Genomic DNA, 144,179 nt, shown 5'->3' with positions numbered 1-144,179 from the left:
AACATCAAAAGGTAATTGTAACAAAACAGCTAATTACTAATATTGGGCCTATGCACGGGGCATGTAGATACAATTTCTACATTTTATCTTGGTTCCATTATTAACAATGATATGAATCCATCTCTAACTTGCTTTTAATGAAGACATAGTCATTAGTATGGTGATATAATCAGAGAGATTGGGTCCCATTCTGGCTCTAGTCTTGTATTAGCCAGGACGTTTCCTGTTGCATTAACAGAAATCAGACTCTAGTTACACAGAGGAGCCATTTATTGGCTTTTGCCACTGGCAAGTCCAAGGACTGGCATTAGCTTAAGCTATACCTGGATTCAGGGGGTGTCATCTGGTTCACTTTCTTTTCATCTCTTAGATCGGCTTTTCTCAGCAGGAGGCCGTGTTCATATAATGATAAAGAAGGCCAGTGGTACCCTGAATATACATGACTCCTAACACTCACTATCCTAAAAGCAGAGAGGTCATTTTTCTCTCAGCCCCATACCTATTATCCGATGGGGATCCCACAGTTGGTCCCTCTTAGACCAATCACAGTATTCACCCTGACCATCCATTCTGGTGTCTCACCCATACTTGCTAATTAGGTTGGGAGCAAGCAGGCCTACACGAGTGACACATCTACTAGAATCCCATCCAGTGTGGAAATGGGACCGTAGAAAGATGGAAGGCAAAGCGTAGTGTGTTGGCAAAACCAAAAAATTCTACTACAGGTACAATAGTTTTGTGACCTTGATCAAATCATATCACCCCCCAAGTCTCAGTTTCCTCATCCATGAAAGCATCAACTTCATAGTGTCAAGTTAGATAAGGTTATGTGTGAACAAGGTTGAGCACGTAGAAAAAAGTGCGTAATAAGTAATTATATCATCATTATTGCTGATAATAATCAAATGCTACATAAGATTTGTAGCAATTCTAGCTAGTGGAAACCAAAGGGGAAGGGTATGCTTTATTTCTGAAAATGAAGCAAAGTGACAGGGCCAGACAGGGTCCAGATACTCCGCGCTCCACAAAGACCCCATCGTCTTTGGCTACCAAGTCTTGTGTGTTGCGAGATGTAGCTTGAATGGAATTTATGCCTAAAAGATCAGAAAGCTGCCTTCTCGCTGCTGCTCTTCAAATATACTAGGATTCTTAACATTTTAGTGACTTGAAAAGAATGCAAATTCTCTCAGTAACATTCCTATTCAATTAAGCTGATAATTTAAATTGTAACAAGATACGTGTCAGACTGGCAGCTTATCACTCAGCTGTTCCTTCAGGGGTATGTCACAGAGCAGGTCAGGATAAGAAAAGGGGCAGAGCCACCAGGAGTTAATTTGGGTCCCCCGAGAAGCAGTCCCACAAGAAGCATGAGGAGTCTAGTAGAGCTTTCAAATCCTGCCGTAGTTCTAGCCCCCGAGAAAGAGAGAGGGAGGTTAGGTTAGACAGGAAAAGCCACAGAGTGTGGAATCACCCTCAGAAAGTTTCGACCAAGCCATCCCTCGTTTCTGAGCCAAAGGACCCTGTTAGAGGTGTTTGTGTCTCTCAAATATGAGCCTGCTTTCATATCTCTGCTGCACTTACTCATTGCCTGGAAAAACCTGCAGGGGCGTTTGGGCTCAGCCAACATCGTGGTGGATTCAGAGAGCATCAGCCTGGGTCCCTGAGCCAATTATCCTCCCGTGGCTGGAGAACTCCAAAGCCCGGTCTCATGACTGCTACAGCCACCCTGGGTGGTCAGGAAAAATGGGGCATCCAGCTAGGAAAGCAGATCTGGCTCATAGACAAGGGAGGAAAGAGAAAGGAATGGAAGACAATATTTCTCTCTCCTAATGCTAACTGGGGTGGATTCTGCCTCAAGAACTGGCTGCCAAGATAAGAAGAATGGAGATGACGTTGCCCCCCTGCCCCCCATAGAGTTGGGATAGCCACGCAAGGCCACTGGCCGGAGTCTGGCCTGGACCAAAGGTGTGGAGAAGTCTGGCTAACACATGCAGAGGAAAACTCTGCCTTTCTCTGTCCCAGGGCGAGAGAGGAGAGCTATGCTTTGATGTCTGGCTTGACTCGTGCAATTTTCTTCTCAGAGGTTTTTCCATCTCTAACTTGTCTCTGAGCCATCTGTTCGAGACGCTGCTGTTCAAATAATTTCTCTTGATGGCTGCCACAAGAACGGAGAGGATGGTGAGTATGGCTGAGCCGCACTGTGGGGTGGGGGTGCTGCTTCTGACACTGCCAGTAGTGACGTGGTCATGGGCAGTTCTGGATCCGGTCAAGTCAGTTGGAGGATGACGTCTGATCTTACTAAAAAGAATGTCCTTCTGTGTGCTCGTCCTTCGACTGGTTTAATTTTCTTTAACACGTTAACTGAAGGAAGAAAAGTGAGAGAAGTGTTTTCTTTAAGAAGATGACCTATGCAAGAGTTTGAACTTCTGCATTTCTCCTCTTAAGGATCTCTCAGGAAGCCTGACACTGACCTAGACTTTTCAGCAGAAGATGGAAATACTTGCTATTCTGTGAGCTTTGGCTTTCTTCGTGTGTGCATGTGCATGTGTGCACGTGTGTGTGTGTGTGTGTGTGTGTGTAAAAATACTACTTTTCCCAAGGGATAAGCAATTTAGCCGATGTGCCCACTGTTTATTTGAAACCAACTTAACAGGTAAAAAAGGTGAAGAGTATTTCTCAGTGTTTTTTCATCTATTTGGTAAAAAGGAGGAGTAGGACATGTACCAGCAATGTTATTTAGTGTTCACAACTCTTTAAGAATGGGGAAGATAAAGTTAACTTCCTCCCCTTTTCACTTCCTGACATCTTTCTACGTCTCTAGACTTGTCCACGAGATACATATTTTCTCGGTTTTCTGATGATCGATTGTTGGCTTTTCCTTTTGTGTGTGTGGTGGAGTAGCTGCTTGGATTTGTTAAGATGTGAATGAGGAAAGGGAAGATAAGCTTTACTAATTGAAAGGTATGGACACCTTCCAGATGAATTTCACTCCCTTTTGGAAGATTGGACCTGTATCTCTTGGTGGGATACGCGAGGTATAGGTCATTCCACTTTCATTTCTTTTTTCCTGTCCACTTTGGCCTTTTGATACATGGAGCTTGTTCTAGAATAATTTTCAACTAATTTCCAGAAGCATATGTCTCCTGTTGACTGACATTCCTTCCCGTTAGAATCATGGAATGTCTCTAGCCTTGTCCCTCTTCCAAGAGGGACAGACATTGAAAAACTGTACATGTAAAAGGCGTGAATTTTATTATATGTAAATTATACTATAATAAATATGAATTTACAAAGAAGTGAGAGACAGTATTTTAAGAGAACTAATAAAAAACATTTTCTTAGGGAAAAAACCCAACTTTTAAGGTGGCTACTATTCCATTTTAATTCTAGGACAATAAACTGCATGTGCCTACATTTCTGTTTTGCTTTTTATCATCAATGATTTTGAAACTTTTTCTTTTTTAAAAAAAACATTTTTATTGCCTAATTTAATATTAAAGTTATTTTGATATCCAACAAATATGATGTTTGAGGTAATTCGTGCCTACATATTGGTTGGAATAAAAAGTTCTAATCTCTAAGTAGTGAGAACTTTTATGAAAGAAGAAAATTCTAAAGCTCATACGGGGAATAATTTCATATAGATCTCTCCTGTAATATAGAGGACTTCTGTGTTCTCAACAAGTTACAAATTAATAATAAAATAATATTGATAGAGTTTATATTAATTTTTATTGTTGAAAATGTCCTACTTTGGTTTACATGTCAACAATATAATTATTATTTTTGTCATAAACGTTAACAAACCTCAATTATTTATAATACTCATCGATACATAACATTAATGCTATAAACAGAACTTTCAATTTAAAGACGACTCTGGATTGTTGATTTTGGAGATTTTCTTCAAAGTATTCATGTAATTTCCCTTTTTTGGTCTTTTTTAGTTTTAGTTATGGTGTTCATAACTTAGTTTTAGGTATGGTGTTCAATACTAGTAATATTGGTAAAGAATTTAAATTTAAAAAAACCTTCCAGAAGCCCAGAAACCTGGACATGATAGAGGCTGACACTCCTCTACAGGGCTCCTTTACTTTCTGTCAACTTATGCTATTTTATCAACAAAGTCAGGAAACGTGATAAAGAAAATATAATTATGTTTTTTAATTCAAGACATCTTTTTTTTTCCTGGTTTCTGGCAACAGATTGAAAAGACCAGTTTAAAAATAATATGATTCCATTTGAAAAAAAAAACAAAAACAAAAACCCTGTTTTTTGTATCTGTAGAGCAAGAGCTATTAACAATGGTTGCCTTTGTGAAGCAAGTTTATGGAGAATTTTTTTTTTTTTTAAGATTTTATTTATTTGACAGAGAGAAATCAGAGCTAGGCAGAGAGGCAGACAGTGAGAGGGGGAAGCAGGCTCCTGCTGAGCAGAGAGCCCGATATGGAGAATTTTCACTTACTATTTTAGTCATTTAAATCTTCCTAACCAAGATTATATATGGCCTCAATAGTTTGAAATTCTTATAAATCAATAATAAAAATAATATTAACTTCTATTGTCTGTATGAATTCCATCTAGTATTTGTCTACATTTGAACAATTATTCTAATTATTATCACCAACATTAAGAAAATTAAATGTCTATAATCATGACTTATGGGTCACTTCTGGTCCTGGCTGTTAAGGAGTTTTATGGGTGGCAATGAAACCGAAATTTATTTTGAAAGCATAAAACTTTACTTTTTTAACTTTAAGCTTAACTATTTTGACAAAAAATGACTCTAGGTTCTATGACAAATGACCTAAAAGTTACATATTTCAGAAATGACTTACAAATAGAGTGGCCATATCATTTATCTTCTAAAACAGAGCACTTCTGAGAGTGAAAGAGATTCTATAATATAGATAATATCTATATTATAATATAGATATTATCTATATTATAGAATATAGATATATTATAGATATATATATAGATATAATATAATATATAATATAATATAATATAATATATTAGATAATATAGATATTATCTATATTATAATATCAATAATAATGACTCCAGGCAACAGGCTTTGGCTGGGACTGTGCCGGTTAAAACAGGGTGGGTAGCATCCATCAGTCCACTAATCAACTAAAAATAAAATATTAATAAAATTGATATAAAAAAACTTATTAAGAAATCTACGTGAGAAGTATTCTTAGTAAAGAATTGTTCTGGTGTTAAGTCCAAGACACATTTTAGGTTTCACGTTAATACTTGAAGCCAATACTCGAGATATGTGGTATTAGGCTATTCATATAATTGGCAGAACTCAGAATAATGGGAGTGGACCCATTTTAATCACCTCCAAAGGGTTCATAACTGAGGTGTCTCAAGGGGCTAGTTATCAGGTGACTTCTATGACCTCACCAAGCGCCTGATGATGACATTAAGAGGGAGGTTCCAAGGCGGTCCTGGAGCAGGGGAATGTCCTTCTATGTAGGTAGTTTTAGCTTACCCGTGATACATCTAGGCTACTGTTTCTCTCCCCCCAAATTGCTGATACAGTTCATCTGTGTAGAAATCACTCATAATCCATTAAAACAGAGGGAGAGAGATGAGGGGAATGGTTGGGGAGAGGGTGAAGTTTAACTAAATTGGAGATAACTTGTAAAGAAAAAGATAATATATTGCATTTGAAAAGGCATTTCTTACTCATTATTCCTTGCTGTTAAGTAGTCCTACTTATCATGTATTAAAAGAGACAAGGCAATTTCCCACTGAATGTGGTGAAAATCAAAAGGCTATAAAAAGAAAATAATTTAATGTCAAGGCACCCTGTTGGGTTTGCTTATGTGTTTGTATATCTGTCTACAATATCATTTCTCAAACAATAGCCCACTGTGTCGGATATGCGGAAGCCTCTCTAAACGCAAAAGACATATTTTTAAGATGGTAAATGCCATTTTCTATCTGGCCAACTGCTGGGATCTGATTGGTCATTACCCTATTTCAGGGGAAGCTTCAAGAGCTAATCAGGGGTGTTATCAGCTACGACTTTTACTGCTGCTGCACAGAAAACTTAGCAATAAAGAAAACTGTAAATTCAGGATTTATTCTTTGTAGGGGTGTGCCTCATGCTTGGAAGATTAATGAAGAATTCTTGGTCCATTGTTTATTAAAGATATTGCCATTCCATAGCATTTTAATTGTAAATCCACTCTTTGACATCCTAACTAATGGTTCCTGCTAAATTAATAAAAGCAACATATTAAGTTTAAATCCCAGATAAGGTAAAGATTGCTGTTTTAATATCCCATCCATATCCTTTATCTTTCTACAGGGGCTTTCAGGCCAGTAGTTTTAATAACATGCATGAATGAAGATGCTCTTTTTTAACTCAAATGGTGGCAAAGAGTTTTTCCTTTATATTAGCAGGCAATCAATTCCAATAGCTTTTTAATGCTTTCTTAAAGAATCAATTTTAAAGCAGACGCTCTTCAGGGGACCCTCTTAAACTTCTTCACAGCCGGTCTCCTAATTTTCTATTACAATGCAATCTAAAGCAGCTACAAAAATAATGCAGATAATGTTTGCTGGGTAATGATTTCCAATTTCCCCATTCCATGTACCCTGTTATTAGGAGGATCATCTTGGTTGTGTAAATTAATTTTCAATTCACTTCAGGGGAACATTACAATGATTTATTCAGCACCGGTGTTGAAGAAAGTGTTGGGAGGATTTTAGCAATCTGAGAAACAAAATCAATTTGTTCTGATTATCACCATGTTAAAGGGAAAAAAAGGGGAGAAACAAAAGAGTTGCTAGAATGTGTGTCTTGACTGTTGCAAGCATGCTAGAACCGTGATCTGATGTTGGGTTGTCACCTTGTAATACATGAACTCAGCAAAGGAATGGTGTTTGGTGATCCATAGCTACTTCAGGATTCAGTAGTGAAATAGCCAAGAATATTCCTTCATGGAATATTTCAGTTAGATTCCTTCAAGACAAGATGAGCCATTCATTCATCTTTGCTTGGAAGGGAGATGTAATATGCAAGCTCATGATCAAGGAGCATTAGTTTTCCTAAACACAGGGTATTTGGTCAGTGAGTTTGATGCAAAACTTAAAACAGGAACTATCAAATCAGTGTCTCGCAACTATAAGAAATACAACTTTTTCCTTTACCATAATTTATCTCGTATACATTTTTTCCAGGATTGTGTATGAACTTTGGCCCTTATAATATTGGAAAAAGGACACCATTTGTAAAGGTTTTATAAACCTTTTACATCAAGGAACTTGTAGGGGTGTTGGTCACTGGAGTCAAGTTTAAGCGGGTCCAGGCGTGCATGCAAATTGGCCTCCTGACTCACTTCTCCAGATCACTTACCTTCATTTGACACAGGGATCTGTATTTTGTGCCATGCAGCGGACGGGCAGTTAGAGATAGGCTGAAAAATAAAAGCAAACTTCTGTAAACGTGAGATTGCAAACGGTAACTCGACCTATGAAGAAGAGCTTTGTGGTATTATAAGGACATACGATGTTTTAAATAAATGAAGTTTAATAATGTAAAGAATCAGTTTTAAATTTAAGCAGGTCAGGAGTCTGGAGGAGGTTTGCGCAAGAAGTGACGGTTGGGGTTGTTGACGTCTGACCTGAGAATAATACAAGCTAAACAGGGGAAGAGGGAAGGGCACACTCCTCTGGAATAAGGAACAGTATCAGACTGGCTTCTTGGAAAAACACTGTGGCTGCATTGCAGGGACATACCTGAGGTTGAGGCAGAGAAGATGCGAGAATTCAGAGGAGAGACTGTTGCCACAGTCCAGAGGGAGAGGAGGCATGCCTGGGGGGTTGTACTGTTTTCTCAAACCTCTGCCCACCCGTCTGTGGGCAGCCAGGGTAGACAGTCCTTTCTTGATTATCATGTAGTTGCTGATGAAAGCACAGATGTGCTGGAGATGAAGTGAAGTGGGCTTCGTTTGATTCCCAAAACCAGGCACCTTCAGAGTAGAGATTGTGCAGACAAGTGGGATTAGATGTAGAGTCCCTGACTGAGCAGTGGAGAGTCACAGATCCAAAAGCACTAGCTTGACTGGTGAAGATAATTCTTTTTTTTTTTTTTTTTTTTTTTTTTTGAGTGTTAATGTACTGCTTAGCCTACTTCTGCTTCCAGGTACAGGGCCCATCTGTAAGTGGGGGCGCTCAGGATCCACTCCCAAGACCCTGTGAGGGGCATGAGAGAGAGAGCTCCTGGAGCTCCAAGTGGAACCTCTGCCATGTACACATTTTTGCTTTTTAATTCACAGCTGTTTGCCTAAGCAGTCAGGACAAACAGATGTTTGGGCACCAGCTGTCAGTAATGTTGGCTCAGGGTCACCGTCACGAGAGTGACTGTCTAGGTTGGGACAGGCTGGGCAGTAACATACTACTCAGAAGGAGAGTCCCAGGGCTCCAAAAATGAGGGCCATGGCAAAGCAAGGTCACGGACGTTTGGTAGTAAAGTACACAGGGTAACTGTTGGATTACAGAGTGGCATCAGAATCCCCTGGTTCAATGAAGCTCTTGGCAGGGAGTCTGTGGTTCCTGTCTCCTTTCTATGAGCTCACTGCCGGCAGGTTTTAGGAGTCTGTGCTCAGAATGGATACACGGGGGCTCTCCTTCTTGCCTAATTGGACCTCTCCAGCAGTACTACCTATGGAGCTCCAAGAGATCGTGAATATTCTAGGCTAGCTATTGGTATCTGAGCCTTTGTGCACTGTTTTCACTTTGAAGAGCTGGACAGGGGCCTGGCCCTAGGAATCTGGAATGAGCCCTCTCTCTTTCATTGTTGAATGTACTTGGAATTACTGGTGTTGCTTTGGGCCTTGGTTAACAGTGGAGTCAACGACCTCAGAGGAGCCCAAGCATCTGACCATTACTTGTTACTCAACAGAAATGTAGCTTGTTGCATCATCCCCTTTTGTCTTTTTCAAAGTCATAAAGCAAGGATAGGGGTGGGGTAGGCTAACTATGAGACTGAAACATGAGCTCAATGGAATTAATGTGGAAACTCAAGATTCCCCTTTCAGTGTGATTAACATTATTTATTTATTTATTCTTGATGCTTTCTTGACAATGCAAACATAAATGAAGAATTAATGTGTATGCGTGTATGTGTGTGTCTGTCTACTAAGTTGGGCTGTTCAAAAAAAGAGGAAGGTATTTTTAATGTTTTAAATTTTTATAAATGTTAAATGCTGTTGTGGCAGGTAGAACTATTGTGTATTTGAAAACTTCATTTATGAGAGTTAGCGGTATAGATTTTTTTAATGCCAGCAATTTTTCCCCCTGCATTCCAAATCCATTATCAGTCTTGTCAAGAGAGAAGAACCTCTCATGATTTCAAAGGACATGCAAACTACTTTTATTCATTTCCCAATTCTTTTTGAGTTTTAAGAATAAACTGACAGTTGAGTTAGAAGTAATCATATCTAAATATTCTGTGTGTGGGGGAGACATTACCTCCATTTGCTTAATCTTTCAAAACTATAAAGAAGTGAAATCTGTCTACTGGTTCATTAATGTATCATGAGAAAATGGATATATGAATTGTTACCAAATTAACAGGGTAAGTTTCGGGTGACCTGATGTGAAGATATAAGCCATGAATTTTACAAAATTCACTTAGGGAGCTCTGACGATCACCTCAAAGAGACAGATAATGAAGGTGGGTACTTTTCAGCAAATATGAAAGAAATGTAGGAGATCATCTGACTTTAAAAAATAGGCTATGACATGCTTGAAATTCTGTTTCGATGGGATCCAGGAACACTTCAGGTAAAGAGAAATTTAACTTCCCGTGTTTGAAAACACGTCTAAATCCGGTCTATTTGCTTCTCCTTGGGAACGAACTATCCTATATTTGAAGACACATTGGATGGAGAAAACAGTCAGTGGTTTTAGCAAAGAACAGGACAGATGCCTGGAATTCCAGAAAGTGGTTTGCATTCAGATTGTTTCTCACAGGGGCAACTATTTCTTACTCAAGGGTGAGTTGTAAAATTGCAGCAAGGATCTTAAAAATATGTATTTATTTTTGTTATTGAATCATGGTTGGTGAATTTTCTAAGGAAACGAATCGGAAATATGAAAAACCCTTATAAATGAATTATCTAATAATCAGATATAATAAATGAATTAAAAGTTTTGAAAAAGTCTAAGGAAGAACTCAAGTTTAGGGAGGAGGGGGGGAGGTGGAAATCAAGCAGTGTGGAGTGGACAGGCACATCCTCTTCCTCCTTTTCTCCCTATTTCTCCTAAGTTCCTCTGTATAGTCTATGACCTTCTGTATTGAATATATAAGTTGGACAGTGGAGGACAAAATTCAGAATAAACATCTACCAAGAGTAGTGAATGAGTAGAGGTTGTGAGTCATGTTATGGCATGAGTTATTTTGAACACATGCTACATTTACCTTTGAGCTTCCACAAAAACGAAGTAAAATATGCTGAAAATGGTTTGGCTTCACATGGTCTTAGAAGGGGTCAACTTTTCCCAGTCCCACAGACTAAAAAATGATGTGATGTCAAACAATAAATAAAACAATAATAATTAAAACATTATACAGCACTATTAAGTGTCAGGCCATGTTGTGTGCTGTTTAAAATGTATGTGCAACCCTCACTAAAATCCTAGGGGTAGGTAATATTATTATTCCCATTTTAAAGATGAAAAAATGCTGAGGCATAGAGAGATTAAGCAACTTATCCAAAGTCATCCAGTTAAAAAAAAAAGGGGGATTCAGGGTCAATGTCCTTAACTAGAATGCTATACTGTTTACATATACACCTAAACGAGATGTGTATGTATATAGATATGTACGTGTTGGTAGCGATCTACCTGTACATGGTTATTGTTAAAAAACAAAATTCAACTGAGTGAATTTGAAGATCTAATTGGTTTTATTAAATGATGCATGGATTGGGCAGCATCCCATCTAGCAAGTAGAGGGGTGCTTTGAGGAATCGTACAAAAATGAATGGTTTTTATAGGAAGGAGGGTGGGGCAAGAAAGTTATTAGCAAAAACAAAGAGTGGTTTCAGGTAAGGTCACCTCCTTTAAGAGGGTCTTAGTAGGTGGATTACCTCATCTTCCTTTGGTGGATGGAAAGAACTACGTCATGGATTACCTCATGGGTGCTGCAGACTAGAAAATTCCAGTTTGATGGGCTTAAAATTCCACTCCTGGGGAGGCTGAAGCTGCAATTAAGTCTCAGCTTGCCGTTTTGGGGGCACGTGACTCCACGTTGGGCCAGTGGTTTTCTGGCTAACGTATATAGATGCAGATATCCACCTTCTGTGGGAAATATTTAGTGAATCAATAATTTTGGATTATTGCCTACTCAGCATTTTACCTCCTCTTTCTAAGGTCACTTCTGCACTGCTGAGAAGCCAGGAATTTGTTCCATGTTGCTTCAGCTTAAAATTGCCAATGAGAGGTGCTGGGTGAGATTAGAAGGTGGGATAGAAGAAGCCAGAATCCTATAGAGGCAGTTGCAGTCAGATGCAGGAACAGATGTGAGGTGTCATGGCGCCTCCTCAACAAACCTTCTAGAAGCACCTGCCTTCCTACCATAGACGAGATAGTTGATGGAAGCTTTCCAGAGATTTTGAGAAATGTAGAAGCTTCTGTGAGCTATTAAAAGCCACTGACTTCTGACATTCTGACTTAGGTGTTGGTGGAGGCTTCTCTGACTACCCACTTCCCTTCCCGGCAGCTCTTTAACCTTTTTAAAGCCTTGAATCCTTATGTTAAATACGTCATATCAAGAATTCGAAGAATGACTGTTCTGTTCCTAATCATGGTCTTAATATAATAAAATACTGAAGTAGTTTAGTATTCTGCTTAAAACCACTGACTGTTGAGTCAGACATATTTAGTTTAGTGTTTCAATTCTGCTACAAACCGGCAAAGTTATTAAATATATCTAAATCTTAATTTGCTCATTTGTAAAATATGGATAAAAATCATACCGTTGTTAATAGAAACTTAATAATAGTACCTCTTCTAGGTAATTCTGACTACTAAAAAGAAACATGTAAAGCACTTAGCATAGTACTAGATGTTGCTGATTATTATTGTGATTTACTACAGTTTTGCTTAGAAACATTATTCAAATTTCTTATATTATCTTTTCTATAAATCTGGGAATTTAATGTTACATTTATCTCTCTAATTAAGAGGGAACTACAGTACTGTAATAGAATCTGGTTTCATTTAGAGTATTCTTGTAATGAATACTGTCATTTTTTTCCTAAAATAAGAATATAATACAGGCTCATTGTTAAAAAGTTAAAAATACATAAATGTAGGGGCACCTGGGTGGCTCAGTGGGTTAAGCCTCTGCCTTTGGCTCAGGTCGTGGTCTCAGGGTCCTGGGATTGAGGCCCGCACCTGGCTCTCTGCTCAGCGGGGAGCCTGCTTCCCCCTGCCTCTTTGCCTACTTGTGATCTATCTCTGTCCAATAAATAAATAAAATCTTTAAGAAAAAAGAAATACATAAATGTGTAAAGTCTAAAATGAAGGTGTTTCCATCACCATTGAATAATTATTTTTATAGTTCTATACTTTTTATATGCACATGTATGTTTATATACATTTAGACAAAAAAAAGATCAAATTAGATGTTCTTTTCCATATTTTTTTTTAAACTTAACAATGTGTCTTTACAGATCTATATAAAGAATTACCTTAATCTTTCCAATGGCTTCGTGGTATTTTGTTATATTGCTATGTCACCCTTAAATTAATTAACCTTGTGTCTATGAGTATTAATTTCCCATTTATCTGCATTATGAAAATGTTCAGTCAGCATCCATGCAACTTTTTCCAACATCTAATAATTTGCTTGGAGTGAACACTTGAACATGCAGTTTTTAGGTCAAATCAAATGGGCATTTTCTTCAGTTCCGATTGTTATGTGCTCAAGAGAAAGTTTGAATAAGTTTTTACTTCCAACAAGAGAACATAAAAGTGCTTGTTTCTGTAAACTCTTGATAAGCTTCTGGGTAGCTGGTGATAAAGGTACTGTGTTTACAATATCAGGGATTCATGGATAATTAAAATGTCCCTTATCCCAATTGTATCAAGCACTCATTGTCTTAAGTGAGTCTTTGGCAAATGCTGGAAGGGAGTCAGTTCTTAGGGAAATTCTCTGATGAGTGCCCTAAAGGCCAGGATTCTTGTTGAAGCAAGAGAAACCATATGCTTCAGATACCAGCTGCACAGAGCACAGATCTGACATGCCACTGTGAACATGTGAGAGCCTGATTTTGAGCTCAGCTGCAGGATTTTTTCCAATCAAATGGAGGTGGGCTGTGGGAATGCCGAGAAAATAACTCATTACTGTTTTTTTATTGTCTTATAAGAACTTGAGCACTATTAAGTTGAGGTGTTTAGGTTCTGTTCCAGGTCCAGAAGTAAAGGGGCGAATTTGGTCTAATAATTTACCTCTGTTATGGAAACAGAAGTAAACAATTCAAGCACCTCAATAAAAAGGTGAGATACTGAGTGAGCGTAAAATCTCATTGCTAATCTAAATAGGTCATAAGGCTTTTAGACGGTAAAATGAGTAGCGTTCTTGGGTGGAGTCATTTTATTTTAAACCATTGCAAAACCATGTCCTTATTGATTGATGGCAACGGGAAAACAGGCAAAGTAGCTTTTTAGGGCCATTTCATGACAGCAAAAATGGGAACATTGACCCCGGGAAAGACAATAGTTTCCTTCTTGCTTTGACTTAAGAGAAGGCCCCCACTTCATCAAGACCTGAATCTAGTAATGTAATATTAATATAAATTAAAAGTGTAACAAGAGCTCACAACTGCTTTAGGCCAGTTGAAAATGAAAATTAATTCGTAAAAGAAAAAAAAAAGAAATGAATTCCTTCTCCTATAGTTATGACAATAATATTATACGCAGCCTAGTCTGTGATCCCTACTTCGTAAGTTGTAGAATCAGAGGCAGATGGAATGAAGGTTTTATTAGTTTAACATAGTCGGACTTGATTTTTATTTTATTTTATTTTTTTCATCTATATACTTCTTTAACTGATTCTCTGTACATTCAATTAGGAAAAAATGGAACCAAAATCTAAGAGAAGGATCTGGAATGGAAAGGATTTTGGACCAGTTAGCCCCACTAGACTGATATTAATTTGACTTTCCTACCTCTCCCCTAAAATTAGTTTGAAGACTGTGGGTGTCAGGAAAGGACTATCAGAATAGGCTTTGCAAGGAGAACCTTGTCAGTTTTAATTTAGGACATTTTGCAAAAGTATAACTTACATGCTAGGGATACATATTTAAAGAGGCTATACCTTTGTAGAAGAGAAAGAACAACAAAAACTGATTTACATAGACTCCTAAATAAAAGTCATTTTTAAAAAGTTGTATTTTCCATTTTTAAAAAAGATTTTATTTATTTATTTATTTGAGAGAGAGAGAGAGAGCACAGAGGAAGAGTGAGAGGGAGAAGCAGACTCTCCACTGAGTGGAAAGCTCTACCTGGGGCTTAATTCCAGGACCCTGAGATCATGACCTGAGCCTAAGGCAGATGCTTAACCCACTGAGCTGCCCAGGCAGCTGTGTTTTCTCATTTTTTATAACCTAAACTTCAGCATTTTTTCCACTTGAAAAAAATGCACACTCATTTTGATTGAATTTTTTGGAATGAGATATTTGACAACATAAAAAATTCATTATTATTAAAAATAGCAATAATAATAATAATACTTTAACTTCTTTTAAGCAATACTTTTACCATTGTGTAGAATTTTACATGATCAATTTTTTACTGTTGGCAAAAATTTAGTATGCAGTTTAGGCAGACAGAATTGTTCCCATTCTACAGAAGATGCCTCGGAAAGACTGAGAAAGGTCACTTCACCTCCCTGTGCTTCCTGAGGGTGGGGGCAAACTCATTCCTTCATGTGCCGCCAGGGCAGTGTTCTCAGCAGAAAACAAACTCAGACTTTTGCCCTGTAAGTAACTTGCCTGAGATCACATGACTCACAAATAATTTCTTTGGACTCACCCTTGGTATTCCTTATATCTAAAAAATCTAGAAGAAATGAAGCAATTTTTATTTTAACACTTATTGCAAAGTTAAGCTCTTTTTGGTCCCATGTCTAGCCGAATTAAGGGTGTAAGCCTTTTCTGCCCGAGCAGTTCTGTTGAGAGTGCCATGGATTCAAGTCAATCAATTGAAGAATGTGTTTCACTGAGACTCCATTTAGTGGATGCTGTGCGACACTTCTCAGAACTCTTCCAGGACGGAGTCTTCTTGTCCAAGGGCAAGCCCCCGACTGCATGCTTGTAACCAAATGCTCCTCGATGGTGAAGGATAAAGGTTCTGCCTCTTTGGCTCAAGAGAGGACAACTCTCAGGGACCATTCTAGCTCCAAAGCTTGCCTGTTGCAATTGTATCAGAGTTCAACTTCTCCCTCTGCCGATCCTGCTTTGCTTATCCCTTGTTAAGTGTTGTTCTTGGGAGAACTTCTTGATAATCTCCTGCATACAAATCTCAGATCTCAGAACCTGTCTCCTGAGAAGATGACTTAAGAGACTCCCTGCCTGAAATTAGGTAGGAATGGTTGGAAGACTGGGTTCAGCCTAGTCCATGGCTCTTATTAATAATCTCCAGACCTTTCCATGAAGTTTCTCTAGCAGGGCAGTTAGATTTCTTCCAAGGTGTTTCAGAGCTTTGAGACACCAACACAGAGAAAATCCAGTTCTCTTAAAGACTGAACCTATTAGAAATAGCATAGCAATTGCTTCCTTCATGCTCTGTTGATCCAAACAAGAGGCCAGTCCAGATTCGAAAGGAAGAGAAGGAAAATAGGAGAAGTATGGAAGAATTTGAGTTTATCTTTTTCTGTTACATGCACCAACTGAAATGGGCTTTAGTTTCACAGCGAGAAATGTTCTTCTCCTGTCCCTCTCCAGGGGAGTGCAAAGTTAATGTCCTGTGAATGTAAGCCTGATGAATTTTTCAGTGTCAATAGAAAGAAATTAAGACATTCACATGGGCAATGGCTGGGGCAGTGGGTGTGATGGGGGGAGTAATGTGTGTAAGAGAGGTAAACCAATTATTCCTCTTCCGATAAACTCTTAGAGGACTGTCCACCATAGATGTATAATTTCAATCCATAGTTGTATGTGCTGTCTTTATGTATGTGATAACATAACAAAGCAGAAGCTCGTTTGGTTAGAAGTTATAAACCTGACATCTGAGATGAGACAGACATGGATTTCAGATTCCGCTTTGCCGCTGGATGAGTATGTGATCTCCCACGAATGGACCTTGGAGTCTTACTTTTCCCACCTGCACAGTGGGAATAATGATGCCTAGTTTATGGACTTTGAAGGTCAAGTAACATGAAACAGGATGATGTCTATAAAAGTATTCGTATTGGGTCGGGGGTATAAAAAATACTCAAGAAATTGTGACTCTCAAAAAGAAAATAATAGCGTCAAAATATTGATACGAAACAAAACAAAATGATAAAATAGTAGGGGAGAAACAGTAATGATAAAAACCATGAGTAACATTGAAAGACTACATATTCCTGTTCATTTGTAAAAGGAAGAAAGATAGACTTGCACAGCTCAATAATAATGAACTACGTGGCGTGCTTTTCCCAATGCCTGGCAGATGACAGACACTCCACAAATGCTGCAGAATTTGAATTATCATGAAGATGTGAAGTGGGAAACGAGCTGCATTTGAAGGGGACGGTAGAGAATCAGGCAGTGGAGTCAGTTGGCTTGTTTCTTAGAATTCCTGATTACAACACTATTCAGATGCAGGTTTTAGGGGGAAAATTTTGCTAGCCACATTTTTTAAAAGATGATTTATTTGAGAGTGAGTGTGTGTGTGTGTGTGAGAGAGAGAGAGAGAGAGAGAGCTGGAGCAGGAGTGAGGGAGAAGCAGACTCCCCGCTGAGCAGAGAGCGAAAGCAGGGCTCTACCCCAGGACCCTGAGATCATGACCTGAGCCACTCAGGTGTCCCTCTATCCACATTTTTAAATTTTTTCGTGGAAATTCTCTCTCAGTTATTTCCCTTTTTTAGTGCTGACTAACTACAGACCCCACTGCTGGTAAAAATCTAGAGCTGTGACTGTGTTTTCAAATTTTTAAATTTATTTTGCTGTCTTCATGACAGAGAATGACTAAAGAAGAAGAGAAGAGGAAAACCTAGGTCAACGAAAATATGTGTACCAGTCCATCTCAGCCATTAAATATTGATGATTTTACATTACAGTTTTAGAACAACAAGGAATTACGCTCCCATATCAACCGGGCTGAAACAGAAACAAGTCTGGTTCCCTTCCCCTGTGGTTAGCACAGTGAGTCTGGACAAACAGGCAATTAAGTTCTTAAAATATGAATTCAAATGAGGCTGAGACTGGGTGTGTTTCCGTATTGTTCTACAAGCAAAGACATTTCATTCCCCGGGGTAGCTTCACTTATTCTGACTCCTCTTGATAAACGTGCATGATACTCAATGTTCATACACATTTTCAGCAAGTTCGGGGAAAAGATTGCTTGTTCATAAAATAAAAAAACAAACAAACTGATTTCTAACATCTCAGTATCGATACGGTAGAAAGCAGAGTCGTTCAGTGGAAAAGGTCAGAACAGCTTGATCAGATGTCAGCTGCACCCGTTAGCTATTCGTGTGATCTCCGGAAGGTCACCTCGTGCATTTGACCTGCAGGTAGCTCATCTCTAAAATATGACTGATGCTAATTCTTGATCAGCAGGGCTGTAGGCTCAAATGAAATTGTGAAATTGTGAATGGAAAAAAAAAAAGGGGGCTATAGAAAGCTCCTTTGCCTTAGGACTTTAACACTAACTCCGTACAAGTTTTTATAGTATGATAACGTCTGTTTGCATACTCATGGCCACACATACTTTGGATGTAAACTTAAAAAAAAAAAAAATCAACCAGAGCATCTGTATGCTGCTTGCAAAATAACCTAATTGTTTGAAATTATGTAGATATTTTTATCAACTAAAACACATGTAAACATATATATACATAATTTTAATGTTATTTAGTTTTGCGTATGTTAGATACACATATAATATTATATGCAAAATGGAATGAATTAGTAAAACTTAATATTTTAAGGAAACTTTTTTTTTAAGATTTTATTTATTTATTTGACAGACAGAGATCACAAGTAGGCAGGGAGGCAGGCAGAGAGAGAGGAAGAAGAGGTTCCCTGCTGAGCAGAGAGCCAGATGGGGGCTCAATCCCAGGTCCCTGGGATCATGACCTGAGCCGAAGGCAGAGGCTTTAACCCACTGAGCCACCCAGGCTCCCCAATAAAATTAACTTCTAAATCATGTTTGAGTTTGTGTTCTCAGCCACTTATCTACTTTTCAATGTTCTTTCTTAAAAGTTGGTTTTCTGTAGCTTCTTCTGTAGTTTCCTCTCCCCTTTGTTTTCTTGTCCCATTGTTTTTATGTAGTCTATTGATATGGTCACTATTATTTATGAAAAATAATTGGTTAAATGACCTTACTATCTGGGTCTATTTCAGAAAACATGTTTCAGGCTTTTATTTTAATAAATGCAAAGTGCTGATGTTGGTAGTGGATTGAGAGATTCCACATTTCAGGCAAGTTCCATACAAGAGGTTGTTGGAGGTAGTTAACAAATGTCAAGTAGTCTAAGTATGAATTATTCAGGATTTTCCAAAAGAAAGAAAAAATGGGATAAAATTTAGTCCTCATTTATCCAAATAGTCCCTTTGATCAGAGCAATTTTGATTACATTCTTTTAATTTCCTTGCTCCACTTTGCTTACTGACTTTGTCTATATCTCCATACAGTTAACAAATTGGCTGATATTTCTGGCTATCTTCACAATCAATTATGCATTGATCAACTGATTGACCATGTAGCAATTTGATTTGGTTGTTAAGACAGATGCAAATACTGGATTGACTCTGGTGCAATTGTTAGTTCGGCTGTAAGGACATGGTGTGGGCAAAGTGCTTTTGGGATATGTATAAAATGCCTCACATTCTCAAATGGTCATTTAAATGGTAAGCCAGTGTCCAAAAGAAGTTTAAGTTAAATAATTCTTGCTTTCACAGATTGCACATTGAAAAATAGAATTCCATATGGAACATAATTTAAGGTGCTCACAGAATAAGAAAAAGGTTTGCTTGGCATTCTTCTGTCCAAAATAGGTGGCCTTAACAGCTAGATTAACAATGAGGCAAACTAGTAAATATTGCTGCCTTTCGATGCTGAAGAGGATGTTAACCCTTGCAATTACGTTGTCCTTATCCTGTGTAGATTTTGGTGAAATGAGGGTTCTATTCAATATCACTAATATTTTTTTTTTTCTTTTCTGACTTAGCACTATTTAAAATGAAGAGAAGTTAATTGTTATGAAATGGGAACTATGATGCCTTAGTCTCTGCAAACAGAGACTGTATTGTTTATATGTCAAAATATTAACTATCTGGCCCTTAAAGAAAAAGTTGGCAGACCCCTGCCCGAGCTACTATCAGCCTCTAGTGAGAGTTCAAAGCTCTTTTCTACCGACAGCAGTCATCCCTCCATTCTCTCTAAGGTCTGGACATTTCAGATCAGGGACGACAGGAATTCCTCAGAGATAGTGCGGCACCGGAGCTCCAGAGGGTGGAACTTTGGGTGGGATGAGCAAAGGAGTTAAAATCTCTGGTATTTGCAAATGCTTTCAAGTTTGTTGGGATTTGGGCTTCTCTCTTTATATGTCCCTGTCATACAGGGATCCAAAGTCTTCTCTCCTTTGAAAAAAAATGTTTCCTTTTCTAACCTTCGCAGAAAGCCCACTAGCAATCAGGAGGGTGAAGTCTGCAGTCTAGGAATACTTGAGGGGATGTGTTCGCTTGCTGTTCTAGGCCTTGAAATGATCTTTTTACACTACGTCCTATTAATGTGGAAAGATATCCAACTTAGGTTGTCTGTTTAAGGAAAAAGAGCAGAGATAAATATCTGACACATGTTCATACAGGCCAGGAATTCACCGAGAGTTCTGCGACTCATGTGGGTTCCGTTCTAGCTCACTGGAGTTCAGGATTGCATTCCAAGTTTTGAGGTCAAACGCCAGTAATAAAATATGTATATTTACTGGTCTTTTGTAGTGGTCATTTCCATCTGTATTATGGAAAAGCCAGTAATCTTTCTGTTAAAAACTCAAGATTCTCAGCCAAATTTCCCCGCTCTTTACCAAAGTAATGACATTATCATTGTTGTTGTTGTCATTGTGGGTATAGTTCCTACCCTCAAGTGATTCCTAGTCTGGTGATAAAAGCATAAATACAAACACCGAACCATAATGAAATGTGGTAAGTGATGAACAGCTTCATCAGAGAAGGCAGCATTTCTCAGTGGTGTGATGGAGGTGGATATTTCCAGCGCTCGGATAAAATATAAAATCTTGACAGGTGGTTGTTAAACCTTTGGCAGCTTGAAAATGGCCATGGTGGGAATATCAGCACCATGGAAATTGGCAAATCAGGACTTTTTTTTTTTTTTTTTTTTTCTCAAAAGAGCAAATTTACCAAAACAACAGTGCATTTGAGCTGGAAAAAGGAGGGAAAGGGTGAAGTCATTACAGAGGGGACAGACAGTAGGATTAAGACATAATTCACTAAAACATCAGTAATATTTGAAGTTGGAAAAGATTTATTCTCTTCAATGCATAACTATTAATTTAATTTTATTTATTAAAATATGAAAATCATAAATTTTCTTATTCTTTTATACACTTAGTTTGCCACAGATCAAGCAAGCAAAATTTTCTCACCGTAATTACATGATTCATCCAGACCTGGCATTTTCCAAAAGATATTTTCTTGTGTTCACTAGCCTGGATTGCTCTTCTCCTGGGTCCAGGCACTGCCATTCTTTGGCTCTAGAACCAAAGACAGATTGATTTGCACAGATCTTAGGATGTTTCAGTCTAATCATGATTAGTCCGGAAAGGACAGACTCAATAATTTTTTTCTTGAGGGGGAAGGCATCTGAGCCAGTGCTCCCCAACATGTCCCTCAGATTGTTTTGGGATTAGAAGCCCTAGAACAGATATATGGCCATGCTCTGTCTGGCTTAAAAAAATCATTCTTTGGCAGCTAGAAAAAAAGTTACATGTTTTTCTGATCTGTGTATTTTTGTCCCCAGAGTTTAGGTCAGACAAAGTGGGGTAAATGGTAAATCAAAATCTTCTGCTGCCCCTGATATGGACACACCTGTGTTGCTCTGCATGTGAGCCTGTGTCATACGTTGTCAAGCAAGACTTCTCAACTGCTGTGCCACAGACATTTCGGAACCGATAATTCATTGCTGGCGGGGGTTGTCCTGTGCATGGTAACATGTTCTGCAGTCTCCCTGGTCTCTAACCAGTAGGCACAGCCAACATGGTGACAACCAAAAATGTTTCCAGAAGTTGCTAAATGTTCCTTGAAGAGCAAACCTGCCCTCCCTTCTTCCCATTGAGAATGATTCCTGTAGAGTCTAAGAACATACTTTGAAATCTGTACTAAATGCTATGGATTTCACGAAGCTTTCTTCAAAATGGGGTGATGTTCTTTTGTCTGAATTTTTTTTGTACACTTGCCGTTTTTTTTCTCCATCTTTGGAGGCATTTAGCAGAATGTTAAATGGAATGGCATGTTTTTATTCGCTGATTAATCTTCCAAGTATGCATAATATGTGCCATGGTCTCTGCTGGGTCCTGGAACAACAAATGGAGAAAGACATTCTCTCTGCCAGTACTTAACTTTTGGGACTTCTAGGATTGATGCAAACGACCATATTTATGTTCTTGCAATTTGTTGTTCTTTGGGCTTTCTTAATAATCATTTCCTCTGGTTCTTTTCCTACACTTTGCCCAAATGTAGGAATTATCAACACTTTCAAAATGTTAATGTCATTTACAAATTTCCAATGAAAGGAATAAATCATGTAGTATTCTTTAATTTTATCTAATCCCGGAGCTCCATTTTCTCCAGAACCTCATGAGATTATTAGTCCAATTATGGGCCTTGCAAAATACTCATCTACACACTTCTCTCTCCCTTAAGGATAGATAACAGTGATGTTTTTCAAAATAGTGTCTTTAGCTCTGATGTTTTCCAGAGCCCTAGACCCAAATATAGAGTTTCTTCTGAATATCTCCAGATTAAAGTCTCACAAATATCTCAATTCAGTACTTCTTCCAAGACATCCATGACCCCCAAAATAGACAGTGAAATATCTCTTTTTTCCTCTGTACCTTTCACACTATGCTGTCATAAGCTTAGCTCAGTGTAGGTTGGTCATTTATAATTCTCTCTCCCCTAGTATATTGTGAAAACCCATATGCAGGGCCTACGCCTCTTCTTCACTCTTTCCAGAATTGGGAACAGAATGGGTGCTCAGGAGGTATTTTCTTTAAAATTGCATTTAAAATGCAAAAACCCTGGAAAAAAGTAATACCCCTGGCATTTTTTGAAAAGGTTTTTTTTTGCTTATTTCTCTACATACCGACATTGAGGTTCAAGGGTAGATTCGATAGCTTTAGGCACCGAAGGTGAGATGCTCCAGATGCAGAGTAGCAAGAGAAAAAAGGACAGAGAAGAAGAGTACTTGCATTTGCAAAGACAAACTTGAACAATTTAATAATGCTGGATCGTGCTAGCAGTATCTTTGAAAGAGTTTTTAAGTCTCTTTTGTTTTTATTTTTTGCTTTTTTGCCAATCCTAAGGATTTTGCAGGTTGGCTTGGGTCCAGTGTGATGATTAAACATTTGTTTCTTAAAAAGGGAATTGATTCTTTTGTTCTGTGTTGCTCAATTCAAGATTAAATCATGAGGGGATTTGGAAGGATATACCGAAGTTTCATCTGGCTTTTTGAAAACAATATGTTACTACATAATTACTCCTTTGTAATAGCTCAAGAAAGTAATAGTTCTTTTTTTCTTTTCTTTTCTTCTTCTTTTTTAATTAGAACTCCATACAGTGCTTCTGATTAAATCCAAATCAGAGCAAACATTATGACTGGGTTTTGGGGAGCCCATCAAATCTTCCAGGCACAATTCTTTGCTGGGCCCAGAAATGCCTTTTCTCTCTCTTTCCTTTAGAGACGGGAGAGTTATGGGTACATTTGTCTTTGCGTTCAGGTGCAGTGAGACAGAGATGAGGGAGAGAATCTGCCAAGTACTAGGAAACAATATTAAACAAGCACCTTGAGGAAATTGCAAAGTAGTTTCTACTTTATCAGGATCTCTAATTCCAGGTATCTTACTCTGGAACTTTTGTATTACTTTGATATCACTCATAACATGTTCCATTTCTGAAACTACTAGACCCACAAAAATCAGCAGCCTTTTTTTGGGGGGGCAATATATAGAAAGAAGACCATAGAATACAATATGTTGATTGTAAAAAGAATTGGGTTGATTTTCTTTTCTCAACTATCAGTACAGACTCGCTCTTTGTCGAGAAAACGTGAGTGCTAGTTTTCTGTTCTCCTCAGTCTTTGTGGAAAAAAAATAAACTTCCGAGGATCAAATCTCACAGTGTTGATGCAATTACTTTACATTATTTGATCCCTTCCGTGTCTGTGATTACCATCATGCCAAGTTCAGATACTACAATCAATAAAACAGAATAACTTCTTTTTTGTTTTATTGTTTAGACACCCAAGTTCACTTGGCTTTATAAGAGACATAATTTGACCAAACTAGACCTATATGCACAAGGTAATGAAGTACTTTACAACGCAGGTATCTAATAATGCTATATGTACATTGAAACATAACTCAGTGGTTACATTTATTTAAAGTAGATGGAAAAAAGATGATGATTAATTTTCTTTTTCTTTTTCTTTTTCTTCCATTGCTTTCCCTCCCTCTTCTTGCCAAGGATGATGATTTATTAAGGTAAATGGAGGGCTACAAAGAAAGGAGTGATAATGTGATACGTTCACTTTGTCATCGTCTGTACTCTGAGGGTGAAGCCAAGAGCACAGAACGGTACTATGCTTAAGTTATATACATGTTATGTATGTCTACATCGCACATGTTAGTAATTAGTTAATTAATTAACTTAAGATTTATTTATTTATTTATTTTAAAGAGAGAGAGAGTGCAGGGGGAAGGGCACAGAGAGAGAGAGAGGGATAGAGAGAGAGAATCTCTAGTAGACTCCTTGCTGAGCGTGGAGGTTGAGGTGTGGCTCCCTCTCGGGACCCTGAGGTCATGACCTGAGATCTGAGATGAAAGAAACAGCCAGACGCTCAACAGACTGAGTCACCCAGGCACCCCTTGTCCATGTTATTTAAAATAAGTTAGCTTATTTGATAGTTCTTTTTTGCAAAAATAGATTCTAGACATTTGGCAACGTTTTAGGAAAGTTAAAAGATAAAATTTATGAGTTAAGATATGTAAGGCTCTTAGAAAAGGACAAGGTGCAAAGTAAGTAATCCCTCTGTATTTGCAATTACTATATGTAGAATATTTACTGTCAAGGATGTTAGTTAATATCGAATTAATGTTAAGCATGTATTATGTGTAATACACACATACACCCATACATACACACACACACACAATATAGGATTCACAAATACAGTAGGCATAGTATATTTATTTGCCATTGTACTCAATGGTAAAGAAAGGCACTAAAAAGAAAATTAAGACTATAAAGCAGAATGGTAAGTGTTGGGTGACATTAGGAGTTCAGAGAATGGAAAAGTCCTTGTGGCCCCAAGCAAGATACAGGTTTATCGATTTTATGGAGGAAGATTGGAAGAGGCAGTAAACATTTCAAGAAGGTAGAGAAAAAAAGAATGGAGATGGGCCTGCATGAAATATTGATAGTCTGGCTGTCTTAGATGCCAGGTTAAGAAGATGAGATTAGAAAGAAATGCCAGAGTCACAAGTCTGGACTTGGCCCCAGTTAGTCATTGGAATTTTCTGAGCCATGATAAGCCAGGTTGATACTTGTGTTCTAGGAGGCTAACGTGGTATTCATGTATAGCGAGGGATGTTGTGGGGGAGAAATGGGAGGCTAATAAAATAACTAACTGGTAAGTAGAAGAACAGGTATCAGTGGAAATGGGTGGAAAAAAGCTAAATGCAATGGACATTGCTGAAGAAGAATCATTATGCTTTATTGTTTTTATACGATGTTATCATTTGCATACTCAGCATGTTAGAGTAAATTGCTTATAAAGCAATTACATCAGAATTCTTAGGGATTATGTCAATTTTTCATAAACACTAACTTTGTTTCTATGGCTAAAATAATTAACTGAACAACAGTAAATGAAAGAGATAACCATTTTAAAGTATTTATAATTTAGTGACTATCTTGAAAGCTGGTGCTAGAACTCGGGGTGTCAATTAGGGTTACTGTAATTCAATTATAGGCTTTACAGTTTACTTATGTGAATTTGGACAAGTTATTTAATTCTCTGAACCATTTGTTTCTTATCCTAAGATGTTGAATAATAAAAACACCTTAATTGGTTGGATGAAATAGTATATTTAAAATGCTCAAACATACCCACAGCCTGTAATAATCATACAGCACATGTTAAGTACAATAAATGTCGGGAAACTAAATGTAAAAAAGTGGAAAGTCTACTTCTCATTGTAGAGTCTATCACCGGGCCAGGTACACTGTACACTTCATTTTTCTAGCTTTAAAAATTTTACAATCTTTGTTTTCCTAGCACCTCACTGATTTCTCCCTTAATCTTGTTTACTTATTTCTTTTCTTCTCTTTGACCTCTTTCTGTTGGTATGATCCAGAGATCAGGTCTTGGATTTCTTGTATCTCATACTTTCCCTTGGTAATCTCATGCAGTCCTGTAACTTTAAATATCATTTATGTGCTGATAATTTCCATATGTTCTCAGATTCTTGGATATTCCTCCTTCCAAATGACTGAGCTTACTTCCACTTCTCTGAGTATGGAGTGTGGACTGGACATAGTGATTCTCTTTTAACTGGTGGAAAATGACTAAGCAATGGAACGTCACTTTTGAGATCAGGGCTTCCATTTTGGGTTCTCTCTTTCATCAAGTGCTCTGTGTGGAGACATGTTCTGAGAAGCCCTATGGAGAGGTCCATATAATGAGGAACAAAAACCTCTTGCCAACAGCCACATGGGTGAACTTGGAAGCAGATCCTCCAGGCTCTATCAAGTCTTGAGAGACTACAGCCCTGGCTACAACTTCCTTACAACTTTATGAGAAACCCTGGGCAAGAACCACTCTGCTCAGCCACACCTGGTTCTCTAACATTCAGAAACCATGTGAGATATACATATACTTTTTTTTCCCTTTAAGACACTTAAGTTTAGGGATAATTTATTACACAGCGGTAGGTGACAGTTATAACCCCTGAATTTTTATCTCCGATCTGACCTCTTTCATGAATTCCCAACTTATATATCCAACTGCCTACTTTCTACCTCTACTCAGATGTTTAATGGACATCTTAACTTCGACATATTTAAAACTAAACTTATATTCTTTGCTCTCCTCCCTGCAGGCCCCAGCATAACTTTCCCCTGCTAGTTGCCAGAAATTGCTAAGTTACTAGATCTTCAAGAAATCTTTGACTTCTGTGTTCCATGCATTCTCCCAATCTATGAGGAGATTCTTTTGGCTCTGTGTAAAAACTATATCCTGGTTTGACCCCTCACTACCTCACCACCACTCTGCTGCAAGTCAGCCTCATTTCTTTTCTGAATTATTGCAAGAAACTCCTATTGTCTTTCAGCTTCTATCCTTGTCCCCTTGCCCCACTATATATTCTAAACCCAGAAGACAGAGTTGTCCTTTAAAACCATGTCCTTATTCTTTAGAAAATTGAGTCAGATTTCCAGTTCTATTAATGGTAGAGTTGCTTGAATTAGACTAACCTTTCAGCAGACAGCAATTTTGAACATTGGACAAAATATTTTTTAAACAGCCATCTGAAGGTACTAGACAATTATACAAAGTAAGCAGACACTGAGAGGGATCTGACATTTGAAAGAAGGGTGCCATACCAGGTAACAAATATGTTTATGAGGTTCCCCCTGCCCAGGGCAATATGTAAATAATATGTGGTGCAGTTGAATAAAACTGAGCAGAAGTCAGTCTTACTGACTTGTAATTTCAGAGAACAGAGTTAGGAGGTATCAGAAAGACTAGAAGTTAGGAGGAGAAAGCCTGGAGAAGGAGCCACTCATGCATAACCCCCTCAAACCTGTGGCTGGTTCCCTAAAATTCATATACAGAGAGCATATACTAAAAAGCCCAGAAGAAATCAACAACTGGATGTTTGAAAACACGGAGCATAGCTTAGAGAATTTGACCTATACTGGGAAGACAGAATCTGGAGTTTCTTGCCAAGTAAAAAGTAAACCACCTTTGGCTTTCCATTGGAACCTATGAGATTCTTCATAATTGATGCAAATACTGTGCTCCTTGATTTGCTCAAATGCTAGCACAAATGTGTGCATGCACTCTCTGTCTTTGTCTCTGCCTCTTCATATATTGTCTTAACAAAGTACAAAATCAAAGCATTAAAAATTCAGTGTGATCAGCCAGTAATTTAAGGAAAAAAAAAAAAGCCATCCCTTCTCATAGGAAGATAACAGAATCCAGAGTCTCTATGCACAATACCAAATGTGCAATAAAAATTTATTACCTACAGCAAAATGTGAACTACTCTCAAAAATGAAAGCAATCAATATCAATAGACCATGAAAACTAGTAGACAATTAATAGTCAAGGACATTAAAGTATCTATCACGAGGACTTAATTTAAAAGATGGTCTTAAAGAGAGTGAACAGATGGGAAATACCAGTAGAGAAATGGAAACTATAAAAAACCAAATAGAAATTCTTGAAATGAAAATTTTAGCATCTAAAAAAAGTTCTGTGGATAGATTTAGCAGCAGATTGGAGTTAGCATTAAAAGTTGTGGTAGGCAGAAGAATGCCTCCCTAAAATGTCTACATCCTAATCCCTGGGATTTGTGAATATGTTACTGTGCTATTGTTATATATATATATATATATATATATATATATATATATATGTGTGTGTGTGTGTGTGTGTGTGTATGTGTGTGTGTGTGTATACATATATATACACATATATATGTATATATATATACACATATATACATATATGTATACATATATACATATATACACACACACACACACATACACATATATATATATATAAAATCTTCATCCCAGTTTCTGGTGAAGCTCCTAAAACCCTTGGAGTTTCCTAAGTGGTAAGAATGATAAAGGTGAAGTGGGTGTCTTTCGTTATTCATAAGAAATCCCTTTCAACCACAGCACAGTTTATGTTAATGAGGTGACTTTTGAACCCCTCAAGGATGGGGGCTGTTTCCAGGAAAACCAACTTTGATTAGAGGGTTGGAATTTTCAGTTCTATCCTTTGACCTCTGGGAAGGGGAGGGGCAAAAGATTGAGTCAATCCCCAGTGGCCACTGATTTAATCCATCATGCCTAAGTAATGGAGCCTCCATAAAAACCCTAAAGGACAGTGTTTAAAAGTTTCCTGGTTGGTGATCACATGACGGTTCTGGGAAAGTTGTAACCTGGAGAGGGCATGGAATCTCCCTGCCCCTTCCTCCATACCTTTCCCTGTGCTTCTCTTCTAGCTGGTTGTTCCTGAGTTGTATTATTTATTTATTTATTTATTTTTGTAATAAACCTGTAATCCAGTAAGAAAACGGGTTGCTAGTTCTGTGAGTCTCTCTAGTAAATCAATCAAACTCAAGGAGAGGGTCATGGAAACCTCTGATCTGTAGCCTTGGTAATCAGAAGTATGGGTAACAACATCCAAATTAGGGGTAGTCTTGTAGGACCCAGACCTTAACCTGGTAGGATCTGATGCTATCTCCAGGTGGAAATATCAGAATTGTTAAATTGTAGGACACCCACCTGGTACCACAGAATTTCTTGGTGTATGGAAACACTCTCGTATGCCCACACACACTTGGTGACCAGGAGTGTCAGAAATATTGAGTGTGGGTAGTAAAGTAGTCACATAGAACAAAACAAATTTTTCCTTTATGGTTACTTTACATAGCAAAATAATTTTTCACATGGAATTAAGTCTACAAACGTCAAAATAGGGAGATTATTCTGGATTATCCAGATGATCCCAGTGTAATCACACGGTCCTTTAAAAGTGGAAGTAGATCAGAAATTTGAGACGATGGAAGAAGACAGAAAGATTTGAGGTTTGAGAGACACATGACTCAATGTGGAGGGGTTTGAAGACAGAGGAAGGGAATCCCATGCTAAGTCAAGCAGGTAGCCTCTACAATTTGGGAATGATCTTTGGCCAACAGTCAGCAAAGAAATAGGGACCTCAGTTTCACAGCCACAAAGAACTGAACTCTGCCAACAACAGGCATGGGTTTACCTAGAGCTTCCAGAAAGGAACACAGCTTTGCTGACACCTTGATTTTAGAATAATGAAAACGGTGTCAGATTTCTGATTTACGTAATTATAAAATAATACATGTATGTGGGTCTGAGTCTCTAAGTTTATGGTAATTTGTTATGGCATCCGTTCAAAACTAATATGAAAGGGTCAATAAACTTCAAAGTAGATAAATATAAAGAGAAAGCAAGACAAAGAAAATTATTTTTAAAAAAGTGCTGGCCAAAAATTTCCCAAATTCGATGAACAGAAATCCCAAAAGCTCAGATTAATCTCGGCAAGACAAATATAAAGTGAACCACACCTAGGCTCATCATAGTACTACTATGAAAACCAAACATAATGACAAAATACTGAAAGCATTGAGAGAAAAAAAGAAATGACATATAGGGGAACAATTATACAAATGATGGCTGAATTGTCATCACAAACAGTGAAGGCTAGGAAAACAATGCAGGGACTTTGCATTTTCAATAAATGGTACTGGAACCACTGAATAAATATATGGGAAAAAGGAACCTTGATTCCACCTCACACCACACACAAAAATAAATTCAATATAAATTATAGCCTTAAATGTATAAGCTAAAACCATAATCTCTTAGAAGAAAATACAGGAGAATATTTCTGTAGCCCAAGAGCATAGGCAAAGATTTCTTAGAGAGGATTAACAATGCACTGAACATGAAAGAAAATAATCACAAATTACTCCATCAGAATTTACAACTTTTGCTCATTAAAATATACCAATAAGAGAGAGACAAGACAAACCATAGACTGGGAGAATATATGCACAATATACATATCCAACAAAGGAATTTTATCCAGAATATTTAAAGAACTCCTTCAGATCCATACTAAGAAGTCAAATAATCCACTGAGTGAGTAAAGGAATTGAATAGATATCTCACAAATGAAGATACATAATGGTCGAAAAACATATCAGAAGGTGCTTACATCACAAGTCCCCAAGGAAATGAGAATGAAAATCACAATAACTCTACCATTCTATATCAACCAGAAAAACAATTTTCAGTGTCTGTTCTTGGCAAGGATGGAGCTCCTATACTGCTGGTGGCACCATAATGTGATACGACGACTTTGGAAAACCTATTTTTAGTTTCTTATAAAGTTACACGTGTAACAATCAGCAGTTCTACTCCTAGGTATTTACCTAAGAGACTTGAGAACAAAGTAACTCGTACAAGCATGTTCACAACAACTCTATTCTTTATTGCCAAAAAAGCAGAAATAGCTCAAATGTCCATCAGAAGAATTATAAATAGCAAATTATGGTATTTGTACAATGAAGTACCAGCCAGAAGCAAAAAAGAATCAACTACTGATACAAACAACAACATAGATAGATCTCAAAAATATTACCTTAAGTGAAAGAAACTAGACATAAACACCCACATACAGTTTGATTTTATTGATATGAATTTCAGTGACAGGTGAAATAATCTATGTTGAAATCAATCTATGTATGGAAGAAATCCATAGTTACTTACGGAGGAGGAGATTGAAAGTTCACAAAAGAACTTTATGGAGTGATAGAAATGTTCTATATCATATTTGGGAAGGATTTGAGTATTTCCATCTATGTACAGTTTCCTGAATTGTGCATTTCAACATGCATTCAGGTGTGTAGCTTTTATTTTAATTTAATCATAATCAACAACACAACAAAATGAAAGAAATAAAAGCTAACATTAATCCTCTGTTACAAATGCTATGACGTCTTCCCATTCCACTCAAAGTCAGTCCAACAAAATACAATGGACTAGAAAGCCCTGGTCTGGCCTCATTACCTCCTGATCTCCTTCATGTGCTTATTTCAGCCATGCTTCTCTCCCTGCTGTTTTCTGAATAGGATGCTTTTATGGACTTTGCTTTAACTGTTTCTCTTGCCTAGAATGTTTCTCCTATCAATATCTTTTTCACTAATTCCCCTTGTTTTAGATATTTTAAATATGTCTTCATATCTTTCCTGAGGACTATCCTAATCATACTGTTTAAGGCTTCAACTTGTTCTTCTCCATGCTTGATCCTTTTATTTTTCTCTACTTTTTTCTTTGACTGATAGGACTTATCACCTTCTAATATAATATGCCATTTACTTTTTAATTACAATTACTGTTACTCTCTATTTGCCTGCTTATAATATAAACTCCGCGATGGTTGAAATCTTTTTTTTTTTTTAAGATTTATTTATTTATTTGAGAGAGAGGGAGACTGTGCAGGGTGGGAGAAGGGTCAAAGGGAGAACAAGAGAGTGTCTTAAGCAGACTCTACACTGAGCTCCGAACCTCACATGGGACTCCATGTCAAGACTGTGAGATCAGGACCCGAGCTGAAACCAAGAGTCAGAAGCTTAACCTACTGTGCCACCCAGGTGCCCCAGAAATCTTTGTCTTTTAATTCATTAGTACACCCCAGCATCTTAAAGTGTTTGACACATAACCAGTGCTCCATGAACACTTTTGTGTCAGACGAATGTATGAATAGGAGGCAAAATAAAACAGTATGAAGCCTTCACTGTCTGGCATTTAGTAACAATTTTTTTTTTCCAGCTCCTACTGTGGTACTATGTGCATATAATTGAGAGCAGAAGAAAAGCTTTCTTTCTTTCTTTCTTTTTCTTATTTAAAGATTTTATTTATTTATTTGATAGAGAGAGCGAAAGAGAGAGGGAGCACAAGTAGGCAGAGCAGCTGGCAGAGGGAGAGGGAGAAACAGCCTCCCCGCTGAGCAAGGAGCCCTGTGCGGGGCTCAATCCCAGGACACTGGGATCATGACCCAAGCCTAAGGCAGATGCTTAACAACTGAGCCACACAGGCGGCCTGGAAGAGATTTCTGTTTTCAGAATTTTAGATTACTTTATAGGCATTCAGGGTGCAGGGTGCCTGGAGACTGTGAATTCTTTTATTTATTGATTGATTTACATACTTATTCATTCTTTAGGTATTGGTTCTATTCCTTACAAATTGTATATAAAAATCTCTGGTTAAATTAGTCCACTTACCTTTCACAATTTTATTCTTCTTGTCAAAACATCAATATTCAATATTCAAAGTAAAGTTGTGTTTTATGACTTATTGTATTTTAACCTAAACAGTTTTTTTTTCTTATTTCTTGTTGAAACACAGGTATTAGATAAGTAAATATCGAGACCAAAGGGAATGAGTGGAAAGTTACCTTATTATGAAAGGTATAAAATAAATTAGTATATCAAATTTTCTAAGTTTTCCTTGGAATTTTATGTATAAAAATAAGACAAAACTCAATTCCATATTATCCATATGAGCTTAATAACATAATTTTATGATTGCTAGATATAGATTTTTAAAGAAAAACATTATCTTGACATTCTCTCTGGTGTATTTACTGAAAGCAGTAACAACAAAATAACATCACATCTTTTCTTTAAAAAGTGTAAGAGAAAATTTTTCATTCAATTATATGCACATTTGCATCTCATACTACTTGGAAGAAGAAAAGGGAGAACCAACAATACTATAATATTAACTTTATCATTTTGGAAATTTATATGGAATGTCATATGAAGATCCATGGATTCCTCACATGTATCTTTCTTGATGTAAAGCTGAAATTGGAAATTTGTGCTTATGGTATCTGGTGCTTAATGATTTTTAATTAATTCTATACTCTTCAGTCAAAATGGTGGTTGGTTATCAAGTGACCTTTCTTTTTCTTTTTTTTTTTTTAGATTATTTATTTCTTTATTTGAGGGAAAGAGAGAGAGAGAGAAGGAGAGGGCACAGAGGGAGAGTGAGAGGGAGAAGCAGACTCCCAGTGATCAGAGAGCCCGACGTGGGGTTCAAATCCCAGGACCCCGAGATCATAACCTGAGCCATAGGCAGACACTTAACTGACTGAGCCACCCAGGCACCCCTTAAGTGACTTTTCAAGATAGAGTCTCATGAAGCACTCTTGGATCCAAGTCATTGTCTTTCAGTTCTGCAAATTACTCGACTAGCTCTTATGTACTGAATTATATCCTTGGGATCCTTCTTTCCTTCCTCCCTCCCTTCCTTCCCTGAACATTTATCAGGAAATATATTACAGAACTGGGAGAGTTGGAAATAACATGATTTCTACCCATGAGGAACTCACAGACCAGTGTGCAAAATAGACATGTAAAAATATAGTTATATTATAAACGGACGTTTGGAAAGTAGATGTATATGTGCATATACTCACATTGCATTGGGAATGACTAACTTTGAGGCCAGTAGGAATTTGTTGGGTAATTTACAAAGGAATTCTGCTTGGCATCATACAATGCACAGGACAGCCCCCTGACCCCATGACAATGAATTCTTATGTCTAAAATTGTCAATAGTGTTAAGGCCGAGAAACCCTTAGACTCATGTGATCAAATTTTCTGGAATAATCTATTTTTTTTCTTTTGCATATGTTCCCAACCTCTCTATATCATTGTGTATTTTGTTATGCTGTTGAGTGTTAGTATTTTATCTTTGAATATTTTACAGTGTCTACTTTATGATCAAGAGAAACCTAGTTAGAGGTAAAAAAAAAATCACTAGTATCTGGATAGTTTTTGCTTATAAACCCTTTTACAATGTACCTCACAACATGAGGGTGATAAACATTTTACCAATAAGAAGTTTGTAGCTAAGAAAATTTCTCTAGTTTACACACCCAGGGAACTTAAGTCTTTTGATTTCAAATCTCATTCTCTTTGCACTATTGTCCATGAAATTCCAGGTGTTAATAAATTCAGTACTAAGAAAAAAAGAGTTGGGAAGATAAAATATTCTTGGCTTTCATTTGGAAATTATTAATCCATTAATAATTAGCTGTAATATCTATATCATTGACTGGAAATGTTGCTATCAACAACATTGAGATTATTGGCAAGTTGTAATCATGGACTACAGAAATGGATTATAACAGGATTTTGATCATTATAATGTGATTATATAATTTCCTTATTTTTAGAAACGTATGTGAAGTATTCAGGGGTGAAGGGTGTGATAGCTGCGACCTATTTTAGTATGGTTGAGATGGGCAGAGTAAATACGACAAAATGTTAACAACACATGAGACCAGTTTTTAAAGGAAGACTATTGTTGCAAACTTTCTGTTCAGATTTTCAAGTTATTTCACAATAATAAGGTTTAAAAAACAAAGGAAAAAAAATTGGGGTTTACCAAATGCCAAGAAGGCATTATGACCCACATTTGGGATATAAAGATGAATGGGATGTAAAGATGGAAAATTTCAAGAATCTTTAACTGCCTGTGAAAACAGGATATTAAACAGGAATTAAAAAATGCTGTCAAAAGTGCTATGACCTAAGTAGCTTTATTCTGCTTTTTCTTAAGTGTGGGAGGTCCTATTCCTTTTGTTACTGCAAGAGGGTAGTAGAGGATTCTCCACTTTGGCGTGTTGCCCTAGGGCTAAGCCTTGCCCTTCTCTCCCGGTCACAGTTTTTCCTGTGTAATGGACCATCAACATAATTACACTTTCAGCCCATTGTTAACGGCTTGTGACCAAGATTGCTGCAGAAGAAGAATCTCAGAATATTCAACCAACGTGTGGGTAGATTAAAATGGTAACTGTGGGGTTTAGACTTCTAGACAGTGAACACCAGCTAGCCTATAACTTGCAGTGCCTGACGCTCAAAAATCTATTCTGTTCACCCAGACAATTCCAGCATCTCCTTCCAGTGTTTTCAGTGGGGCAGGAGAAAGGAATGGCTCAATAAAGGAGCTTATCAGAATAACTGTCTACAGAAGAGAAAAAATGAGGTCCTTCTACTGCTGTACCCCTTAAGAATCACTATATATAGGAGAGATGTTGCTGTGAGCGGTGTGTAGTGATGTGAAAGAGGACAAAGCAAAATACTGTTTGACACTCACTGATCTAGTTTAAAGTTTTCATTTTGTAGCTAGAAAAATTTTACCAAGAAAGGTAAAATGCCTTTACCAAGATTATGCAACTATTAGGTTGAACAATTGGAAATGGACATTTTTTTAATGTAAAATCATGGTAACATCACGCAGTTCAAAGTACCAGTGGTACGATGGTGAACATCCTGGTCTTCATACTCCTAAGAGAACGGTCTTTCTAGCATGCCAGGCTTTTGGCTTGACATACAAAACAAAGTACTTTATGGAAGGTGCTTTGATGGTAGGTCCTTTGTTTAATTAAAGCATTTTCTTGATAGCCAGGGCCATCACATATGGTCACACCTATTGTGCAGTGCATAATTTCAGGAGACACTGTTCACACATTCTACAATGCAAGTGGCAGAATTGTCACATCTTACATTGGAAAAAAAAAGTGTTACATCTATATCTGACATCGATATCCATTAATTATTTCTATCCCCATTTCTTTATACTGATCCTCCAAATCTCAACGTCCTTGCTTTTTGGTGTTTCTCTTTTTTATAGTTTCTTGTGGACTACTTACTGCCTTTGGTTGGTAACCTATTTCCCTCACAGAGCTCTCCCTCCTGTCCTTCTCCTTAATAAGGATCATTTCACCTTCTGTTATTCTCTTTTCTCTGTGAGCCATGTCATCAGAATGATTCCTTGTTCATCCTAAATTTAAATTTACCAAATCAATTCATGTTTTTAAGATAGCTCATATCCGAAGGGCAGATATGGAAACACAAAACAAATAACATAAGAACGGGCTCTCTTTTCCCTAAGTATTTTTGACTATTTAGATCTTTGGCCAGGGTTTGAATGACATGTTAAAAGCCTATCTCTTTGTTTGAAAAATAAAGGCATTGGCTGGACTAATATGTGCCAAGGCAGTTTTCTAGCTGAAGTGAGGGGAGAGGAAATCTGGGACAATATACAGTGTGAGCCAGAAGAAGAGTTAGAGAAGGGATCTGGAACATGTACTTAGGAAAATACTGAACAAGTTAGTTATGTAAATGAAAGTTCAGCAAGCATGTAGGGACTTCAAATAATCCTACCAATAGTTTTCTTCTGTAGCTATGTCAACATCAGCTTCAGCTGAGAGGTAACTATACCTCTGTTATTAAAAACAACAACAACAACAACAACAACAAAACCCTACTAATGTCAATATGCATTCTTACATGGTAACTTTTTTTGGTGTTCAAATGTTATTTGAAAAAAAAAAAAAACAACTGAAAAAAAAAGTAAAATGGGGTAAAACTTTGATCTTCTATCTTTTTTATTTCTGTATTTCAGTCTATTTTTAATTTAAACCACTAGAATTTTTTTTCCAGCCAAAGTAGGACCAATTTGATGTTTTATTGATTTAGAAATACCCTGCTTTCTTAGATTTTACATGCGATGCTTTGATGGAATGACTGCTGAGTTCTGTACTTCAGCACAGAGCCTTCGTAATACTCTTGGAGATGGAAGGTCTGCTGCTCTTTTGTTATTGCTGTTTGTTTATCATTTTTTTCCTGACTGGGAAGTCAATATAAATAGATATGTGTATTTTATTGCAGATTACCCACTACAAGCTGGAAATAGTATTGTAGACCTAGTTATTTATTTTCCTTCCTTTCATCAAGATCCAGTGTAGATACAAAGATTTGGAAAGAATAAATTGGGGAAAATAACCATGACTTTTTAAAAAAATATAAAATGCTGTAAAAATTCCCTTGTGCATTGCTGTAGAACTTTATGATACCGTTTGTTTAAGCTCATGGATTTATTAGAACTTACTAATTGGATATTCAGTTCCGATGCTCTATTTTTGTAAGAATTTTATCTACATTCCATTTACTTATGAAAAACACATTTTCTTAACATGTTTATTTTAACAGCAGGTCTCAAAATGCCATAGGAAAAGAATAAGGGTGCTGACAAGGACTTTGCCTACAAGGAGATTTCAGTTGTTAGGCTATTCAACAAGATACAGATTAAGATGGCCAGACATCCTGGTCTGCCCATTCCAATTTTAATTGAAATTCACTTTGAAAAATAGTGTTTTTTAAAATTAAAGCAGAGTTGACACACAATATTACATTAGCTACAAATAGATTTTTAATGGTCTAAAATTTTTTGGACATTGAACTGGATTCAGCAAGAGATACACAGATAGGATATTCTTTTTCCCATAAGTAGTTTAATTTGATTGGGTTTGGAGATGGCGATAAAACTTGTACATATGTAACAATTATAGGAGGCAAAAGTAAACGGGTTTTGTAAAAGAGCCATAAGTTCAGCACCATAATGTTAAGACCCCAAATAGGAGGGGATGGCGTTCTTTTAAAACCAAGAATGTTATTAAGTCTCCATAGAAGGAGCTATCTTTGAAATGAACATTGGAAGAAATGAAGTTTATAAAAGGAGAAAAAAAGAGAATGACATATTAGGAGGAGGGAAAAATGTGAACCAAATGCAAATATAATTTGCTAGCAATTGAGGGATCTATAAAGGCTTTTGATAGAAACTGGAGTAGCATTTTAAGAAGAAATAGAACAAGGGCTTAATACAAATCCCTTTTTAATCTGGACCCAGTTTCCTTATTTACTCTGCCATTTTTTTTCTATGCACTAAGAAAATAAGTAGAACCTTGGGAAATTCTAAAACTTAAAGCATACACACAGAATTGTAAGTTGGAAAAAAATGGCTGTGAAGAAACAAAACTATGAGAAAAACAGTTAGGGAGTCAGCAAAAAGAGAATGATATAAAGAGCACCTCTCAACAAAGTTTTTGAGGCTTGCATAATCCTGATACCAGAACTTGAAAAGTACAGTAAGAAAGAAAATTGTCAATGTTCCTTACGAACATGGACTAAAAAATTCTGCATTGAGTTACACGTAACTGGAACCTAGTTTATTATGGAAAGAAAAATAGCCAGGTGAGATTTATTCCAAGAATGCAATGATGGTTTAAAGTTTAAAAATTGAGTAGTGTAATTCATCACATTAATAGAATAAAAGTAAAAACCACGTGATAGTCTTAATAGATGCAAAGAAATATTTGATAAAATTCCACACCCATTTACAAGAAAAACTCTCAGCAAATTAGAAATCCAAGGGAACTTTCTTAATCCAACAAAGGATATCTAGAGTTCAGAAGCTTTTGCTACAGACTTTCATGGAATGATGTGGTGGGTGAATCTGTTTGAAAAGGAAAGACAAAACAGGGGGCTCAGTTTTTACAAGGCTTGCCTATGGTGGGAAAAGGAGAAAAAGGGTGATAGTTCCAAGATACTAGGAAGGGTCTTTTTTTCTTTAATGTTACTTGTTTTTGTTATTTTGAAAATGAGAAAAAAAATTGACCTATTTATCACTTCCTAAATAGACCATGCAATTTTACCCCTTATGTTTTACCCATTAGCTGTATTTGGGTACTGAGAACAAAGAGGTACACACAAAATATTTAACTGGAGAGAGTGAAGGAGGGGATATTTATAAAGAGATGGGAAGGAATAGGGAACCAACCAAGGATGTTGAGGTCCATAAGGACTTGCGGTATTGGAAAATTGTTACCAGAAATCAGTGAGTGTTATGGCCATGAGTCTGAGGGGGTCTGACTAGGTTACTACTTTGAACTTGCTTTCTTCCCATCCTCCATTATCTTGCAGGTGTCTACCATTGTCTGACCCTAGCAGAAGCCAGAAGGGAGGACAAGGAAGCCTGAATAATGCAGTCTGTAGCAGTCATTCTTCCAGGTCACAAAGAGACGAGCAGAAGAGAGATCTAGAGAGGAAAGACAGCTGGTCTGTCTTCCATTTGCATTCATACACGTGACAAAGAAATCTATTCATGCAAATATGTGACAGATACAGTAATGATCTGTATTACTTACCTCATTTACTCATAAAAGCTTTTGAGGTAAATAGTATAACTAGACTTAGCAAGTTGAGTAACCCGTCCAAACATACAGAGCTGGTGGCTGGCAATTTTGCTGATTCCATTCTGCCTCTATCATGCCATACACCCATGGTGCTTTGCGTACAGATCAGATAGCACCTCAACATTGTATTTGATAAGAACTGAAGCAAGAAAAACATACATGTAGCAAATCATGGTCTCAGAATGTCAACAGGAAAGCACATCATCATGGTGCTTTTCATCACTAGTGAAGTGTGAGAGTTTTCTCTGAGATGGGGGGTTGGTTTGGGGTTGGACTTGGGTTCAGACTGTTCCAATGACAAATGGAATGGCAGCAAAGCATGGAGTCCTAGTTCTATATATTAGGCAGGTCTGTTTCTGTTGCAAATGATAGGAATCTTCCTTAAAGTAGTTCAAGCAATAGAAGATAATGTATCGGTCTGTATAGCTAGGAAGTCCAAAGTGAACCTGACTTCAAGTACAGATAAATAAGAGTTCAAGGGCTCACACAATGTTATCAGGGCGTCTTCTCCTTCCTATCTCTCTGCTTTTCTTGTTTCAGCTTTTCCTTGTCTATTGGCTCAATTTTCCCCTTCTCACAAGTTCATTCTACTGCCATGGACAGTCTTAGGTTTATATGGCCCTGTCTTAGCACATCCAACTGAATAAGAACTACTTTCCAATATCCACTTAACAATTTAAGAAGGCAACTGTTTTGCCTTGCTTTTTTGTTAAATGCTTACCTCAGGGTCAATGACTATAATAGAAAGATTTGTCACAATAATTAGTCATGCATGGGTCACATGTTCACCATGAAGAATGGAAGAGGGAGTAACTGTGGGATGCTAGAAAAATAATGAGATTTAATGGGAAATGTGCTGGGTAGTCCCTAAAAATAGCTATCGCAGACTTTACCTGCTCTCCTTACCAAATCTATTTTCATATTAAATTCTTTCCTCTTTCAAAGCATTGTTTGTTTGTTTTGTTTGTATTCCAACTCCTCCATCAATCTTCTTAGGCAGTAATTAGCACGCTTCTAATCACCATGATCACAACTATGGTATTTTCACTCTTATGAAAAATCCTTCTTATTATGGTTAATTCGGCACAGCAAATCTATATTGCGGCTTACCTATGTTGTCACCCTAATGAGCATAGTTATGGCTTCCTATTGATTGATGTATTAGATTAATCTTCACCTTTTTTCACAAGACTCTCAGTCATTGACATGTACCTGACAATGCAGATTACTCTTCTCCTCTGTCTGTTGTGTCAATATTCCTTAAACTTTTTGAGTCTACAACAATCTGATGAAGGCTGAGGACACGCTCGCTAGAAAAATGTCCATATAAACACAGCATGGGCATTTTTTTGGTGGGATCCTGGGGAGTTGCAACCTGGGTCTAGGGCAGAGCAAAGTAGAGGCCCACCCAGAGAGTTGGTGCCTTAGCTAAGGAGCATGCAAATCTGTAGGCTTTATTCTGCAAGCCTTCAGAATGGTTTAACAGAGGTGAGACATATCAGATTTGCATTTTAATTGTATTTACTCTGTTTATAGAGAAGAAATGAATTTGAGGTTATGGAAAAGGCAGGTGCAAGAGAGATCAGTAAAGAAACTGTTATAAATATACAGGAGGTCAAATAAGCAGGACTTTGTAATTTACGGCAAATGGGTCTAGGGTAAAAGAACTCCAGGATGGATCTCCAGTTCCCAGATGGATTGTGGTGGCATTAACCAAGAGCAGAAATATCAGAGGGGGAGCAACATTGACAGAGTATGACGAGCTCTATCATAAATCCCTGGAACTTAAGTATACAAATTAAGGTGGGATAGTTGGATATGCAGGATAAACGTTCATGATGATACTCTGGAATCCTTGTGTAGAACAATGCCTCTCAAACTTTAGCATGCATAAAAATCACTTAGGGGGCTTGTGGAAGCAAGTAGCTGGGCCCGACCTCCAGAGTTTTGGATTCAGTAGGTCAGGAGGGATGCTAGAGAATTACGCATTTCAAACAGTTTCCCAGGTAACGCACATGTTGTTGGTCTGGAGGCCATAGTGGGAAGCACCGACATAGAAGATTCCTATTATTTGGAGTTTCTGCCCAACATTTTTCTCTTCTTGTGACAGCATCATTTCATCCCTTGTTCCCTGCAAACTCCCTTTTTGAAATTGCTCCTTTCTTACGCCAACCATTCTATTCTTGATTTTCTGCTACGGTTCATTCATATGTGATTACATGTGGAGAGATTTATGTAGAAGACCAATTTCATAGACACAGAGACTAGAACGGTAGTTGCCAGGGGCTGGGGGCAGGGAGAAATGGGGAGATGTTGGTTAACGTGAGGTGATGATGTGTTAATTATCTTTATCTTGGTAATCATTCTTCTTTATCTATCTATTTCAAATCATCATTTTATACATATTAAATATACACATTTATACTTGTTAATTATTCTTCAATAAAACTGGAAAAAAATTACAAACAGAATGAGACCACCACATAGAAAGAAGAAGGAAAAAATGGATAAAAGGAAGGAAAAAGGGAAAAAAAAGAGCTTAACATAAAAACAAGAAAAAGAGTAAAAAGACAAACTTTGAATCCTGTCTCTCCCTACAGCTGGGTCCAACACTTGCTTTCTCAATTACTTGAGCAATAAATTCCCTTCGTTTCTTACGCCAGATAGAATGTAATCCTGTCACTTTCTAAGAAAACATTCTAATATATCTTTCTTTTATTTTTTTTTTAAAGACTATTTGAGATTCCAATTCCCATGTGTTATATTCAGGTTAGGAAAGTAAATTAGCAAATGTTCCTTCCCTAAAAAAAATCTGGCATTTACATGTTCCCAAGCCAAATAAATTCAATATAACACACATTTTATTTTCACACTTTAATCTGTGTTCTTGTTGCTACAACTTTAATGGAGACCATGGCTGCTGATTTGGTTATTTTGGCATAAACACCAATCTAGTTGGAGACAATGCATATTGGTAGCATTAGCCATTGCATATGTGCTGGCACAGGCAGTATTTAATAGTTTTTGCTCTGATGGTGGTGGTGTTATTGTTACTGATTTAGATGGAGACATTCAGAGCTCTATCTTATATTATTTTGCAAGCAGCACCGATTAACATATACCGATGTTCTTACTCTATTTTCTTGTAGTACAATGAAATTAATAGGAAGGAGATCACCTGAGTCACATTAATTAATGGTTAAGAGAAAAATTTTAACCTATTTGCCCTTTACATTCCTCCAACTGGATAGATGATAGGTTTCCATTAATAAAATTTAGTGTGCTTCTATGCTGTCTGTAATGTGAATTACCTTTCATTTGGGAGCCAGAAAAACCGTGAAACATTCAAAAACATTTCCATCGTACCAAATCTTGTCTTTGTTTTTCCTTGAATTCTCCCTTGTTTTTCCTTGAATTCTCATTGACAATGACCTAAAAAAGTTTTCCCTACTTCTTATACTACTGATTATTAAAACTGTTCATAAAGTTATAATCACTGGTCTTTTTTAAGATTTTTAAATTTATTCATTTCAGAGAGAGAGAGAGAGCACGAGCCAGAGCACGAGTTGGGGGAGAGACAGAGGAAGAAAGAGAAACCGACACCCCGCTGAGCAGGGAGCCCAATGTAGGGCTCAATCCCAGGACCCCGATCTCATGACCTGAGCTGAAGGCAGACACTTAAACGACGGAGCCAACCTGGTGCCCTGGTTATAATAGTTGTTAATTTCTCCTTCTGTTTATGGTCTCCCCAAGATCTTAGTGACAGTTGAAGCAGAAACATGAATGCTTAATGTTTATCTTACTCAAAGAGAACATTCCTAATCCTAAGAAAAAACTGGAATACTACTTTTTGATGAAGCCTACTATTCCAATGATGAACAGGACCTTAATAATCTATCATTACTGAATGGAGATGATAAGTGATATTTTATTTATTTTCAAGGTATCATTTAACAGAAGCTTTGGAGGGAGGGGATATTTTATGTCCACAGTAAAAAAAAATAATAAATAAATAAATAAATAAATAAGAATCAAGAGTTAGGTACAAACCCTGCAGCTGTTATTCTCTGGTTACTTTATTAAATTACAGATGCGTGAAGCTCTACCAGCTCTGCTTAATTTGTGCCCCTGGCTTCTCTTTAAGAGCGAGGATAGATAATGCACATTTCCATGATATAGCACGAACAGGAACCTTACTTCATTTGTTAGTTCAGTAGAACTTGAACAGAGTTTTTTTGGAAATATAAAACAGAGTTTCCCACTGAGTTAACCTCATTTTCTAGGATTCTACCATTGCCCTCACCATATGTCCCTCTGCATTATTACAAAGACATCCAACTGCCGAGGTTATTTCTGTTTCCAGTAAATAGATGATAGTTGTATTCCTAAAATTATCTCGATGCAAGTTAAATTTCCCTGTGAAAGAATTATCAGTACTAATATACAACAGTTCTGATTATCTAAGTTTTATGAGAAGAAGTTACATGTCTGAAAGCGAAGGCTGGGGGTGGGCACAGGGCAGGGGAGTGGAAAGGGAGATTGGAAGCAGAGTATAAATGCTAAGCTAGAGGGTTTGGAATTAGTTTTGGTTCTGTGGAGAACTGCTCAAGTAGTTGGCCTGGATCTCTGTGTATCACTGCAAATTCAAACTAAGCATATGCGAAGGTTTCTTCGAGAACTTCCACTGTCAGCACCACCACCCAGCCTCTCACCTGATGGGAGAGTAGGGACTTTCTCCTCTTTAGCCCAAGGATGATTGCATTTCAGATCGCATGTTCCCCTTCAAAGAGCCCGCATACATGCAGAAACTGGTAGAGTGAACTGGTAGAACCTCTTGCAGTAGGTTCCCACAACTTTTCTCATGACTATGGTGCACCAACAACATGATCTATTTTTTAAGGTTTGTGCACGTGCACAGTATCCGTGAAGAACTGTGTGGGACTAGTGATGAGAGCAGGAGTTCCGAAGTTAGGAGGCAGGATTCCACACTCTGATCGTGACTTGCTGGGTGACCCTGAGAAAGTTATGGAACACCTTTCAGTCTTTGCAAAATGAGGATAACGTATGAGTCTCATACAGTTATTTCAAGAAGTCAATGAGTTAATACCTCTAAGGTACTTATAACTGCAAAATACACAGTAATGTCTCCATAGATGTCTGAAATATTTCTACAGGTTTTAAGCTGATGAGAATTTTAATCAGACAATATGGATTAGTGGAAAAAGCAAAGGCTTCATAGTCAGGCAAATGCAGTTGCAAATCTAGGCTGGGCTGCCACCAGCCACGTAAACTTGGATCTCTCTGGGCCTGACTCCACATCAGAGGTCTAGTCATCAGGCAGACCCAGGCTGCAAGTAACAGAATATTCCAAATGGCTTAATAAATAAGGAACCACACTATCTTGTGGAATCAGTCCTCCAGAGGCATGGAGGTCGAGTGTGTCACTCTCTGTCTCTGTCTTTACGGCTCTCTGGATTCAGCCCTTCTCTGCTAATTTTGTTCTCTGTCTGGCCCCTCCTATGGTCCCAAATTTGTGGGTGTGGCAAACTGGGTGAGATGTTCCCTGTTCCTGTCTAATGAGAGAAAGAGACATTCTTAGCCAACCATGAAATACAAGTCCTTTCCTTATGAATCATTTTAGGACACGCAATTATACTTAGACCAGTAATAACAGTCAGAAAACAAGGACAGACTAATTAGAATCCTCCTGTGGGAGAGATGGAGACAGAAACCTGAACAAAATCAGGGTTTCCTTTCAAAGGAGGAAGGGGGAATGGATAAAATGGATATTGCATGGGCAGTCATGTATGTCTGTCACAATTTGTTTGGAATATGAAATACGATAACATACTAAAATATTGGTTCCAGCTGCTGCACCAAAATACCAATTCCTCTTTTTATTCTTCTGCAAGTTTCTTATTCATAAACACTTACCAAATTAAACTGAGGCTTTATCTGGCACTGATGATGGATTAGTTCAAAAATGAAGGTTGGGGGGGGAAAGCTGGAGGGAGAGACTTAAGATGAGTTAGAACAAATTAGAAGGTTATTATAATAGTTCAGATAAGAAGTAATAAACCCCGAACCATGGAGGTGACAACTAAACTGGAAGACAGTGATGAATGTGAAAATATTATAGAGCTGGAATTTATAGGCTTGCTGATGGATTGGTGGTAGGAGATGGTAGGAGAGGAAGTAACTAGAAGATTGTGAATCTGGTTACCAAGGAGAGTGCCAATAGTTTTTTTAAAAGGACTTATTTATGAAAGAGAGAGAGAGGACAATGCACACAGCAGGTAGGGGCAGAGGGAAAGGGGGAGAGAGAAGCTCAAGCAGGCTCCCTGCTTAGTGCAAAGCCTGACACAGGGCTCGATCTCACAACCCTGAGATCATGACCTGAACCGAATCAAGAGTTGGATGCTCAACCAACTGAGCCACTCAGACACCCTGAGAATGCCAGTATCTTTAGTACGATGTTAAGAAGACCTGGTTTGGGGGGAATGAGATGACTTTGATTCATGGGGATATTTTGAGTTCAAAGGTTCACAGAATGTGCAAACAGATAACTAATGAGATTTTAAATTCAGCACAGAAACATTGGGTCACTCAGATAGGTGTGCCAGATTTGGTGACATTTCAGAAATATGGTGCACATCTAGAGAGGGCAAAGGCAAGAAATTAAGAAACAACTAAGAATGACCAAAAATACACAGATACAGCACAATAATAGAAGCTGAGAGATAAATTATTTCAAACAAAGGGGTATTCAACAGTGCTGAATAGCACAGATGTTTCAAGGAGTTAAAAATAGAGAAAAGATACAGGACTCAGTGATTAGAAGGTCAATGTTACCTTTGAGAAAGCAAATTCAAAAACATCCGTAGTGAAACTGGACAAATATTTGTAGTGATCAGGAAAAGACTGCCAGAATACTACTGTTTGAAAAATTTGCTGGTAAAGGGAGACATGTTAAGGAGAGGATGCTATGAGGTTGGGGCGTTTTGTTTCAATTCAGAAAAAAACCGAGGCGATTTGTTGGAGAAGAAACAGAATCAAGATAAGAGAAAAGAGTAAGGAGGCAAGAAAGTGAGAAAGGCGATGATAGAACATATCCTGCTTTTCCAGAACTTACTAGGTGACAGCTGCTGTTACAATTCCGTTTTCAAAGGCAGAAGCTGAGGTTGTGGGACATTAAACAAGGGATGCAGAATCGTGCAAATGAAGGGGGCAGAGCTGTTCTAGGAGTCCATGTGTGACCCCAGATGCCCGACTGTCAGCGAGGCTGGGATGTGAGCTCCGAGGAGACTGGGGCATGGTCATGGCTGGGGCCAGCGTGGAGAGACATTCACTGTGGCAAAGAGGAGGGGAACTTATTTTTCAAATCCAGAACAAAGGGAGATGGAGAACATGAAGGTGGGGAAGAAATTGAGGTGGAGGGGGAAACTGGGAAGTGCACGTAGAGGGGCCATCAGAGCCCTGCCTTCCTAGCACAGACACCAGGATGACTTCTCAGCCTTAAGAAAATAGAAAAGTTTTCTGACAGTTAATGCATATCCTGCCCATTCACCACTTATTAGGGCAAATTTTACAGTTGTTAGGTATGAAGTCTTTCCTTTGGTAAAGAACGGTTTGTTCTACATCTTCAAAAAGAATTTGAAGCCAGTAAGAATGGCATATAAATGTAAAAGTTAAAGACCTTATAAATAGTCCTAAAGTGACTGTTGGGTCCATTAAAATCTAAGGTTGGTAAATAGTTACATACATTAGTCCCCCCATATCTATGGGGGATACATTCCAAGAACCCCAGTGGGTACCTGAAACCATGTAGAGTACCAAACCCTATACATACTATGTTTTTTTCCTATACATACATATTTATGATAAACTTTAATTTATAAATTAGGTACATATGAAATTAATAATAAAAAATAAATAAATAAATAAATAAATAAATAGAACAATGACAATATCCTGTGATAAAATTATGATCTCTCTCTCAAAATACCTTGTATCGGATCCACCCTTCCAGCTGTGAGGATGTGAGATGGTAAAATGCTTTCTCGGTGACATGGAGTGAGGTGGGGGATACGGGCACTGTGACAGAACATTAGGCTACTACTGACCTTCTGACACTCCAGCAGGAGAATCACCTGCTTCCAGACCACGGCTGACCTCAGGTAACTGAAACCATGGAAAGTGAAACCAAGAATAAGGGGGGACTACAGTATAGATCTTTCTTGACTTACTATGGGGTTATGTTGCAATAAACACATCATAAGTTGAAAATAATCTTAAGTCAGAAATGCATTTTATACACTTCATCTAAAGAACATCATAGCTTAGCCTAGCCTACCTTAAATGTGCTCAGAACACTTACCTACATTACCCTACATGTGGGCAAAGTCATCTAACAAAGTCTATTTTATTTTATTTTTTTTTTAACAAAGTCTATTTTATAATAAGTATTAAATACTAATAGAATTTACTGAATACTGAAGTGAAGGTGAAAAACAGAATGGTTGTATGAGTACAGAATGATTTCAAGGGGATCCCTTGTTGACCCCAATGGTTGTGTGGCTGACTGGCAGGGATAGCTCGCTGCCGCTGCCCAGCATCGGAAGAGAGGGTAGTACCCCACATTGCTAGCCTGGGGGAAAGATTCAAATTCAAAATCTGGAGTATACTTTCTACCAAACGAGTATCACTTTTGCATCATCATAGTGTCAAAAAATCACAAGTCAGGGACCAAATGTATATGATTTCACTGGTGATTTAAAGGGATGCTATGATATTTCCTTCTTTTCTTATACTTCCTTTACCTAATAATAGCCCTACTTAGTCAGCTGGGCACGTTTCATCATAGGCTCAGGAAACATTGAAAAGCACAAGAGAAAGCAAAGAAAACATGGGGTTATTGCCTCATTTTTGAGGTTGCAAAAATGCAGACCTCAGAAAGTGAATATAAAATTTGCAAAATGCAAAACGATGAATGGGATATAAAAAGCAATAAAGTTCTGCCTCAACTTGTCTGCCACCCATGTCTACCTCTAGACTAGAGGACTGTTTTCTTTGACACTGGTAGAGATGTGGAGGAGAGACAAAAAGGAAACCAGGAGTGAGTAGACGTTGTGGTCCCTAAGAAACCAGGACCTGGTGTACATGAAAGGAACGACCTCCCCCAGAGATCTGAAAATTGGAAGAGCAGAAGATACTTCTCATGGGCTTCCCCAGAGAGGAAGTTCTGGCTTAGTACATCTATATAGTGTATCTAGACAGACAGATCTACAACTGATTTAGCGTTTTTCGCACTCCACTGGTGTGAGAAAATAGAGTTACTCCTCTGTGTAGGAAAGGAAGATGGCTCTGGGGAACTCAAGCGGGTTTCCCCAGGCTTTGAAAGAAATATGAGAGACAGACAGACTGACTTCATGGAGGAGTTGTAGGAGTGAACTGAAAAGGGAGAGAGCCAGTTCTGAAGCATACCAGGAACAAGGGAGGACTCAGGATTCTGGCATGAACAGGTGATGACCAGGGCAGAAGGGCCTACCTCCTACTTCCGGAAGGTTCGGTACTGAGTAAATGGTTCCTACACTGCTCCCCATCCAAATTCACTTTGTGGATTTTACTGAGTATCGGCAGTGACAAACTCACTGTGGGAAATACTCACATGGTAGTGACAGATTCACAATTTTCCTAAGAATCACGTTGGATAAGAATTTACATTTTATAATTTCAAAGGGCTAGAAATAAATACGTGGTATTTTTATTCAAATTTCCAGTGCTACTTTGAAATTCAACAGTATTATAATAACCTAGTTGCAAAAATGTTTCCACTATGTTGTTATCATTCGCATTACAAAGTCATAGAGGAAGTATAGAATCTTCAGGTACACGGATGGATCGGCACGTTTGTAACCCCCAAGCGAGAATTTTATAAAACTCTCCAAACTTTTTTCTTTAAAAATCAGCTGTATTTATAATGAAGGGAGAGCATATTTAATGGAAACCTTTACAAATCTGGTATTTTGAATTCAGTCTTGTTTCATGTGGATAATTATTTTATTTCTCTGGAAAATGTAAGCTCTTGAGGGCAGAGTTTGGGTCCCACCCAGCAGTTCTGAGAAATGAAAGGAGACGTGCATTCAAGGTGGGGCTCAGCCCCACAGCAGGTCCTAGAGACAAGGCAGGAAAAGAACATGGTGCTGCCCAAGCCGGCTCTGACAGAAAGATGAACTGTCTTCCAGGACTGGAGCCAAGTTTGGAGTCAGAAAAGCGGTATAGGAGGTAGGCCAAAGGCTTTGAGGACCATTAGTGGTGCCAAGGAGCTGGGGCATCTCTTTGGGGTGGTACCAACCTCAGTGAGAGCCGATGAGATCCGCAGGTACTGCTCCGTGTGTGGTGGTCCCACACCTGGGATTCACACCCAGAGAAGCTCAGGGTTGTATTGTTCACATCGTTACTTTGAAAAGGAATTATTCTTATTGGAATGCAACAACTAGATGTTACATATGGTAAATCTAGTCTGGTGGTATGGTAGACCGATCCCAGGGGTGGGAGGGAGGCGGGCACTGTTTAAAGTCTGACCCCAGGGAAAACAACTTCTTGACCTATTTTTCTCAAGTGTAAAATGAAGTTAATCATACATTTTCTACCTTGGAGCATTAGTTAGATGATCAAATAAGAGGATATATCAGAACGTATTTTAGAAAACTATAGAGGTTTACATATATTAGTTATTATTTTTGAAGTTAGAATATTTAAACTATTAAACTCTGAAAGGCTTTAAAGATGTAATGAAAGGAGAGGCGCCTGGGTGGCTCAGTTGGTTAAGTGTCTGCCTTTGGCTCAGGTCATGATCCCAGGGTCCTGGGATAGAGCCCCACGTCGGGCTCCCTGCTCAGCGGGGAGCCTGCTTCCTCCTCTCTCTTTCCCTCTGCCCCTCCTTCTGTCCCTTTCCTGCTCCCTCTCACTCTCAAATAAATAAATAAATAAATAAATAAATAAAATCTTTAAAAAAATGTAATGAAAGTATATATATTATAGAAAATTTCCAGAAATCAATTATCCAATCAAATGATTGAATAATGATTCAATTCCTTTCTCTTTTTTAAGCTATTCTGTTAATTAGCATATTTTTATGAGTAGAGAGCTGGGGGAAAAAGATCCCCCAGTCCCTGAGGGATGACCCACAGGCTCACTAAGATCAGGTTCTGCCCATATTTTCAGCCTTAGCTCCTGCCTCCTTCCCACTTACCAGTCAAATAGTGACCTAACACCTGTGGCCTGAAGTAGGGCGCTTCATGCTTCCCCTCCTTTAGCGACTACTCCTCCTTCTGCTTTTACTACATTTCTTTTGGATTCATATTAATTCTGCCAAACCTACTCAGGTATCTCCTTCTCAGCAAAGCCTTTCCTGACCATCTCTATATTGTCCTGTTACTTGTGATGCCCTCCTCCTTCCTTGTGCCCATTCTTTTGGACTCAGAAAAATAAGATCCCAGGGAATCTTTACCACACTCTTTACGGGGTGTGCCAGAGATCCTACAGGGCAGAAATTGTATTGGGTAAACTTTTGACCAGAACAGCAGCTCCAAAAGAGGGGGGGTTTGGTTTTTACTCATTGCTGTATGCTTGGAAACCAGAGCAATGCCTGGCATATAATAAGTGCTCAGTAAATACTTGTTGTGCGATAGATGGTCTTTTTAGCAGGCTATGGGGAAAAGATAGATAGTTGAAACTCTTAACTGAAATTAAGATTTGCTATTTTAAGAGTTAAGTCCCCTTCTACATGGGGGTAAAAAATAAATATGTTGCATTTGGGTGGAATTCTGGACTCTTTTGTATTTTCGTGCCAAGGAAATAACATTCAAATTTATTGGGAATAAAAAGGGACGAAAAAAATGTGATTTTGCTGAAAGAGGAATGATCATTATATGCTCTCCCTGCCATGATGCCTTAGAGCTATCACAAGTTAGAACATGGAATATATCAAGAGTTTTCCCTTAGCAAAGTAAAGTAAAACAATAAATAGACAATCACCTTGATAATTGAAATAAAAATTACATTTTAGGCTTCTATAGAGATGTATCCCTAGGGAAAAAAAATGTGCTTTAGTTCTAAACTGCCATAGGTATAATTTCTTTCACTTTCCACTGTCTTTTGTATTTATGAAAAGTTTTAGCCTTGAGATAAGTTAAAAAAAAAAAGTCATGCTTATTCTTCTCAGGGAAATGACTACGTGTCTTATTGGGGTTTGGAAAGTTTGTTTTCCAGATCCACCATGATGTGCCCGATCCTTGGGGGCAGAGCTGTTGGGGCGGCATTGATGTGATTTGAGCGTGAGGCCTGATAAACCCTTTTACCAAGTGCTGGCAATTCAGTCAAATAGCACCTGCTACAGCTCGGAGAGAAACTGCTGCACTGAAATTAATGCTTATGTTTTTCTTCCAAGCAACTAATTTCATTAACAAAATTAGATTTCTTGGAGGGGTAATTGACACAATCTGGTAATTCAGAGACCTGTCATTAAAAATTAAGCATATAGGGAAACAACATGAACTCCACTTCCGCTCCCAATCCACCGACAGCAAAGCAGCCAAAGCAAAAATCTCACCAAGCAATGTCGAGAGCAGGATGAAGATCAAGGGTGAACCTTCAGTGAGGATGCACGGAGCCTTTTTGGTATTAGAAGACTAAAAAAAAAAAAAAAAAAAAAAAAAACAGTAATCACTTCCTGATTACTGTTCTTTCATTGGAGAATGTGTAGACTTATTTAGAAAAATAATGAAAAGTTTTTTAGCAATCTCTGGAGAGGCAGAAATTAATTTAACTTTACCTTGCTTAATTATAAATGAAGACCTTTTCAAGTTCCTCAAAAATCCAGGAACTCCCAAATTCCAGGAGGTGGTATGACTTTTTTTTTTTACCTCTAGAATTTTTCTCATCGTAAGAATTGTCTTTTCCCATGTGAAGTTCTTAAGTGTGATAGAAAGATAGGGGCTAGAAGAGTCAAGAATCCTAACAGGTTCACAGAGAGAGAAGTCAGTGCCTTGTCATTCTGTGCCTTCATTCTTGTTCTTTCTTCCGTTTTGAGGCCTCTTTTCTCCATACCTCGTGTCTCCCTAGGGACAAGATGAAGAATTGGTCCACCATCCCAGTCTGACTGATGTATCCCTTCTCAGTGTCCTTCTGCATTTGTTTTTGAAACGACTTTTTTGTACCTAATTTCATACTGTGTTTACTTTTTTAAATGCTATTACTGTTTATTGTATATTTTCAGATTATTCTCCAGAAATAATGGCTCGTTTTGTGGCACTAAACATGCGTGTATTTGTTTGCCTAGAGCTCTACCAACACACGGTTTGCCAAAGGAACACTCAGAGTTATAAACTTCTAAGAAGAGACAAAGGATTGGTCTACAACGAAGGGCTAGTTCTCCAAATAACACAATGGCAAGGATTAAAAAAAATACTTCGCCAGATTAAGGAGTTTTCTGAGTACATATCCATCTGTCCGAAGTAAAAAGGAGCAACTCTGTGACGTGATTATTCTATTCAGAAAGTCAAGATATGGCTTCAACACGTGCAAAGAAAAGATGAGGCCAAAGTTGTTTTTGTCGGGGCACCCGGGTTTATCTGAAATGTTCAAATTTTTATTATTTGAGGGATCAAACCAGTTAAAATTCCTTTTTTTTTTTTTTATACTCCTCCTGGAATATAAAGAGTTCTTTTTGACTGGAATATATGAAGTGTTTACTCTTATCGGAAGCTGTGGAGAGTGTTACGTTTTCTTTCCATAGTGACTTCTCACAGTTAAATTTTGCTCGCCACTACAGTGCCAACTTGACAACATAGTTTGCTCAATAATTTTTTTTTTCTGATATCACTAATGTAACGTTTTGTTTCCTGTGACCAATTTATTATGAAGGTCTGACTTCTTTTTGGTGTGACTGAAATATCCTTTAGCATTTAGCCTTAAAAGGTGGTGGTTCTCTGGAGATATTTAAAAAACTTGAGGTTGTCATTTACTTATATTTAGGTCACTGAAGGGGATCTGAGTGGCTCAGTCATTAAGGGTCTGCCTTCGGCTCAGGTCATGATCCCAGGGTCCTGGGATCGAGCCCCACAGCATCAGGCTTCCTGCTCGGCAGGAGGCCTGCTTCTCCCTCTCCCTCTGCTGCTCCCCCGCTTGTGTTCCCTCTCTCTCTGTCAAATAAATAAATAAAGTCTTTAAAAAAAGTCTTAAAGATTTTATTTATTTGATAAGAGCCACACAGAGGGCAAGGGAACACGAGGGGGTGGTGTGTGGGGGCGGTGGGAGTGGGGAGTGGTAGAGAGAGAAGCAGGCTTCACTTCCTGCCGAACAAGGAGGTTGATGCAGGCAGGACTCAATCCCAGGACCCTGGGAACGTGACCTGAGCTGAAGGCAGACGCTTACTGAGCCCCCAGGGTGTCCCGAATTTCTTTGGAACTCTTATCAATCCTACAGAGGTTAAAAAGGAAGAACCACCTTATTATTCTCTACCAGGTTTCTCATGTAACTGGAAGGATGGCACCTTTCTCTGAAATTGTATTTTTTTAAACTGGTGATCCTGGCCCGCCAGAGGCAACATTCTTTACTACTTCTAAGTCTGGGACCTCCTAAGCCGTGAAGTGGGTTATCAGGCAATTGCTCCTGGGAGGACTTTGAAGGCATCATTTGCACGGGTGAAGTAGGGTTTTTCCTTCTAAATAGTAGGCTTATCTGCCCCAGTTAAGCAAGGCTTTTGGCTTGGTCAACGTTACAAATTCAATTTATCCAATTTTATTCTGACAGGAAAAACAATACATTTTTATTGAACACATGTGGATAATTACACGGTCAGAAAACAAAGTAATCTAGTAAAATTACTGCTCATACAGTCCAACCACTGTTACTGTTTTGATGACAAGGTTAACCCCTGGAGATCATTATTTTCTTCAGAATTATTTTGTAATTTCCTGATGATTCATTATAGTCGCTATTGCTATTTTTAAAAATTTTTTTTCTTTTGAATTCTGAGGGTTTCATTGGAAGAAGATGCCACTGACACTCTGAGTGTTTCCTTGAAATTTGTATAAATAAAGTGTTACATTGAGGGTTAGACCAAGATTAAGAGGAAAAATTAGAATCTTAAAAATTTGCGTGAAAAATACAATATTACTCTAGTTAAATCAGTTAATTTAGTCTGTTGAATTATAGGTAATTGATTCTTGTTTGGTTGGACTTGAGTGAAGAAGCCCATTCCCACAGAATCTGTTCTTCTAGACCAAAACAATTTTGGAGGTCCTGACTCAGTTTTCTGAATCAGTTTAAGGGCTCTTCCATGGTGATGATGTAGGAAGTGTGAACAAAGAGTTTATTCCTTGCATTAACATAGGTCAAGTCTACCTGCTATAGTCTTTTGTTGAGGTTTATCTGGTGTTTCTTCCAGGACACTTACTTTTTTATTTCCATAGCTGAACCTTTAGATTCATGTAAGCAAAGAGAAGAAAGCTTTTTGTGGATAAGGCTTAATGCCTGTGATTATTTTATTATAATAGCTAAAAATATTAGAATGGAAGAGAATGGTCTATTCTGTTGAAGTATAATACATAATCAATTTATAAAGTTTTAATAAATTATCATCTTGATAGGGTGAAGCTATTATCAAATTTTTAGAGTCTTTAATTTGTACCATTAGGTACATTACGAATGTCACCAATATTAATAGGCTATAGGATAATAATATATTATAATAGGTTGTAATATAATAGGCTATAATACATCTCTAATACTATAAGTAGGTATTTAAATTTAAAGGAAACGGGACTTCTAGTTTCTGGATCCTCATGTAAGGAGGCTGGAAGTTGCCACACCATCCTAACAAATAAAAAACTGATCAACTGGACAATCAATAACTCTTCTTGGATCTGTAAGAGAAGTGAGGACACAGGGCAAACTGTTACCCCCCAAATTGGGGAGACAGGCAGATACACAAAATCCCAACTTATCCAAGCAGAAACCCATGAGTAGAAACCAGGATAGGAAAAACAGGATGGTAATTAATGACTTGCTGGAGGCTCAGAGGTAAGTCTGAAACTTAACATCAGCAAGGGGACCCCGTCATGGGAGGGTCCCCTACACTTCTGTCAGTTTTACCTCCAGGAGCTACACCAGATTCTTACAGTAAATTCCCTTGTGCCTCTGCAGGGGAAAGGAAAAAGGAACCAGTTTGAAATTCAGGAAAGCATTCTGTTCTTATTAACAAGGTCTGCTCTAGGAGAAACTATTACAACCAGAGTCTAGCCTACTGTTTTTCTTTTTTGTTTTGTTTTATTTTTTTCAACATATAATGTATTATTAACTCCAGGAGTACAGGTCTGTGAATTGCCGGGTTTACACACTTCACAGCACTCACCATAGCACATATCTTCCCCAATGTCCATAACCCCACCACCCTCTCCCTGCCCCCCTCCCCTTACTGAGGTTTTTAATCAGAGCCTAACTGACTTAAGGGAAGGGAAATATCCAATTCTAGCTGGCTCTACTCATTCTGTCTGGTAAGAAGGGGAAGAGTGAGAAGCACGAGCGAATAGCACAGTCTGGAGGTACAGGCTCAGCGAAAGACTAATCATAGGACTATACAGAACCCTGAACACTTCCCTTTCCTCACACCTTATTACCACAATACTAGAATGATTCCTTTTACCCAGTGCATCATGTCTGGCTATCAAGAAAAATTAAAAGACATACTACAAGGCAAAAAACCTCACAGGTTGAAGAGAGAGCAATTCAGAGCCAGACATGGCAGAGATGTTGGAATTATCAGACCAGGAACTTAAAACAACTTTAATTAATATGTTAGGGTCTATAATGGGTAATATAGACAGCATGCAGGAACAGGCGATGTAAGTGGAGAGATGGAAATCCTCAGAAAGGACCAAAAAGAAATGCTGGAGATCAAAACACTGTAATGGAAGTGAAGAGTGCCTTTGATGGGCTTATTAGTAAAGAGGTCATGACTGAGGAAAGCATGTCTGAGCTTATGGAAATCTCGATAGAAATCACCAAAACGGAAAAGTGAACAAAGACTGAAATAAAACAGAATGCTCAAGAACTGTGGGACAGCTACAAAAGGTATAACACATGTGTAATGGGAATACCAAAAGGGGGAGAAAAAGAGAAAGAAACAGAAGAAATACTGGAAACAATCATGACAGAATTTTCCCAGATGAATATCAGACACCAACCACAGATCCAGGAAGCTCAGAGAACACCAAACAGGAAAAATGCCAAAAAATTACACATCCACATATCATATGTAGATTTCAGAAAACCAAATTTGAAGGAAAATCCTAAAAGAAGCTGGGGGGAAATATACCTAACCTACTGAGGAAAAAGGGTAAGAATTACCTCTAACTTCCCCTCAGAAACCATGCAAGCAAGAAAGTGGAGTAAAATATTTAATGCGATAAAAGAAAAAAAAAAAAACGACACTGACCTAGAATTCTGTGTCCTGAGAATTTATCCTTCAAAAGTGATATGTCAAGACTTTATCAAATAAACAAAAATTGAGGGAATTTGTTTCTTGATAGACTTGCCTTGCAAGAAATGTTAAAAGAAGTTCTGTAGAGAGAAGAAAAATAATATAGGTTAGAAACTGGGATCTATGTAAAGTAGGGAAAAGCATCAAAGAAGGAATTAGTGAAGGTAAAATAAAAACTATTATTTTTCTTTTTCTTAGTTGAATAAGTACTGATCTAAAAACAGTTTGTTCAAAGTTTGTTCAATGCCAGTATTGGATTGTGTATGCTTGCGTCTAAAGATATACATAACATATACATATGATGTAAGTATTATGTAACTATACATAAAATATATACACATTATATATAGTATATATGCTTATGTATGCTGTGTACAAGTAAAATGAATGACAGCAAAATAAGTAAGATAAATAAAAATATATATATTAAATTAACTTATTGACAGTAACTTTGTCAGTCTTTGAACATGAACATGCTTATGCTTATTTTTAAGTAGGAGAAAACCACAAAAACTTACATATATTTATATTAATGCCCTTTACCTCTATAAAATTGACCTAAGAAGGCTAACTTTTTTCCTCTAGAAAAGAGAAATAAACAGGAAAGCTCTCCTAATGGTATCGAGCAGCTAGAACATCTGGAAAATGTCAAACACAGCTAATTATTTTTAATATGCCTCCTTTTGAAAATGAAGGGATAAATCTCTCTGTTACTTAGTGGTCATTTAAGAAACTCAAACATAATTTACACGTTAAAAAAAAGTCTTAGTAGTTTTATTATTTTGAAATTGGAACCTGAAATTGCAAAACAAAAAGTCAAGAAGAGTCGTCAGAAGCGATAAGAAAAGAACATAGATCACATTATCTAACGACAGTATTTAACAGGCAATATTTTAAAGCTGTGGGCATAACCATTATTAGCATGAACTAAACATTTTCAAAGAATAAGACACTTCATTTGGAATGATTTAAGAATATGCCAAAAAAACACAATTATTGTGAGAGAGAAAGGGACATTTGTTGTCTGAGCAGAGTATAAATTGGCCTTTGTACAAAGAAAGCGGAGATTTTACTTTTGCTTTTTGAATATTATCTATAAAGCAACATTCAATAAAGGATTCGTGAGTCTTTCTTCCCCTTATAATTAAACTGAACATATTTATCCAATTTCATAAAAAATTTCAGCACATTTTATCGTTTCCCTCAAGCTCATTATTTCTAAATATTATAAATCTAAGCAAATGAGGTTGACTTCTCAGACCTTCTACCTTTGGGCTAACTTCCATATGAAATGATTATGATTTATAGTATCATATGTACTGATCTCTTTTGATTAAGACATTACTTATTAGTTATTAATTTAGTGAAACACAAAATTTTGCATTTTTCTAAGTGATTTAGTTTATCTGATGCACCAAACCATGGAAGGTCAAACAGACTAGTCATAAGAAAATACATCCAAGATTTGCATAAACTAGAATATTGTGCTTACTGTGTCTTTATATGGTGGTAAAATCAGGAGGATCATAGGGAACGATTTTTAGACGAAAGTTATTAAATCAGTTTAATTAGTCCAGAGTTATCTTGAGGAAAACCACATGACATAACCTTTTTTTTCTTATACAGTGATATATCAGTTATTAAAACTTTTAAGTTGTTTAAAAGTAATGGTTTTCTTCTCATAACCTAGTCACCAAGGGTATTCATTAAATTTTCAGGTCAAAGCTTTTTATTTTTGTTTTTTTAAATTTTTAAACTTTATTTATTTATTTCTTTATTTTTCAGTAATCTCTACACCTAGGGTAGGGCTTGAACTCATGTCCCCAAGCTCAAGAATCACACGCTCTTCTGAATGAGTCAGCCAAGTGTCCCAGGTCAAAGCTTTTCAAAAACAATAAAAAATTTTATTTTGAAATGAGTTTATATTCAAACACAATTATAAGAAATAATTCAGAGAGATTCTGTGTATTGCCTACCCAGTTTCCTCCAATGGTAATATCCTGCAAAACTATAATCCTTCAATTGTATTTGGATTTCTCCAATTATATGCATGTGCATATTTAGTTCCATGCAATTTTATCACATCTGAGTTTGTGTATCCACCACCATCAAGATACAAAATGATTGCATCACCACAAAAATTCCTTGTGGATGTCCTTTGAAAATACAATCTCTTCCCTCCTCCAACCCCTGAACTTCACTCCTAATCCCCGGTAGCCTCTTTCTTCTACACCCCTACCATTCCTGACCCCTTATAACCACGAACCCGCTCTCCATTTATATAATTTTGTCATTTCAAGAATGTTATTCAATGAAATAATATAGTTTGTAATCTTTGGGATTAGCTTTTTGCACTCAGCATAATCTAGAGATTCATCTAAGTTGTAATGTGTATCAATAGTTCATTTCTCTTTATTACTGAGTTGTATTCCATGGTATGGATGTGCCATGGTTAACTGCTCATTTATTTAAGGCATTTGAGTTGATTCCAGTTTTTAACTATTATGAGTAAAGTTGCATGAACATTCATGTATGTTTTTTTACATGAACATAGTTTTCATTACTCTGGGATGGATGCCCAAAAATCTGTTGCTGGGTAGTATGGTCATTGCCTGTCAGTTTTTATAAGAAACTGCCAAACTATTTTTCACTGCCAAACTACACTTTACAATCCCCCGTATACTGTGGGAATGACATAGTTTTTCAGCATCCTCACCAGCATTTAGTGTTGTCACTATTTTAGTCATTCTGATGCCTATAAGATGATATATTGTAATGGGGCTTTAATTTGTATTTGCCTAATAATGATGTTGAACACCTTTTCATGTGCTTATTTGCTATCTTATACTCTCTTTGATGAAATGTTTGTTTATATTTCTTGCCCATTTTTTTTCAAGATTTTTATTTATTTATTTGACAGAGATCACAAGTAGGCAGTGAGAGAGGAAGGGAAGCAGGCTCCCTGCAGAGCAGAAAGCCCGATGCGGGCTCGATCCCAGGACCCTGGGATCATGACCTGAGCCGAAGGCAAGAGGCTTTAACCTACTGTATTTTCTCCTAGTCTACAGCTTGTCTTTTTATTCCCTTAATGTGTCTTTTCCAGAGGAAAAATTTAAATTTTGATAAACTTTAATTGATCCATTTTTTTTTTCTTTCATGGACCATATTTTGATGTCAGCGATAAGAACTCCTTGCCTAGCCCTAAATCTTGAGAATTTTCTCTAATTTTTCTTCTAAAAGTTTAAAGTTTTAAAATAATCCATTTGGAGTTAATTTTTGTATAAGTTGTGAGGCTCATGTCAAAGGTGAGTTTTTGTCTATGGAGGTCAAAGCTTTTGGTTTGTTTTTCTTCTTTTCAGGTGAAGCTATAATAAGAAAAACATTTTAAAGAACCAGCACGTTGAAAGCATAAATCTCTTCCTGGAAATTACTGTATTACACTCTTATCTTTCAAATAGCTTCCCATATACATCTGCTGTCCTGGAATCAGGTTCTGTATGTTCACAAAACTGTCCCTCCTTCAATGTCACCTTCTTTGACTTTGACTGTTGAGGAGCCAGTAAACCTACCTGTTTGTTGCTAATTTCCTCTAGACTAACTTCTTTCTGAGAAAATAGAGAAAATATGTGTACGCAGTTATTCAAGAGAGATTCCTTTATGACTGTTTCCTCCTTATTCTGCTAGCATAGAAATTGATTGCTTTTCCTAGGACTCTCCATAATTGCTCTCGTTTTCTCTCCTTTTGTATTTTAAATTCCTCTTATTTGCACATTGAACGCTATGATGCTATTAACAACAATAATGATTACCTATCCAATGATTACTTGGCACCAAACACATTATGTAATTTCTCTTTGGTTCTCATAATTATTTATGTAAGATACATTTTATTTTACTCGCTTTACAGGTGAGAACACTGAAGTTCAGGAGGCTTTCTTCCTCTAATGCTTTCATTTTTATCCCCACTAACACCCTCTCTTTGTCTACAGCCTTTCTATAAATTATGCTATCATTATTATATTGAAATATGATAATCATCCACAACTTTAAAATATTTATGAAAGTCTTAGATTCCTTTCATCACTGCCTTGCCTCCAAACTTCTTGAGTTTAAGTTTATCTACTAAAAAATACTAAAAAAATCTACTACTACTCACTACTTATTTTTTTTTTAAAGATTTTATTTATTTATTTGACAGAGATCACAAGTAGACAGAGAGGCAGGCAGAGAAGGGGGGGGGGGAGTAGGCTCCCCGCTGAGCAGAGAGCCTGATGTGGGGCTCCATCCCAGGACCCTGGGATCATTACCTGAGCCAAAGGCAGAGGCTTTAACCCACTGAGCCACCCAGGCGCCCCATAGTTACCACTTTTATGTATGTGTGTATATGTGTGATGAGAGTGCCTAAAGTCTATGATCTTAGCAAGTTTCCATTATTCAATGCAGTATTTTTAACTATAGTAACATTTCTGTACATTAGATTTCTAGACTTATTCTTCCAACCTTGATGATCAATATTCTACTCTCCATTTTTATATATTCAACTTTTTAGACTCCATGTGTAAGTAAGATCATGCATTTTTTTCCCCTTTTTATGTCTGGCTTATTTCACTTGGCATAATGTCTTCTAGGTGCATCCATGTTGTGGTAAAAGTCAGGAACCCCGTTTTAAATACAGAATGATATCCCATTGTATATATGTACCCCAATTTCTTTTTCTATTCATTTGTAGGTAGATACTTAAGTTGTTTCTATATCTTGACTATGGTGAAAAATGTTGTAATGAGCACATGTAAGATATGTCTTCAAGATACTGATTTTATTTCCCTTAGGTATATACCCAGAAGGAGAATTGATGAACCATATGGTATTTCTTTCTTTTTTTTTTTTTTTTAGAACTGCCATACTGTTTTCTATGATGGCTGTACCGATTTACATTCCCACTAATAGTGTACGAAGGTTCTCTTATTTCCATACCCTACCACTTGTTATTTAATTTTTTTCTATAATAGCCATCCTAACAAGTATGAGGGGATATCTTGTTGTAGTTTTAATCTGCACTTCCCAGATGATTAGTGATATTGAGCACCTTTTCATGTATCTCCTGATCATTCATATTTTTTTTTTTTTTTGGAAAAATGCCTATTCAGTTCTTTACACATTTTCTTTTTTTTTTTTTTTATTTATTTGTTAGAGAGAGAGCGCGAGGGAGCACAGACAGACAGAGTGGCAGGCAGAGGCAGAGGGAGAAGCAGGCTCCCCGCCGAGCAAGGAGCCCAATGTGGGACTCGATCCCAGGACGCTGAGATCATGACCTGAGCCGAAGGCAGCTGCTTAACCAACTGAGCCACCCAGGCGTCCCTCTTTACACATTTTCAACCAGGTTTTTCTTTTCCCCCTTTGTTTTGTTTTTTTGCTTTTGAGTTGGATGAGTTCCTTATATATTTTGTATACAAGCCCCTTATCAGATATGTTGTTTCTAAGTATTCTTTCCCACTCCACAGACTGCCTTTTACTTTGTTTGCTGTGCAGAAGTCTTTTAATTTGATAGAGTCCCACTTACTTAATTTTACTTTTGTTGTCTGAGCTTTTGGTATCATATTCTAAAAGTTATTGCCAAGGCCAATGTCAAGGAACGTTTCCTCTGTGTTTGTAAGAGTTCTATGTTTCTTTAATACATTTTGAGTTGATTTTTATGAATGGTACAAGATCCAGGTCCAGTTTGATGGATTATGACTGGGCCCAGCTTCCGCTGTCGCCGTGAGCACTACAAGTAACCTCACCTGAGCTTGGATCTCTCTATTCATGGCAGCTTGGTTCCCAACATGAAGGTCACAAGAGAGTATCCATAGGATGGGCGTTCCAAGAGGCCAAAGCTGAAGCTGCATGGCTCTTTATGACCTTGCAGTGGAAGCTACATAGACTCACTGCCTCTGTAGCTTATAGAGCGTAATGGGTGAAACAGCCACAGGCCTACCCAGTTCCAAGCGAGAGAAATTAACTCCACAGCTCAATGAAGAGGACAAAGTCACACTGTAGAAGGACACAGGCGATGGGAGATTTGGGGGGTATAAACCACAGAGTTATTGTTGTAGCTGCTGGCAGGCTGGGCAGGGTTTTTAGTAAATATATTGTCTTGAAGTCTTCTAAGTGTATTTCTTCAGGAAAAAAAATCTAAGGAAATATTAATAGTTAGGAACGTCGAGAGGTAACTTATACTCATACATCTTGGTGGAGATTATAGTATCGTGACTTTGTACTTACACATTATTAATTAATAGGTTTTCTTTCTGAGCTCTTGACAACAGCCCCAAATACCATTTATTGCTACTTTTTCGAATGATAAATTGGGTTGCTACAAATTTTCATTAAGGTTATTATTAATATCTACTATTGCTGCAAGCTTCTAAGTACTTCATTTATAACATCACTGGTGGTTCTTACATTTTATCAGGGTAGCTAGCTAGAAAGATAGAACATTCGATATGCAACAGAGATAAATGATAGCAGAAAAATGGATTCTGAATGTTGTTTGAAAAACCACAATTCCCTTCACTGAGTGGAGACTCTAGAACTGGCCACACTTCATCATCAACTGTTCATTTTTTATTTTTTTTTATTTTTATTTTTCTATCTGGCCCAGTGAGTAGTAAACAAGACTTCTACCCCTTTGGAATTCTCTGTTAAAGCCATTTCCTTTTCTAAGGTGAATGGGATATATATACACACACATACATATAATTTCTTTGGCTTATCTGTTTCTTTTTGCTCCTCTACTTGTTACCAAAATAGCATCATATTTTCTTAAGTCTGTCATTTTTTTTTCCTGATAAGCTTTGTTGATAAGTTATTTTTATATCATTACTAATCATGGAGAAATCTACTTAGCTTAATCAACAACCCATTTCTTAACATGATTATGTGTGTGCAAAGAAATAGTTCCTGTATTTAAGGTAGTTTCCAATTTAGCCACGAGGGCAAACCACACTCAAGTAGTCTATCATAGGAGGAGCAGAAAGATGACATGTTTAATGATTAACATTTATCAAAAATCCTTTTCTTTTTATACTTTTGTATAAAGTATAAAATTTCAATGTGAGGCTAATTGTGGGTGGTAGAAGTAAAGAATGGACTTAGAGTAAGTTTCAAAAATAAAAAGAGATAAGTTATCATCAATTCCTACATTATTGTACTTTCAAAGAATGTTCCTATGTTTTTATGAGAAAAGTAACATATGCTCTGCATAGAAAACTTGGGAATCATAGAAAAGAGAAGAACATGCACCCATACACCCCCTTTTCAGGAAAAACTCTATTTAATGTTGTAGTGCATCTTCTTATAGACCTATACATATACGTGTGCATGTTAGATTCAAGAACCCTGAAGTCCTAGTGAAGTGGTGCTTATGGTGGGTGGTCACCTAGCCCCTTACCTCACTTCTTTCCAGTATGCTTTATGGTACTGCAGAGGCTAGAAATCTTAAGAAGTATATTTTCGAGATGCTTTTGCAGAGAAAACACTGGATGTACATTAGTATCAGCAGCTAGATGCCCCTTGTGAGTTGTGTGGGGTGTAGGTTAGGCAGCAGCTCTCTGCCGTTGCTCCTGCTCCTGCCAGGCGAGCACAGCCAGAGAGATGGCTCTCCACCGCAGGTGCATCCCAGCCGGAAGTCACTGGCTTCATAGCTGTCTGGAGGCAGTTTAACGATAGCATCCCCTTCCAGATCCTTGATGTCAGTGGTTCCAAAGAGTCTCTTAATTCCTTACCTACCCCATTGCAATGCTGACTGCAAGTCCATAGACCGGCAAGTTTGACTATTTTATTAATTAGAGTACTTCAATTGTTTGTAACAAAGAAACCCTAGAATTTCACTGCCTGAGCACATTTCATTTCTTCCTTTTATAATAGCTCAATGCCAGTGTTCCCGTTGGCTGGCACTTTCCTTCCATGTTGTGGCTCTAGCTTCCCCTGGGCTTTGTGTCTTCTGTGTCCAACTAGCAGGAAAAGAAAAAGATTATGTGAAGAGTAACCGTACCTCTTAAAATCCCCACAGATGACACATGTCACCTCTGATCAATCCCACTGGCCAGGGTGACTTTTTCTGCATTCAGGGGAGTTGGGAAATGTGGTCATCGGGGAGGTGTTTCCCATATATTAAGGAGAGGGTCAGGATGGCTTTTTCTGGGTGACATTTCTAGAGTACTGGATAGTGGAGCCCATTCCTCCATTGTCTTGCAAAGATTTTTAAGCCTCTATTTCCTTCTGTTAAAGTTCTTTTTACTTAAAGAGCTCACATGGTTTCTTTCTACAACAGATGTATATGTTATATCATTGGTTTTGTGTTTTTTTTTTAAATCTTTACATTTCATCACAATTTCTAATACCACTAAAATTTGCCTTTTAAGAGTTTCTCAAATGTTGCAGCCATGACTTCTACTGTTTTATATTGCAGAGAATTATAAGTCTAAGTTGACCTTTCCCTTTTATTCTGAACATATTTTCTGCCTAGATTTAAGTGTATTATGGTAATTCAAAATTTTGACAGAATGTATCTAGATGTAATTTTCCCTAGAATGCATCAGCCCTTCTTCTTCTGTAGTTTCTGGGCTTTTTAGGAAAGTTTATGCCAGCTTGAAATATTGGTGTTTTGTGTGTGTGTGTGTGTGTGTGTGTGTTTTGTTTTGTTTTGTTTTTAGGATATAAATTCCTTTTGTGAGAACTCCTGTAATTTTGATGTTGAATTGCTGTCATAATTTATATTTTTTTATTTAAAAAAACCTTGTAGAATAATGTTGCTGTTTAATTATATGCATGCATAATTTCAATAAAAAGAGAACCTAAATATTATATAATAGTATTAATGAAATGCCCTCTAAACCCTGCTCCCCAGACAGTAGGTTTTACTAGAAAGAACAGACAGCTTTGTTCAAAACACTTTCAAAACCCATGGCAGGGACCACATAGACCAACAATGGACCATCCTTACAGTGGGATGTGATAAAACCCTTAAAAACAAACACATTTTTAAAAACCAAACGAACAAAAGCATAACAACAGAGAAAACTCATTATAAATTCATGTGAATGAACACTGGGATTTCTTCTTGTGGATAAAGTCAAGTTTCAGAACAGTGGGTATCATGTTCTATGTTTTTGTAGAAAGGGTATGAAGGAGGAAAACACATTTATGTTAGTGTGTGCATAAAATACCTTTTGAGGCTTATATGAATAATTGATACTTCTGATTGTCCCTGAGGGGGTAGAGATGATTGGGTGGCTAAGGACAAGATTTGGAGAGAGATTTTTGCATTGTAAGCTCTTTTGCACCTCTTAAAGGTTGAATTGCCCACCCCCCCACAAAGTAAACAAATCCTATAACTCAGGGATTATGTCATTCGTATGGAACAGTCTTGATCTGTAGTCCCTTCAGTAAAACTCTCTCTTGATAGAACAAACATCCTCGATGTATACTGAGACTCTACATCGTGTCTGATATTAGGGATGATAGCAAGAACTAAGACAGTTGTATTTTCAAATACCTCAAAGTCTAGGAGGGGAGATGCCATGTAAAGAAATCATTGTAATACACATGGTAAATGCTATAGTATAGATGAACCTATCTGACCTGTCTGTGAACTTAACCGATCTGTCCTAATTATTCATCTAGGTTGTCAGGACATCAGTGATCAGAAGCTTCTCCAGGTTTCTAGGGTTGCAATTTTCTTTCTTGTTCTGGAAAAATAGCTTGGATTTCTTCCACTGGAATGCTAAATGTTCCTAACTGCAGCTTTCCTAAATAATTGTCGTTCTAACATTTGCCTCCATGATGGGAAATGAGGCAGCCCGTAGTGTAACAGGTTCTGTCTCTTCCTCTGCTATACCTCCCCTTCCCACAGAAACTTGCTGAGTTAAGAGAAGCTAACCTCCTGAGAGTTAATATAGCTTAGTGGTTGGGAGACAAGTCAGACTGCTTGATTTTGAAAATTCATTTCAGGAATTACAAACGTGAATCTGAGTGAGTTATGTAAGCTCTCCATCTCATTTTTTTTCATTTGTACCGGCATATATAACATAACCAAATGTATTAGAGAATACATATAATAAAAATGTTCACTCTATAAAATTGGCATAAAGATCAAATGGGACAATTGTAGAAAGTTCGGAGCAAAATGACCAAAACACAGTAAATGCCTAATAGATGTTGTTTATTGCAATTATCCTTATTGTGTTCAGGTTTGGTCCCATCCTGATCGTAGGATTGTTCCTGTGACAATCCTAACTGAGGAATTAAAACTACAATAATTTCGGTTTCCATCCATCCCCATCAACACTTTTTGCATCCAGGGCCAATAGAAAATATTTTACTCAGTGGCATGGTAAGTAAAGACAGGATTAACACAAGGGGAAAATAAAGATGTATTGATGAAAAAAGCTTATTTCTAGACCAGGTGTGCAAGGGAGTCTATCTCTAGTGAAGCGTTTGATGAAGCCGGGGTCAGATGATGGAGAAGCAGTGCTGAGCAGTGATTAAGACCTCCCCCTCTGGAGTCAAGCAGAACCTGGTTCAAATCTCAGCTCTGCCTCTTCCTGCACACTTCAGGCTAAGTTGATTAACTGATTCAAGCCCTGGTGCCTTTAATGATAAGATAAGAGAAAACAATAGAATTTATATCAGGGGATTGACCTGAGATTTAGATAAGATAAGGACCGTACCCCACTTAGGAGAGCGTCTCCACAACACAGGTAGAGGAGGGAGCCTATTGGGAGAGACATCCAAGAGGGAGGGAGGCTTGGGGAGAGGGAGGGGTTAAGGTGCTTTGCCTGAATCAACCCATTGGAATTGTGGCCCAGGTTCCTAGGTTCAGAAAATCTTACGCTGAATACAGGGCAGAAGGCCTTATGAGGAGGAGAAACAGTAGGTGATCTTAATCTTAGTTGGTTTTTGCCCCAGCAGCTTCCTTCGCTTACAAATTCAGAGTGAAGGCAGAGCTGTCCCAGCCGCGATTCAAACCTTTCACAAGTTGCAAGCGGACCTACATCCTCGAACGTCTTCCCTTGTAACCACTTCTTTTTTTTTTTAATTTTTATTTTTTATAAACATATAATATATTATTAGCCCCAGGGGTCCAGGTCTGTGACTCGTCGGGTTTACACACTTCACAGCACTCACCCTAGCACATACCCTCCCCAGTGTCCATAACCCCACCACCCTCTCCCTTGTAACCACTTCTAATGATGATGATATTACCTTATTGTGGGGATCTAACTGTATGGCACTTAAGATTTTGCCGTGGCCTTTCTCATTTGTTATGTCAAAGCACAAATAAATTTCTCCCACAAACATTATTCCAAGACCGCTAAATCCTTGTGGTACAAATGAAGAAAGGGACAAAGGGCTCCATTTTCTCAGAATAGCTTATAGCCCACTGGGGGAAAGCTGCCAAATAAACCACGACCTCGAACAAAACCTGAGGTAATTGTGTGTGAGAAACACAGGGGAGTTTAGGGATCCAACGAAACCCAGGTTTGGGGTGAGGAAAGAAGGGAAGAAGAAGGGAAGAAAGCTTCCCAGACAGGTGAGTCTTGAGATGAATAAAAGAAAGGGATGGTATTACAAGGTGGGGGGCTAGGATGCGGGGGTTGGCAGAGACCTGGCAGAGCGAGACTGTGGTGTTTGAGGAAGCTGCCAGGATTTGAGCAGGTTGACCAGAAAGCACGACAGGAACACTGTGAGGAGCCTCGTAAGGAATCAGCAGGGGCCAGGCAGCATAGACCCTGATACTTTATGGAAGGATTTACTGCATCCATCCGGGGAGGCTCGGGATTCACCGGCCGTCTTCATCCAACTAGGACAGGGAAGGGTTATAATCTGCTTTTGGATTTAGAAAGCCCACACTGACAGATCTGACCTGAGCAAAAGTAACTTAATTTTGTAGCGCTCGCTGCACTTACCTGCTGCATATGGAAAAGATGACAGTTCCCATCAGTGAGAGCGTAAAGTGAAGTCAAAATGATATGTACAGACTTTCTCTGTCCTCACTTCCTAGCTGAGAAAGAAGTACATAATGAAACTAAGAAGAAAAGACTAATGATGAGATTGAAGCCATCTGGGAAAAAGGATCACATCCTTCTTGGGTGCTTCAAGAGAGAAAACACGGGGCTGTGGGAAAAAGAGGCTTGAGGGTGGGGAATAATAGAGAGCCTTGGGGAAAGTGACAAGTTTCAACAAGAGAAGAACAGAAAACAATAAAAACTTAAGGCAAGAAGAAAAAGTTGGTTTACTGAAAGATGGATGTGGGGCAAGAAATAACTAGACGATCCTAACGCTCAGAATAGGTCCTTAATGGAGGCAAAGAAGGAACACCAAAGCACGTTGCGATTCATATGAAATCTTGGTTTTTAATTAGCCTCTTCCTATATACCGCAATGTGTGAAGCAATCCAGTTAGAATAAATGTACTAGTTACAGTCAGCTTAATTTTCCCACAAACAAAACAATGTTTCCTTCAATATGTTAAATGTGCTACAAAATATCGAGCTCTTTCTTAAGAATTCATATGTACTTTGCTGTGCACCATTTCGTAATGGGTAGGATTCTAAAAGGATTTAGTTCTGATGAGCAGCCATACGTTCAAATCTCATCTTTAATGTTTTGGCATTTCATTGGAAACATAAAAGAGAACAATTTTAAATGAGATTGTCAGTGTTTTCTGTTTTGATCCACTTAAGAGTTCTTTGGGCTTTTCAAAAGCATTTCGGATAGTACCACATCTAAGCACAGCAGATGGGCGGGGGAGCTGGGGGGGGGGCAATTTGTTGTGTGGTCTGAAGAATTCTAGAAAGGCTCCAAATGCTCTCTACTGTCCAGGTTGTCAGTGCTGGAAATTTTGTTCTGAGGACACATTTTGTTGTTGTTGTTGTTTGAACTAAGGTTTTTCTAGTCTTTGCTGACCTGAAATTCAAATGCCCCCTGATGTGGTTAAGGCTTTTATACATTAACTGCTGTGGATTTAATTATTATGGAAACATGGAATTATGGAGCTGAAGATAAGCTTAAAGTTCCGGATTCACCTGTCTCCACCCAGAGCGTTTAGGAACTTGTCCAAAACCACAACTACAGATTCAGAAATGGCTCTGTGTGTATGTATCCTGGTTGATCACTTTTACTTAGTGATGGTGGATTGTTTTTCTCTGAGAAGGAAGGCCAAGAGCCAGAGAGTCCCAGGTCTCCTGTGGGGAGAGAAGGGACAGTATGGCTGAAGGTGGAGGCAGGAATAAAAGAGGGATTTCACCTCCTTCTCTGGCTGGTGGTCACTGGTCTATGAACATGCAGAGGAAAAATGTAGTTTGGCTTTAAGTGTAGGTGAGTTTTGAACCATTTCCTCACAAATAGGAAGTCTTTACAGTTTTTAACTGGGGATATTATCCACTTTAAAAGGGAGATGCTAACTCATTTGAGACATTCCCTTGTCTTTTTATGAGTGTATGAGGTGACAAACTTTTTCTGCGGCAGCGTTGCCGCACGTTAAATACAAGACTCAGGCCATGAAATTCAAGTGTTTCCCCACTATTTCTTCTTCTCCAGCTGTGCTCTCTGATTAGAGAGCTAGCCTTTGGAACTCTCCCTCTCTGAATGACTCATATATATTCCAGTGACCAGGAAGCCTGCAGCGTCCCCTTACCCTTGTAAAGTGCCATTTCGGTGCTTAGAAAACATTTCATCCATCCGTGGTATCAATACTCGTCATGCTGGGAAAGTTGGCTGTCCTGGCTACTCGCACAAATAATGAGCACGCAGAGCTGACCCAAATTCTACTCAAGAACTGAATAATATAAGCTAATCATTATATAAAAAGTGCACTGAGTGGCTCTGTAATAAATTCTGAGAGATGTACAAAATAAAATGCACACCATGTCAGCTCATTAATAGGCCTGGTCAGGGTTAGGAAAAACAGATTTTCTTTTAATCCTTTCCCATGCTCCCCCAATTCTCTCCTAAATAAGACTTTCAGAGCTTAGTGTAAAAAATGTAAACAGTAGATGTGAAAACTAAAAAAAGTGTAGAAGTCACCCAGATGATTTCTCATCCAAAGAAGTAATTGCTGAAACTTTGGTATATTTCTTTACGTGTAGGTATTCATAGAGAATGCGTGTGCACACACACACAAATTTCTAAAGTGGGACCATGACTAATATTCTATTCTATCCTATTCTATTTATTTATTTATTTATTTATTTGTCTCGAGAGGCAGAGAGAGGGTGTGACACACAGAGAGAGAGAGAGAGAGAGAACAAGCAAGGGGAGGGGTAGAGGAAGAAGCAGGCTCCCCAGGACTCTGGGATCATGACCTGAGCTGAAGGCGGATGCTTAACCGACTGAGCCACCCAGACACCCTCAAACATTATATTCTATCGCCTGCATTTTGATAGGATAAGATGCCATGGGTATCTTTCTGTTTCAAAAAAAGAAAAACCATGCCATCATTTTTAATGGAAGTGTGCCCCATGATATATTTAACTGGGCACTTGTGGGCGAACACATAAATTTTGTTTCAGATTTTTTATTTTTACAAACTATGAGGCACCCATGTCTCCAGGGCACGCCACTGTAGCACCTCCAATACACCCAATACCCTAGTACGCTGTAGCACCCCCAATAAACACCAGCAATACGCTGCCCCCAACTCTCTTGTTTGCCCCCCTGGGGCTTCTCGTCTGTGCCATGCAGCTGCTGGTTCTTTCATATGCTCTGTTGTACCTGGTGCTGTTAGCATCTATTTCAATATATATTTAATTCTTTTCTACATAGTGTATGGGCCCCCTGGAGAATGGAATTAGGCCTCCCAGTTCTTCGCTGCCTCTCCCTTAATGTATAAAAAGACCATTGATATAATAGGAGCTCCTCAAATATTAATACTTACAAATTGATTTTTATTTCAGTTTGATTTGTGGCCTCTGGGCAATTTCCCATGTTCTAGGCTTTTGCTGATTTATTTTATTCTATCCAAACGTATCTAATCTTTGATTTATCCCCTTTTAAGTATATGTACCTAAATGCAAGATGGTTAATACGGCTAGACTTTTATGAACTAACAAGGAAAATACAGAACAGATACAGGACTCAGAATGTTTCAGGAACTGTTGTCACATCTATCAATTCATATTCACGTATATGAACTCATTTGTCCCTTACAACAGCCCAGGAACAGGGCTAGTTAGTAGCTGCGTTTTACAAATGGGAAAACTGAAGCACAGAGAAAGTGAAAAAAAAAAAAAAAAAAAAAAAAAAGCCCAAATGAATAGGAGCGGGATGGGAATTCGAGCCCTGGTAGTCTGGCTCCAGATCTCTGCATTTACCTGTGTACACATTGCTTCTCACCTAGCTGATGATCTTTCTGGGCTTAGTGAACTCCTCCGGTCCAATGAGCTCGCACAGTTACCATTCTAGAGACTGGAGGAGACAGGACTTCAGAGTAGGACCTTCCAGTGGTGGGAGGAGGAAAATGCTTTGGACGGGTCCCACGGGAGAGGCACCTGCTCCTTCCGCCTGCTTTAGGGATTGATTCCCTCGGCACGTTGTAAGACCATGTAAGTCTCATGAGCAAATGCCACTAATAGTTCAAAAGCAAAAAGAGACTTCAAAACTGTTCAATCAGTGAGACTACAGATATAATACCCTAGATTAGTGCCTCCAAATATAGGTAGCTGTAATTTTATGCCACACTCTGCCCTGAAATCTGTACAAAACAGTCTGTTGGCAAGGTGAGTTCGATGGCAGGATGCTGAATCCAACATTTGGAAAGGGTCTTCCTTTTGTGTTTACCACCAGTGAACATGCTTTCAGTGTGATCCTGGACAGGTCTCATGTCTTACCACCCAATTCTCCTTTAAGGTGAGCTGTTGTATGAGTGGTCTCCAGACCTTTCTAAATAAGTTATCTGATGATTATCAGATATGAAGTCCTCTGAAATGAAGGGGTCAGGTGGAACATTTTGGAACAGGGATAGAGAGCAATAAGTCAGTTGACAGTGGCAGGCTCCTCTTTGTTCCCCACTTTCCTTTTCAGGGTCTTGGGGCGCAGGGAAATGGTGCTGCTCTGCACAAAGTCAAATGATTTCACACAAACCATTCTTCTCCCAAATATAAAGGATTTGCCCGAGATATATATTTTATTTTTAAAAAGATTTTATTTATTTATGTGTGAGAGAGAGAGATAGGAGAGAGAGCAAGGGGAGGGGGGCGGGGAGGCAGAGGGAGTGGGAGAAGCAGACTCTCCACTGAGCGGGGAGCCCGATGTGGGGCTTCATCCCCGGACCCTGGGATCCTGACCTGAGCCAAAGGCAGACACTTAACCACTGAACCACCCAGGTACCCTGAGATACATATTTTTGGTGCAAAGAATATCAAAGTGACTGAAAATGATCTGAAATGAACTCTTCTATGTGTTTGTGGGAACAAGTAAAGGAATTTTGGGGATGGCTTTTGATGTCCTTTTTAGCTGCCAGTTCTTGCACAAATCATGTATGTTAAGATGGTAATATTGCCTCTTAGACCACAATTAGCTCAATGTTTCCCAATATTGTTTTGCAGGGGACATTTGGCAAAATCTCGAGGCATTTTTTTTCATTGCCATGACTGGGAATGGGCTGAGGGAAGAGTGTTCCCCTGGCATCTTGTGTGTGTGGAGGCCAGACGTACTGCTAAATGTTGCATGTTAAAATGCAGGGGGCAGGCTCCCCAGTGAGGAATTATTGGGCCCCAAATGTCAGCAGTGCCGCCGTGGAGAAAACCCGAACTAGCTCATGCACGACAGGGGCCTAGGCCGAGGAAAAGGTAATGATATGTGAGTCCGTACTTTGGTTCCTATGCAATCTCATTTCGTGAAGTCAGAAACCTGTGTAATGACAACCGAATGAGCTTAGAGAATATATTGCTACGAAGCTTTTTAAACTAGCAAGATAATTTAGGATTAATGAGCCCTACTACCTTCATAAATATCTCCCCCAAAACTTTCTTTTAAAATATAAATTGAATTATGAACCTCATCTGCTTAGAGCACTTAAATAGATTGCTCTCAGGATAAGCCTCCACTCCTTAAGTAGCCCGTGAGGCCCTGCAGGATCTGGTCTCTTTCTCTAGCCTCCTCCTGGCTTCCTTGTCTGTGGTTCTCCCGCCACACTAGCTCTTTAGTTTCTCAAACGTGTGAGGCTCGTTTCAGGGCTCCTCCCACACTCTTCCCGTCTTCCCTCTGCTTGGAACATTCTGTTCCAACCACAGAACATTTCTCTGTACCGACTTGTCCCTAGCTCTAATGTTGGCATCTCTGTGAATGTTCACTGACGCTCTCCTTAATCTAAGGTAGGTTCTCTGTGTTATTATAGTACTTATCACATTTCTAATAATCTATTTTTGCATGCTTATATGTTAATGTGGGGTTCCCTGATGGCTCTGTGGTCTGCGAAGGGGCAAAGTGGACACTGTCCTTTTCTTCTTTTTTAACTTTCCAGAAAGTATTGATGGCTTAATTTATTTTGTACATATTGACTAGGGTGACAAATATAAGGTATATCCTTTTTTTTTTCAATGTAGTAAGAACAGATGACATGAGTTTTACCCTCTTAACAAATTTTAATTGTGCTGTACAATATTGTTAAGTATGAGCGCACTGCTGTACAGCCAATCTCTAGAACTTTTCCTGATCATGCTTTGGCACCATGTGTCTCCAGTGTCTCTACCTTAATGTCTTTCCATAGTGGGTCCTCAAGAAATATTTTTTGAGAAAAAAGAGATTGGCTTTGAGTCATGGAGGAAGATGATGCATTTGCGCTCCTCATCCCTCCTTCAGTTTTAGCCACAATATAGCAAAACTCTAGGACACGAACTTCCTCTGTCGGGTGCAGGGCTCGATCCTTTCTCTGAAGCAGAGACAGACAATTGTCCAAAAGCAGAGACCATTTGCTCCACGCGGAGCTGATGCTTCTCTGCTGCGTGTGATCCGATTTCATCGAGCTAGAAGGGCTGCCTCTTTCTGGAATAACAAGAACGCAAAGGGTGGAACGGGTTTTTCCCCCAAACTTTAGGGTTAGAAAAAACAGAGCATCTCTGCTTGAAGTCTGCTGTGGGTTGAAGAAAAACAGTCCTAAATGTTTTCTGCACTTCAGTTGGTCTTTTATTGAAAGAATCTTGTAAGTGCCAATGCCCATGTTAAGTTTAAGTTTTGATCGACGGGGATTTAAAAAGAGCTCAGGACCTCAAGAAATTGTCTACTCAATTTTAAGGCAAGGAGGGCTTTTTGGGCCAGTTATGGTTGGCATCACGATATTCCGATTCCTAGTGGTCGGTCTACCTTTCTGTTTATACTCTGCACACTATCCTTCTGTTCCAAAGAACTGGGACTGCCCTGGTACACTTAGTTCTTTTGAATAAAGTGATAAAGATGTGTTTTCCTTTTTTTATTTCTCTGAATGTCTGACCTACATTTTACCTTTCTGTTATCATGTAAAAGAACATTGTATTCTACTCGTGGTTTATTATAAGGAGAGATTGCATCTCCGTGTGTAGGAATATATGATCTTCAGTTTTTATTGGGTCAAGGTAGCCTACAGATAATGAAATAGATTCACACTGGAAATCTTTTTATATATTTTGGTTCAGATACAGCACTTAATTTTATAAAATGAATAAACTAAATACAGAGGTCAAAACATCTTTTGTAGCATTATATTTCTTTCTAGTTGAGGTTAGAGATAAGGTTATCTTCATGCTTTTAGTTACCAAATCCAAGAAGGTAGTTAGAAATAGGCCTTTCTTTTAAAGGAAAAGATAAATGCTAATTTGAGGTAATTTTCAAATATGAATTCCTGTTAAAATGCTGCTGCTTTATTTTCGGTCAAATCTTCACCATGTAATATTTTGAATTCAGAGCGTTGTTTTACATATTGATCATCACCTAGCAAATAACACAACAACGGCTGATTTGAAAATGGTATTTCCTTTATTGACGTCAAGAACATTTTCTTGGCTCTGTGTTACCCATGATAATAAATACAGGCTATAATCCCAGCGGTCATACTAATGATTTATCCTCAGCACCACCGCCATCAACACTCGGAACACTGTCATTGTCATCGGTAAGCCCCCGTTGTCATTGTCATGCAGTTTCTTTCTTCCTCTTCCTCCTCCAATTCACAAAAGTCAGGCCAACAAAATTTGTCCAAGAAATACCTGAGTATCTACTTTAAGACACAGTTAAGAATAGAAAACATTATCTTATAAATCGATGCATTCTGCTGAAAGTTTTTAAAAAACATGTTCCCTGAAAGAGGCCAAGCATAAATCCTCCCTATTAGTTTTCTGATGCTGCATAACAAGTATCACAGACATTGTGCCTTAAACCAACACAGATGTATTTCTCGAAGTTTCTATGGGTTCTGTGTCCAGGTGTGTTTAACTTCATCCTCTTCTGAGTCTCCCAAGGCTGCAGTCAAGGTGTTGGTAGGGCAGTGATGTCATTTGACACTCAGGATCCCTCTCCAAACTTATTCAGGCTGTTGGCAGAAGTCAGTTCCTTGCAATGGTAGGACGCCTTTTTTTTTTTTTTTTTTCTGGCTGGGATGATGATTTTCAGCTCTTAGGGACAACCGACTGTCTCTTGCCACTTGGCCCTTCCCATAACATGGCAGTTTGTATCCTCAACCTTTCTCATACCCAAATCTCTCTCTACAAGAAGAGCATAGTCCCTTGTAAGGACTCACCTGAGTAGGTCAGGCCCATCTAGGATAATCTATCCATTGCTTAACTTGTGATGGTAATCATGAGAGTGAAATCCCACCACATTCCCACAGTGTGTGTGTGTTTCAGGTGCCATCTTCCTTTCTGTCTACCACATGCCTTAACCTGCCTAGTACTTTCTTCAGCTCTTGTCTATAGACCTGTGCTAAGATGATAGCCAGGAGCCACCTGTGGCTACTTCGGTTGAAATGAATTAAAATCACATAAAATTGAAAATTCAGTTTCTCAGTTGCGCTAGCCACATTTTACATGTTCAATGGTCACATTCAGTATCCCAGAAAGTTCTGTTTGGTGTTAAGGTGTTAATAGGCGGTATGGGTGATCACTTCTCTGTAACATAGCTGATAAGACTTTTGTCTTAACTCAGAAGATTGACTGAAATTGGAAATTTTTAGACATCATGTAGGCAAGCAAGAGGAGATACATTTTAAAATACTATTTTAATATGTGTTAAGTCATATCACAGAGATGGTATTTTTTGGACTACTCAGTCTCAGCCTCAGGGACAGTTTCTTGTTATTGTCTCTCCTTTTCGTTGTAGCTAATTTCAATAATAGAATATTTCCATCACCACAGAAAGTCCTATTGGGGAGTGCTTCGTAGAAACCCATGAAAAAGATAAACTTCAGTCTTATGTGCAGCTAGAATAGCATTGTCCAATGGAACATTCTCTGATGATGGAAATGTTTTATATGTATGCTATCCAATATAGTACTAGTTAGTAAGCTATTCATGGCTACTGAGCACTTGACAAGTGACTAGGAAAAATTTAATTTTTAATTTTGTTTGATTTTAGTTATAAAATCGTAGAAGAGATAGTTTAACATTTTAAATAGATACATGTGGCCCATGATTACCATAGGGGACAGAACAGGTCTGGAATAGTACACCGTTTCAATTATCAGAGTCCATAAATGAAGCTGGACACTATTCTGCCATTTGTTCCTCTATGAAACCTGGGGCTTCTTAGGGGTTCAGTGGGTCGATGGCCGGCTAGATTAGGAAGAAACAATGCAATGCTCTTGGCTTTTCATTATGTTTTGGGCAATTCAGAAAGTTCCAGAAAAGAGGTTGAAAAGTAAAATCTCCCAGTTCTAAATCTTATTTTAGATTCAAGTTAGCTTTTCATCTGTAGCAATTTGTCTGCCTTGAGAACTTTACAGCTTTATTCAGCTGGAAGAAATTTTCTCACAATGTTTCTCCTCACATTCACTTGCCTCTTGCTTTGTTACATTTAATTATATCTTCCCTTAAGGCAGATGGGAGGGAAAACATCAAGTAAACACTTTCCACTTCAGAACTTGTTCTTCCCCAAAAGGTATAATTTGTAACTTAATAAACATAACCACATTGTGATTTAATTAACAAGTCACAGCAACAAACAAAATAGTAAATCTGTGATTTATTTTCATATGATGAAAATGGCAGATCTCTTTTAGATGAGAATTTAAAGTGAAGGGAAGTCAAATTTAGCTCGCTGTATCACCCCTTGATGTGCTGACGCGCTGTCACAAAAACACACACTGCCTGTCTCCGTGGAATGTACACCTATTTTTAGGGATGACAATTTCCAGCCTGCTGATGTGTTTGGGTATCATTTCTGGATGCTCAGCTTCCCGGGAACTGGACCTAATGTTGAAGCTACGTGACAGTCTTAACGATAACTATCCCTGCATTAACAATACCATGTAAAGTCCATGTCAAGAATACAGTTAGGCAAGCAAATTGTATAGTTAAATTCTACCACAGCTTGAGTTTGGCATTCTCCTATAAATAGCTTGAAAAAGAAAATCCCTCAAGAACTTCTGTTTATATAGGATTAAGAGGAGAAAGACCACTCCATTTTTTTTTTTTTTTTTTTTTTTCTTAATGGATCAGAATGTCACAGTCAAATGAAAGGTCATGGCTGTGGATTTCTAAGAAGAGGAGGCATCACAGATCTTGGCCTCCCTAGGCACCAGTGAGGTTAGAGAAGGCCTCTTTGGGTACTGGCTGTGGTATAGTTACAAGTTCTAGCTCCAGTTACCAGGTAGAGCTACACAGAGAATTAACTGAGAGGACAGAAATGAAAATTTCTGTACTTCCCCTCGTATCCAAGAACCAAGGAATATTTCCCCTCACTATTTCTCTATGTCTTGATGCCTTATAGAGTGACAAACAGGATTGGAGGGTGGTAATGCTCAGCAGGATAATGATACTTTGAAATATCACCTAAATAGTCTTCTTTCTTGGGTAATTCATTTCAGATATTCTTTCTTGCAACCTTCCACCACTCACTTTAGGCTGTGAAGTTGAGATTTATTGCCCTGGAAAACAGGAAGGGGAGGAAAGATACAGCTGAAAGCAAACACTTTGACTAAGTCAACAGAAGGATTTTATTTAATCTCCCAGGAGACACTATGGTCTGAAAACAAGATGTATTTGATTTGCAAGAAACAGAAACTTGGGAGAAAAGTAGTTTTGGGATTGACTTACCTTGGTAGATTCAGAGCTATGTGGAACCATAAGGTGGGAGGTGACAGGATATCAAATAAAGCAGAGGGGGATTTTTGTTGTTTGCCTGTTTGCTAGGAAGGAAGGTTTTATAATATAGTGCATTCGGAGGAAAGGAATTTACAGAGAATTGGGAGAGGAAGACAGTATACTGGAATGCCAGCATAGTTCTGTCCACCCTTGCTTCCTGGGTCAGAGCTCCTGTAGGTGAAGAAAATAGAGACCCTGATCGTTCAAAGAATGTGAAAGAGGGTCCTGTACAAATATAGGGGTGTAGTCGATTTGTTCACTTATTCAACCATGTTATAGGCACTAGATGGTCTTTATTTTTATTTATTTATTTATTTATTTATTTATAGCAGGCTCCCGATGTAGAGCCTGGCTCAGAGCCCAAGGTAGAGCCCAAAGTGAGCCTTGAACTCACAACTGTGAGATTAAGACCTGAGCTGAGATCAAGAGTCTGACGCTCAACCAACTGAGTCACCCAGGCACCCCTAGGCATCAGGTATTCTTAACTGGAGTGGGCTCAAGAGAGTGTGAGAGGAAAGAATTAGAAACAGTGAACCTAGAGAACTGTTGAGAGATATTCTTAAAGAGGAGGGAAGATACAGACCAGTATCTGAGAGGAGTAGAGTCAGGAGACAGAGTTTTGTTTTTTAATATTTAAAAAAAAATTTTTTTTAAATAAAATGAAAATATCCTGTTTTATTTGAATAGGATAACCCAGTAGAGAAGGGGAAATTATTAATGCAGGAGAGAGGGAACAAGGCATTGTAACAATGTCCTTGAATGAGTGAAAGGGGATGGGAATGAGAGGTTGGCTTTGCTGGAAATAACAGGGACGCTAGAATTGCAGGTAAATGTAATAGTAGGATCAGAGATGCAAGCAAGCAGAATATAACATGATTGGAACGTTATAGTTCTGTAGACACAATGCATTCAATATTTAGGAAACTAAATTCAGGTTGGAAGAGATTGGAGCTATGAGAGACAACGACGACCAGCAACCCTCCCGACTTGAAAGTCAGTAGAGAAGCCCATGGCTGTTGGTGAGGTGTGATTCTCTCCCCCATCGCCCAAGGAGATCTGGTAACACACAGAGTTGGTTTTGGTCACACCTGGAGGAGCAATTGCTCCTGGCATCTAGTGGGTGGAGGTGAGGAAAGCTCCCGACCAGCCGGCTGTACATAAGATAGCGCCTCCCCACCAAGAAACATCCAGCCCAAAGTGTAGATAGTGCCAAGGTTGAGAAAGGCTGGCAAGAGCCAGTCTACCTGATCTCTTCCCAAATGTGCTGGGATTGTTAACGGTGTGGTTAATTTTGTGTCCTCAAACAGTGTAAGCAGTTTGGAAGCTCTGTGGGTTTTCTTTTACATAATCATGAATAGCCAAGCAGAGGAAAAAGGAAAAAAAAACAGCACCAAGCCAGAGGATTGAATTCTGTACTTTTAGATGTTCTCTGGCCATGTGACACACTGCAGGGAGTTGTCCCTTTGAAAAGCCTGAGACCTTCGGCTTGATTCCGTGGCCCAGTCAGCCTCTCTCAATTCAGTTTGTGTTGAAGCGGCTCAGGTAGGTTCTAGTCAGCCCCCTTACTCTACCTGAACAAGTTTGATGAGAAACAGATATCTCCAGGGATTCTGGGTCAGCTGAGAACATTAAAATGGGGTTTAGTGGTGAATTAGTTACTGGGGAAATAAACAACTTCTTCTTCTTCTTCTTCTTCTTCTTCTTCTTCTTCTTCTTCTTCTTCTTCTTCTTCTTTTAAAAAAGATTTTATTTATTTATTTGACAGAGATCACAAGTAGGTGGAGAGGCAGGCAGAGAGAGGAGGAAGCAGGCTCCCCGCTGAGCAGAGAGCCCGATGCGGGACTTGATCCCAGGACCCTGGGATCATGACCCGAGCTGAAGGCAGAGGCTTTAACCCCCTGAGCCACCCAGGTGCCCCTTCTTTTTTTTTTTTTTAAAGATTTTATTTATTTATTTGACAGACAGAGAGAGATCACAAGTAGGCAGAGAGGCAGGCAGAGAGAGAGGAGGAGGCAGGCTCCCAGCTGAGCAGAGAGCCCGAAGTGGGGCTCAATCCCAGGACCCTGAGATCATGGCCTGAGCCGAAGGCAGAGGCTTTAACCCACTGAGCCACCCAGGTGCCCCAAGGGGGAAATAAACTTCTTATAGCACTATCTTTTGAAGTCATATTTTGATGCTTAATATGCATCTTCTTAGCTCAAATGAGAGCTGTGAAGATGAAGTTTCATAAACTTTGTAATTATGTGGTCACATAAAAATATTATTACTTAATAATTAACAAAATAAGCCTCAGGCAAAATAAAGATTTGAAGATTTGCCTATTCCAGTTAGAAATGTCACATTATCTGGCACGTGGTTCGATGGGATTATAAGGAATTTCATCATACTATAAGCAGAGGGAAGGGAATGGCAATAATAAAGAGGTTGGAAAGACCAGAACACTTTAATATTCACTAACTTGACAGATATGAAACATCATCATCTAGGGCTTAAGCAAGATTTGATAGAATATTTTCTTTTTTTTTTTTTTAAGATTTTATTTATTTATTTGACAGACAGAGATCACACATAGGCAGAGAGGCAGGCAGAGAGAGAGGGGGAAGTAGGCTCCCCACTGAGCAGGGAGCCTGATGTGGGGCTCGATCTCAGGACCCTGAGATCATGACCCGAGCTGAAGGCAGAGGCTTTAACCCACTGAGCCCCCCAGGCACCCCTGATAGAATATTTTCTAAGAGTAATCAAAGTACTAGGGCCCATGTGAATGCTCCTCTCTTGGACGACTTGTTTTAGTTTTCAAATGAACTGAATTACGGTACCTGCAAAGAGGAATAAGCAAGACCAGTCAACTCTTACAACCTAATATTTGCTTTACCTAGTTACACATAACAACATAGGTAATATGTATGAAAAAAATCAACTGGCTTGAAAAAATATCGGTCTGAAAGAAAGCATATAAATATGTGCCTTGTAATCTACCTCCAAGTCTTTTTAAGAGAAGGCAAGGCATAAACAATACATACACATAAAAAAGCTAGTGATATATGCCCTAATATTGAACAATTAGTTTGATTTCTCTTTCACTCTTTCTTTTATTTCTGAATTCTTTTATAAAGAGTCTTCTTTATTATGTCACCTTGAGCTATAAATTGATCTTTAATGCATTTGTTTAATATTTGTTGGCTGCCCACTACATGCAGAACTCGGGCCTGGGCCTCAGGATTCAGTGGTAAGTCATATGCTCTCGTTGCTCTGAGGGGCTTACATTCTAGCAGGATAGAGAGAAAGGAGTAAACAGGTAACAGCAACATAATATGGTAACTTCCATGGCAAAGGTAACTATGCGTATGCAATGTAAGGTCAAAGAGGGAGTACTTAAGACTTGGAAGATTTCTGAGAAGCACAGGTTTGTGGAATTCTAAGCTGTGCTCTGAAGGATGGACAACAGCTGTCTAGGCAGATGGTGTGAGGGAGAGCAGAAAGTTCAGGCAGAGGGAACAGCACATTCAGATGCTTAGAGGTGAGATGGAGTATAGAGGAGAAACCGTTGGTAGAAACGTCAATGGCTCAACATGACATTAGTTTAGAAAATAGGAGACACCAATGAGATTGTGCTTTGGTCTGAATGTTTGCATCCCCACAAAGTCCATATATTGAAACCCCCAAAGGTGGTGGTATTAGGAGGTGGGGCCTTTGGGAGATGATTAGGTGATGAAGGTGAAACCTTCATAAATGGGATTAGTGATTTTACAAAATAGATTTTATAAAATTGCAAGTCCCTTCCACTATGTGAGGACCCAGTGAGAGGGTGAAAGCTATGAACTGGGAAGGGGATCCTCATCCCACCACGCTGGCTCCCTGATCTTCGCCCATTAACCTGTGAGAAATGCATTTCTGTTGTTTATATGCTACCCAGTCTGGGGTATTTTGACTAGCAGATTGTTCAGATCAGCAAGAACACTTTACCCTGAGGGCATTGGACAATCACAAGGATTCATTCGTCAGCGGAACAACTTGGTCAGGTTTCTAAAATGAAATGTATGGCTACAATGGCTACAATGTGGAGAACATTTCAGGGAAGGATGAACTAGGGGACAACGAGCCCAGTAAAGGGGCTGCGCTATGAACCACGTGGCCCCGGGCAAAGGTAATGGAATCTTGATGAGAAGATTGGGGATATCTTGGAAATAACTGGGTGGTCAAGTGGACATGATTTTGTGGTTGTTTGGCTATAGGCTATAAGAGGTGAGGGAAATAAAGGCATTGAGAGTGATCCCTATCTTTTGGGTTTCGGACATTGAGTTAATGGTGATGCTACTGACGGGGAGAACATCCAAGGGTTTGAACAGAAGATAAAGTCTATCAACTATTGCGCTTAAAGGCATCCATTGGCTATGGCGGGCATACAAGTTCAGGATGACATTTTATCCTCTGCAATTGCTCTACTTCCCATTTTTAAAAAAATTTTTTTAATTTTTTTAAAAAGGTTTTTCTTTCTTTATTTGACAGACAGAGATCACAAGTAGGCAGAGAGTCAGGCAGAGAGAGAGGGAAGCAGGCTCCCCGCTGTGCAGAAAGCCCAATGTGGGACTCGATCCTAGGACCCTGAGATCACAACCTGAGCCAAAGGCAGAGCCACCCAGGCGCCCCATGCCCTACTTCCCATTTTTAAGGAATCTAAATGCTACCATCAGTAGTGTATATTTCTGAAGACAACTAGTAGGATTTGCAAACCAATTCCTCGGCAGTATTTCAGAGGTGTCATTTCAACAATTCTGTTATTGCTTTCTCAAGCCAACTGGCTCACTAATAAATACATTGTAACTAAAGATACATATATTTGCAGAAGTGGCCACTAAATAAAGAATGGTCGTGTTACGATACCTAGCACTCAAGTTTGGAAAAAAGAGAGTATTGTGAAACTAGTCTAAAGTGCCATTAAGAAAAGATATAACTGAGAAATGTATAGAATTGTTGGATCATTCATTATATTATACACCTGAAATAACTAATATGCTTTATGCTAATTATATCTCAACAAAAAAACATAGAAAAGAATGATATAACAAGAAAAAACAATATGCATCTACATTATGTCTTACACAATTCTATAACAATACTAGTAAATACACTCATGGGTAAGAATACTCACTGGTAAATATACATTGAACTCAAATTTTTTATTTTATTGCAGAAAATGAAGATTAAATGATACAAATCAGGTAAGATCTATTTTCAGACAGTTTTTGAAATTGCTTTTTTTGATATAGTTAAAAAGAAAGTATTAATAAGTTGTTTCTCAATAAATTATTATTTGTTGCTAGAGTATCAGATATTAGTGAGTTATGTGTGACATCCTAATTCTTAACATTTTATTGCTTACTTTAATGATGATAAAAATTATATCTTGTTTCTTCATGGAATCTAAGATCCTAACAGATTTTGTGACAAGGAATATCCTATACCAAAATGTTAATAATACCTTTTTTTTTTTTTTTAAAGAAAAGGAAGTAATACATAAGTTGTTTTCTGGTTCTAGATGTAAATTTCAATTTTTCTATCTTATTGTTCTGGCAAACCAAAATACAACTGTCTTCTGTAGTAGAGTAAATCATAAAATTACTTTGAAGGTGGTTTTAATGTTCCATCATGACCCTGTATAATGAAAATTTCAGAAATATTATTCTTTAAGTATGCTGACATTTTTCAAACATTCTCTTTTTAAATGTTATAGCTCAGAGAGGGGAACAGACCACTTTTAGAATAACATGGTGTGTGCATACATCTGCCTTTTAAATTTCAATTCAAAGAAAATGCAAATATCTCCAAACACAGCGAAATTGTGAATTAATAGGACCTGCAATTAAATCTTTTTGTGGCATAAATTGTGCCTATGCCTTAACAAAACAAGATGTCAGCATTGTGAAGGTCAGAGTTGCTTGGCATCAAATAGATCAAATGCTGAATTGTTTATAAACATGTTAGAAAAGTGCACTGCTGTAAAAATATTCTTATAATCTGCAGAACTTGACCCTGAAAATAACATTTGCTATTTAATTAAATGTTGAGAAGGCATTTATAGATAGTTACCAATATACAGCAGTTTTCTTGGATTGTGTCTAGGATGACCTTTATTCTCCTTTGCAATAATTCCCTACCCCCTGAAATACTTGACAAAGAAGGATGTTTGCCAGTAGATACGTTTCTTACGATTCCGTCTTGGCTTTGAACTTTGTGATCTACGGGAGATGATTTTTCATCTGAGACTTATGTTTCACAAGATTTCATGATTATTTTTTTCTTTGAATGTTTTCTATCCTTTTCTCACCCTAAATGTGGCTCAAGTTATAGGTAAAAGTTTTCACTCTTGGAAAGAATGGGAAATCAGTCGTGGACCTAAAACCAAGGTATCACATGAGGTTCCTCCGCCAAAAATATCTCAGTATCTTCCCACGCTTCCTGGATAAAGATTTACTCATTGGCTTTCCTCCTTATCATCTAGCCTTTCTGGCTCTATTAAACTATCCACCTTACTTGAATGGCTTGCTATGTGTCTCTTAGGTACAGATTGTTTTGCATCTGTTTTACGTTTGTTTTTTTTTTTTAGTCTATTTATATTGTTTTATCCAAAAGAAATATCTTCCTCCTTTTTTTGTATTTGTGGGTCCCAGTGAAAAGATATTTACTAATTAAGATACTTCTGTCTCCTGCCCTCCATTTAATACTAGTGGCTTTTTTCTGCCACAGAATTCAGAGACATATGCGAACGGATCCTCAAGGGAAACCACAGTGTCCCCAGCTCCTGTGAAGAAACCATAGTCCTGGTCAACTGAATCAGGCCAAAGGACCTACCCAGATGCTTTTTGCTTTTCTGGTCTTGAATCTTTTCCTATGATTCCCTTGATTCATAATAACCTGGTGCTCTAGATTTTCCCCTTCTTAAGAAAATATGCACATTCATCTATCCTCTATTAGAAATGTCACCCTAAGCATCTTGGATCAACAATAGCTAATAATGAAATTTAGTAACCCTTTAGTGTCAGTCATGAGGCATACAGAAGATTTGAGTTTATCTTTGAGCACTTATTTTTAAATTCTGAAGAACATTTGGAGTATGGGGATGCTGAGGGCTGAGAGGGGACACTGAAGGAAAGAGAGGCTCCCACGCCATCTTCAGAGCCGCTCTTTTTTCATGGGTTTTGTGATTTTTTTTCCCACAGAATATATTTCATTTAAACAGATGACAATGGGTTAAAGAAAAATAATTTGATCTAGAGGTTGAAGTGAATCACTACCTCACTTCATTTACCCAAACTCAAATTTCTCTCTGTGAAGCAGAAAGAATAGCTCTTTGTGAAGTTTGTCCTGACCTTTGATACTCCTATAGCAGCTTTTGCCTAGGCTCTGGAGCCTGAGGGTCTAAACTTTGTGCCTTGATTTCCTCCATTATTATCTTACCATATAAGGATGGTAATAGCATCTACCTTAGGATCTGTGGTGAGGATTGAATGTATTAAGCTACCAGTACTTAATATGCAAATTACACTGTTAACAACTACTATTATTATTGACTTCTTAATTCTGTTCTGCCTTATGGTATACATGTGTTGCTATCTTGAATTTCATTTTACTGTGAGATATTATATACAAATAATTGATATATGTATTATAGGATACATATAAGTAAGTATACACTTAAAAAATAGATCTTCTCCACTGTCATTGTGTACTTTTTCCGAGTACATACCTCCTATTTTCTGCCAGAAATTTAATCACATTTGTATCACTAAAAATTATAGGTTTTTTAGTTTACTATTTTTTAACATTTATAAATGGTATCATTTATTTCTCAAAATCTAAGTGGTTTTTATTCCTCACTATTTTCTTCGTAAAGGTCATATGCATTGTTACCAAGTAGCACTAGTTAATTCATTTTTGCTGCTGTAGAATGTAACAGTTGATGAATAGCCTACAGTTTATCTGATTTTCTATTGAGAGACACTGGTTTTCTTCAGTTCTTTGTTACATTAACAAGAATGCATGAACATTGTCACACATGTTTCCTAGTATTAAATTGAACTTTAAATATTTTACTATTTAATTTTCCTCTGCCCTCCTTCCCATCTTACCTAGGTTGAAAATGTCTCTTAGGAATCTTGTCTTGGGAAAAAAAAAAAAAAAAGAATCTTGTCTTTGAACACAGTTTCTTGCATTGAACATAGTTTCTTGACCACAATGTGTACTCCATATATGATGGTTAATTTTATGTGTCATCTTGACTGGGCTGAGGGTTGCCTAGATAGCTGGTAAAACATTATTTCTGAATGTGTCTGTGAGGGTGTCTCTAGAAGGGCTTGGAATTTGAATCAGTAGACTGAGCAGGAAGATCTGCCCTCATCAATGTGGGAGGCCACCACCTAATCTGTTGAGGCCCTCAATAAAACAAAGGCTGAGAAAGGGTAAACTCTCCTTGTAGGCTAAGATGTCCATTTCCTCCTGTATTTGGACATTGCAGCTCCTGGTTCCCTGGCCGCTGGATGCCAGACCTTTGACCAGCAGCCCCTCTGGTTCTCAGCCCTGTAGACTCAATTGAATGACACTCCCCTGATTTCCTGGTTCTTTAACTTGCAGACAGCAGATCATGGGACTGTTTGGCCTCCATAACCCCTTGAGGATGTTCCCATAATAAATCTCTTCTCACATATAACCTATTGGTTCTGTTTCGCTGGAGAATTCTAAAACACCACAAAAACTTATGTATTTGATGTAATCAAAATAGGTGCATTCATTGACCAATATATCAATTAATTTAATTGGTCTTTTTTTCTTTTTCTGTCCCTTACCATTCATCTCTTTCATATATTTTCTCCTCATTTGGCCATTTATTCTGTGCATGGTAGTCATTTAGAATATCAATGGTACATGCACTCACGTATAAAGTCATGTTCACAGTTAATGCACTCTTTCAATATTACATACCATCATACACTGGAAAAGCTACTTAGCCTGTCTAAATTCATTTCTTCCCCTAGAAAGTGAGTATAAAAATATCTGCTTCATAAGTTTTTTGTAGGGATTGGACATAGTACATTTAGAATAACTAGTATAACAAGAGCCCAAAATATGCATTATTACTATTATTATTATTATTATTCCCTAACTGATTTATGTGGTTAACTCTAATCTCTGCAGCCAGATGGTATGTCCCTAGAGCATGAAGAACATTCTTATAATTATACCCATCCACAGTGCTTCACATAATTCATGTGTGTGGAATTGAACAGAATAGTCAGAGGTTATTAAGTAACCATTGATTGGCTGAATCCCTGTTGAGCAACTCCTTTCCTTCTTTCTCTCACTTAACTCTTGAGGGTGATTTATGGTCCTGTAAAACTGCCAGATAGAACTGGAATAGAGAGGGGAGTCACTGGCCATAACAAAATGAAGGAGAAATAATAAGAAATTGTTCCTGAGGCTGAGACTACATGTAGACAAATTAGGTGGTCAGCTTTGTCATAGGGCTTGACATGTATTAAATCTTAATTTCAAAAACATCACCTCTTACCTCCTGTCATAATTGTCAAAAATCTTCACTTCCAGTCATTTTTTTGAATGAAGACTCTAACAAAAGTTGTGTTGACGATACTACATGGAAATACTTCCTTATAACATGATAATGTATCAGAAGAGAGGTTGTAGAATGGTCAGTAGAACTCTTCAAGGTGCCAAACAAACTTCACCAATTTCAAAATATTTCTTAGCAACACCTTATTATAATATGAATTATTTAGTGTGTTTCCCATGTGCCAACCTGTTTATTTACATCATTTATAGTGTTCACAAAGCTCTTCAGTTCTTATTTATGTCTGCATTACAGATGAGGAAATTGAGACCTAGGAAGAGTTATTTCATCAATTTATCCAATCACAGCTCTCCAGGCCTAGGAAGCAGAATTTTGAGTTCTGTAATCCTGAACTCTATTGGACCATGAGGCCTCTCATCTCCTCCAGGGGACTGCATTCTGTATGAACCACAGTAAATGCTAGCATGATGATGGGATAATTAGAGAAGAACTTCTTGACTGTCAACAACACTGTGACCCCATTGCCTGCACCAAGGAGCTTCTATTTGCATCATGGCAAAGCCTTGTGTTAGACTTCCTTATAAGAATAATTGAGCTTTCTCAAGTTTTTTGGGGTGTGTGTGCTTCTCCCTGGTGACTTCACATGGCAGCTCACTTCCACCCAAGACATAACTCCTGACCACTGCCTGCCCAGCTCCCTCCCATCTTCACTTTCACGCTTGCACCACTGGCTTCCCTGTGCACAATGTTGTCCTGTGTGTGATTGCTTTCTTTACTCTTCATTCTTCCAAAGCACTGGTATTTTAAGATAATAACGAAATGTAGAGATAAAAATTTCATCTTCCTCTTGGCCTAGGCTTGAGCTACCTTAAAGCCTTGGCCAATGCTTTCTTCATCTGAGGCTCAGGAACTCGCTGGTTGTTCACATGGCTTCCTCTCTCACTTCTCTCAGGTCTTTTGTTATTTGTTTATGAGATTCTCCCCTACCACCTTCTTTAAAATTGCAAGCTTGCATCCCATCCCCTCCTCCAATTCCTAAACTTTCTATCTCTCTTTGTTGCTCAGGTTTTATTCATAGGGCCTGTCATCATTTTACTTCTATGAATTTTATTTATTTTTTGTCTCTCTTCCCTCAGTTTAGTTAAGCTTCAAGAATAAGTGACTTCTGTTAGCTTTGTCAACTACTGTATCTTCTGTCTTAAATAATGTTGAATATATAGTGGATACTCAACAAATGGCTGCTTGAAAAATTAATAATTTTGTTAGTTGGCTACTAGGAGTGGTATTGACTTTGAAAATGAAAGCTACTGAGGAAGGGGCCTGAGTTCTTGAGGTCATTTCCTTAGGAATAAGGACTTTATCAACATGCAAATATTCTTACTAAATTTATTTATTTAAAAAACTTGATAAGATATAAGCAATTATTTTGGATATTTTATTCCTCTTTCTCTCTCAATTCAAATTCATAAAACTTGCTATAGTTAATCTCATTCGGTAACCTAGTGTCCTAATTTGGACATTTTGGACTGTGGAGATAGTAATTATTTTCCCCTTTAGTTTAATCTGGAATACTTGGCAGAGATATTCCAAGGTCAGTTTGCTCTAAGGGTAAGAATGGTGATGGAGATAAAAGGGATGAGAAAATGGGAGGAGCCGAAGGACTTTTAATCTGGTGCTAATCTTCAGCTATCTGAGATTATTACCTATTTCATTCTTGTCAAAAACTGCTGATAAATGGGTAGCAGTTTTATTCACTCAATACTTAGTGTCATTATTTTAGTACCTGATTTGACATGGATTGCCAGGTAGGAAAAAAAGAAAAAATCTTGGCAAGACTAGTAAAGACATCATTTGTGAAATTTTCAAGTTCAAATCTAACTATAAATGTCTCATTAATGAGTTGTTCAAACAAACTAATAATAGGAAAGATTCAGAGGTTTCATAGATACCTAAAGGATGGATTTCATAGATGAGGTTGTTGACACCAAGATCTTAATGCTGACTTTTTCTAGGTTTGGTATTTTCTTGGGCTGGTATTTAAAGCCTCATGAATTCCTTTTTTTTTTTTTTTTCCTTTTATGCCTAGTGCTGGTAATATTTTCTTATAGAATGAAATAATATAATTTAAAAATTTCCCTAAGGTCATACTATAAATCTGCCCTTTCAGTTCTTCTAAATTTTGTGTTTGGATTCAACCAGACCATCAGAGAACTGAACACTTGATTTGTATTATTTCAGTCCCTTGTAGAATTGCTTGTACAGAATCACATTTTGGATTTATGCCATCAGCTTGCATTAAGGGACATTATAAGAAACAGCCATAGGAAAGACACTATCATACATATTGTAAAAATCTTGTCAATTGCTCATTCAATACATCCTTATGAGACCTCCAGGAAAAATTTCTCCAGTGTTCTGTAACAGGGCAAACTGGGTTTCTTTTGAGCAAGTAACAGTAAATTGAATACAGTGCTTCGTAAGTTTTCTCTCTGCTTTGGACTCTCAGGAATTGTATCCTCCAGGATTTGAACAGGAAAATGGAAGCCACTCTATGTGTTCCAAGTATGAAGGATTATAGTTTGGAGAGTTAGAGGTTCACACAACTGCTGGGAAACTTGCAGGTTATGAAGATTGTCACTGCTGAAGATTTCAAGCTCAAGCAGAGAAGTAAGTGATTCTCAAAAACTCAGTAGGAAGTTGTTAGACTCTCACAATTGTCCCTGCTTCTACAGAATGGCCTCTTTTTCCCTTGCCTTCTGAACCCATGGTGGAGGAGGGGGAGGGTCTCCTCCTCGGCAGACTCTGACCTGGACAGTATGGAAAAGAGATCTTGGGAAATACATTTTCAACACATAGAGGAGCTGGTGGTAAGACTGAACCAATAAATAATGAAGCAAAAAAAAAAATCATAACACACTTTCTCACTTCTTGCAACAGGACAGGATTTAATAGCATAGACTTTGTGTTCTAATTTTATACTTGGTTTCAACAGGCTTTACCAACCCTATATTGTAATCCTAATTGCCTTATTTATGTGTTTGTTTTCATTTTGTTGTATTGTAATTATTTATTTCTATAAGCCACCTGAACTCTTTTGAAACATGGTATATAAATAAATAATTAGTTTGAAAGGTAAGTAAAGAAGATTGAGTTTATAAGAAATGTGTATCCAAAAACACCAATACACATTAAATATAACTAGAGATATAATGTTCGTGGTCAGGGTAACCCAAGCAACTGCCATACCACTTTCCAAAACAAGACCCATTATCTTGGAGATTCTTTTTCCTTGTTACATTGATTTTTTTTTGTTGTTATGAACAGAGTGTTTAAATATGTTATTAAAAGTAATAGACAATAAAACATTTACACTTATCCAGCACAAGTGAAAAATGAAGTCTTTCCTACAAGCAAATTTTCTATGCATCTGGTCTTACTCCGTTAAAGGTATTGATTTTAAAATTCTAATAATTTTTGTAAATTTTTATAAATAGAAACATTTTGTACATAAAAATATGTATCTCTGCCTTCTTAAGCAGCCACCAGTGAAAGTAATTCAAGCCTTTCGTGCAGATTTAGGTAATTTTTACGGAAAAATAATTTCATCCTAATGTATTACAGTGATACGTGCAGGACTGCCAGTAGATAGAAGACTAGGATTCTTTAAAATGAGCTTAATTCTTCTATTTGTTCTTTGAAATGTGTTTCTTTTCTGCACTCTTATCCTCATCCAATGTCTCATTTTACACAGTTGTCTAGAAAAGATCTGAGAGTGGTTCTACCTTTCCAGTAGAATAAGCATAATGATCTGAATATAATAGTTAATATCTTTCCATGCTTGAGAACTTCCTTTTTCCTCATTTTTTCCTTTTAAGTTTAAGGCTATATATCAATTCCTGACGTTTCCAGAAGCTTGACCTCTGAATGAGTGGGCATTATTGCATGTATTTGATCTCTTTAATAAGATTACAGAGTAATGAAATTTAGAGACTAGAAGAGACTGTGAAAGGTCACCTGGTCCACCACTTTCCCAAAGAGGCCACTTCCATTTAGAACCATATCTAAACCACTGCAGGCAAAGGGCAGCCTCCACTATTTTATAGCCTTTCAAAGACAGAAATGCTATGATCTCTAGTGGCAAGCCATTTTTATGTTTTATAATTCCCGATTTCAGAAAATTCTTCCTTACATTTAACTTGAATTTCTCATGCAGAAATAAGCCTGTGAACTCAGTCCCTGAGGAGATCTGGAAATAAAACTGGGCTTTTGAAAGGACTCAAGAAAATTGGGTTCTATTGTTCCTCTGTTTTACATTCTCTAGGGCAAAAATAGACATACTGGTGTGAGAGGGAGAGAGAGAGACAGAAAGAGAGATAGAGGGAGAGAAACTGAGAATTTACAGACTTCTTTTAATGCCCATCACTCATACAACATTCATGCATGATCAAACTAGTTGGTGAGGGGCTGGGCTGAATGAACTACTTTCTCACCAGTTCTCTCTTGATACTAACCCAAGTTAGTATAACCACAAGCTAGCCAGCTATTTAGGATAAGGAGTGTAGTTGGTAGTTATGAGGCAGGAAAAATGTGAGATGATACAGCAGAGAAACAGGATGGGGACTGGAAAGAAGACCCACCATTACTCTTGGCATTAAGAACAGATTGACTCTGAGCAAGTCAATTTCCACTGTGAAATGGAGATTAATAATAGCATATCATTTCTATCATCCCACCAAGAGGGAATTTTTGAGGACCCAAAGAGAAAATGGGTATGTAAATTCTTTGAAAATTATAAGCCTTATATAAATATATAGTAATTTCTTACACCCCAAATATTTAACTTTTTGTTAAGTAGTGGATTAAAGAATTGGGAAAATATGGTTTGGATTATAGCTTTGGCACTGTCTAACTCTGGTCTTAAGCAAGTCTTTTAACGTATTTGAGCCACAATTTTCCTCTTGTAAAATTGGACAATATAATTGAACTTGTGGGGTACTGGCGACAATCAGAGATAATAAATGCAAAGTGTCCAGCATGCTGTTGCACAAACGGTAGGTATTTAGTAAATACTATCATTGTCATAGAGATATTGATGCAAGAAAAGCTTCTACTTCTCCTGCTCTTATCTCATATCTCTATTTAATTGTACAGTCATGACAATTCTACCTTCTTTAATATTTTGGAATGCACTCCTGCCTTATAGTCTCTGTGGTTACTGTATGATCTGTGCCATTATCCAAATTCTCATGGTATATTTCAATAGTATTTAGCTACCCCATTTGCTTCCAGTATTTTTCCCTTTAATCCAGCTTCTATAACTGGATTATAACCAAAGTCTTTATTTATTTATTTATTTAGTTTCATTTATTTATTTGACAGTGAGATAGAGAGAGAGAGAGAGAGACAGCGAGTGCAGGAACAAGAGCAGGGGGAGAGGGAGAGGGAAAGCAGGCTTCCCTCTGAGCAGGGAGCCGGATGCAGGGCTCCATCCCAGGACGCCAGGACCATAACCCAAGCTGAAGGCAGATGCTCAAGGACTGACTGAGCCACCCAGGTGCCCCCAAAATAATTTTTTAAAGAGCTATCTGAACACTTTCCTACTCTTTCTTGAACATTACCATAACTCTGCCATTGAATGAAGCCAAAAATATTCACAACCAGTTAAATAAGAACAGTTTTTTAAAATTTTAAGTCAGTTTATTGACAGGTAAGATCCTCCATAGTCTAGTGTATTATCTTGGTATCATCTTCAACCAGCCTCTCTCAGTAATGCATCCTATGCTACAGGGACCCTGTGGCAATTAAATAAACGTGCTGGTCTGGGTCTTTTTGTGTGTGCTGCTTTCTCTGAGATGCTCCTATTCTCCGGTCTACCTTATAATTCGACAACTTCCCTTTGGAGAATGTGGAGATTGTAGCCTTCATGACCACAAATATGTAGAAGGATCTCTCCATAGACTCCAAGGGATTAAATCATAGGTGGATGGATTTTTCCAAGGGTAACTGTGACTCTTAAAACATTAGGAACCATTGTTTCGCACTCAGCTTAAATATCGTCTCCTTTACAAAGCCTTCACTTTTCAGTAATACCCTTGGGCATTGAATATCAAGTGGTGTGTAATGTTGTCTTTAATATTTTGTAGCAGGTACTTATCACTATTGCTTTCGTCAGGAAACCAATAAGTCAAAGTGGGATTTTTGAGCAGATAAACTCCTGTGTGAAGTGTCTTCAGAGGAAGGTCTATTGCTCAAGCTCTGGCTTGTTTGACGAATGCCTGGAAATATATGATCAAAGTTTATTTATCTAATATTACGATGTTGATTCCTTTTAATATACAGATCCATAAATTTTAGTGTAAAATGTACCACTTGGGTTATTATCAATCATCATGCTTTAAAATAAATGGGTTTGTAGGTGTTCTCCTAACAAAAAGAAAGGGCAGGTGGGAGGTCTTCTCAGTCCCAGAGAATATAGGGGAAGTAAAAGGGCTACCACAAGAGAAAAGCAGGGAGGTTAAGAAAACCAAAGCCAAATTTTACTTCTGTCTCCATTTTGTTAAGTGATACTATAAGGCAGTAGTTATCTCACTAGCTATAAGTACCCCTGGGGCAGCACAAACATTTCTCTGGGGTTTAGGGACGCCATGAGTTTCTGAGGAATTAACTCCTAGTAACTCAAATTCCATATGTTCTTTTCTAAAACTACCTGTCGAGCAAGCCTGAGGACACCCTGAGTGCCCTCTCCCATCTCTCACAACAACCACTTTTCTCCCACACTACAAGAGAAAAGAAAATCTCTCACCTGTCCAGAATCACACTACGGTGCTTTGCTCTGCCATGTAAAACCCATGGGCATTGTATAAAGGGATCGTAGGAGAAATTGATGTAGATGGTAAGAAAGTGAATAATTCTAATTGCTTAGTAACAAACTCATTTACAAGTGAATTTGATTCCAATTTTTTGCCTTCAACGGTGTCAAAGAAAGTCCGAACTGAATGGTTGGTTGTGACGATTTTTGTCAGGTAGCTCAGAAGTAGTGTAATACATTGAGAGACATTATTATAGCGAAACTCCTTTCATTTCCATCTAAATGTTCATGTAACCAAATGCTTACATGTATAAAAATGAAAAATGAGAATCGAATTGATGCTAGATCCTCTCATTTTTATCAGTAAGTAATATTCACCTATGGTTACATGCACTGATTTAAGAATGAAAGCTCCGCACATTAGGAGCACCGGGGTAGTTCAGTCAGTTAAGTGACTGACTCTTGATTTCAGCTCAGGTCATGATCTCTGGGTCATGAGATTGAGCCCCCACAACATCCCAGGACCCTGAGATCATAACCTGAGCTGAAGGCAGAGGCTTAACCCACTGAGCCACCCAGGCGCCCAAGAAATGCCTTTTTAATAAAAGTTGACTTTTATGTTCAATTATTATCTACCAAGTATATATTTACATTGTGCAGACCAATAGTGTATTAACAACAATTGCAATACTGAAAATATTTTTCTTTTTGTCATTTAGAGTTTTCTAGTCTTCGAAAATAAAATCACACACACAAAATATTTATCGTATTTATAAATATATTATATATGTAATAATAATATATAATAATAAATGACAGTTTATACATGTATAATGAAATATGTATTTGTAGGAAAGCATGATAATGAGTAATAAACATTTAAAGCAAAATAATATGCTAATATGTAGAAAAAATTCTACAGAAGTAAAATGATAACACAATTTTAAGGAAAGAAATGTTAATTTTATTATCATTAAGAAGAGTTTTCAGCAAAATTTTCAATTGATAATGATATCAAATTACTATTTCAAACATCTGAAAGTGTGATATATTTTAAATTTCAATATCTGCCATATGCTAGAGATTATATCCTTTGCAAGTATTTAGACTTGAGCAAACGTTTTACTCTCAGTTTAAAAAGTCATATAGACTGAACATTTTTTAGGGGATGTGTGCGCCTAAACGTTTGAAGGTCACTCCTCCAAGGTACACAGAGGTCAAAATTTCTCTCTTATCCCTGAATCATTTTTATGAAACCTTATGTAATTTAGGGTTTCTTTTCTTAAATACTCATTCTCCCCCAAACTGAGCAAATTCACATTAAAGTACGCGGACTCCTCAACGAGATCCCAGAGGACTTGGGCATGGCTTTGGGTACTGAGAGTAAGGGCACCGGGTTGAAAAAGGAGAGAAAGGGAGGGAGAAAGTGGAGTGCCAGAGGCAAACATGCCTGGCCCTGCCTTTCCTGGCTCTGGCTTGGCTTTCAGTGGGTGCTCCCTGGGTGTGGTAACAAGAGCTCCTGCTGTGTTCTCTGTCTGTGAGGGGAGCTTTCCCCTCAGGGAGGGGCCAGTCCCTGGATACTCCAGACCTTACCTCAATGCCACCTCGGGAGAATCATCTCCAAGGAAGAAAATGAGGTAATAACCAGGCAAACATAATCCAATGAGAGAAAAACAGTCAATTTTTATCTCATTTACTTTCAGGGATGAATTGTTTTCTCCTGGTTTCTTTTCCCTGTTTATTAAATCATGGTCGGCTCTTCATCATCACAGTCTTCATTTCCTTTAGGCTTATTTCCTCACGTCCAATACTTCTTTGCTTCACAACAATTTGTGTTTCTAGCTACCAACTTAGTGATACGATTTTGAGCAAGTGAGGGGGCAATGCCCTTGGCAAATTCCTGACTGATTTGTCACTGTATCTGAATTTCTTCCTTCCTTTCCCTTGTTCTTTCCTTCTTCTTTCTTTTCTTTCTTCCTTTCCTTCTTTCTTTCCTCCTTCCTTCCTTTCACTTCCTTCCTTCCTTTCTTTTTCTTTCTCCCTCTCTCTCTCCCTCCCTCCCTCCCTCTCTTTCTTCCTTCCTTTCTTTCTTTCTAACATAAGGCTCAATCTCATGACCCTGAGACCATGACGTGAGTGAGTGGAAATCAAGAGTCGGATGTTTAACTGACTGAGACACCCAGGTGTCCCATGTGTCTGAATTTCTAACATATTTACAAAAGTTAACACAACTGATCAATATTTTCTGTGGTGCTGGGGAGGGAATCCTGAACGTCACCAAAGTGCTCATAATACAAGGTTACGGCATGCACATTCACCAGAAAGTAGCTGAGCATGTTCCATTAAGCATCATTGTAACACTGCTTTTAGTGACAATATGAGATACATGGAGCTTTGAGACTTGGGTTCCCAGATCAGACAGAATTTTTACCAAATACTGTGTCTTTCAAGAAATTTTGGCCCCTAATATCTCTGGTCCTCTGTTTTCACATTTATAGAATAAAGGAGTTGGGCCTGATAGAGTCTCGTTTTCCTTTATCTGCTGCAACTGCATGACTCTCTAACCTTGTAATGCATATGGATAGGGAACTACTATCCCCACATCACATTTATTCATTCTCTTGCTAGGAACAAGAGAATCCTCTTTGAATTTTAAATATTTCTGTATTTCTAGTATTTCTTGTGTTAGAGATCACCTTAAGGAGAGGGACCTATTTGGATTTAATTTTGGGTCCTCCGTATCTTTCCCACATTAGATGATGTGTAACTTTTGATTAGATTGATCTGAAATTGTCTCCTTTCCTACTCATTATAATACAAATGCCAAGATTCATTTTGTAGGTGGATGTTGAGTGATCTTGTTTCTATATAATGTTTTCTTTTATTCTTTCTCCCATATCCTTGTTGATCTAATTTAACGTTCTGCCTTTTTAGTTCAAAATCAAATTTTTCTGTTTCTTTTATTTCCACTTAACCTCTTTAAACTATATCAAAGGATCTACATCCTGCTTTATTCTCTACTGATTCAATCATCTTTATCTTTGGCTGTCTTTCTGCTGTTAACTAACTTCACTGTAAGGCTCTATTTAAAAATACTGGTCTTCAGGGGGCACTTGTGTGGCTTAGTCCGTTAAGCGTCTGCCTTTCACTCAGGTCATCATCCTAGGGTCCTGGGATTAAGCCCTACGTTGGGCTCTCTGCTCAGTAGGGAGCCTGCTTCTCCCTCTCCCTCTGCTGGACCCCACCCCCACCCCCGGCTTGTGCTTGCTCTCTCCCTTTCTGTCAAATAAATAAATAAAATATTTTAAAAAAAGTTGGACTTCAGAGAGAATAGGGGAGAGAGTTACTAAAACCCATGTTCAGTTAACTTATACTTGTATTTATATGTTACTTTGTTTAGTACTAGGAAAACTAGATTTTTTAAAAAGTAGGAACAACACAGACGTTTTATGTTCGCCTACTTCCTGTGTTTGCCAATTTCCATGAAATAGATGCATAAGGCTGCAAAGGAATATATTCTCCTCCCTTATCCTCAACCAAGAGTGAAATATAGTGCTGTGATATTTTAAACGTGGTGGAGAACATTAATATAAGCTGAAAATCTAATAAAAAATCTGTTTTCAAACAGAGTATGGATTTTTCAATAGAATTAAGAGGAAATATAATAATAAAAAGCAGCAAAGTAATAGCAGTGTAATAAATCCCCATCTTTTATTCTGTGAAAGCTTTTTTTTTTTTTCTTAAAGCAGTATAGAAAATACAATTTTATAAGCCTGGTTGAAAGCTGGATTTAGTCTTAGGTGAGGCCACCTCACCGAGCTTAATTTCATTTCTTTAAAAAATATAATTAAAAACATTTTTCTTGGACAGGGTCTGCTGACCGTTAGCTATTGCAGGGCACATCTGAGCCCATCATGTCAGGCATAATCATAAACATGTAGTTTTGCCTGCTGCTCTCCGGGAATACGGTCGTGATGGACTGGTGAACTCAAGGGAACATTAGATGACAATTTTGGAGGACATCTTAACAAGGCATGTGTGAGACTCGCGGGAAGATCTATAGCAACACAAAAAAGACAGAATTCAGTTTGAAGCCCACTTCTCTCTCTCATGAGATGTGTGATCTCATCGATAAACTGGGAAGATCATAATACTTGCCTCATGGAGGTAAGTCTGGCACACTAAATTGCTCTAAGTGTTTAATTTTACATTATGATTTTTCTCCTCTAGGGACATGCCTGACTCTTTGGAATTCCACTCTAGTGGAATACAAGGTTGGATAAACAGGGTATCACCATGAATCTGGGGGGAATTAAAAACCAGGCAAAGGTGTTTGGATTTGATACGACAAGAAATAAGAGAAAAGTGCATATTTTTGTGCATAAGAAATACTGTCCTTTTGAAGGCAGTTTTCACATGAATGGTAGTTCATAAATCTCCCATTTAGAACACTGTGTAAGAGGATTTCTTTCTCTATCAATAAAATGAGGTAAGAGCCATCCACCTCAGAGTAATTAGAATCAAAGTCTATAGTGGTGCTTTATAACCATAAAGTATCACACAAGTGATACACAAAAAATATGGGGGAAAGGCATGGAGAAAGACAGGAAGAGCTTTGCCCAACCTCTTTCCCCCTCTGTAGATATACAGGATGATCTGCACAGCTGTGCCACAAACTCCCATTTATTTTCTAAGATTTGTGTTTTAGAAAATAAGAAATATATAGCTGTAGACTTTTGGATGTGTGATGAGGTGAGGGGTTTGATACTTTTAAAGGCATGTTTTAGGCACGCGGATCATGAAGTGAGTCATGTAAACGTTCACTCTCCTCAGTCTTGAGACACATGGAGATATCATATGTAGCAGTATAAACACAATTCCCTGCAAACTAACACCCTCTCTTTTGCTTCTACAAGAACTCACTAGAAAGTGAGTGAAAGGGATGTTACGGCAGAGATTACTCGAATCAGCTTTTATTTGTAAAGAACAGAATTCACAAACCTCAGTATTGTTAACTATTGTTAGGGGCAAACAATGCGTAATAGTTCTATTTACCAAGACACCAAAGTGGAGGACTGTCGGTTGGCCTGGAGTCTAGGTGGTTTGCCTTCCCTTCTTTGTGAATGTCGTGTATCTATTGGGAAGGAAGAAGGCACCTCAGTACCATGACCTAGGATCCTATGTCTAGTCCTGCCTGCCATCTTCCCAGGATGGGCACCACATATATTTCTCATCTTCCTTCTTCTGCTTCTCCTCCACCCACCACTGAATGTTTTTCCTTCACTTCCTGCCTTTTACCACCGCCCTTCACCCATATCTCTTGTGTATTTCTAACAAACTTGGGGAATGGAAATGATGCCAAGAAGTAATTTTAATAATACTCGAGATGTGAAAGAAAATCTGGTAATTAAACAAAATAAATAAAGCAAACCAGCTCTTTCTTAACTGCCAGAAGAAAGTCAGTGAAGATGATTTATTTATTTATTTTTTTTAAAAAGATTTTATTTATTTATTTGACAGACAGAGATCACAAGTAGGCAGAGAGGCAGGCAGAGAGAGAGGAAGGGAAGCAGGCTCCCTGCTGAGCAGAGAGCCCGATGCAGGACTCGATCCCCGGACCCTGAGATCATGACCCGAGCCGAAAGCAGAGGCTTTAACCCACTGAGCCACCCAGGTTCCCAGTGAAGATGATTTATTATAAATTCTTTGTTATTGAAATCATTCACCACTCCAAAACATAATTCCAGCTCCTGTATCAGTTATGATGACTAGTGTGGGGCAAGATACCTCCTGGTTCTGCTTGATGGACAAAATGTCTTTGACCTCCAGACAGCCTAACGTGGGTCTCCGAAACCGAAAAGAGGTCATAAAGGAATGTTGGAGGAAAATTTAGGGGTCAAACAAATTATTGGAGATAATAAAATGGAGTGCTGGGAATGACAGATATTCAGATATCCAGGAAAATGAGTGTCTGAGGTAACAGACTTAGCAGGGAGGGCAGGAAGTAGAAATGAAGAGTCCTGTCTGTTTTAACTGCTTGATTATTGAGTGGCCCTTGGAGTATACATGCCATGGGGAGAACACAAATCTCCTGTCTCTCTGCCTCAGGGAAAAAGATTATTAGACTTACTTCAAAAACGAGAAAAAGAAAAAAAAAAAAAAAGATGTGAGGGCCAAGCCCTCAGATGGGATAAATATATACAGCACAAACACCAGAAAATATCTCCCCAGCAGAGAAGCCTTAAATAGCATTTTCTCCCCACTGGCACCACCTAAATTCCTCTCACTGCACCTAGAAACTCATTGAAGGGAGAATTTTTTACAAAGCACTTTTTATTTTATTACTCTGTATATGTGTGCTGCCTTTGAGACGGTTATTCTAACATTACAGTTGTAGCTAAACCCGTGTGTGTGTGTGTGTGTGTGTGTGTGTGTGTGTATGTCTTATTTGTAGGAAAGTACTCAGAACGGTGCTTCTTTAACCCACGGATGATTTTCACAACAGAGATCAGATGTTAATGGGAACTCACATTTTCACTCTCTCCTAAAATTCACACATCGCCAGGCAGTTCTGGGTATTGGAATCAGAAATTAATCCAGGAAGTCAGGGTCCTTAGAAGATACAGTTGGCAGGTCTTTGATTAATAGTCTTAGTTCTATCTAACATGCAATTTTCAATTTGAATCGGAAAGGAATATAAGCTCATTGACACAAAAGTTAAGCAGCAATAATAAGTAAACTTGCCAGGAGGAAAAACAATGAAGGAATTGTGTGATTCTGTTGAACACTTCTTAGTTCACTACATTTTTTTTTTTTTTACATCTTTATTTATTTATTTATTATTTTATTTTTTTCAGTGTTCCAAGATTCACTGTTTATGCACCACAGCCGGTGCTCCATGCAGTATGTGCCGTCCTTAATACCCACCACCAGGCTCACCTAATCCCCCCCCAAAACCCTCAGTTTGTGTCTCAGAGTCCACAGTCTCTCATAGTTCATCTTCCCCTCTGATTTCCCCCAATTAATTTTTCCTTTCCTCCTCCTAATGTCCTCCATGTTATTCCTTATGTTCCACAAGTAAGTGAAACTATATGATAGTTGACGCTCTCTGCTTGATTTATTTCACTCAGCATAATCTCTTCCAGTCCCGTCCATGTTGATACAAAAGTTGGGTATTCATCCTTTCTGATGGAGGCATAATATTCCATTGTATAGATGGACCATATCTTCTTTATCCATTCGTCTGTTGAAGGGCATCTTGGCTCCTTCCACAGTTTGGCAACTGGGGTCATTGCTGCTATGAACATTGGGGTACAGATGGCCCTTCTTTTCACTACATCTGTATCTTTGGGGTAAATACCCGGTATTGCAATTGCAGGGTCATAGGGAAGCCCTATTTTTAATTTCTTAAGGAATCTCCACACTGTTTTCCAAAGTGGCTGCACCAACTCACAATCCCACCAACAGTGTAAGAGGGTTCCCCTTTCTCCACATCCTCTCCAACAGTTGTTTACTGTCTTGTTAATTTTGGCCATTCTAACTGGTGTAAGGTGGTATCTCAATGTGGTTTTTGTTTGAATCTCTCTGGTGGCTAATGATGATGAACATTTTTTCATGAGTTCATACATTTTACCATCTTTTTTATTGTGATAAAACATGTAAAACATAAGATTTACCATCTTAACCATATTAAATGAGCACGTCAGTGGCATTGCGTGCATTCCCGTCTCCCCTCTCCATCTCCAGAGCATCTTTCATCTTCCCAAACTGAAACTCAATACCCACTCTCCGCTCCCCTGAGCCCCTTGCAGCCACCATTACACTTTCTCTCTCAGTTTGACTCCTCTAGGTACCACCTGTAAGTGGAATCATACAATATCTGTCCTATTGTGACTGGCTTATTTCACTTCACGTAATATTGTCAAGGGTCATCCATGTTGTGGCATAGGTCAGAATTTTCTTCTTCCTTATGGTTGAATAATATGCCATTTTGTGTATGTCCATTCATTTGCTGATGGACACTTTGGTTACTTCTACCTTTGGGCTATTATGAACAATGCTGCTAGCACATGAGTGTATAAATATCTGTCTGAGTCCTCACTTTCAATTGTTTGGGGTATATGCCCACAATGGGAATGCTGCATCATATGGTGGTCCTTTTTCTAATTTTCTTTAAGGAAACACCATATTGTTTTCCACAGCGACAGCACCATTTTATATTCCTACCAGCAGGGCACAAGGATTCCAGTTTCTTCACATCTTCCCAATACTTATTTTTTTCCATAAAGATAGATAGACAGATAGATCTCTCTATATACATATATGGAAAAGAATCTATCTATATCTATAGATCTATCTATCTATATATATATAAAATACCATTTTTAATGGGTGTAAAGTGTTACTTTTATTTTAAAACCAGATGTGTTATGGACTAATTTCTGATACAGACTGAATGGATCTATAAATCTTGATTTTACCAACAGAATGTTTTATTCCTTCAAGGTGAGTTTCTTTTCAATATCAGTTCCCAGCTGACCTGTAGCACTCTCTCATGGTCACACAGGCTCACAGGGATAGACCTAGAATGCAAAGCTGGGAAGCCTGACTCTATCACACTAATCACTTGATACATAAAAACTCACCACAAAATCTTATCTTATAGTATGAAAGATGTACACCAAGACTCTAGTAAGAGTAGTTCAATACCTAAAGACAATAAAGAAGGACATAACTGTTAATATCAAATAAACTATAGAGAAATTAACAAATAGGTGGAGTATAAACTTCTATTTAACAAAAAAAAAATAATGTTCAGCTAAGACTTCAATGTGATTCTCATGGTCAATGAAAATTAGTAGGGACTTGGGGATAAATGTAACCCTTGAGAGGAATGGCTAACACATATTCACAATTGGGGGGTCATTTTTAAAATAGTTAACTTTCCACCAGTTATCCATTCATTTGAAAAGTATTTATTGAGTGTGTACTATGTGAAAGGCATTGTTGTTCTTAGTCTATGTTCCACACCCCAATAAAGCTGATATAAGCCATGTTGGAGCTGAGCATCATCTGTGTTGTTTGCTGATTACATCTTATCCCTTGGTAGTTGCATGTCAAGCCATACCAAACCACTTTGGCCTGCTCACTTGTATCTGAGGTGACGACAGATCTCTGGAGAATTCGTTTTGAGAATGAATGAATCTTACTATTGCTCAGAGACCGTCTAGTAAAGTCCAGTGACTTTATGGCATGCTGCTTTACAGCTTTCCCACTTTTGCAATGAATGCTTCCTTTATAAAAATGTATACTATAAAATTCTGCCTCCTCTCAAATATGCTGGGAAATATGGAAACCATTCTTTGGATTTGGGTAGGATTAGAATAATTTTCAGACTGGATGCTACTTGGGAGATCCTCCTACTTTTTACTTCAATTAATTACTTGGAATTCCAATATTCAGTGACTTCTTCTTACATCACACCCTTTAATGTGGGTCATGGTCCACAATGCAAATGCTTACAGAATTAGATAAATAATAAACATGAATGAAACAAGCCATGTGTCAGGCAATAAGGAGTGGGGATGTGGTCATCTGGGGAAACTGCGTACTCTACCTAATGGGAGAGGATGGCCACTGCTCATGTGCCACAGGATATTCCCATATTGGATATCTGGTCTTTTATTCCTACTCTTCTAATTTATAAGCAAAAACAGATTCTAGAGTGTTACATAAAATTACCAATAAAGAATATAATAAAAAATTTAAAAATCACCTGACCAGAGGGAAATTTTCATGTTCCTCAGTTGTCATTTTGTGACCTCTTCTATATCCTAAAACTCAATAAAATGATTCATATTCTACCTTACTGGGTTTAGCTATTTTAAGGTGTAATGCCTAGTTATGGTTATATTATATAATGTGAAATATTTTTTCATTTTATAGTTACAGGCAAAACCGGCTTTATAATCAAGTCTAAAAATAAAGACCGATTATACTTTAGTAATTTCTAGCTATGTCTTACACATGCAAGAGGAAGAACTAATATTATAATGCCATTTTCTTTCCATCAATCATTATACAATTTCTAGGAAAATCACCTTTCAAGATTTTAACAAGTTTACCAGAGTTCTTTAACCAAATTAGGAAATGTTCTTGGTGATACGTTCCTGCAAACTCCTTATAAGATAAGTAATCAAATCATTAGTGAAGGAACTTAATGCATGAAAAGTAAGAGAACTCAGAACAGTTGGATCCAGTTCTCTGTACCAGAAATTATTCAAAACTATAATTAATCTCTGCTTTCTCTGCTATCTCTGGTCTTTTTTTTTTTTTAAGATTTTATTTATTTAGAAAAAGAGAGAGAGCAGGGGGAGGAGCAGAGACAGAGGAAAAGAAAGAAGCTCAAGCAAACTCCATAGTGAACATGGAGTTGGGCACGAGGCTCAGTCTCATGACCCTGAGATCATGACCTGAGCTAAAATCAGGAGTCAGGTGCCTAACCAACTGAGTCACCCAGGCACCTCTGCTATCTCTGGTCTTTAAATTCATTGCTGAATTCTTGTGATCTTGAGCAATGCTAACATGTAACAAGGTGCTCAATTATATTTCTTGAATGAATAAATGAATGAAATGAACAGAGAAGAAATTAAGAATCAGCAAATGATAATGGTCATAAAGTAAACCCTATTGAAGAAGACAGAAAACATGGTCATGGGCAGCTGTACAAAGAGGACTGCTTGTGCTCCTAAGACAAATGCGGAAAGATGTGCTGGCCATAAGCAGGTTCATCCTGGCTGGGAGGCTGCCATATAAGTTGCATAGTACATAATTGGGAACAATAGGACAATGTTGAGAGAACAAATAAATATTTTTGAAATTTAAGAGGATTGGATTAAAAATGTCTCTCATATCTGGGACAAAGGTGCCATGATTAGAACGGTGGTAAATACAAAATCAGCTGGTCAGATGTCAGGGCTGGGTGTGTAGCAACTGTTGGATGGTAAGATCATGGTAAGATTTTCCAAGTCATTTCCATTTCCCCCCAGTGGTTGTATTCACCATTTACAATGCTGATTGCTATAGATTTCATAGTACAACAGAACTCAGCATTTTAGTTAATTAATCAGATTAAGCTCATATAGTGTTCAAGTAAATTATCTCTTGGCTAAAAGTATTTGCTTTGTGAAAGAGAGGCAATTGAAGGCCATTGAAACCAATAATAGTTTCAAATCAATCAGTCGAATTACTGTGTGACTTGATATATCAACATGGGGACTTTGTAATGAGCTATGGGGGAGAAACAATTACAGTCGCCAACTTATCATCTCAATATCAATAGTGGAATGAAAAATGAACCCTCTGTTCCCAGCTGGTTTCCTTGTGAACAGAAAAACAAGTTAAACATGAGTAGGATTCTAAGGTAGAATGAGAAACAACATTAGGTAAGAGTAAATAAAGGGGCCTGTTCTGGTTTACTAATATCAGAAATGGTTCATTCCCCTTCATAAATAGAGCATAATCATTCTTTCCCACTCTGGGTTTCTACCATCTAGGTTCTATATTTTATATCCAGATAGCTATCTAAAACTTAGGGAGTCTTAAGACTTTACCAAATTGTGCATATTTAATTTTCACAGCAACCTTACAAAGCCTACATTTAAATAAATGTTTATGAACTGATTTCTTGAGTAAATAAAATGATTAGTTTATTTTATTAAATACTAATTAGGTTATTGAAATGGTAGGTATGACATCTCCAGATTGAGAAGTATTGATAATTTTTTAATAAATCATGTGTTGAACTTTTACATGTTTAGGTTAAAAAAGTCGAAAATTTCAGTATATGCTAAAAGTACAACATAGCACACAAAATAATAGTATTGTACAATTAAGATAGAGTCTATAGGTTAAAATAGGCTAGTAATTAACCTAAGGAATCGTCAGGAAAAGTTTTATAAGTTTAATACCTAAGCACAGAGGTTGCTACCCAGTGGTATCTACTTTTAGTAATTTTTCTTTTCAAAGATGAAAAAGAAGATAATTAAAATATGGATACATCATTTAGTTTAAATTTGCAGCTTTATATAAAATGCACTATTTTCCATTAGAGTATTATGGTTTTAAAAATGTGCACACATGATCTATTCCATGGTCCAATCATGGCAATTAGGTGATTACATGACCAGGACATTTGTTTCTACATTTTGAGATAATGAAATGATTAAGTGGCATGAAGGAGAATCATTTTGTTTGTGAAGAAACTGTGTGTTCATAAGATATTTTCTTCAAATTTCAAAGCTGATCCCTAAATCTTTAGTTGCTTTAATCACCTGAAACCTCTTCACCATGCATTGTTTAAAATACTAAATTATGGTAAAAATGATGATAATTCCCTCAAAACGCCAGTAGTCTTCAGGCTGACCTCAGCAGTTATTCAAGACAGAGGAAAGAAGAAAGTGTGATCTTGAATGCATTCATTTCTTGGCTTTCATACCACATGCCAAATCTAATTGTGTACTAGTTACCCTATTACAGGACAATGTGAATGGCATGTGTAAAAAATGACTACAATTAAATGATTTTCCGCAGTCATGTGTGTGCTTTGGTGTCTGTCAACGTATATAATTGAGTTTACACAGAAGTAAAGGGTCGCTGTGTCGCTTTATATACGTCCTGGAATTATCACAAGAAAAATAATTCCACTATGAAATGAAACATAGAAGTGTCTTTTAAAAATTTTTTTAATTTTTTTTGAAACATAGAAGTGTCTTAACTCACCTTTTAGAATTGAAGAGTCGTGCGTTAAGTTTTCTTTATGCCCTCAAATATCAGATTTTGAGTAAATGTTCTGAAAATAGTCATCAATCCCACTTGTATTTAAAAATTAAATAAATGAATTAGTTGAAAAGTGCAACACAAAAAATGTTTTCAGCAATTTAAACTCTTGTTAGCGAAGGCAAGCATGAAGTGAACAGCAAAATTTATTTATAAAATTGTCTTTGACTTTCATTTTTCTGGCATAATAATGTGGTGTTTTGATTGTATAAAGGGTACTTTGAATCTAAAACAGAAGTGACTAGCTCTAAAACTAAGATAGCAGGAACAGCATTTTAATAATTGAGAAAGAGATTAAGAAGACCCTTGTAAATTTATCCTTAATCATAAACTGTGTGAAAATTATACAATTTGAAAGTCAATTTATTTTTGGCAGGTTCTTTTTTTATGTGTATGTTGCAGATTAAAAACATCTAATTTGCATATAAAAATCTAGGTAGCGTGTCTTGTGGAAACAGAAGTACTTAGAATGCTGAATTAGCCCCTTTGCTATGTATAGAGAAACTGCTGTAATAGATTCCGAGTTAAACTATATGCCTAGGCTAAGGTCCTGAATGGGCTAATGTCCATTAACAATCAACAAATTAGTGAATTGCCTTTATTGAAATTTCTTTTCTCAACCTAATGGTTTGTTTAACTGATGGCTGATGTGACCATTAGGAGCTATTAGCATGTTAAGAGGGTATTAAATAAAGCCAACAGTTGGCCTTTGAAACAAAAGGATAAACACAGCACAATTTATTATTTTGCTAGGCTAAGCAAACATGGTTTAGATGCATTACTGCCTTCTAACAATGCCAGTAGTCATCTGTTGAATAAATATTCTATTGGACAAAGAACAAAAGAATCAGCAAATCTATGATCTACTGAACTTCTAATTGTTGGTATATTTTAGCTGATTTGTGGACTTTAGCTGAGCTATATATATGTAGACTCATCTAAAATTTCATATGGTGTTGGCTTTTTTCTAACAAATATTGTTATTTTGGATAAGGAAAATGCAGATTGTAACCAGATGTGGGTGAAATTGTCTTAAACTGAAGGTAGTTTCAAATATATAAAAATTCTAGATGGGTAATAGAAAAATTATTCTTCTGTAATCGACCTTTAAAATCACTTGTGTTTTCTTTACATGGAAACCAGATGTTTACTTTTGTGACCGTGTATTTACTTTCATATTGGAGACTGATTTAATACTTAGAAGGGCAAAATGTCATTGAAAGATCCTATACAAGAGGTAATCAATCCCCTGCAGTATTTCAAAAGGTCCTTCTGGGTAATTTATTTCCCTTCGATGTTCAGAAGCCTATATGGAGTTCTAAAAAAAGAAGGTCCACAAAATACTTCTTGTAGTAAATACCTATAATCAGAGAATTAGCTTATATTAAAGTTTAAGTCGTGTAGAATTTAATTAATAGATTTTATTTGAGCTGGGAAGAGAATGCAGAATAAACATGAAAGGAATCTTATCCCTAGAATGACCGTATTTTTTGTGTTTTTTTTTTTTTTTGGCATAGCATGTATAAAGTAACAAAAAACTTGGGAAGAAAGGTGACATTCTGAAGTTTATTTTACTACGTTCTACAAATATCTATTAAAATTAGGTAACTTAAAAACTAATGAATGGAAAATGATTTCTCTAATATTTAAATAAAAATTCAGGTTGCATTATATCTTACCAATTAAAAAAATAGCTTTGTGGTGAGGTGATTTCTGAAATAAGTACTTTTCAGTCATCTGCGGTCTATAATTGCCCTTGTAGAGGATCCCACAGAAACCGAAAGCCTCATCATGAAGCAAAAGAAAGTTGTCGCTCTGAAATCGAGGGGATTCTGTGGTCCTGGGAAGGATGTTTGGGGAGAAAGATCAGATCTATTGTGAAGGGCCTATGTGCTTGGATAAAAAGTCCAGGAGTGATCAATGGTTTCGAGAAGCAAAGTAGCAGTCAAAAAGTTATGTTTATGAAACATCTCCAGAAGCAAGTCCAGGTGAATATAAAATGTCTGTCTTAGGGATAAATAGGAATGCTTCTACAGTGATGCAAGCAAGAAACAATGAAAGGCCAGACCTTGAAGCAGTAGTAGAGAAGATAGAGAAGGAACAAATTCAACTTTCTGATCGTTTTGATAATTAGCTTAGTGATTTTCTTTCCTTCTTTCCATATCTTCAGAGACTTTTTTTTTTTTTGTTGCCCCATTTCAATCAAGTTTTGTTAAAATAAACTTCACTGAAAATCTGACGAGGTATGTGATGTTAGGGGGTATAAAGTTGTATGAGGAGGGGAGAAGATACACTTCTCAATGGGAGTGATAGACTTGATGGAAAAATTCTCCTGTTTTTACACAAGAGTCTGACAGTTGACTTTTATCTAAGTAATTAATAAAGATGTGAAAGGGGGAAGGCATGATGTCCATGAGGAATTTGACATATCAGGGCATACTGTAGGATGACACAAGCATTGCTCAAGAGAAGCCTCTTGTACACCCAAAAGAAGTGAAACCCTTTCTTCTGCCTTCTCCTTCGGGAGACATTTGCCTAGTAGTCCAGGACTAGAAATTTAACAAAGATAATACATTTTGCCTCTATACTGCACCCAGTCCCCTTTGGACAATCAGGCTAATTATAACTATTGATTCAGCAATTCTGGTAGTCTGTGAGAGAAAAAAAAAATAGATTAGACAGACACACTGTTTTCTGTACTGTCAATTCCTCGTTTTCTTTTGGGTGTTTATAAATAGACTTTTGCAAGGTGTTTAGTATATACTATGCAGAATTACACAGTTCATAAAGTTTTCCTCTCTTTTGCTTTGAAATAAGGCACAGTTGCCTATAGATTATCTTGCTGTCACGTTAGGGTAAATAAAATTTCTCATTTTCCCTCTTTGCTTCCTGTCTCTTTCTCCATTCTCCCCGCCCTAAATCGTTTGTTTTCCATGCTGGTAGTTTTTTGCCAGGCTTTCTGGGCTGTCCAGGAGACGGGTCAGAGGGAGCTGCAGTTTCTTTTGAATGGCCTGTCTCCTCCCTTGGCAGGGGCCTGAGAGGGTACAGACGGGGACCTGGAACAGAGTGGTATCAGCTGGCTGACAGAGTACAAAGCAAAGCCTTCCCATGCTTTCCTTGGATGATCTGAGTGAGTACCTGCCTGCAGAAGCAATAAATTAGTGACACACCTCTCCGAATCTAGGTCCTTTCTTAAGTCACTTCTCCATACTCGAGCCTCTGGGAGCTTATTCCCATGATATAAGAAATTCCGGAATGCAAACACATCTAATTAGCAGTGAATTGGTCGTATACAGAAGTGACACTGAATCTGACACCTAAGAATCAACATGGGCAGCTAAAAGACCTCAGATTGGAAATTTATAGCTTTCTATACATTGTAGGGGATATAAAAATGGGGTACAGTTAATCAAATGAATATAACAGATCAGTGGGTTTAAACTAGGTCCACATTTATTTTGCGATCAAATTATTCTTTTTTTTTTTCTTTTTACTGGAGTTTAAACATTCTTAGATACAACCTAATGGTATTACAGCAATAAATAAATAAATAAATAAATTTTAAAAATTTAAAAAAATAGGATTTTATAAGAAAATGCCCTCAAAAATGCGAAAATATCTAGAAGCAATGGACAGAAATCCAAATCCTCAAGTGGATAAAAGTGGCAAGCAAACACCTTAGCCCACAGATAAATTTATCAGGTAAATTCTAACTTGGTCAGAACCACCTTGGTCCCAGACAAGGGCAGTCTCTGGTCCGGGCCCTGTGTTTCAGAGAGCCCTATATGTTACAAACACAGAAATTCGTTGAATGTAAAGCACATACACCATCTGTCAGCTGGGACCTGGCACTTGTGACCTGTAACCCTAAGCATCTGCTGTTGTGACTAATATCATTTAGGCCCCAAGGAAACGGACACTTCTCCTACATCTCCTGCCCCTTGACCTTGAAATGAAAGGTGACTGCATGCCAATGCCATGGAGGTCTGTGGCGTGTACAACTGCTGACATCGGATACAAACAACGTCTTGGAATGAGCGGAACATTTGAGTGGACAATCTCAAGTGTGAGGCCCACTGAGTTTTCACAAACTGAGCACACCCGTGTAATTAGCCACCATCGATCACCCGCACTGCCAAGAGGATCTACTATTCCAACTACCATCACTATAGCTGTTGCTGTCTAATATTTTATGCAACGGAATCCCATATGGTACTCTTCTGTTCAATATTTTGAAATCCATTTATACCGACACCGTTAGTTCGCAACCTCAAGGGCTTTCCCCGTGGAATCGGAAACAGGCCTCCTGACACTCAGAGAGTGGGGAGACGGAAGAAGGAGGCAGACCATCCCAGATTGAAAGGTGGCAGGTTTATTAAAGCAAGGGAACTTAGCATATGTCTTGGGAAGCTGCAAGACAAATAGATTCTGCTCTCACTGGCCAAATCCTCTAAGATGAATTAGTGATCTTAACTGAGTCGAGCTGTGTGTACCATGCAGATGGTGTCAACAACACATCACTATTTCAAGGCTATGTCCATGGGGCAGCTTCTGGGAGCAGGGGAGGCAGGTGCACGTTCCAAGGACAGGGGAGAGGGTGAGGAGCTGCCAGCTGCTGAAGTCTATCTCCCTGGTCTATCGGCAGCCAGTGATCTCCCCCAACAGATTCATATAATTAGAATTCATTCACTGCTATACAGTATTTTACTGCATGAAAAATACCAAAATATATTTATCCTGTTTGCTGTAGATGGACATTTATGCTGTTTCCAGTTTGGAATCATTACTGCATAGTGCTGATATGCATACTCATGCTCATGTTTATTAGTAAATCTATATACTTACTTCTTCTGGGTATATACCAAAGAGTGGAAATGCTGGGTAATAAGGTATGTGTAGGTTTAGGTTCAGTTTTCCACAGTGGTTGTATTAATTTATTACCGCCCCTTCCTCCCACAACCTCTGGCCACACACACATATGCACACTCCAAGCGCTGTATAGGAGCTACTGTTATCCTCCATCCTTGATAACTCTTGCTATTTCTTCTACTTGCACTTTAATCATTTTGGTAGGGGTGTAGTAGTATCACATTGTGGTTTTAATTTAATCTCATGTGCAGAAAAACCCTAAATAATGCACAACCCCCCTCCCCTCCACAGGAACTAATAAATGACTTCAGTAAGGTTGCAGGATACAAGATTAATAAACAAAAATCCATTTTTCTATATATACTAGAAGTTAATAATCCAAAAAGAAGTTCAAAACTACCACTTACAAAAGCATCAACAAATACAAAATACTTAGAAATAAACTTGACAAAAGATGTAAAGGACACACACACACACACACACACACACATATATATATATATATATATATTTAAATCAGCTTCTTAATTTTTCTCACACACACACACACACACACACACACCCTAATGGAATTTAAACCTAGATTGACTTTAATGTATAGATCAATTTGAGGGGAAATGACATTACAATATTGACTTTTCTTTCTGTGAAGATGGCATAACTCTTCATCTAGTTCAATATTCTTTAATTTCTCTCAGTTATATTTTCTATCTCTCATTGTAGAGTTTCTATAGATATTTAATTAGATTTATTTCTAATATTTGATTTTTAGAACATATTTTTGGAGGAGTAATTGATGTATAATAAACAGCACATATTTAAAGTGAACAATTTAATGATTTTGGCAGATGTGTAAACCCACTCAACCGTCACTGCAATCAAGATAATGAACGTACCCATCACCACTCAAAGTTTCCTTGGACCTCTTTTAAGCCTTTCATCCGGATGCTCCCTGCTATTCTCCACTAGTTAATAGGTTAAACTGATCTGCTTTCTGTCAGAATAGATTAATCTGTATTTTTAGGAAATTTATGTAAATAAGATCATACAGATTGTATTATTATTGTCTTAATTCTTTCACTTAGGATAATTATTTTGAGATTCATCCATGTAAATATATGCACATATCAATAGTTTATTCCTTTTGATTCCTCAATCCTGGCTATAGCACAACTTATCCATTCACCTGTTGATGGACATCTGGATTGTTTCCAGTGTTTGGCTATTACCAATACAGTTGCTATGAACATTCATGTACAAGCCTTTTTCTTTCTCTGGGGAATACTCAGGAGTGTTATGGCTAGATTATACCATAGGCATGTATTTAATATTTAAGGAAACAGACAATCTGTTTTCTAAATTGGTTTTGTTTAATATTCTTACCTCCAGAGTATCAGAGCCTCAGTTCCTCTACAGTGTAGTCAACATTTGGTATGATCCGTCTTTTTATACATCAATATAATTGGTGTATAAGTGTGTCATGAAATCTCATTTTTATTTTTATTTTCATGACTAATGGTGTTATTGACTTACTTGCCAATGCATATCTCCTTAGAAAATACACAGTCAAATGTTTTGCCGATTTTAAAAATCAGTTTGCTTTTTTATTATTGAGTTTTGAGAGTTCCATATATATTTTGCTATGTTTTTTATTGGACATATGATCTGTAAATATTTCTCTTACTCTCTGATTTGTCTTTTCATTCTCTTAATAGTGTCTTCCAAAGAGCAGAAATTTTTAACTTTGATGAAGTCCACTTTGTCATTTTTTTCTTATATGGGTTATACTTTCAAAGTCATTTCTAACAACACTTTGCCTAACACAAGATAATTTTCTGTTATGTTTTCCTTTATAAGTTTTATGGTTTTAGGTTTTATATTTAGAACTATGGTCCATCTTGAGTTAATTTTGATATATGATATGAGAAGTGAATCATAGTTTGCTGTTTTTTTGGAGATGAAAATCCAATTATTTCATCATTTCCCAATGAACTAAGTTTGTATCTTTGCCAGAATTAGTTGTCCATATATGAGCAGGTCTGTTTCTGGACACTGTATGGTGTTTTGTAAGTCTATATCTCTATCCTGGTGCCAATAACACACTCTTGATTATTATGGTTTTATAGTAAGTCTTCAAATCAGGAGCATTAGTTTCCCAACTTTGTTCTTTTTAATAGTTGTTTTGGCTATTTTATAGGTCCTTTGCATTTCTGTATACTTTAGAATTAGCATGTGAATTTCTATAGAAGTAGTCTTTTTGAATTTTACCTGGGATACATTTGAATCTATTGATCTATTTAAATCTATAGATCAGTTCTTAACTACATTCTTTCAACCTGAGAAGATAGTATACATTCCTATCTTTTTAATTTCTCTCAACAATGTGTTGTTAAAGTCTTATGTAGCCTTACTGATTTTCTGTAAGTTTTCTAACAGTTATTGATTAGAGAATATTAAAGTCTTTGATGATAATTTTGGAATTATCTATTTTTTCTTACAGATCTGTCAGTTTTTATTTCTGTATGTTGAACTCTGTTAATAGATATATAAACATATAAGAATTTTATGTAATTCAGCTGAATTTACTCTTTTATCATTATTAAATGACTCTATCCCTGTTCATATTCTTTGCTTGAAAATCTGCTTTGTCTGATACTAATATAGCCACTCCAGTTTTATTTTGATTATTGTTACTAAAATACACTGTTTCATCCTTTTACTTTTAACCTATCTGTGTTTTTATGTTGAATGTGTGTTTCTTTTTGAAAGCACATAGTTGGATCTTACTTTCTAAGATCTTCCTAACATATTCTTAGAAAGAATCTTCTTAAGATTCTTTCTAACAATTTGTGACTTGAAAAAAGTGTATCTAAATCATTTACATTTAATGCAATTGTTGAGATGACTAAATCTAAATTTGTCAGCTTTCCACTTGCTGTGTCATTGTATCATCCATTTTCTGTTTTCTGTTTTTCTTCTTTCTTTTAGACTGAGTATCTTTTATAATTCTATTTTATCTCCTTGGATTATTAGCATAACCATTTATTTTGCTGTTTAGAGGTTGTTTTTGAGTTTACTGTGAGATTTCTTCCTTATAGTGTACCTTTAAGAGATATAACATATCGCATATATTCACATAATTCAATATATTCACATATTGTGATGTTCTTGTGAACATTATACTTCTCTTTCTTCCTTCCTGACTTTTGTGCTATTGTTAATATTTTAATTCTGAACTGTCATAAAACTCACACTAGATTATTATTATTATTATTTGGTTACACAATCAACTATATTTTAAAAGTATTTAAATGATAGGAAAAGATTTGTATATTTACTTATGTAATTACCATCTCTGCTCTTCTTCATTTCTTTATGTGGATCCATATTTTCATTTGGTATCATTTTTCTCCCTCTAGAAAGACTTCCTTTACTATTTCCTATGGTATGGGTATAAAAATGATGAATTCTTTCTTTATATGTCTGAAAAAAAGAAAAACTTCATTTTTGCCTTTACTTTTGAAAACAATTTTCAATAGGCATAGGATTTAGGCCATTTCCTTTCTTTTAGTTATTCAAAAATGTTGCTTTGGTGTCTTCAAACAGATACTTTTTCCAGTAAGAAATCTGCTGCCATTCTTATTTTTATTCTTCTCTATGTAATATGTCTTTTTCTCTGGCTCCTTTTAAGTTTTATCAATACATTGTAGCAATTTGATTGTAAGATGACTTTCTGTAGTTTTCTTTATATTTTGTGTGCTTGGGGTTTGTTCTTTTTTTTTTTTTTTCTTAAATGTATAGGCTTATTGCTTTTGTTAGATTGGAAAATATTTCTATCATTTTTTTGCTCGAGTAGTTTTCTGCCTCTAAAACATCTACTCTCTCACTTATTTTGGAAATTCTAATTTTATGTATATTCGACACCTTGAAGTTGTCAGCTTTGCCTGGATCAAACCAGCAAGTGCTCCAGAGAAAAATGGCTGGGGATCTGTCAGCTACCACTCCAGGATTCCTACTTTCTCAGAATTTTAGCCTCTCTAGTCTTTTTCTGCTTCTACAGCTCTCTGATAACTTTAACAGAAGTTCTTTTTATTTTATCTGACTTTTTCTATTTTCTTTACCGAATTTGGTCAGACACAACTATACTGTCTATATTAGTCAATGTTCTCCAGAGAAACAGAACCTATTTTATATTTATGTGTATACACACACACACACAGACACACACGTTTAATGTATGTTATGTGCTTGTGTGTGTGTGTGTGTGTGTGTGTGTGTGTGTGTAGAGATTTATTATGAAGAATTGGCTCATGGGATTACGGAGACTGAGAAATCCCACAATCTGCATTTGCCAGCTAGAGACTCAGGAAAGCTAGTTGTATAATCCAGTCTAAATCCACAAGCAGAGGAGCCGATGAGGTAAATTCTAGTCCAAGGACAGTTCAAACAGGGAGGCAGGAAGAGAAAGAATCCTCCCTTCCTTTGATTTTTGTTCTATTTAGACCTTTGAATTGGATGATGTCCACTGGACTGGGGAGATCAATCTAGCTTATTGCGTATGCCAATTCAAACACTAATCTCATCCTAAAACATTCTCATAGAAATAGTCCTAGAAATAATGTTTAACCTAGGCACCCATGGCTTGGGCAAGTTGACACATAAAATTAACCATTACAGTGTCCTGCTTAGAAATATAACTAAAGGAGCCTGATATTTGTAATAGTTAAATTTGGAAGCTGAAGAACATTTGAATTTATTAAATTTTGAATTTATTAAATTTATTGAATTTGAATTTATTAAATTTATTAAATAAATAAATTTATTGAATTTATTAAAATTCACATTAAATTTGTATTTGTAGATATATAATTCTCTTAAAGCATTAATTAGATCTGTACAATTTATGTTAGTGTTTACATTAGGGCAGAAATCTAGTTAATACTTTCAAAGGCAACAAAAATTATGATCTTAGTAAGTTTTGTGATAGAAACTTTTTTAATAGTAACTTTTGTGAAAAAGTTAAAACATTTTGTAATGTTCTATGCATAAGGATAGTTTATTGTATGTCTCCATTATGCTTGAGGGTGATGTGAAAAATTCATTATTTCTGAATATAACTATTGCTTTAAGGATTTTATTGACAATTTCAGTTATTACCATCTCAGCATTGTTTCTTCAAGTTGTCTAATACTTAAGATGGCTAAAAATTCTTGTTTAATCTGGCATTTAAGGTGTATAAAATCATAACTTCATGTATATTTTTGAATTTTAATATTTGAAGATACACTATTTCAAGGTAGGAGAGTAGAATATATTTTCTTTGGAAGTTTTGTTCAATTTATAATTTATGTATACTTAATAATATGGTATGTGAATATTCATTTGTATTCTTGCTCCAGGTCATGCAAATAAAGTCAGGCTCAGCTATTATGTTTGTGTTAAAGACATTTTGAAATTTCTTCTTTTTTTGGTCTGCATAGACTTGCAGAATTATTTTTTACACTTAAAACAAAACAAAATAAAGCCCTTTCGCTTTTACCAACTGTTATTTATTTTATCCTCTTATATCAGTTGGGGTTGAATCTTAGAAGCAAAATCACTATGAATATTACGAAATAAGAAATTTATTGTATGAAATAAGTCTCATACCATTTTCAGAGGAGCTGGCAAGTAAAAGTTTGAAAAAATCAGTGAAAGTCTCTATTTAATCTAGTGTTGATGTGTGATCAGGAACTTCAAGTAAGGGAGTCACTTTTGGTTGCTCGAGTAGAATTAGTAAAAGAGTCCATATAGATTGTTGGCTCTTTATGGCTAAATTCACACTGGGGACTTTTTGGCCTGGGTGGCTGATATCTAGTAGGGTCAGTTTTCAGGAAGGAGAGATCTACATTGAGCATTAAGTGAGAACAAATTGTAATCTGCCAAGCAAATTTAACCAATCTCATCCCTTGGAGCACAATGACTGCTTCACTTCTGCCTACTGCATCACACATGGATTTTCCTTGTGGCCAACTTTAGCCCAAATTATTTAAACAAAGAAATTCTGGGCTATTTAGTTTCAAGTTAACTAAGATGATACAGTAAAAAATCTACCATATTGTTTGTGACCTTATGTGGTAGGTTCAAAAATTAGAGAAGGGAACATTAAGGTGAAAGTAGAGTGTGATTTTCCTAAGAATATTGTGCAAAGAGTATTTTTTAGGACTTTTGCCTCCTGACTCTTAGATGAGTGTGCTCAGCACTTAGCCTACTGATATGCTTATTGCTTACTGTAGTCTGTGTTTCCCCCTTGCATTTAGGCCACATTTAGATAAACAAGGATGCTTGTCTAGAAGAAATGTTTGAGTCTCATAGAGATTACACAAGGGATGCTGAGGAATTGGAGCAGCCCACTTGAATTAAGGATAACTATTCCCCAAGGAAGGGATGGTGGCCCCCATGGGCATTGATGGGCATTGATGACCACATGGACATTGGTGACCACATCAAGATTTTCTTGAACTTGGTAAGATATGAACATAGAGGTGAAATGACTTCCTCATCAGGGAGAATTGTTCCTTGTTTTTAAATTTATAATTTAATGCTGTGGTCTGTTCTTCAGTGTCTCTGAATTTGCTGAAAATGTTAGGAAGCTGCCATGTAGGGTTTAATAGTTTATGTAGTAGAAATGTTAGTTTTTTATACCTTGGGTTCTGTATTTGCCTAGAAACTTTCTTACTGTAGTACTTGCTTGGCTCCTGTCATCTGCCAAGTTGGGATGTTTCCTGTTACGTTCTGTGACAAGGCAATACTAAGTAGAAATCTATTTTTATAAGCACTTTTGCTCAATTATCTCCCTGCATAAGCACAAAAACTCTCTTATCAGAACTCATGGAGCTTTCAGAGTAGAATGACTCCAATTGGCAAGGAAATCACAATGATGGAGATACATATGCATGGTGAAGCACACTGTGGGGTCCTGGGCACTCCAAAAAATGAAAATGATGGGGTATTCTGGATTCTTGGAAATATTTCAGCACAGAGTAATATTTATATTTTAATGACAAAGCACCATACAGCAAGAAAATATAGACATTGTCTCAAGTATGTTTGCAAAATTTGGTTTTCTCAAAATCTAATTGGAATAGAACATCTAATACTTTTATCAATGTGCTTTACCATGTCTCTTTCTAGTTTTGGGAGCTATATTTATCTTATTATGTATTGTGTTTATAACATGCTTCATTTACAAAGTGCTTTCTTTGAAAAATTATATTTACTTCTCACATTAACTCTATAAGGTCAGTATTAATATTCTCATTTTACAAAAGGAGAAATAGAGACACACAGGATGACTGAGTTGTCCAAGGTCAGAGTGTGAATGGAAGAAGGCAGAACTGCCATCAGTGCTCTGCTATGACACAAACCTCCTCTTACACTCAGCGTAACACAATGAGCTATGTACTCTACAGTAGCAATATTTTTTCCTAAATGTCTCAAAGCCTTTTATGTTGTAAGTTCAACTTATATCCAGGTCTCTCTCATCTGATTAGACTTTCACTTTTCGGTAGCTCAAGACTTACCTCTTTTTTTTCCTTCTCATCCAAGCACTAAAAAGTATAGCCTATCTCCCAGTCCCTATTCATTTTCACTTGTCTAAATTCTTAGCAACCTGGTTTCTGCAGCTTCCACACCTCATAGGATCAACAAGTGCCTCCTAATCATGGAATGAAATGAAATGAAATGTAATTTTGGGGGGTTGTTATAGTTTTATCAAATTTGTTGTTTTATTATGAAATGCCACGCTTTATCTTTAGTGATAACTCTTGCTTTGCCTTCAAAATCTAATGTGTCATATATTCATAAAATAGCTTTCTTTTTCCAACCCTTTACTCCCAAACTACTGTGTTTCTAATATTTAGGTGTCATCTCTTGTATACATATATTTAGGATTTAAAAAAACCACTGAATTTTTTTTTTGTTTTTAATTGGAGTCTTTAGTCCATTTATATTTAATGTATTTTGGTTTATATCTACCATTTTGTTGTTCGATTTTTGCTTGTTTTCTTATTTTATTTCTATCTGTTATTTGTCCTTTTATTCTCTGCATTTTTTCTTTTTAATTAATCACAATATCAAATATGCTATTTTTCTTTAGTAAATTTAAAATTCATTTTAAGCATATTTATTTATTCATTCTGATTTAAAAATATTTCCTTACTTATTTATTCTTTTTATTGCTTTTCATTCTTTTCTGAAATTCTGTACTACCATTTAGGACAGTTTCCTTTGGCTAAAATACTCCTTAAAATTTCCTGGAAAGTAGCTTTTGTCTGTCTGAAAACCTCTTATTTTGTCTTTATTTTTAAGGAATATTTCCTATGGGCACAGAATTCTGTTGGGAGGTCTCTCCCCCATCTCATACTTTAAAGATGTAATTTTGCTGCCTTCTGGTTTGACCAGTTCTGTTGAGAAGTCAGTTATATTTGTGTACTCTTACTCCTTTGAAAGTAATGTGTCTTGTTTTCCCACTGAGATTAAAAGTTTTTTTGTCTTTATTCCAGCATTTTAATTATGCTCTACTGATGTGTATTTCCTCTATATGTTTCTTTCTTGGGGTTTGCAGAGCTTTTTGAAACTGTGGATTAAAATTTTTTCCAGTTTTGTAAAAATCTTACCAATTATCACATTAAATATTTCTTTTGCCCTATTCTCTTTCCTCTACTTGTTGAACTTTAATTATATGTATATTTGCTCTTTTAATTATGTCACCTTTGTATCATTTATTCTGTTCTATTTTATTTTAATTTTTTTCTCTTTGATTCAGTTTATATTTTTTCTGTTGATCTGTCTCTGAATTCACTGATCCTGTCTTCAGTTATGTCTAACCTGTTCTCAGTTACTAATGAGTTTTAAGTTCAGACTTTTTATTTTTTAGTTCTGACATATTCATTTGATTTATTATATAGACTCATTCTTTGTTGCAATTTTTATTTTTTTATTCATTTTGTTCAACTTTTGATATTTTTTGCATATATAAAGTGTTGCCATTTTTTAATCATTTGCGGATCTGCTTCTACTGTGTAATTTTTTCTTTTTCAGCTATATTTTTTCACTGCTTCCTGTTTCTATTTTTTTTTAATTATATCCTAGCATAGTTTAAAAGATGATATAGTCTAGTAGTAAGAACAGTAAAATGCTTTTCCCTCCGTCCCATTTTTTTCAAGCAGATAGAGTGGGTGATAACTTTAATCACATTGGGTCTTGAGTGAAGTCAGAACAAGGTGGCAGTTTGAGACAGACTCAGTCTATCTTTTGGTTTGACCTTTTTCATGTGCAAGGTCTTCCTAAGGCCATTGAGCATATGTCAGATCTCTGTCTCTTGTACTCTGATAGACTGCAGAAGATTTGATTCTGCCCTTCAAAGGGCAGATCATTGGGTTCCATGACCTAATAATCTTATCCAGAAGAAGAAATACTTCTCTTCCCTTGTGATTTCAGATTAGCATCAAATCACCCAGTACAGCTTCTCTGATTGTTTTGCACTGAGTGAGGTTATCACTTTTTTGTTTTGTTTTATTTTCTTTACCATTTGTTATGCATCAAAAATTTTTTTGTTCTCATCATAGTAAATTATAATTTTAATTATTTATGTTTCTGTTCCCCCCAAACACTCTCAGGGGTCAGGACCTCTTGTAGTTAACACATTCTTAAGTGGCTTAGCATTTATATCTAGCATAAAGGAAATAAATACTTCTCATACACCTAATCTTCAAATAATATGCTAATCACTGTTAGGTGCAATCTTTCCTTTTAATTTTAAAAAATGTTCTCCCTGTTTGAGAGGTTTGGTACCTGTTGTACTCATTCATTTAATCACGACTTGAATAATATTGAGGATCTTCTATAAGGCAGATACAGGGTTAAAAGTGGGTAAAATAACTGGCCAGTTTCCTCTGCTGTGTTAATCTGAGTACCAGGAATGTAGCCTCTTGAGTCTGATGTAAAGCTGTACTGAATTTATGGCATTATGAATAGTGGAGGCAGTGGCTTTGGAGGTGTAAGTATTTAATCAAGACTGAGTAGAAACTGCTAACAGAAGTTGGTGATTCCGGGAACCCAAACCACACCTACCGTGAAGAACTAAATTGGATACGGACAGTTGGAAATTCTTCTGAAGTCTGACAAAAGGTTTATAAATTCACTTGACTAGCTGCTAAGTTTGGGAATACAAATGTGACCACAAGGGCAAGGCCATCTGAGGGAGGCAGGGGTTCCATGTCCTGGATAACTATGGGCTCAGTAAGGCCAGATAGATAGAAAAGAGAAAATTAATTCACATGTGCATGTACATACCCATGGCTTTCTCTGGGACTGACACTTCCATGTTTTTATTTTCCTCTACTACCTCTCCTTCTTTCCCTTAGACATCTTGTTTCATTTACACAATTACATTGTTTTCCAGATAATAAAATTCTGGTTCCGCATTAGCTTACTTTGTCACACCACTGCAAATTCCTTGCTCAAAGGCAGAAACCCTACTACAGTTACCCCCTTTCTCTAAGTAGAAGGGTTTTTACCTACGGGACATAATTTGAGAAGCACCCCAGAATCCTATAGCCTGGAGAGTATTTCCTCTACTTCCTCTCTAGACTGACCCGTTCCTTCCGGTTAAGTCATGGTCTTTAGGAGGACCAGGATAAGATAAAGATGCCAGGCCCGATTTCCCCAGGGTTTCCTATGTGCCAGGGCCTGTATTAAGTGCTCTCTGCAGATGTTAACTCATTAAATCCTTTAAACAGTGTTGAGAGGTAGATCCTACTATTACCTACTATGTATATAAATGGATATAAACAAATACAAAGATCTAGTACAATTTGTCCATAGTCACACAGTTAGTCAGTGGCTGGCAGGATTTTGAACTGCCAGAGAGTCTGATGCTATAGGATTAACTCTTACCCTTCTCTTCATGCCAGTTTTTGAGTACATGGAAGTCACTTGCCATGGGAAGGAGAAGGCAAACCAGCCAGCGTTTACCCTTGACGAGTGGCCTCAAGTAGAAGGCAAAATCACGGGTAAGGCAAGGGAGAGGTGGAGTGTTCGGAAAGACCAGGACATTGACAAACACCTCAGGGTGCGTCTGGGTGCAGTTGGGGGGTAGAGATAGAAAATCAATCTTGCAAGCTATTCCCCAGTAGCCCTGAGAAAGAAAATGTCATCTGAACATCAGGCTGGAAGAAGTGGTAGTTAAATTTATTGTGCATTATATTTGCCTGTGGTGCTTGCTAAAATGCAGATTCCTAGCCAGTACTCCCAGAGATTTTGGTTCATCCTGAGCATCTGGGGAGGCCCGGGCTGTTTTTACTAACACAGCAGAGGATACAGTTACCTTTCTGATCACTTCAGGGAGAATGCTGTGTTAGTGTACGATAATCATGAGTTTTTCTATTTTCAAAGTTTTCATAACTTTAAGCTGTTACCTTTAAATAGTAAGTAGAATATCTACCCTAGTAGATTTGTATCTGTAAACAATCAATTTTTCTACCTTGGTTGCATGCATTCTAAAGCCTACTCTTTAAAAGATAGTGAAAAACGCTTGCCCAGCCTAATTAGACTCATACCCCAAATATTTTTTTCTTCACATTTATGTCAAGGCAATAATACGAAACAACAACAAAAATAACATAACCTTTGATATGAATGAGTTTCAAAGTATACTTTCATACACTTTTTTTTTTTTTTTTTTGACAGACAGAGATCACAAGTAGGCAGAGAGGCAGGCAGAGAGAGAGGGGGAAGCAGGCTCCCTGCTGAGTAGAGAGCCTGATGCGGGGCTCGATCCCAGGACCCTGGGATCATGATCTGAGCCGAAGGCAGAGGCTTAACCCACTGAGCCACCCAGGCGCCCCATACACATATTTTTAAAAGTTTCTCTTTTCTTGAAAAATAATGTATATAATGTTTAGAATAAAAGAGTCAGGCCTTTCGGAGGCCCTCTTAGGCTTATTCTGTGTCATGTTAGTAAGGATGCATTCAGGATTGTGAATCAAGGACGTCTAGAGATGGAGTGGAAATAAGATCTATCTTTGTTTCCAGGCATGCATTCCTGTTCGGGTGGAAGTGTGTTTTTGGCATGGTGACCAGAAATGCTTGTGTGTGCTTTGCCTCAGGCAGATGAAATAAAGTGGTAACTGGCAGAGAGCGGAGACCCCAGTCAGGGATGATGGAAAGGATGCTTCAGACTCTTAGTAGGTGTGTGTAATAGGCAAGTCTTACCTGAGTGTACAGAGGCCTCATTTGAAGAAAAAGCAACCCAGTTGAGCTTGGATGCCTGAAGAGAAAATGCGCACATAAAGATTAAAAATTTACAATGCACCTTGAATAGTCATTTTGGGGCTAATCTTTGGAAAGGATCAATGCCAGAAGATAGTACTTTCTACCCTGTGAACTGAATGAATAACTATTAGAGAAAGGGAATTAGGATGCTTTCTCTAAAAATAAACTAAACTCATTTTATCATTAGATCTTATAAGTTACATATTTTATAGACGTTTTTCCATATGCATGAGGTGAAACATAATAAAAATGAAAACTAATTAGTGCTAAAGTTCCACTATAATCTAATAATTTTGTTTTAACCAATTTTGGAGGCTAACCTCCTCCTTTGTTATGATAAGTCACAATGGATGAACATTTTTATTGAATAAGGCTTGACTTTTCAAGCTGAAAGCATACTCTTGCCAACTTGTGAGAATGCTTCTGCTTTAAAGAAGTTATATTGCTGGCATTTGCAAACCCCACACTCCAGGATGGTGAATAGTGGGCTGAATCCCATAAGACTAGAGACTGGTGGTAGAATGTGGAGGGCAGAGATGGAGACACTGAGATGGGTGTGGAAACTTGATCATCTGCTCACATTCACGTGAAAGCCCTCACAGGGGGGCGGTCCATGGCTTGGGTATGCGATGTGTCCCACCCTTCCTTTTGGGAAGTCAGCTGCCTGGCAGAACACATTTTCTCATAGAAATAATGCTGCAAGTAGGGGGTAGTATCCTGGACAAAATGCAGAAGCTGTTTAACCAAGGCATAACCAACGAGGCCAACACTGAAAGTGGCTGGCTTCTTTACATTTTTGAGGGGTGGGGATCCCTTGGAAAGAGGTGGCGTGCTTCTCAGTGCAGCTCTGTTACTCTGTGGCTGTGTGAGCTTGGAAAAGTAACTTAACGTCTCCTAGGTAAGATGGAGACTAATAATAGTACTATCTCATTAGGTTCTTGTAAAGAGTGGATAAAATACTGACTACAAATAAATGAGGTTAGCTAGTCATGACAAATATAAAAAGCTCAATAATGATATTTATTATTACTATCATTGGCAAGCATTCCTGTTGATTTTTGAGTGACTTATGGCTCCTTACCCTTCCTGGTGGTATCAGTGTTTATAATAGAGACACTTACTCACTTTAATTTCTTCTGAGGAATTTTCTGGTATTAAAACCTCATTAGAATATATGAAAGTTCAGCCAGTTTTTGTGAAAATGGTTTGAGCACAGAATCACTGTGAAAAACAGCCAGAAATTCTGCAGGGTCAACAGATGAGTGCTGTGTCTTCTTTTTTACTTTATCCAACGAAGTCTCTTGCTAGCTGGTTTCTGATTCTATTATAATAGCAACTAAGTGAAAACGATGAGATCAACATGGTTGGGCTTATCTTTTATTGTATCTGCTACCAGAGAATCTAAATGTGACCTCCGATGAGTTGAATAATTTATTTTAAATTCATTTTACCTGGTGAATTTATAATTTGCTGTGGACTTCCTCATATCAATAATATGGGGACATGTGTCTAAAACAGAATAAAGACTCTTAAACCTTTTAGATTTGTGAGTTCTTCACAGAACCTGATAATTCCATAACATTTTCACGTATAAGCAATTAATTATTTTATTTTTGCATCTAATATCTCTAAGAGGTAAATTAGTATTCTGGAGAAAGATAAGTAATATTTGTTCCAAAACTAATGTTCATCCATTCATTCATCCGTTTGCTTAGTAACTATCATGACAAACATGTACTGGGGATACAAATCTAAATAACATCTACTGTCTACCAACAGGACTGGTCGTTGGAGACATGTAGAAGATACTGTCAGTGTTCTGCCATATTCTCCACTCAGTGAAGGCAAGTAGACAGAAAATGGCCAATTCTAGTAAATGACTATGGATTTTAGCTTTTAGCTATTTTTAAAAATTATTTATTTTAAAAATTCCAATATAATTGATGTATGGTGTTATATTAGTTTCCAGTGTACAAAATAGTACATTGGAAAGTGTACAATAAAGTACCCTGGAAGAATTCAGTAATTCTATACATTACTCAGTGCTTATCACAGTAAGTGTAATCTTAATACTCCTCTCCTATTTCACTTATCCTCCCACTTACCTTCCCTCTGGCAACACCAATTTGTTCTCTATATTTAAGAGTCTGATTTTTTGGTATGTCTTTTCTTTTTTATGACTGAGTAATATTCCACTGTTTGTATATGCCATATCTTATTTATCCATTCATCTATGGATAGATACTTGGGCATCTTCCATAGTTCGGGTATTGTAAACAATGTTGCAATGTACTTCTAATGTACTTAGAGGTACATATATCTTTTTGAATTAGTGTTTTCATATTCTTTGGGTAAATAGCCAATGGCAGAATTACTGGATCAAATGGTAATTCTATTTTTAATCTTTCAGGAATGTCCATACTGTTTTCCATAATGGCGGCTCCAGTTTGCATTCTCTCCAACAGTGTACCATGGTTTCTTTTTCTCCACACCTTCAACAACACTTGTTGTTTCTTGTATTTTTTGATTTTAGCTATTCTGACAGATATGTGGTATTTCGTTGTGGTTTTGATTTGCTTTCCTCTAATGATGAGTGATTTTGAGCATCTTTTCACATGTCTGTTGCTTATCTGTGTGTCTTCCTTGGAGAAATGTTTGCCCATGTCTTTCATGTGTTATTTAATTGGGTTATTTGTTTTTTTTTAATGTTTAGTTTTTTGGTTTTGGCTTTTAGCTTTAATGCCTCTGATACTCTGACTGGGACCATGTACAGCCCCTTCCACTTCCAGGCTGTAGGAACCCAGCTATCAGCCAGTAATAAATGGGATTTAGTGGCTATACCTTCTCATTTTCCTTATCCACTGGCTGGGACAACTTTAAGGGGCATTTTACACTGTCTCAGAGAGTACCCATTAAATCTAAGCAGGACCTCCAGTGGTAGCAGATCTGATAGCACACATTATTGACATTATTCCCTTACTTTTCTGACTTCTGTACTTAGCCACAAGTGTTTCCTGGGACCACTTTCTAAAAAAAAGTATTTAAATTCTTATACTCTTCCTGGAGGAACTCAAACTAAGACAGGATGTATCCTACATAATGCTAATACTCAATATTATTTTATTTAATCTTGAAACAGCACAGTGAAATGAATCTTTCTTCATTTTGAAGATTAAAAAAACCAACAAGAAACTATGTCTCAAAGTTGTCAAGAAGATAACCCAAGGGCAATCCAATAGATTGTGACAGATCTGGGGTTTTATTCTAGGTGTATTTGGCCCTAGAGCTTACTATCTTCTTAGTATCATTATAAACATGATAAGTAGCAGTGGTAACAATAGAAAACCTAGAGAATAATAACTATAAGTAAAATCCATAGCCATTAATTTGAATTGACCATTTTCCATCTGCTTTCAAAGATAATTTGTCTTGCCTATGTTTTTATCTTAAAGAAATTCTCTTAATTGATACTAATTCAAAGTTTAATTGGGTGTCCTTCCCAACTCATTTGTTTGTGAGGATCTACTCTCCCATAAACAGGCAGATAGTAATACTCTTGGCATTGTAGCAATTTTCTAATAAAAATGGCCACATTTTGTCCTCTCATGGACCTTGAACTTTTTTTATATACACTAACATAATCTCTATATATTATTTTATATATCATCAAAAAACTTTTTAAGGGGTCTTCTGGGCCTGGTTGCTTTTTAATTGAGTTAAATCTAGCATATAGAGTGTACCTCCTTGCCAAGGTGAAACTTTTTGCTTCTTTTATTTTTACCCCATTGTCTACTGCAGTGATTCTCAAACTCTGTTCCATGGAGAAAAAAAAGAAATTCGTGAGGGCAAGACTTTTTCTTTAATAACGTATTTTGATTTACATATGTAAATAGCTTTAAATAGTTGCTTTAAAATAATATGCCACAGCAATGAATTCCAGGAAGCCACAAATGTGATCACATTATGCATTGTCATTAATAAGTAGGCATTATCAACTTTCCTTTAAGTTGTACAATGTCTATTGGATTAGACTGGCATAAATAATTTATACATTATCTATTATCCCATAAATGCACCATATATTTTGTTTTCTGCTGATAATTTCTTACTGCAATTAATCCCTGATGAGGAATTTTACTCTTATGTCATGAATCATTATTGATGTTCCATTAATACTTAAAAAAATCTCTCAATCAAATAAATATGGGAAACATTAATCTAAAGGACAAATATCCAAGTTCTGAGCGTAGCGTCTAGGCATTTCTTGTGCCCCACCTATCTCTCAGCCCCAACACACTTTTGACAGGACTTTCTCCAGTACACTGTTTCCTGAGTATGGTTCTCTGTGCACTTGCTGATGATATCTCCTCTGTCTGGAATGTTCTCCCTCCCTTCTCCACTTAATGAAATCTTTGACAACACAATCCAGGTACTAATCACTTCTGAAAGTCTCCTTCCCTGTACAGGGGTTACTGTTCTCTCGTTATTCTCTTTATATATCTACATACCTCCGTCATAGACCCTCCACATTGTTAATGTATTCTTTGTTAAAATATCCCTATCTTCCACCAGGCTAGGTATACCTAAGTCCAGGCCATCTTTATATCCATGCTAGTGGTTAACATAGAATCTGCAAAATGAAGACATCCAGTAATTATTTAGGTAATGACTAACTATAGATATGATTTTCATTTTTTCTCCTTTTTCTTCCATCCTTCTATCACTATGAGACTCATTCATGTATTTTTATATATCATTTATTCACTGACTATTTACTCTATGTAATCCACATGTCACTGCTCTAGAGAAAATAAAATTTAAGAAGAGAGACAAGATTTTTGAGCTCAGTGAATAAATAGCTTAACATTAACTATTACTGGCCACTGGAACTTGGGCCCTGGCAGGAATATGTGTCATATAATACAAAGTATCTATCTATCTATCTATCTATCTATCATCTATCGATCATCTATCTATCTATCTATCATCTATCATCTATTTATCTATACAGAAAGATCCAATTATTTTCTTAGCTATGGCTTAGTTATATTGACTTATAAGAGGTTGTATCACATAATTGCTTGAGGGTATTATAATTATGTGTAGTAATTAGATATGAAGGCATTGTGAATATTTCTTATTTGACCAAGAGTATGGAGACATGGGTTGATTACTATGAAAAATCTTAAATAGCATTATTTGTATTTGATCAATCTTGGGCACCTCAAGAATTTTGTTTTTTTTAAAGATTTTATTTGTTTATTTGAGAGAGAGACAGTATGTTTGCGAGAGAGAGAGCAGGAGCAGGGGGAAGTGGCAGTTGTGGGGGAAACAGATTCCCCACTAAACAAGGAGCCCAATGTGGGGCTTGATCCCACAACCCCGGGATCATGACCTGAGCCGAAGGTGGACACTTAACAGACTGAGCCATTCAGATGCCCTCAAGAATTTTATTTTTAAAAGCTGTTTGTGTAAAAGTTAAATCTTGACAACTTGTTTATTCAAACATCTTCAAAATTTAGATTTGGGGACTTTTCAACCTGGATTATTATATTTTTCTCAGCTATATTATGTCTTCAAAATGAGTTCTCTATACGGTCTTGAATATGTTCTAGAAGTAAAAAGTGGGGGAACCTTCATCAAATGGTTTGAATGGTAGATACACTCCAACACACCTCCTCTTCAAAATGTATGTGCATATTAACATATTAAGGAGCTCTGAGATGTCCATCAATAAAGAAACTTAAGTTTATTTCACTCATTTTCCACTAATTCTTTTGTCTTTTAAAACTTTGTCTATGTAGTAGTGCTTAGGTGGCTTAGGTGACTGGGTGTCTGCCTCTTGGTTTCAGCTCAGGTTGTGATCTCAGGGTCATGGGATCAAGCCGGTGGTTAGGCTCATGCTCAGCCTAGAGTCTGCTTAAGATTCTTCCTATCTCTTTCTGTCCCTCCCTTTGCTCATGTGCTCTCTCTCTCTTTTTCAAATAAATAAATAAAATCTTTAAAATTTTGCCTATGTAATATCTGGAAACATTGTAATTAATATTTTGAAGTACGTAGTGAGATTGGCTAGTGCACTGGTTAACATTGGTTGATACCTTCAGATAGAATGTGATGTAATAGTCCATCCCATTAACCATTGTAAATACCCCGACACGTGGAGGAAGCAGGAAGAGAAAGTGTCCGTTTCAGGCTGAACACCTTTTGACTTGGTTAAAAGGGCCAAGGCAGAAGGACAGAAAGGAACACTGTTTCAAGATTCAAAATAAGGCCAACTGGAATCAGAAAACGTGTAGAACAGGGCTCACCACATAGAATTAGTGAGCATGAATCAGAGCTGAGAGGAAATAGAAAATGTCATTAAACAAGATTCAGAGAAAAAGTCTTCTTTTCCAGATGATGGGCTCTGCTTCCAAGGACAAAGCCAGCCCAGGGCTTGGGCTGAAAACATCGGCAGCAGGAATGAGAATCCAAGAGGGCTATTTGCTTTACTCTTTGGACAATGAGGTCTATGGTGTTTAAATTTTAAACTTGAAACTACTCTTACTTTTTCTCAAATAATGGGGTTCTTTCTCTCCCCCCTTTTGATAATTTCAGCTCCTTTCCCCCCTCACTAGTTATTTGAAATGTCAGAGAGAATTAAGCTACAGATAATGTTTCAACAAAATTGATGTCATCTAATTTATGAAAGACTCCAGGTGGAAATTGTTCAAAGTTGTTGGTTTTTATAAAGATAATTAACATATTATAGTTTAATAGACTCAATATTCCTTAAAATGTTAACTCTTTCAATTGTATACAACTATAAACTATTGGGCGTGGAAAAGAAATTGTGCCTCTTTCTTCAATTAAAACAATATTTTTTGCATCTCTGTGATTGCACATACAAAGTGCTTCTGAAACACTTATTAGATTGAGGTAACTTATGTAATGCATGAGGGATCGTGTCCATGGGCAATATAAATGAAGAATATTAATTTATCTGTAGCATTTTGATAGAGTCACTTAAGTGTTCTCTGTTTTGATTTTATTTGATTTAAAAATGATTTATTTATATACCTATTTGTTTCCTTTTGGCATGTGTGTACAAAGCTGCAGGGATAGCCAAGGTAAAGATACGATTTACCACCCACCTTGTAGATGATGTAAGCATTTATTAAGTAATGGTGACTCTTCTGTGGTTCCCTCCTGTACTCAAGGCAATCCATCCTGCTTCCTGTAGAGAAACCGCTGTGTGAATAGCAAAAATGCTTTTTGATGCTGATGATGAAACCAAAGATGGACCATCTCTTTAGAGGATAGATTCTCTAATGTTCTTTTATTGACAGAATGTTGGAAGAATAGAAAATTATGATCTTCTGTCTCAGCTAGCCTGGAGTTCTTCCCCAAATCAATTTCTTATTCAAACACAAAATGTACTTCTTATGACCCCCTCCTCTCTCCTCAACTTCTTGCTCAGGGCAAGGCCAATAAGCTTTTGAAGTGCTTGGCTTTAGCTGGTTTTTAATCTTGCTTTAAAAAAACATCAGTTGTATCTGGAAATATGATTCAGTTTAAACTGCTGAGTTATAGTATGCTGGAACCTAAGATTTATAAATGCATAGTAAAGATGTAATGCAGTAATCAAGGTAATAAAATAGCATTATGAAGAGTGGTTGATGTGCATGCTTGGAACCTATTTTTCAAGAATTAAATACACACTCTTAAATTATTTCAAAATCAAACATGCTTTAAAATGGAAAAGAGTTAAAGGTCACATTATGAAATGTCTACATAGTCTTTTTGTAAGTCTCACTACTCAGAAGTTTATAAAAAACCTCAACAGTGGTTCCAAAAAATCAACTAAAACTATGAGCACAGAATGTTATTTTTATATTATGTTACAATTCCCTTTTACATTATTTTGCACTTGAGCTAAAATTTATTTTTTTAATGTTACTTATTTTAATTTTTGTAAGAATTCCCTAAAAGATATTTGAAATGATTATTTTGCTCAAGACTTAGTTCCAGAGAGTATAGAAAGACCTTGATATAAGTGAACTAGATGCTTTTGTTAAGGTATCTAAAAAACACTCATTCCTTAATGCAACCTCAGAAAAGAAATATCTCAGTTGATAAAAATAAGATTATCTGAAAAATTTCTTCCACTTCATGGTATCTATTTTATTCAAAATTATCTTACTTATAGACATAGTCTGAAGCTATAAAACACTACTAAAAGTTATCACAAACTGATGTTTAACAGTTGGAAATGGCCCATCATATGCTCCCAACGTATGGAATTTTTAAACTACAGAAGGACGCTCCACTTGCTGAAACCCATACTTATTGTTTACAGTGAACACCGGGTCTACCCTTTGGGCTTGTCACCAGGCAGAGACTCAAGTAAAATAATGCTCCAAGACCATTTGTTCTTAATGAAAACAATTTGTTATGAGCTGAGGGGAAAGCGTCCTTTGTCCTTCTGCCAAAACAGCCTTGCTCTGCATTTGTTGAGTTTGTTCAGATTAATGGGGTTACTATAAGATGCTTTAAGACAAAAAGCATTAGTGGAAGATACAAAGCATTTTTCTAAAAACAATGCCAAATACCAATGACCATGTGCATCGTGTTTTCAGACATCTACTATGAAAACTGCTTAAAATTAATTATTCTTAATTGTGTTTTCCTATATGGTGTCCATATAGCCCCATTATTCATTTGATAAAATGTTTTTTGAGGAACATTATTTTTTAGAACGATGGTAAGAATTGCATAGATGTAAATAGCATTCATAAGACCACACAATGTATAATTTATGGTCAATCCACTTTAATAAGATTATGGCCAGAACATATCATTACTTTTTATATTTAATAAGTCCTTCATGTTTAGATCACTGGGGGAAAAAGAAACTGTAAATGTCTTTGAAGAGTAGCAGGTCAAAAAAATGAAAATTAAAATATGAAGAAAGGTAATGAACCATCTTGGAGAGGAAAACTATGGCCAGGCCATAAGATACTGTATTGGGCAGACTTTCAAGTATTCTAATTACTACTTAGACTGAGAAATGTATGCATTTGAAAATAATTATTACCTGGGTGTCTTCTTCAGTTAGGATTCTGTATTTTTTTTTAGTGACTTCAGCCTGACAGCTCAATCCAGAAAGATTGAATTCTGTCTTTCTCACACTTCCTTCTTAGGGGCTGTGTCTGCTAGATGTTTCTTTCAAATACTCTGTCTTCATTTCCCATAAATTCTGCAACTTTGACCATACATCTGTTTCTCAGGATCCTATTACGGGGGATTTATCTGATTTGGAATTTGAGGAAAACAACAAATAGTCTATTGAGTTTTTATCCAGGCTGGTTCTCGATGACAGTGACTCTGTAAGAAATAGCAAACATTTCTCCATTGAGGAGATTTGCTGGTCCATACCTGCTCCCTGAAGGAATCATGCTCAGCTGCCATACTTCCTAGCTGCTGTTGTCATTGTATTCAGAAAATTTAAATTTTTCTCCTTGAGAGTTTTTGAGGCATCAATGGTTCAGTTATTTGTGGGAAATTCTGACCAGTTCTTATGATACTGGCATAGTGTTATTCAGAGAATTTTATGTGTCCAGATTTTATTTTTATAGTCCTTTTTTACATGAGACTCTAACCTTTTTATAGACTTATTGCTGGGAACTAAGTTGAGATATAAGAAAAATCAACATATGATATTTAAACGGAATGTTTCATCCATACATCAAGTACCTACTGGGTTCTTTTTGTAACTTTAAAGTATTTTCAGTAATTATTACTTTGTTGTGCTAAGTATATGTAATATTGGTTAAAGGTTTTTGTTGGTTGGAACAGAGATGGATGGCTTCTGTATTACTGTCACAGGACTTCAGGCTTGCTGCCACAATCTGTATTTCAATCCTGTTCTAGGAGAAACAGCATGGAAGGGAAGGAGGGAATTCATCATTTTTAGTCACGTGGCTCTTTAATTATTGGCCTCTTTGTTGAGGCTATTCACTTGGGTATCAATTAGAATCATCTGTGATATTGCACTGACTGCTAAATACATATCTGCTAAGAAAAGCATTGAGATGACCATCTCAAAATTGTAATAAACAGACATGACATGTGGTCCCCCCCAAAGTGTTATCAATCAGAAATTGGCTGTTACTGTAGTAGATGAGGTTTGGTGTGACACAAATGATTAAACCCCAGGAAAACAATTTGCTATCACTTTCTTCATCCACAATAGAGATGGCAAAATTTTGACACCAGAGTTTTGTTAGGAATCACTGAAAACTCAAATGTAATTTTATAGCACTTAGCAAAGTCTTCATAGTAACAGCAATAATAAGAACATATGCCAGCTAACAAGACAATTGTGCAGATAATTGAAAGACGTACTTCCTGGGATGCCGTGTTTACTCTAAGAGGTACAATAATATTAAGATTCCAACAACATCCATAAAATGCAAATTAATTAATGGATTCAAACTGCATCTAAGTATTCGTACACATCTGTATTAAAATTAAATTATAAGGTAGATTTGTACAAACAAGATAATAGGCTAGTGTTTTTGTTTAAATTTGAGATGATATATTATTGATGTTACTATTAAATCCTTAAATAGAAGAAATAAGTATAAAAGTCCAACTAAAGAAAGTGCAACTAGGGGATCTTGAGAGACATAGAAACAAAGACATTTTGGCCCTATATGCCTGATACTGATAGATACAGAAAAATATAATATCCCAATATCCTATTGCTTCATATAGGTAGAAATAGTCTCTGAATTCCACATATTGATTACCTGAATTAATTAGTTTCCTCGCTGTCATTCAGATGTATTTTTATTTTTTATTTATTTTTTAAGATTTTATTTATTTGACAGAGAGAGAGATCACAAGTAGTCAGAGAGGCAGGCAGAGGGAGAGGGGGAAGCAGGTTCCCCGCCCCCCCGAGCAGAGAGCCTGATGTGGGCTCGATCCCAGGACCCTGAGACCATGACCTGAGCTGAAGACAGAGGCTTAACCCATTGAGCCACCCAAGGGCCCTGTATTTTTAAAGATAAAACAAAACAGAGAAGAATCTCCATACTGCTCTCCAGAGTGGCTGCACTAGTTTACATTGCCACCAACAGTGCAGGAGGGTTTCCCTTTCTCCACATCCTCACCAACACCCTTTGTTTCTTTTGTTGTTAACCCAATGTTTATAACAGCCTTATCAACAATAGCCAAACTATGGAGAGAACCCAGATGCTCACTGACCAATGAATGGGTAAAGAAGATGTGGCATATATATATATATATATATATATATATATATATATTACTCAGCCTCAAAAAGATGAAATGTTGCAATTTGCAATGATGTGGATGGAACTAGAGTGTATTATGCTAAGTGAAATAACTCAGTCAAATAAAGACAAATACTATATGATCTCACTCATATGTAGAATTTAGGAAAGAAAAGAGATGAACAGGGGAAGGAGGAAAAGAAAAAAGGAGAGAGGGAAAAAAAACAGTTATAAGAGACTCTTAATGAGTGGCTCAGTCTGTTAAGCTGCTGCATTCTGCTCAGGTCATGATCGCAGGGTCCTGGGATCGAGCCTCATGTGGGGCTCCCTGATCAGCAGGGAGTCTGCTTCTCCCTCTCCTTCTGTCTCTCAGCTGGCTTATGCTCTCACTTTCTTTCTGCCAAATAAAAATTAAAAAAGAGAGACTCTTAATGATAGAGAACAAACTGAGGGTTGATGGAGGGAGGTAGGTGGGAGGATGGGTTAGATTGGGGATGAGAGCACTTTTTATGATGAGCACTGGGTGTCATATGTAAGTGATGAATCATGGAATTCTACTCCAGAAACCAATATTGCAATGTATATTAACTAATTAGAACTTAAATAAAAAACAGAGAAACAAAAAAGCCCCAAAAACTAGAAAGGCAAACTTTTTTTTTTTTAATATTTTATTTATTTATTTGACAGACAGAGATCACAAGTAGGCAGAGAGGCAGGCAGAGAGAGACGGAGGAAGCAGGCCCCCTGCTGAGCAGAGGGCCCGATGTGGGGCTCGATCCCAGGACCCTGGGATCATGACCTGAGCCGAAGGCAGAGGCTTTAACCCACTGAGCCTCCCAGGCGCCCCAAGAGAGGCAAACTTTAATTTACAATTTTGTCTCTCCCCCTTCTATCTTTTCCTTCGCCACCTTCCATTTTACTTTCATTCTTTTTTCCCCCTCTACTTCATTACACAAATGTTTTGACTTGATTGTAATGTTAATTTCCTATAGCAAAAAAAAAAAAAAAAATCAGAATTAAACCCTACACTTTGAGGCGATAAACATGGTTTTACTTATACAGATCATTTTTATATCACTGTTAAAAAATACTGGTCATATTTTATGTGTATCTGCATATAGTCTGAGGTACTGAGCTTGGGATTGGGTGTGCTGAAAGTACGACAGGGCAAAATTCTATAAACTCTGTGGTTGGGAGAACCATTGATTTGCTTTGTTGTTTGTGATTTTGTAGAATCTCAAGTGGTGGGCTGTGGTTGACTGGCCATGGATACTTGGCCAAATGGCTCCACTTTATGGTAAATCCTTTTGCATTGGTGGTTCCAGTTGAGTCCCAATCCCCTCAGTATATTTTTCCTGCCTCCCTTGTATACCTCTGTGCATGGGAGAGGCTTTCCTTAGTGCATTGCCTGGTACAGCATAACAGAGACCAGATCTTTGGAAAACGTATATCTTACTAGCTCTCTGTTCTTTTAGAAAATGAGGAATTGGGAAAACACTAGTATTTTTTTTTTCAGACTAAAATTTTTATTTATTTATTTATTTTCATATTGTAAGTCTTTATTATACAGAAATGAATAACAATGAGGTAGGGTAAGGTAGGAAAACACTAGTATTAAATCTTTGAGAATTTTGAGGTGGATTTGAACTTTTTTTCTTTCAAAGGCTGATGCAGAAAGGATGGTAATCCAACACCTGAAAGAAAAAAAAATAATCAAGTCATAGAAATATGGTTATTACTAGATCTTAAAAAATGTGTATGCCTTCTGGGTTTGATTCAAGTTTGATTTTATTCTCCACAAATTTCTCCTGTGTGAATTTACCTGAAGCATACTTATATTTTACGTTTTTATTTTTACTGGATTTCTAACTGACTAATGGCTCATACATTTATAGTAAAATTTTACTATAGTTGGAAAAGGACATGAGAACATATTATTCAAATTCTATTTGAGTGTCTTTTTTAATAACCAGGTTTATTCCCTTCTTTTAAGTCATCCTTATTCCCAAATGGAATTTCACCAGAAATAGAGTCTAATCATTTTTAATTCCCACAAGAGTTGAAAAGCTGAAGCAATATGGGAAGGTTTTAGATACAACTCTATTATTTCTATAATAAGCATAATTATTGAAGAACTATCCAGCATTGGATTTTGAATTGCAGAAAATTTCCTAACAGTTGGCATATTAACAAATAAATGAAATCCTAAACTTGTAAGATCACTTTCCATTAAAAAAGTTAAATTAAAAATAACAATGTTAATTATAAAACAACTTGCAACTTTTATACTATTATATAATTATTAGTAATAATTTGTTGTAATAAACAATTTTTATATAGATTATTCTAATTCTTTTTTAATTTTATTTTTTAATTTTTTTTAGCATAGTCTTTTTTTTTTTTTTTAAGATTTTTTTATTGGGGCTTCTGGGTGGCTCAGTCAGTTAAACGTCTGTGTTCCGATCAGGTCATGATCCCAGGGTCCTGGGATCGAGCCCCTCATCGGGCTCCCTGCTCAGCAGGAAACCTGCTTCTCCCTCTCCAGCTCTCCCGTGCTTGTATTCCCTCTCTCGCTATTTCTCTGTCATAAATAAATAAAAATCTTTTAAAAAAAATCTTCATTTTGACACAGAGAGAGAGCACAAGCAGAGGGAGCAGCAGGCAGAGGAAGAGGGAGAAGCGCTCTACCCACTGAGCAGGGACCTGGATGCAGGACTCCATCCCAGGACCCTGGGATCATGACCTGAGCCAAAGGCAGCTGCTTAACCGACTGAGCCACTCAGGTGACTTCTTTTATTGGAAAGAGTTATCTTTCTACAGTTTGGCGACTGTGGCCATTGCTGCTATGAACATTGGTGTACAGGTGGCCCTTCTTTTCACTACATCTGCATCTTTGGGGTAAATACCCAGTAGTGCAATTGCAGGGTCATAGGGAAGCTCTATTTTTAATTTCTTGAGGAATCTCCACACCGTTTTCCAAAGTGGCTGCACCAACTTGCATTCCCACCAACAGTGTAAGAGGGTTCCCCTTTCTCCACACCCTCTCCTACACATGTTGTTTACTGTCTTGTTGATTTTGGCCACTCTGGCTGGTTTAAGGTGGTATCTCAATGTGGTTTTGGTTTGAATCTCCCTGATGGCTAATGATGGTGAACATTTTTTCATGTGTCTGTTAGCCATTTGTATGTCTTCTTTGAAGAAGTGTCTGTTCATGTCTTCTGCCCATTTTTTTGACGTGATTATCTGTTTTGTGTGTGTTGAGTTTGAGGAGTTCTTTTTTTTTTTTTTTTTATTTATTTGACAGAGAGAGAGAGAGAGAGATCTCACAAGTAGGCAGAAAGGCAGGCAGAGAGAGAGAGGGAAGCAGGCTCCCTGCTGAGCAGAGAGCCCGATGCGGGGCTCGATCCCAGGACCCTGAGATCATGACCTGAGCTGAAGGCAGAGGCTCTAACCCACTGAGCCACCCAGGCACCCCGTGTTTGAGGAGTTCTTTATGGATCTTGGAGATCAGCCGTTTGTAGTGTCATTTGCGAATATCTTCTCCCATTCCGTGGGTTGCCTCTTTGTTTTGTTGACTGTTTCCTTTGCTGTGCAGAAGCTTTTGACCCTGATGAAGTCCCAAAAGTTCATTTCACTTTTGTTTCCTTTGCCTTTGGAGACATGTCTTGAAAGAAGTTGCTGTGGCCGATGTCGAAGAGGTTACTGCCTATGTTCTCCTCTAGGATTTTGATAGACCTCACATTGAGGGCTTTTATCCATTTCAAGTTTATTTTTGTGTATGGTGTAAGAGAATGGTCAAGTTTTATCTTCTACAGATAGCTGTCCAATTTTCCCAGCACCATTTATTGAAGAGACTGTCTTTTTCCCACTGTATATTTTTTCCTGCTTTGTCGAAGATTATTTGACCATAGAGTTGAGGGTTCATATCTGGGCTCTCTACTCTGTTCCATGGACTGTATGTCTGTTTTTGTGCCAGTGCCAGGCTGTCTTGGTGATCACAGCTTTGTAGTAAAGCTTGAAATCAGGCAACGTGATGCCTCTAGTTTTGTTTTTCTTTTTCAACATTTCCTTAGCAATTTTGGGTCTCTTCTGGTTCCATACAAATTTTAGGATTGTTTGTTTCAGCTTTTTGAAAAATGCTGGTGGAAGGCTGCCACAGGGACATGCACCCTGAGCAGAATGAACAGTTGGGTTTGGAAGCCCGGAGTCTGGTGCAAGCAATATTAGTGTGGAGTGCAAATGACAAGCCTGGCTGAGGCTGAGGGTCGCTCTGCCCTTTGTTTCTCTAAGAATATTTAGAAATCAGCTCTGGCAGGGCCAAGGTTGCTGGCTCTGTTTTAGATATATCAAAAATGGAACATTTGTCCCAGTGTGAAAGAGGGGGAGTGTGAGCAGGAAGGGAGCAAAAAAACATATTATTTGACACTTTGTATTCATTAAGACCAACATAATCAAATGGATAGAACTAAGTAAACTCCTTTTGATATTACAAGCACATACAGATAAGTATAAATTTCAATAGAGACTAATATTGTAACATATTCAAGATGTTATGTCATTTAATTATTTTAGTAACGATAAAATCAGGAGTTGTGATCCTCATTGTACACATGAGGATGGGAAACTCAGGTTCAGGGAGATTGAAGAACAAACCCAAATACTAGTAAATAAAATAACTTAGATTTGAAGTCTGATATGTCCTATGTTAAAAATGTGTATGTGTGTGTGTGTGTGTGATGTATGTGTAGATACAAAAATCTTACTACAATTCAGGTATGTAAAAACAGCTTTTTTTTCCCTATAATTAAATCCAATTTCTCTTTTGAGCCTACATTCTACTCAGTGGTAGAAATATAATCCTAGTCCGTTCTGTGCATTTGTGCATTTTTATTGAGGTTGAAGCTAAGTTTTAGAGGGCTTATCTTGGAATATAGCCAGAAAGGGACACTTTGTCCTTAATATTATATATCTATGAGCATATCTTTATAGATATCCCTTATTTCTGAATAGACCATATTATTTATTATCTAAACCAGACGCTCTCCAGAATAAAAGGGTGTGCTCGAAATAACTATGCCAAGATAATAAACATAAAGCATGACTACCTAAGACAAACCAGATGTATGTTCACCATACATATTTCTTTCCACTCAGTCTCTTTGGTTTGGCAACTGTCCCCAACATTTTTGCATCAGGCCTGGGCCACAAGGAAGGATGTATAGGGGGAGCAGATGTCAGTCTGTGGAGCGCTACAAACCCTTCAGTGGGCTGCTATGAGACTACACCAGGCTTTGGTCTGCTTAGACCTACATGAAACCCTTCCTTCCAAGGTTCTTACTGGCTTCCCAGCTGTGTATGGGGAGGACAGTGCAATTCTCCTCCACTATGAGAGTGCACAAACCTGCTCTGGGTTCATCAAAGCAGTAAGGGAGGTGAACAGCAGCAACAAAAGAACTCAAACCAGCATTGTCTTTTTTATCTTGGTTACTCCTACTGTACTTGAGTCGGTGTCCTTTCCTTCACACCAAGATTTGGGGCTCACGCTCTTTCTGTCTTGTGGCTCCATCATCTTCTATTCTAGGGTCTCTTCTAGAGAAGACACAGAACATGGAAGCCTGGTTGATAATATTCTCTTATATACATAACAGAATATTATTCAGCCATGAAAATAATATTCTGTTTTATATATCTATCTATATCTATATCTATACCTATATCTATATCTATATATGTATCTATCTTGCTATTTGTGAAAAAAGTTAGAGAAAGATAAATACCACATGATCTCACTCATATGTGGAATTTAAGAAAAAAAAAATGAGCAAGGGAAAAAAAGAAAGAATGAGAGGGAAACCGAGAAATAGACTCTTAACTACAGAGAACAAACTGATGATTATCAGAGGGGAGCTAGGTGAAATAAGTGATAAGGATTAAAGAGCACACTTATCATGAAGAAAGATAAATAAATAAAAAGGAAATGAGCCGTTCTTTGTGTACCTGGGCTTAGATCATTTTGTTGATGTCATAGTTGTGATGTTAATAAAAACTCAGAAAATCTTGATTTGGGGTTAGTTATATTCAGAATTATACTGGTTTGCAAATTGCCCAACTCTTTTGAGTTCACCTCTTTTTTCATAATAATTTCTCAAATGTAACAAAATATGCTAATAACTTTCCTCTTTTCCTCCCCCCCTCCCCTCCTCCTTCCCTCTGCCTTTCTTCCTTCTCTTCCTCCTCCTCCTCCTTCTTCTTCTTCATCTTCTTCTTTTTTAAGTAAGCTCCACACCCCTCATGGAACCCAAAGCAGGGCTTGAACACATGACCCTGAGATCAAGACCTGAGCCAAGATAGGTTGGATGCTTAACCAACTGAGTCTCCCAGATGCCCCTGCTAATAATTTTATTCTTAAGATCTTTTTAAGCATAATGTTTCAACCTTGACAATATTTACATTTTAGGATAAGTATTTCTTTGTTGTGGGAGGCTGTCCTGTGCACTGTAGGATGGTTACCAGCATCCATAGCCTCTACTGACTAGACTCCTGTAACACCCCTTTTACCCAGCGGGTCAACCAAATGCATTCCCAGACATTGTAAATGTTGTCTGGGAGGCAAAATTGTCTCTGGCCTAGGATCACTGGTCTAAAGCACTATTCTATTTCTTTAAAGCCTTATAAGTTACCATGGGTGATGGTAGTCTTAGTATTTCCGGCACTGAATTTAATGTTTCATGTTTAAGGTTTTTAATTCTGTCAGAAATTTGCTTCTGATACCAGTTTCTATATTAATCATTGTTACAAACTAAATATTTGTGTCCCCCACCCTCAAATTCATATGTTGAAGCTCTTAATCCCCAGTGTGATGGTACTTGGAGATGGAGCCTTTGAGAAGTAATTAGGTTTAAATTAGGTCATGTGGGTGAGACCCCTGTGATGGAATTAACAACCCTTATAGAAAGAGGAACATGGAGGAAAGGCAGTATAAGGACAGGGAGAAATATATGTCTACAAGTCAGGTAGAGAACTATCACTGGGAATGTATTGGCTGACAACTTGGTCTTGGACTTCCCAATCTCCAGAATTGTAAGAAATAAATCTTTGTTGTTTAAACCACTCATTATGACAGCATGAGCTAAGATAGTCATCCTTCTCTATTATGCTAAGTAACAGCACAGAAATTTAAAGACTCAATTACTTGTAACAATATAAGTGTATTTCTCACTCAAGCTATGTGTTAGCTGAGGCAGCTGTGATTTGTCTATGTGCCATGTGTCTTTTTC

The sequence above is a fragment of the Martes martes genome, assembly GCF_963455335.1.
Source record: "Martes martes genome assembly, chromosome: 6".
Taxonomy (NCBI): domain Eukaryota; kingdom Metazoa; phylum Chordata; class Mammalia; order Carnivora; family Mustelidae; genus Martes; species Martes martes.
The sequence above is the reverse complement of the archived record's forward strand: the minus strand, read 5'-3'. Positions refer to the sequence as shown.